The 121,896-nt window shown below is 45.0% G+C and overlaps 5 protein-coding genes across 10 annotated transcripts; 4 read left to right on the forward strand and 1 right to left on the reverse strand.

The window, feature by feature from the left end:
* The first annotated feature begins 12,715 nt into the window (after positions 1-12,715).
* Positions 12,716-30,948, forward strand: KCNG1 (potassium voltage-gated channel modifier subfamily G member 1). Its single transcript, XM_031433615.2, has 3 exons — positions 12,716-12,962; positions 24,369-25,168; positions 29,299-30,948. The coding sequence occupies exons 2-3, from the start codon at positions 24,395-24,397 to the stop codon at positions 30,067-30,069; spliced, it is 1,545 nt and encodes a 514-aa protein (XP_031289475.1). The 5' UTR covers positions 12,716-12,962; positions 24,369-24,394; the 3' UTR covers positions 30,070-30,948.
* A 28,178-nt stretch (positions 30,949-59,126) lies between these two features.
* Positions 59,127-59,977, forward strand: LOC105105082 (kxDL motif-containing protein 1-like). Its single transcript, XM_064496842.1, has one exon. The coding sequence runs from the start codon at positions 59,127-59,129 to the stop codon at positions 59,655-59,657; it is 531 nt and encodes a 176-aa protein (XP_064352912.1). The 3' UTR covers positions 59,658-59,977.
* Positions 59,978-65,737: 5,760 nt separating this feature from the next.
* Positions 65,738-69,204, reverse strand: MOCS3 (molybdenum cofactor synthesis 3). Its single transcript, XM_010998842.3, has one exon. The coding sequence runs from the start codon at positions 68,982-68,984 to the stop codon at positions 67,617-67,619; it is 1,368 nt and encodes a 455-aa protein (XP_010997144.1). The 5' UTR covers positions 68,985-69,204; the 3' UTR covers positions 65,738-67,616.
* Positions 69,205-69,307: 103 nt separating this feature from the next.
* Positions 69,308-88,712, forward strand: DPM1 (dolichyl-phosphate mannosyltransferase subunit 1, catalytic). 3 transcript variants are annotated; one of them, XR_010385012.1, is made up of 10 exons: positions 69,308-69,468; positions 71,950-72,049; positions 75,109-75,142; positions 76,730-76,806; positions 76,891-76,916; positions 78,987-79,082; positions 82,170-82,238; positions 85,595-85,709; positions 86,726-86,936; positions 87,988-88,712. XR_010385012.1 is itself a non-coding variant. In XM_010998841.3 (9 exons), the coding sequence occupies exons 1-9, from the start codon at positions 69,308-69,310 to the stop codon at positions 86,828-86,830; spliced, it is 783 nt and encodes a 260-aa protein (XP_010997143.2). In that variant the 3' UTR covers positions 86,831-88,712. The 3 variants fall into 3 exon arrangements, 1 of the variants encoding a protein (XP_010997143.2); XR_010385013.1 differs by having other exon boundaries at positions 88,108-88,712; XM_010998841.3 differs by having other exon boundaries at positions 86,726-88,712.
* A 1,607-nt stretch (positions 88,713-90,319) lies between these two features.
* Positions 90,320-120,418, forward strand: ADNP (activity dependent neuroprotector homeobox). Of its 4 annotated transcripts, XM_031433617.2 has the most exons (5): positions 90,755-90,824; positions 92,844-93,017; positions 112,165-112,277; positions 114,111-114,203; positions 115,988-120,418. In XM_031433617.2, exons 3-5 carry the CDS (start codon positions 112,170-112,172, stop codon positions 119,096-119,098), a joined length of 3,312 nt encoding a protein of 1,103 aa, XP_031289477.1. In that variant the 5' UTR covers positions 90,755-90,824; positions 92,844-93,017; positions 112,165-112,169; the 3' UTR covers positions 119,099-120,418. The 4 variants fall into 4 exon arrangements, with proteins under 4 accessions (XP_064353052.1, XP_031289477.1, XP_064353053.1 ...); XM_064496982.1 differs by lacking the exon at positions 92,844-93,017 and having other exon boundaries at positions 90,320-90,824; XM_064496983.1 differs by lacking the exons at positions 90,755-90,824; positions 92,844-93,017 and adding an exon at positions 94,033-94,048.
* The last annotated feature ends 1,478 nt before the right edge of the window (positions 120,419-121,896 follow it).

Here is a 121,896-nt window from a genome sequence, read left to right on the forward strand (position 1 = left end):
GGTGTTTTGACTTCTTGTTCCTCGTAGCATCTAGAATGGAGAGTCCTTTTTGATTTTCTCTGCCCGGATCTATCAGAAGCCTCACTCTCTGTGGCAGCTACAGTCTGATGAAATGCATTTCTTAAAGAATAAGACTTGAAAGTCAAAATTACTCCTCGATCCATGGGCTGCAGAATGGTTGTTGCGTTAGCAGACAAGAAAACAATATTAATCTGGTCGTGCATCTTCGGAGCTCTTGGAACACCAAGTGCATCGCCAATGAGCAGTAGTATTTTTGAAAGGGATCTCTTTTTCTGAGCAGTAAGCCTCAACAGTGGGCTTAAAATATTCAGTAAACCATGTTGCAAACAGATGTGCAGTCACTCAGGCTTTATTCTTCCATTTCTAGAGCACAGGTAGAGCAGAGTTGGCACCATTCTTAAGGGCCCTAGGATTTTTCAGAATAGTAAATGACCACTGGCTTCAACTTAAAGTCACCAGCTGCATTTGCCCCGCACAGGAAGGTCAGCCTGTCCTTTCAAGCTTTGAAGCCAGGCATTGACTTCTCCTCTCAAGCTATGGAAGTCCTAGATGGCATCTTCTTCCAACAGAAGGCTGTTCTGCCTACACCGAAAATCTGTTGTTCTGTGTAGCCACCTTCATGAACGATCTCAGCTGGATCTCCCGGGTAACTGGCTGCAGCTCCCACATCAGCACTGGCTGCTTCCCCCTGCACTTTGATGTCCTGGAAATGGCTTCTTTCCTTAAACCTCCTTTACCAACCTCTGCTAGCTACAAATTTTCCTTCCGTAACTTCCTCCCCTCTCTCAGCCTTCATCAAATTGAAGAGAGTTAGGGCCTTGCTCTGGATGAGGCTTTGGCCCAAGGGAAGTTGTGGCTGGTTTGATCTTCTATCCAGACCACTGCAACTCTCTCCCCATCAGCAACCAGGCTGTTGCGCTATTATCATCCGTGTGTTCACTGGAGCAGCACTTTTCATTTCCTTCAAGAACTTTGCCTTCACAGCCTGGCTACCTTTCAGCCTGTCTCAGCTCTTAGCACGCCTTCCTCACGAAGCTTCATCACGTCTAGCTTTTGATTTAAACCGAGGCACAAGCAACTCTTCCTTTCACTTGAACACTCAGAGGCCGTTGCTGGATTATTAATTGGCCTAATTTCAGTGTTGTTGTGTCCCAGGGGAGAGGGAGAGAGATGGGGGAGCGGAGCAGTCAGAACACACGCAGCATCTATCAGTTAAGTGCCTCGTCTTACACGGGGAACGGTCTGTGGTGCCCCAGTACCACAGCAGTAACATCAAAGATGACTGATCACAAATCACCATGACAAATACAACAATAATGAAACAGGCTGAAATACTGCAAGAATTAGCAAAACAGGACACAGAGACACGAAGTGAGCAGATGCTGTTGGAGGAATGGCACCAACAGACTTGCTCGATGCAGGGTTACTACAAACATTCAATTGTTAAAAAAAAAAAATCTGTGAAGTGCACTAAGCAGAGCACAGTTAAAACGAGGTCTCCTGTAGCACCCAGGCTAAGAAACCCGGCCTAGAAACACAAGGTATTCAAATTGGAAGAAGCCTCACATATCACAGCACAACTTACTCATTTTACCAAGGCGTAAACGGAGCCCCAGAAAAGAAAGCAACTTGTACAAAGACGCAGAATGAGGGAGTGGCAGAGCTGAGACTAACACTCAGATTGCCTCTGCCCAGGCTACAGTTCAAGCCGCTGGACCACGAGACCCCATCGCTGGAAATGAGGAGAGATTCAATAAGCTGCCAAACAGAGAAAAAGGAGGCCTCTTTCGCCACCCCCAAGAACAGACACGATTATCGTTATCAAAGCCGGGGACTGGCAGCAGGCGGCGGCGGCTGGCTGAGAGCCGCCCTAACCCTGGCGCTTGGTACAATGCCTGTACCCAGCACCGATGCCAAATCCCAGCAATTAGCCGCGTCGTGCCCACCAGCCGACTTCACACCGAGCCAGTGGCCCAGATTTCTAAAGACCCATGCCCTCTGTAGCTAAATGCCTTGGCAACCACAGCAATGTTCTCTGCTCTCCTTGGAGCGGGGACCACAGGGCTCTGGCCGTGGGGGGTCTCCTACCTGCTGCAGACAGCATGTGAGCCCCAGAACAAAAAAAGATGGAGGGCAGCTTGCCCCACACTCTTCCTGCAGCTCTGTCCACCACCCTGTTGTCCTCCCTCACCCCAGGAGACGTGCTCCATCTGGCTGGAGGGAGGCAGAGAGGAGGAGAAAATATCTGATCACTGCTTGAAGCTTTTATTAGAAGCTGGAATCAAGATCTTGTCTACAGGCCCCCAGCAAAAACCAGGGATCCTGCATACTGATGGGTAACAGAACTGCCCACACCTAGGAGCTTACGAATTTTGCAAATCTTTCCATCAGAAACCAATTCAAGTGACTCAGTGGGGCTGAAAACATCTGTTGTTCCCAGATCCTCACGATGACCAGTAAACCCATTTTGCATCTAGACTTGGTATTCCCAAGTCAACAAAGGCAACGTGCTGGCACAAAATTAAAGCAACCAATTTTGTCCGAGACTCTGCCATTTGCAAAGCACTTCCACATCCAGCACCTCACTGAAACTTCACAGCCATCTGGAGAGGGATGCTGAGCAGGCAATTTTAGCTGCATTTAACAGACGAGTCTCTGGGCTCAGAAGGCACAGTGATTTGTCCAAAGTCACCCCAGTCGGTGGGAGAGCTGAAGTTCAAAGTCAGGTCTTGTAATTCTTCACCTTCTCTCCACCACACGTGTACTCATGGAAATGTTGCTGGCCTGATCAAGGTCCAGCCCACTGGGTCACCCCTTGTCCACTGTGACAGCACCAAACCTCTTTAGTAAAACCCTACAGCTCCAAACAAGAGTTTGAAGGCCATTTCCCTCCAGATCACCTTCTCCACCCTTCTCCCCCCCTTAGAGGCCAAGTACCTGCCTCCATCTTCTGATTGGGCCTGGCCAATGGGGAGCCTCAGCAAGACCAGAGGGAGTGAGGAGAGGATGAGTTCATCAGGCTGCCTGGTCCCTCAACTGAAGGTCATGGGTTCTCGCAAGACAGCTCTCTGACCCCACAGCGCTCCCTCCCCTCGTCCCAGCTAATCAAAATGTACAGTATGTCAAATGATGATAAAAATTTGCTAAGAAGAAAAAGAAAATGGGATGGAGGATGGAAAGGTCTCGGGGTCAGGATGGGGTGGTTGTAACTGTAAACTGGATGACCAGCAAAGACTTCACCATGAAGGTGATATTTGAGCAAAGATCTAAAAACGAGTAAGTGATTAAGTCTTGCAGATATCTTGGGGAAGAATTTCCAGACCCCTGGTGTGTTGGAGCAAGGGCAGCTGGAGCAGATGAGGAAGGGGTGGCCCAGGGCACGAGTGGGTTGACAGCCCCAGGTGATAGGCTGGACTTAGGAGACTGCAGGTGGGGCGGGAGCCAAAGAGAACAGGGTGAGGGTGATGATAACTGGTAGAAAATGAACACAAGGGCCAGGATGCATGGAGAAAGGATCTGCGACTCAGCTCCACGCACTTCCAGAAAGGATGACTGAGGGAGCTGAGTGTTGTCAGCCCCAGACATCACATCATTCCCCAGAGCTGCCCCATTGTTCTCAAACCCTCACTGCTTTACTCTGCCCTGCTTCGTCGATCATCATCTGTCATTACACGTGTATCTGTTTACTCATTGACTGCCTCTCTCAGACACAAGTATTCAAAGTACATGAATACAGAGACCTGACCTGTCAGGGCCGAAGCCAAGTCCCCAAGATCCAGGAGAAGGCTTGGCTCATAGCAGGTGCTCAAAAAATGTTTGTTTAAAGATGAATAAATGGGTGGACCAAGGAATGCACAAACTACTGCTACTGTTGAGAGCTCGTTTTTTTTTCTTTTCCCCAAAAGATTTTTCATTCTAGCCCCTGTGGAAGTAAAGGCGAGAGCTACCACCTTACCACTGAGAAGAGAGTATATCCTTTAAGCACTCAGGGTCTGGGGGTCAGCAAAGCATTTGGCACATAGTAGGTGCTTAATAAATATTCAGTGACTTGACTGAGGAGAGCATGAACCTGGGGACCCCAGTTCTTCCCCAAGCCTATCCCACAACTTCTAAATGCCACCATATATACTATCTTGAAACAGGAGTCTTTATGTTTTCGTTGCCTTCTCGGCCCACCCTTCCCATACAAGACTGCCCCGATAAGTCAGAAGGATCCACATTGTGTGAAAGAGAATTAAAACTGTTTCAGTAGAAATGAAAGGAGAAATTGATAAGGTGCTTTTTTTTTTCTTACTTCAAAAGGAATCTCTTGAAAACAAATGGGAGGCCCCAACGGGAATAAAGCATTAGGCGGATGCTGTAATAATGGTATGAAAAGAGAACAGAGAAGTTGCCAGAGATCTTGATCCCAGGGGTGGCTGGAGGGACCGCGACTACACCAGCAGACTGAGGGACCAGACTTGAGGGGACCAAGAATAGGATTTGAGTCAGCATCAAGAGAGCCGCGAAAGCCAAGCCCACCCCTGCAGACCATCCACCACCAAGTAAGTAACCCCCTGGGTTGTCCAGAGCCAGACAAGGGCCTCCCACTGGCAGCTGCTCAGAGACCCCCAAGGGTCAGCCAGCGGGATGATGCCCCCTCAAGCCAGGACTCTGCTCAGCGCTGACGGAACTACCGTGGGTCAGCTCTCCTGGCAACAGTCCAACCGAGGTACTTCTAATTTCCAACCGCTCCCACCCTCCTGTCATCCCCAAAAGCTGCTGGTAGTCTGAGGATGCTCCTTGACTCATCTGAGACTGGACAGCAAATGCCAAGCCCAGGGCAGAGGTTACACGAGACCTTCACTTCAGTAAGCCTCTGTTTCCTCCTCTGTGACGTAGAGAGCGCGATATTTGACCACCACAAGCAAACATCTGGCAGAGCAAGAGAAGGGGGACTTCTCTCCCCCTTGAAGTGCTCTCGGCACTGTATTACAGAAGTCCATAACTAGAAACACCCGAACACCCATCAACGGGCCAGACGAGTGGAGAAACAAAATGTGGCATAGTCACACAATGGAACACGATTCAGCAATGAAAAGGAACAAACTATTGATATTTGCAACAACACGCAAAGTTCAAAGTTGAGCACTGAACTTTCTGCTGAGCCAAAGAAGGCAGACCCAAGAGAGTCCACTGGATAAGATTCCACGCACAGGAAATTCCAGGAGACGCAAAGCTAACGTGGTGAAAGAACTTGAAACAACGGTTGCCCCTGAGGTTGCAGGGCTAGGAGGGAACTTCCTGGGGTCATGGAAGGGCTCTGTACCTTGACAGGTGCAGGAGTTATACAGGTACATGCATTTGTCAAAATGAATCAAACCACACATTAACCATCTTCACATTTCACTGTATGTAAATTACACCATAATTTTTTAAGTGGGTTTTAAAGAACATGGTCTTTGGAGTCAGGCAGACCAAACCCTCGCCTTTTCAACCAAGGAAACCAATAGCTTCTCCTTTGTGGTGAAACCAATTTGAGAAGAATCCTGGAGAACCCAGGCTTCTCCTCGCCTCTGCACACCCAGAACCTTCCACAGGGCGTGGCACTGACACGGAGTTCAGCAGACAGTGTCAGATGAACAAGTCAAAGTGCGGCTAGAGGCACCGTATGACCGCAAAGCACTTTTAGGAATGGGCTTTGTTTCCACAAATAAAATCTTACCTAAAGCAAATGAAAACGATTTCACAGACGTTCAAATTTTCACTGTTTACCAAAAACTGCTTTGCCTAAGGATCATTTGAAGTCCCAGAAAACCACCTGGATAGGTTTATTTCTTCCTTCTAGATAGAGTTATGTGTGCCAGGTGCTTGAGAGAGCATGTCAATAAAACAGACACTAGGCTTGGTCCCTGCCCCCAGGGAGCTTGCATTCTGGGGGAAGGACAATACAAATGTAAATGAAACTCTGATAGGTCATCTGGGGTACCTAGCTGAGGATGCAGAAAATAGAGGATGTGAAAGGATGAGATGGGGACAGAGGGGTTCCTTTAAAAGAAGACATCAGAGGCAGCTTCTCTGAGGAGGAAACAACTGAGCTAAAAATGACAGAGGAGGAGCAGCCTCGTGAAGGGCTGGCTGTAGAGCCTTCCAGATGGTTGGTGCATAGGGAAGGGATCTCTTGAGGCTTGTCCTTCTGAGATTCCAAAGAGGGTGGCTGGTATAATATAAAAGAGCTGGAGCCTGTCAGCCTTGCTCAGCCACTCACTTGCTGTGCAACCCCCCACAAATCTCTTGCCCTCTCTGGGCTTTGTTTTACTATCTGAACAATGAGAGAAGGTCTGACAACACCGTCTCTTGGAGCCAACTAGGACGCTCCAGGGGCACTTGACAAGACACTTGCAAAGCACACACTGTGTTCTCCAAGGTTTTGGGTCAAGACAAAAGATGGAGGGACAGAGTCCTCCAGCGCAGTGCTCTCTCAGGGAGAGGGGATAAGAGTCAAGGTTCTAAGGCTCTGACAGCTTTGCTGTTGCAAAATGAAGATGTTCTCCTGTCTCCCGTCCCTGTCTACAGGAACAAAACAAGGTGGCAAAAACCCAGGGTACTCCGCTTAGCTGTCGGCTGCCCTCCGACTGGCTGTAGCCTTGGAAATAAATGGTCCCCGTCAGCTCTGAGGGTGAGCTCAGGATTTCAGATGAAAATGAAATAAGAGGGAACGCAGCCCAGAAGCAATGCAAAGTAACGACAAGGGTACGAAAATCTTCCACTGCAGCAAGACGGATGCTGACGGTGGTGACCTCAGATGTGGGGACACTGGGGGAATGAGCTCATGCCCAGGGGCTGGCAGGTGGGGCCTGCGTTCCTGGGATCTGTGGGCCATCTGAGGGGACCTGGTCCAGGCTGGCAGGGCCACTGCCTTCTTGCCCCACCCCCACCCCGTCCCCCTCCTGCTAAAGCCTGATATTCCTGCGTGTCTCCAGATCAAACGGCCACAGCCACAGGCCTGCGGGGCTGGCTAACTCCAACCCTGTGCCAGGGAAAGACAGCCTCAAAGCTGACAGACTCTGAGCAGGAGAGCAGCAGGCTCCAATCCCAGGAAGTGAGACAACACAGAGAAGACAACGACATAAAAAACCCATCATCTGCCGGCACCTCCAGTCCTGCTAAGCTTGAGGTTCCGGGATAATTCTGCCAGCACCACAATCACAGCTTCTTGTTTCCTGGCTGAGAAGTCACTAACCTGGGTCTCAGGTCCCTTGTCTCTAAAACGGAGGACACAATAGTACTGGCCACACAGGGTTACTGTGAGAATTAAGTGTAAAAATCTGGGAACAGTTTCTGGCACTTTGTGAGTGCTCTCCATAAGTTAGTTTATTTTAATTTTTTAATTATTTTATAGTCATATTAAATATGTCCCTATATGTACTAGTACCATCTAAGTTAATTGATGCTAAGACTCTACCAACTGGGATCATAGTCAACAACCTCCTGACTATCCCCTCCCCCATCTCCCCACAATCTTTAGCAATGACACCCAGCCTCCCTGCGAGCCTTGCTAAGCCTCTGCCAGGGCATAGCGCTCTGATGAGCTGTCTCTCCTCTTAGAGAAAAATAGTTGAAAACAAAGGTTAAAATCTCAAATGCCTATAGGGGCCCAGAAGGAAAAGCAGATGAGTAAAGGGCGCCCCGTGTTAGACATCAAGGAGGAGTGAGGACTGCGGCAAACTAGAGAACCCACATCCCATCTAGAGGAAGAAACTGCTACCAGCTCTAGTCAGTTTCTGCCAGGGAGGAAGGTAGGTCCAGGATTGGCACATCTTTTAGTTTTCAAGGGAATCCAGAAACCCAAATTTTTATGGGAGATCTGATTTTCAAATATTGGCACATAATTCATTCTTTTTAAAACACGGAAGTCCTGGCAAGATACATCTGTTTGCACGCACTGTGTTGCAGGGCAGAGCCCTCCCAGCTGTTCCTGACTGCCAGGCTAGTGCCCTCTCCCTGCAAGAAGCAGAACATTCTGGCCAGCTAAAGCAACCAAGGAACTCGAGACAGATCTTAATTAAGCTCCAAGCGGAGTGCCTATTAGTTGATAAAGGCTTTGGAAGCTGTGAGGCCAAGAAAAACTGAAGAACAAACCACAATCCAGAGGAGGGAGGGAGGAGATGAGGAGTCAGAAGGAACAGAAAGCTCTAACTCAGAGTTCTGCCCGTTCAAGTGTGGATGCAAAACTAACCCTGCAGCACTCCCTTGAGAGGACCTATTAGGAAGGGGACCGTACACTGCTCTGGCTGCTGGCACTTGAGGTAGCACCGGGGGGGGGGGGGGGTCCTCCCAGGAAAAAGAATGGTGCCCAGAGCGGCCTTAGCTGGAAGCCTCTAATCCACACAGACTTTGCTCCACGTGGATGTGCTCACGTGCAGGATCCTTCACTCGAACAGAAGCTCTTCTAAAGCTGGAAATGTGTCTTTCGTATCCCGAGTGCTTGCTCAGTGCTTGGCAAAGAGAAGGTCTTTAATGAATGTGTGTCGCATGATCCAATGAATGAAACCAAAGAATAAGAAGCAAGACGTCAAAGAATAGGGTGCACGCCCACTCTTCCAGAACTGAACAACTCCCTCGGGGAAAGTGAGCAAAGGCATCAGTGCTCAGTGCACGCCGCAGCCATGCAGATCTGGTCTTTGCACAGAGAGACACCTCATATGGGGTGTCAGGAAAAGGACAGTGACATCCCATGGCAACCAGAGTCAGTGAGGCTTAAAACACCGCAAAGCCCCCAGGAGATGGACACAATGCATGACCTAGCCAAGCTCTAGTGGGAGTCTTGGGTCATTCTAGAACTAATACACAAATTAAAATAAACTAACTTGTCGTTTTCATCCCTTCCCCAGATAGATGGTGAAGGACCAGGGGGGCCTGCCATCCAGTCACGTGGCTAGTCTAGTGGCACAGGCTGGCCCAGAACCCAGGTCTCCTGACTCCCATTCCAGAGCACTCTAGACTAGGAACACGCCTGGGACCTGGGTGAGGCAGGTAGGGCACTCCCCTGGGGTGCAAAATTTAAGGAGGTGCCAAAAAAGCTCAGTCATCAAGATAAATAATGTTGTGAGGCAACATTTTTTTAAGAATCAATATTAGCGCAAAACAAATCCATGATAAGCAAAATAGCAACTTAAAAAAAAAGACTTAAGTTGTACCCTTGCATGCCTCAACCTCCCCCTCTGCACTAGGAGTCCCGAGGTGACAGCTGACTGAGACACGAAGGAACATTTGTGTGGAAATTTATGGGAAGATCCCTCCCGGAAGAGGGAGGCGGCTTGCTTGGGGGTGTCTGAGGCACAGAAGAAAGAGTGCTGGAGGAGGTGACAGGTGAACGTCCCCCCCGTCACCATCCTGACTCTTGAAGTAGTACTTTTCCTACAACAAGCCATGCACCAGGGACACCCCAGTTGGACGCCCTGCCAGGACAGCTAAGGGAGAAGACCCCACCCCCTGCAAGGGCCCCCCGCCCCCGTCCTAACTCTAATCAGTTGTCTTGCAAATCTAAGCCTTTCATCTCAAGGGGCAGGATGGATTTAAAAGTTTGGACAGCTCTGGATAACCCTTGGGACCATGGAAAAACAACCCAGAACTTTATGACTTACTGACAGTGGGTTATGAATAGAAAGGAAGGCATATTCTTAAACCGATGACAGTAAATCCCTTTTAAGGGATTTCCTTAGGGCCAGTGACACCACATCTTCCTCCTGCCCCCAAATACTATTAGCAGCTTGTTTTCCGGTGACAGGCTTGGCTTTGAGGTCAGCCAGGCCTGGATTCAGATCCAGCTTTGCCATTTACTGTGTGGCCCAAGAAAATTTACCGAGACCAGAAGTCAGCAACTCGTGCTTCCGGAAGTACGACGGTAACTTACATGACATGATGGGGGGCTGAAGGGCAAACCACAGACAAAGGGTGAGACACAACCTAGCATCAGCACTCCGCCCATGTGAGGGGTGTCAGTCAGTCTCCCGGTGTTTCCAAAGAAAAAAATGTATGTGAAATTCCCCAAATTTTAAAAGTTGGCCAACTCTTTCAAAATTTTTTTAAAAAATTTTAACCCAGCAGAGCCAAATAAAAGAGCTTGGTGAGCCAGAGCCCGCCAACTGGCCCATTTGGTGCCTCTGACGTCTACACATCACCCAGCAACCTGCCTGGCACCTAGTAGGTGCACAGCAAACAGACTGTTTCCATCTTTTCAGGAAACTCTCATGGGCATCAGCAACATCCATTTCCACACAACAGCTTGAGAAGGAAGGCTTCTCAGGAGGAAAATGGAGATAAGAAGAGACGAGCTGAAAATCTGGAAGGCTCTAAAGGGAGGGAGGAACTGCAGAGGGAATTCCTTAAAAGGATTTAAAAGAATTTTATTGGACATAGTTTAGCACAAGTCAGGGATAAGATCAGGCAGTGATTTAACTCCTGGACACAGCAAGCGAGTCTGTGTACGTGGGGGGGAGTGGGAGGAATTGTCTCGACTGAGATCTCCACCAGTGTTTCGGGGTCCTCTGTCCACAGGTCACCCTGACATTTGACTCAGGCACACAGTGTTCTGCTACGCCCATCCCCCTGGAACAGCCCCTCCCAGGGGTGCTCATAAGGTCCAGCTGACCCAACACAATAGGAAGCAAGGCTTGAGTCCCACCCCCGTGGATCTGGCAGCAGCTCACATGAACTTTGAAGTCAGACCCGGCGGGGTTGAGTCTCAAGTCTTCAACATCAGCCGTTCTCAGTGTGATGATGGCCAGACCAGCAGCATCAGCAGAGAACTTGTTTGAAGGGCCCCAGCCAATACCCCCTGAAACAGAAATTCAGGAGGTGGGGCCAACCATCTGGGTTTTAAAAAGCCTTCCAGAGAATTCGGATGCCTAAGAAGTTTGAGAACTCCTGCTCTACACCTTTATCTTGTGGTGTTTGTAAAGTCCTGTCTCACAGGGACGATTGAATCTGTCCCATAGAATTGTCCTGAGCATTCCTCCAAAAACCAGCGCAGAAGCATGGTCTGTCTGTGCCAGGCAGTGTGGGAGATGCTGATAGCACATAGTCCCGGCCCTGATGGAGCCTGATGTCTGGTGGCCAGAGAGATAATAAGCAAGGAAAAAGGATACAAATGCTAATTTTCAGAAGGGAGAGGAAGGCAGGGCCTGACCCAGCACAGAGAGCTGTGTTCCTCCAAGTGCACTCCAGGCACCACCTGACCACAAAGCCCACACAGCCAGGCAGACCTCCTTTCCGACACACCCTCCCCAACACCCTCTCTGCTGTCTCTGCTGTTCCTCAAACACACCTCCCTCCCTCCTGCTGCAGGGTCATTGCCTTTGCTGTTCCAGCCACCAGGAAAGCGCTCTTCCCTGATCTTCCAAAGATGGGCTCCCTGTCCTTGTTCAGGGCTGAATGCAAATGTCACCTCCTCTGAGGTCTGTGTAAAGGGCTCTCCCTCAGTCTGCACCCCCAGCGCCCTACTCTGGCTCCTTCCCCGCCCTTCTCACAGGCTCCATTCGGAGGCCTCAGCGGTTTTCCTGGTTCTGCCTCTCTCCCAGCAGAAAGTAAGTTCTTGGGGCCAAGTCCTTGCAGTGGTGGCCTCCACAGCACCAGAGGGCCAACGTCTGTCTGTCGAATGAATGACTCTCTAACCCTATTGCTTTTCATAAGTCCTCTACAGCACAGCGTGGGCGCTCCCAACTCCGGAGCCTGCTCCCCACCCTTAAGGAAAAGGCCACAGGCCGGGCCCCCATCAGGGTTTCTTCCCGACCTTGCTTGGTTCTGTGATGGTAAGAAATGGCGGTAGAGACTGGAAGGAAAAGAGGAAAGGAGGGTGGGAGGCCAGCGACCCTAAAAAGCCGGCTCTGCGGCGGCGCCCTCTCCCGGGCGGTGCCCTCCAACCCAAACCCCAGCAAAAGTGCCACTCCTACCAATTCCGAGGCGAGGCGTCGCTCCCAGCCGGCGGCCTGTGCCGAACACGGGGACCCCAGAACCCGGTCCGAGTGCCCTGCGTCGATGGGGTGCGGGCACCTGAGCCACCGGGACTCCGGGGCCTGAAGGGAAAGGCGCCTGGTGCTGCACGTGCTGTCCCTAAGAAGTTGACGCTGCAAGGGCTGTGCAGTCCCTGGCCCTCAGTGGCAGGAGGGGCCCAAGGGCAAAGGCGCACTTGGACCTCCAGGAAAAAGCACTGAACTGGGCGCGTGGGCCCCATAATGTCGAAGCGCGTGGCTCGCGAGGCCCCGGGGCAGCGGAGCGTGGGGACTTTACGTGGCATGTTGGAGCGCGGGGCAGTGGCGCCAGGGGTCCGGAACCAGCGGGGCACTTGAAGCGCCAAGGGAAGCACGTGACACGGCGCGCGACCCCAGGAGGCCGGCGCGCGGCGCGTCGCGTGCAGCCCGAGGGCAGCGGAGCACGGGGAGCACGAGGGCGAGGGCGGGCGGGGCAAGGGGGAGAGGGGAGCGGCGGAGGCGCCAGCCGGGGCTCGGCGAGGCGCCCGGCGGTACACTGCGCATTCGAGGTGCCGGGTCCGGCGCTGGGCCGCCCGGACGCCCCGGGCCCGCTCCGCGCGGCTCCCCGCGCCCCCCGCCGCCGCCGCCGCCGCCGCCCGCGCTCCCCGCCCCGCTCGCCGCCCCTCCCTCCGGCCCGCCTCCCGCCCCGCTCCCTCCCTCCTTCCTCGGCGGCGGCGGCGGCGGCGGCGGCTCGGCGCTCCCCGCGCACTCGGAGCCCGGTGGGGACCGGGAGGCAGAGGCAGGTGGCCGCGGGGCCGAGCGCCGGGGCTGAACGGGGCCCGGGGGCCGAAGTTTGCCGGCGGCTCCGGGAGGCGGCGCGACCGGCTTCCAGCCCCTGACTGCGACTTCACCGGGACCCGCCGGCAGCCGGGGGACGGGAGCCGCGGCCCGGCCAACTCGGCTGAGGGGACGCCGTGTCGCGAACTTGAGGTGGGAACTTGGCGCGCTGCAGCCTCGCCAGGTGCCGCCGGGCGGGCGGACTCTGGCTCCGGGGGGGGAGGGGAAGTTGCACGTGTCCGTGGCCCCGGCTTCCCCGGGGGGGGACCCCGAAAGCCGACGAGGGCAGCGGCTGAGGCCACCGAGGACCCGGCAGCAGCTGTGGGCTGCGGCGTGGAGTGCGTTCGCCATGGTCACGGTGCCGGTCCAGCTTCTGTGCTTCCCGGGGGTCCCCGGGGTACGAAGTGACAGGGCGGGGGGAGGTCACCTCCTGGCTGTGGCAGACGTTTTTCACGGCCTCTCGGGAGGATCCTGGGAGGAGGGAGTGTTGGGAGGAGGTGGTAGAGGGGCGTCTGTCACTGGTTCATTCACTCCTTAGGCACATGATGGAGCATCCCCATCAGTGGGCTTTATTGACTCACTCATTACTGCCACAAACTTTTATTGAGCGCCTACTGTGTGCTAGGCGCTGGGGACTCCGAGAAAGCTCTGTTCACGGAGGGGAAGGTCGCTTCCTCAGCCTTCAGGGCTTCCCTACCCCAAGGGGCTCAGCCTGGATAGACTGGAATCTTTGGGTGAGGAAGGAAAAGAGAGAAGTTCATTCATTCATTCATTCATTCATCCATGGATTGGATAAAGATTGGTTGAGCACCTACTATGTGCAGCTCACCACACCAAGTGCCCAGCGTTCATTATTTCGTTCATTGAACAGTTAGTGAGGCCCTGTGCTGGGGAGAGAATTGTGAAAGAGAGGGATGGGATGGGGGCGGGATAGGATGGAAGCTGGCTTGCAGCTTGGAAAGCAGACCCCATGTGCATAAGCAGGTCACTGGACAGGTTGCAGAATGGCCTTTCCTCGGTTCATCTACTGCATTCATTCTCAAGGGGAGGGGGGAGGCTGGAATAGGTTGTTAGATAAGAAGAAAAGGTCTTTAGAAAACTCCTTAGGGGTGGGCAATAATGGGGAAGGCGTTGAGAAACACTGATCTTTCTAATGAGGGCAGGCTCCCACCAATGGGGTGTATTAGTTAAGTTGTCCATTCAGCAGGCATTTACTTAAGCTATTCTTAAGCTCAGAAAGGGTGTCTGGCACCAAAGTCACCAAGGTGAATGAGAGAGATGCAGAGACCCCCTTTGCTGACACCTTGAGATCAATGCAGGGAAGGTGAGAGGAGGGAGCAGGAACTGCTCTGATTCATTGTGTGTGTTGGACAGGAGTGGGGGCTGCTCCTGATTCTGTGAATCTAAGCAGAGGTTTAGTCTCTAGGGTGTGTTTGATACCCACACACACATGACTGCAATCAGAGACACTTTGGGGAGCCTCGCCAGAGCAAGGAAAGTTTGGTTCTGCTGGAGATTCGGGCCCAGTGCTGGAGCCAAGGGAGGGGCCAAGGCATGCCAGCTTTCTTGAGTAGACTTCTCAGGACCTGTCAGATCTAAGCCTGACCTGCAAGTTCTCTGTCTTGGAGCTCAGAGGCACCTGCTGAGCAGGGAGGGAGGGAAGGTGTGCTTGAAGACAGGTGAGGATGGCCCCTGGGGGTTGCCCTCATCACTCACGCCCTAAGCCAGCCCATTCCAGTGGAAAGATGTCTGTCTTGGGACACACTCCAAACCCACAGGGGACCGTGAGTGTACTGGAAAAAGACAGCCTCGATTATGTACCAAGGATTGATTGAGAACCCAGGCTGGGGGAGTCCTGGACTCTGAATGGGGCAGATCTGGGGGCTAGGGTCCCGTCCCACTGCCATTTTGAATTCTCTGCACCAGACACACAGCTGGGCTCTGGCAAGATATGAGGGGGTTGCCCCAGGGAACAAAAGAGCAGAGAGATGTGTCCTGGGTGCAGGGCTAAGAGACTCAAGCTGGGACTGAGGAATTAACCTCCAAGACCCCTAAAAGGTGTCTTGACTGGGCTGTCCTTTCTCCACATCCCCTTTCCGAATGTGAGGAAGAGACAAGATTTCCGGTTGCCAAAGATATAGAGATCTGGGAATCTACTCTTGGTTGACTCATTAAACCCAGAGATGGAGCCCCAGGGTGGAAAATGGCGGCTTGGAGAAGCCACTCTAAATAGAATTAATAAAAAGGGAAAGGCAAGTCTAGCTGCAAGCACTCAACCACCATTGGCCACTTCTGTTCTAGAGCAGAAGTCTAACAAAATCAGAGCCTACAGTGAATGCGCTACAGAGAGGAGCTGACTGGTGCCTCAGCTTCTCCCCTGCTCTGTGGGGACTGCCTCACACCTGCCTCCGGGGGCAGGGGGCACAACCCCTCTCTCCCTCCTTCCCCCCTCCCTTCCCGCCCTGCTCAGCACAGTCACTGCAGCCTTAACACTTCCTAGGGAAAAAGAAACGAGGGACTGTTTAAGCAAGTGTCCCCTTCCTGCTCCCCCAGGGTCCTCACTGCTCCCCAAGCCTGTTCTCAAATTGGAGGCTGCAAGGAGGCAAACAGGCTCCCACCCCAAAGCACCTCCTGGTGGAAGGCAAACGTGCACGTGGTGTTATCTTGCCAGGAACAGAGCAGGGAGGCTCCCCAGTCTGCCTCTGTCTTCTTTACGGGGGCGGGGGGGACTCTGGCATGTTCTCTCTTTGGGAGCAGGTGGGGGAAGGAGGAAAGAACCCAGCTCCCAGCAAATATATTTCCCCTTACCCAGTGACTGGCGCCCCAGCTCACAGGAAGGAGGACTGGATTGTAACAAGGGTGTACAGGAGGTAGTCAGGAAAGACAGATTCTGCACCCGGGCACAGCATCTCACAGACAGCCAGCATGCCAGGACCTGGGCCAGCCTAATGGCTGGATCCGTTTTGATTAACGTTTTAATTGAGGATTAATGTGGCATGACCCGCCTCTGAGTCAGCCCAGCCAGGAGCCCTGGCCCTGACGGATGAAGCTGCACAGACAGGGGAAGGGCTGTATGGAGAGGTGATGGGTCCCCGCGACACTCGCTCCAAGTCAGGGAATGATACAGGTTGGCCAGTGTGGTGGGAGAGAAAGGAGCCAAAGCCCATGGAGCTCAGGAGAGAAATGCCTTTTTTTTCTTCTTAAGAAAGTTGCATTGCACGTGATTAGTTTCCCGCTGCCACATGTTACCACCAGTTTAGTGGCGTAAAGCAACACGAATGTATTACCTTCAGTTTGGGGGAATGGAAGTCCAAATGGGTCTCATCAAGGGGTCGGCAGGGCTGTGTTCCTTCTGGGGGAGCATCCGTTTCTTTGCCTTTTCCTGCATCCTTGGCTCCTGGCTTCACGTCACTCCAACCTCTGCTTCTGTCATCACGTCTGTTTCTCTGACTCTGATCCTCCTGCCTCCTTCTTATATGAATCCTTGTGTTTGAGCCCACCAGACAATCCCGGGTCATCTCCCCATCTCAGAATCCTTGATTTAATCACACCAGCAAAATCTCTTTCGCTGTGGAAGGTAACATATTCATGGGTTAGATTAGAACATGGATGTCTTTGAGAAACCATTCTACGACCATAGGAGCGCGCCTCGTCAGCGTATGTTACTGATGGGGAAACTGAGGCCCAGCCGAGTGAGTGACGTGGCTTCAATGCCAAGTGAGAGGGAGAGCCAGCACTGAGGTCCAGCCGTCTGGAAGGTGTTGTCTGCTTCACATTCCTCCTCTAAGAAAGGAAATGCAAGGGGAGGGGCGAGCAGGGGAGGTGCCAAGCTTGCTGCACAGAAGCCATTCTAGCAAACAGAGCCCTTCCAACATGCCGGGCACAGCTCCAAGCGCTTAGGAGGCCAGTGCAGTGATGACCCCAGTTCCCAGTTCACAGCTGAGGACATCCAGGCACAGAGAGGTGAAGTTACTTTATTTGCATAAGGCTGCACAGCTAGTAAATGCTGAACCAGGCAGCCTGGTCCAGGGGACCACACCCTCACCCTCGCTGGTGCCTGTCTGCACCACAGGAGAGTTCTTCTGCCCAGAGACCAAAATGGCAATCCGGAACTTGACAAAACCAGGAGTTTTGTTGTTTTCTTAACTCTCTTCTTGTGCAGGTGCACAGTAGGCATAAAGATGTTTCCCCAGTTGCGGGCAATTGCCTGCTTCTCCCCGCTCCCCAAAGACTTTTCAAAAGGCTGTCCAGAGAAAATAGAGACAAGAGACCTAGTCTCTGGCTTGCTGCTGCTGGTGGGCTCCCGCCTCCCCGCCCCCAGGATCCCACGATGCAAGGAGGCATTAAGATGCAGAGTCAAAGAGGTTTGCCTGGAGTCCCACAGACCTCGATGGAGTCTGGCTTCATCACTTATCCGGAGTCAGGAGTTTTCACTTCTCAAAGCCTCAATTGCCTCATCTGTAAAATGGGGGTGTTAATAGTAATACCTGCCTCTTAGGGAAGGACGTGGGCTCGTGCAGTTAAGGCTCTTCCACAGCGCCTGCCACTTAGCGTGTAATTAAGGGAGGCTGGGATGGGTGGTGTCACAGCACTGGGAGTGGTTCGAGCGCTCTCTGCATTCCCCCCTCCCACTCAGAAGAAAGACCGAGAGCTCTGTCCTAAGGGACGGGCACAGGACTGGAAGAGTGAAGTTGAGAGAGGACAGCAGTTTGTTAAAACCCCAGAGAGACCCAAGAGGTGTTTCAGCAGTTGGGATCAGCACATAATAGTTTGTGGGACCCTACATGTCCTTGATGGGATGTGGCCACGGTGATGAGCAATCGGGTGATGGTGATCATACCTGCAACAAACCTCCGTTCACCAGATGCTCAGAACAGGCCACTTACCCCGCTTTAGAGGGAGGAAACAGGCTCAGAAGAGGGCCGGCGACTAGTGGATGCAGATGGTCGTATCAGGCTGAAGGGTTATTAGCAGCAGCAGCAGTGATGGCCAGGCAAGCCTCACTTAGACCTTCTCCCACCCTGCTCCCCACGCCTGAGTCCTGCCCCCCCAGGCCCTGCACCCCGCCCTCAAAGTCAGATGCTGACACAGAGCAGCCTCCTTGAGGGGCAGGGGGACCTGCCCCTCAGAACTCCTGGTTTAAATGCTCTCTGGAAATGTGTACTCAGCCTCCGTCATAGCTTCTGAACATCACCTCTCTCCCAGGAGAAAGGAGAAGAAATTGCATGGGGAGTGTCAGCAGGTTGGTGGGCTCACGAAGGGGAATTTGATCCAGGCAGGCCCAGTGCAGGTTTTTCCCTCCAAGCAGAGGGTTTCCACTTCTCCAGTGAAGTTCCCCTAGCGTGGAGCCTCCCAGAACCCCAAGGAGATTTAGAAGTTGGGCCGGGGGCTCCCCACCAAAGCCCAGAGCAGCTCCTTCAGCCCCAGGCCGAAGATGGTCTGCAGGCATTCCTGGCCCCCTCCCTCCCCTCTCGCTCACACTTCAGCAGGCTCTAGTTTTCAAACATGCCAGTTCCTGGGGGCCCCCCATAGGGATTCTGATTGAGATGGTCTGGGAAGGAGCCTGGGAATCTGTATCTCTACGGAATCCAGGGAGATTCAGAACCTGGTGGCTTGATTATTTCCATGCTCTTCTTTTTCTTTTTTTTAAAACCTGGACTAAAACCCAGAGTGGTGCTAACCACACTCTGTACTTCCTACCTACCACTCTTCATCACTGGCCTGTGCCAGGCCGTCTTATTCATTGTCCCCTACATTCCGGTCCCCGAGCTTATTCCCCTTCCCCGCACCCCCCCAGGCACCCTCCCTGTGGTTGATACAGATCCTTACACGTGCTTGAGTCTTTGTAAAATATGTCATGTTGTGTGTGTGTTCATTTACATAAATAGCATAGTGCTATAAACTTCTGTTTCGTTTTCCACTCGGCACCATGCTTCTAAGATCTAAATGTGTTGCTAAACCTACATCTAGTCCATTGCTTCTAATTCCTGCGCAACCTACAGGAGTCCGCCATCTGCATCTGCCGCAGCTCTCCTGTTCATGTCCCCCTGGGCTGGACACTAGAGGACCTGCTAGCACCAAAGCAACACAGGATGCACATTCTTGTACCTTGTTCCTCGCTTGGACCTGAGTCTCCAGAAGCAGATCCTGAGTCAAGGATCTAAGTGCCAGTAATACATTATGGACAATGTCTATCACAACCCCTGCAGACCCGGGTCTGGGGAATATAGGAGTGGGGTTCCTGGGTCTTAAGGCACCAATATCCTTCATTCCCCTCAGTATCCCTGATGGCTTTCCTGGAGGCCAAACCAGACAGCACTCCCTCCAGCATCGGGCTCTAAGGGTCAGACAGTGCTGGGTTCCAGTCCCGCTGGATCAGGTCAAGAAAGGAGTCACCCTTGGCTGATAGAGGGGAATGACAGACCGCCCACCATAGCTAATAATAGCAGAGCAGGCCTGTGGAGGGTCCACTGTGGGGCAGGCATTGGGCCAAGCCCATTACCCATGTCAGCTGCTTTAGTCCTCACCATAACTCAAGGAGATAAGAGCCATTCATATCCCCATTTTATAGACAAGGAAACTGCATCTCAGAGACAGGACAGGACTTGTCCAAAGTCACAGAGTGACTGGCCTTGGACCCTGGTCTCCTGATTTCAGAACCGGGGGACCTTCTGCTTCTCCAGTGTGGGGTCATCAGTAAGCTGTCCCCCGAGCTGGAGGACAACCAGCTTTTTCTCAGCACCCCCTGTAGCAGATCACCCCTGTAGCAGATCACCACAGATGGAGTGGATTAAACCAACACAAGCTTACTACCTCACACTGCTGGAGAACAGAGGTCTAGCAGGGGGCTCACAGGGCTAAAATAAAGGTGTGGGCAGGCTGTGTTCTTTTCTGGAGGGTCTCGGGGAGAGTCCATTCTTTGCCTGTCTCAGCATCTTGAGGCTGCTGGCTTTCCTTGGCTCGAGGCCCCTTCCATCTTCAAAGCCAGCATTGGCCAGTCGGGCCTTTCTCAGAGCATTGCATCACTCTGGGACACTCTCCTGCCTCTCTCCGCCATCTTTTAGGGACCCTTGTGGTGACATAGGCCCCCAGAGAATCCAGGAAAATCTCCCCACCTCCAAAGAAGCTGAGTAGCAACTTTACTTCCATCTGTAACCTTGATTCCTCCCTGTCACATAATCTAACATATTCACAGGTTCCAAGGATTAGGGTCAGGACATGGACATCTTTTGGTCAGGGTTAGGGTGGGGGGGAGAGGCATTACTCTGCTGACCATACCCCCCAGTAGTGTCTACCTGCACCCCCACTTGGGCCTGGGGTGGAGGGCAGCTTCAGCGGGGAAGTGGGCACTGGGCATGGGGGACACTGGCCTCTGGGCTTCACCACATCTCTGCTAGCCTGACCCTCCTGCCTTCTCCAGCTCAGCCAGGTCAAAGCTACCAGCTAATACCACCGTGTCCCCTCCAACACACATAATCATCAGGTCAGCTGTGGTGATCTGACACCATCCATCTGTCCATCCATGTGCGAGGCCCCCATCCCTGCTCTCTTTTTGAGATTTGCCCCCACCCTCTCCTGTCCATCATCCCACCACCTGGAAAGACTGCCTCTAGCTCAAGCCTCATCATGGCGCCACCTATCTGCCAGCTGGGTGAATGGCACCACTGGAATCCTAGCATCCTTGCCTTTCCCCCTCGCCCGCCACACTCCAGTCCTGCAGCAAATCCTATCAGCTCTTCCTCCGAAGTCCATCCTGAATCCACGCAATTCTTCAGACCCCTCCACTGGTCTAAATCTCGATGGTCTCTTTCCAGAATGACTAGAGGGGCTTCCAGCCAGGTCTCCCCAGCCCACTCTGACTCTTCTCCTGAGGATGCCTCACCCACGTAGAATAAACCCCAGCCCCATCTGGCTCGTGCCAACCTCCCCACGCTCATCTTCTCCCACCCTCCCCTCACCCACTCATCCTGGCCACTCGGCCTTCCCTTTGGTCTTTGACCATCCAAGCCCATCCCCAGACTGGGGAGCAAGCTCTTCCCACTCCCTCCACCTGAGACACACTCCCCAAGGTCCTCCCAGGGCTGGCTCTGCCCCAGGGTCCCTTCCTCTGAGAAGCCCTCCTGGGCCTCTCCAGCTAACACTGACCCCCAGTCATTTCCCATCCGTCACCTCGTTCTGTTGCCTTCACAACACTGCCTACAGCGTGAAATGATCTCCCCCAGTAGAAGGTCACGTCCGTGAGGACAGGGGCTGGGTCTGTCTCGTCCTCTACTGTGCCTCCAGACCTAGCCCATCCGACACGTGGTAAGTGTTGAATGAATGAATGACAGCTCCCTCAGGACTCCTCCTCTTCCTCATCCCCACCATCACAGCCCCTTTCTCCAATGGCTTCCTTGTCCCCAGCAGACATACAGACCCTCAGAGGCAAAATCACTAAATTCCACCACGCTCTAGAACTGACGGACCTAACACTACAGGGAAAATTAAAAAGATCAGCCTTTTTGTGAGGGTGTCAGGCTAGGTGGAAAGTAGCATTATTTTCCAGAAGCAGGACTCCGGAGCCTGCCTGACCTATGAGCATGCAGAGCCTTCGCCCCACACCTGTCAGACCGGGCAACCCCTAGACCAGAGGCTCGGGAGAAGTGTGCCCATCCTTCGTTTAGTAAACTCCAGCCTCTGGGCCTCCCTCCCCAGGGACCTCTGGCCCCCCGTGTACAAGCAGCCTGAACAAAGCATGCTTTTCCTCTCCTCTCCTTACCAAACAGTCTCCTGAGACAGGAGAACTTTCCAAGCAGGAGGCCGAGGCTTTAACTCACACAGGTCACAAGAGAAATAAATGAGGAGTCGTTAATCCCTCCAGCGGAAAGCAAGGAGGGTTGAAAGGAGAAAATCCTGCAAGGAAAGAGGTGATTACAGGTGGAGGGGGTTCACCAGAGCGCCCCGGGGCTTGCAGGATGAGAGGAGTGTGTCTGCCTCCATCATCGTTCTTGCCAAACAGAATGTCGGATTTTTTTTTTTTTTTGGTTTGGTTTTTTTTTTTTTTTTTTTTTTTTATCTCTTGTCTTTGGTGGCAAAGATAAAGCAGCAAAGCTCAAAAGCAGTAGCACTAACATGAAGTGCCTAAAAGCGATCCTTCTCCGAGGGATTCTGGCAGGCTTTGCCTGAGGAGATGAGTTCCAATTTTAGGTGAAGTTATAAAACACTCTTAAAGCTTTAAAATCAAATCATCTTTCTTCAAACACAGGTGTACCCTAGTTTTCCAAAACCTGATCTGTGAAACTGTAGCTTTCCCCAAAGCTGAACGAGTGGAGGGGTGTTTGCTTTTGTAAAAGAATTTCTGTTAGGAAGGAGCCCCTTTGGAATTTGGAAACCTCTGTGGCTCCTGTTAAACACTGTTTCTCATCCACGCAAGGGTGTGTGTGTGTGTGCGTGTGCGTGTGTGTCCCCTGGACACGTCCATAGCACAGATGGACACTCAGGGTTTCCATTTGGAATTGGTAGACTTTGCTGGTACCACCTGCATCCATGGGGGATGGATGGTGAGTTTTTTTTAAAGCAAAGTATTAGAGTCCTTTTCTGTGGATCATCTTAATTCTGGAGAGTTCTGTTGCTGTAGTCTGGGGGTCTCAAACTGAAATGCCTCCAGGAGCCAGAAAGGAAACATACATGAGACCATACATAGAGGGGGGTGTTGAAAAGACACCAAGGCAGGGTGGGAACTGTGGCAGGTTGCAGCAGGCATGCCCAGCCTAAAAGGGGAACTCAGTTCTCAGCTGGAATTTAAGCCAAATTACCAGATCGTCTGATTTCTCAAGATAAATGAATTTTTTCATGAAATTTCTCCATTTTCAGAATCTTCTCCAAGCCGGGCAAAACATTTGTGAACCAAATGCAGCCCACAAACTATTAATGAATAAGCCGTCTCATCCTAGTAGCACAAACCCTTAGCTTTGAGGGTTGGGAAGGAAGAAGTCTGTGTAAGCTGATATTTTGACCTCGGTTTCTCAGAAGTGCCCCCACCGTGTTGGCCTCCCCGACAGGAAATGGACTCATTTGTCGAGCACTTGGCGCTTTTCTGCTGCTGGGCACAGGGACTGAGAGATGAAAAAAGCACTTTCCTCCCCCAGGGAGCCAGCAGTCTCCTGAAGGAGCCTGGCTGGCACACAGACAATTCTGAAACAGGGTGGCAAGTAGAGTGAAGATTTATAGGGGTGGGGATGACTCTTGATTTAGCTGGAAGAGCCAAGGAAGGCTTCCTGGAGGAGTGAGCGTGCCTGCCCAATTCACTCCTGTAGCCTCAGGATGATGTTTGCTGAGATATGAGCAAACACAGCACTGTTGTGATCACTGTGCATTTTTGGGGGCACTGTCTCTTATTTATGGCAAGTGATATCAGTTTTCCACGTATGGAAGGAATGCAAGGTGTCCCTTTGTGTTAAATACTATTAGTAACAGTAGACAGCAAATACTGAGTATCTCCCATGGCCCAGCCACTGCTTATGTACATAATTCAGTGAGTCCTCTCAGTAATCCTATGAAGTAGGTCATGTGGTTATACCTGTATTACAGATGAGGACATTGAAACACATTAAGGTTGAGTAACTTAACCAAGCCACATGGCTCCAAAGTCTGCATGTATAACCACAACACCAGAGCTTCTCTGCCTTGGCACTGTGGACGCCGGGGCCTGAGTCTGGCATGTGCATCATAGCATTTTTGGCAGCAGCTTCATCCCCTGTCTGCTCAATGCCAGTAGCATCTACCAGTCATGACAACCAAAAATGCCTGCAGACATTGCCACGTGTCCCCCTGGCTGAGAACTACTGGTCTACACTAAACTGCTTTCAAAACTAAATAAATACCAAAAACGTTAGGCAAACAAAGTGCTAAGTAGATAACAGTACAGATATTGCATGACGGTCCACTAGGTTGTCAGCTCTGTGGGGTCAGGGACCACGTCTGCTTCTGTACATGGCTGTGAACCCCCAGTACTCAGTGCCTGGCCCCTAGTAGCACCCAGTGTATTTCTGTGGTGTGAGGGGTGTGGTGTAAGTGATGTGGAGGAACCGTGACGTTTGGGAGATGCTGAATGACAGTGTTGCTGTCTTCACTCTTCAGTGAATATCTTAGCTCGAGCTGCTGTAACAAAACACCTGGGCTGGGTCACTTCCGCAGCAGGCATTTACTGCTCACAGCCCTGGAGGCGGGGAGTCCGGGATAAGGGTGCCATGTGGTCGGTTCTGATGAGGGCTCTCTTCCTGGCTTGCTGACAGCCACCTTCTCACTGTGCCCTCACGTGGTGGAGAGAGAGCGAGCTCCATGTCTCTTCTGCTCCTTATAAGGGCACTAATGCCACCATGGGGCGCCACCTTCATGACTTCGTGGAAACCCAATCTCCAAAGGCCCCACCTCTTAATAGCATCCCATTGGAGGTTAGGGCTTCCCCCTGTGAATTGGGGGGAATACAATTGAGCCCGTCGCAGCAAATGCCTGCAGAGTCAGCACTGTCCGCTGAGACTCGGGAATCACTGAGGATCTTTCCCCTCTTCTCCCCGCCAGGCCTGAGAGGGATGTGAAGGCCCAAAATGACCCTCTTACCGGGAGACAACTCTGACTACGACTACAGCGCGCTGAGCTGCGCCTCCGACGCCTCCTTCCACCCAGCCTTCTTCCCGCAGAGCCAGTCGCTCAAGGGCGTCTTCTACCGCCGGGCCCAGCGGCTGCGGCCGCAGGACGAGCCCCGCCAGGGCGGCCAGCCCGAGGACCGCAGGCGGCAGATCATCATCAACGTGGGTGGCATCAAGTACTCGCTGCCCTGGACCACGCTGGAGGAGTTCCCGCTGACACGGCTGGGCCAGCTCAAGGCCTGCACCAACTTCGACGACATCCTCAACGTGTGCGATGACTACGACGTCACCTGCAACGAGTTCTTCTTCGACCGCAACCCGGGGGCCTTTGGCACCATCCTGACCTTCCTGCGCGCAGGCAAGCTGCGGCTGCTGCGGGAGATGTGCGCCCTGTCCTTCCAGGAGGAGCTGCTCTACTGGGGCATCGCCGAGGACCACCTGGACGGCTGCTGCAAGCGCCGCTACCTGCAGAAGATCGAGGAGTTCGCGGAGATGGTGGAGCGGGAGGACGAGGAGGACGCGCTGGACAGCGAGGACCCCGACAGCGAGGGCCCGGCGGAGGGCGAGGGCCGCCTGGGCCGCTGCATGCGGAGACTGCGCGACATGGTGGAGAGGCCGCACTCGGGGCTGCCCGGGAAAGTGTTCGCCTGCCTGTCAGTGCTCTTTGTCACCGTCACCGCCGTCAACCTCTCCATCAGCACCTTGCCCAGCCTGAGGGAGGAGGAGGAGCAGGTAAGAGCCCGCAGCTGTGTGCGGGGAGGCTGGCTGCAGCCAGGGAAGGTCTCCGAGGACAGGAACTAAACGGTCTGTGAGATCACTCTCATCCCAGAAGTCCACATCCTTCTCACCTGCACTGCCACCTCCTCCAGGAGGCCTTCCCTGACTGCACTGTCTGAGTAGCATCCTGGTCCCTCCTGACATTGTGTTTACATGGGTGTTGTCCATCTCCACATTCAAACTTGAACGGCAGGCCCATTCAGGTCAGTGCTGTGCCCCACCCTCCCCCCCAACATTGTCCAGCATGGAGGAGGCACTGGGCCACTCTGCTGAATGAATGAGTGAACGGACAATGTGATTCATGATATGACTGGCCCCAAGCATATGACATAAACCAGATACCATCAAAATTAATTTCACTATCCTCCATCCTTTCTCAGCTCAACTTTCCTGATTCCTTTGTATAAAAATATCCCAGAAACATTTTCTGGGTCCTGAATATAATTTTTAATGGTAAGTATGTGTGTGCATTCAAATAGTGAGCAATTTTTTCTGTTAAATGAGAGAATACTGGTAAAGTGGTTCCTTCAGGGCCTTCCAGAGTGTGTGCTCAATTAGCACGCAGTTAGTAGGAGCCAGGAGCTGGGCGGCTGCTCGGCCTGCAGCTTACCTCCTCAGTGAGTCTTCCCACACCCTGGTATGGGAGGTGTTCACACACCCACTTGACAGATGAGAATGCTGAGGCAAAGCAGCTGGCCCAGACCCAGGTCTGACCGAGTCCAAACTCTAGCTTCTTAAACATGGACTTATGGGTCCCATGTGGTAGCCAGGGACCTCATATAGCCCCACAGAAGGGTGTGATTTGTCCACACTGTGCTCCCGCAAATTTTGATTCGGTTGCCAACGTTTAAGAGTCATGTTTTTTTCATTTAAAAATTCAAACTCTCAGCTTCTCTTAACATTTATACAGTCAGGCCCCCAGTCCTGCACGGCAGCTGTTGGTGGGAGCTGAGTCCACGAGATGTGTGTTCCCCGGTTCAGCCTCCTTGTGTATGAGACCCTCCAGCCTTTGAGTTGGGACCCTTTCCCCCAACGTGGGGGATCTGGAAGTCTCAAGACAGGCAGAAAGGTTCAGACAGGTACCAATAGGAGAAATAGGTATGGTGATATGAACTCAACATAAATGTCATGCCAGCCAGCATTTATTGAGCACTGGCTGTGTACCCTGCATGTGCTAAGCACTTTACATGAACTCTCGGATCTAACATTAGAACAGCTCACCACGTGAGGGTTTTTCCACACACATATATTATGGAAAAAGTAGCAATAGTGTTGCATTTATAACTCACAGGGAGTCCCTGCCCCTTTTTAAAAAATACATTGAATTTTTAAAACCAGCATTGAGAAAACAGCACTCAACCAGTAAAATGAACTTTTGAGAAGCATATAGGGTAGTGATGATGGGGGCAGGGCTAGAGCCAGATGGCCTGAATTTGAATCGTACTTCATCTGGCTGTGTATCTGTAGGCAAGTTACTTAACCTCTCTGTGCCTCAGTTTCCCAAAGCATCCAAGGGGCTGTGAACAGGCTCACTGCACAGCGCTGTGAGGATTCGATGAGTGAGTCTACGGAAAGTGAGTGGACAATGCCTGGCAATGTGCAAGCAGGAAGCGCTAACTGTAAGGATGCTATGTGCCTGCCAAACGAAGAGAGGGAAGATGCTTGTCATTTGACACCTGTCTGGAAGTACCTGTATTTAGTGTAGATATCCTCTTAGTGCCAACATATGTCATCCTAATTTTATCAGGAAAATACTGATACAGCCAGTTTTATTCAACTTCTGATACTTGCTTTAAAAAAAAAATACCCGGCCTTTTTCAGGATTCAGTGAAAATGCCATTCTTTGACTTCATTTGGAAGACCACTGGAATTCACTTTCAGTTGAGCACATAGTTGAGTACCTTCTGTATTTAAGCACCAGAGGGCAGACAGGGTGACCAGAATGAGTCTTCCAGCTTCAAGGAGCCTCAAGTCTATTTGGGGGATGGAGAAAAGGACAGTGACACTCCAGTGACTATAAGTATGAGACACAAGCCGAGGGACTCTTGTGAGAGGCCAACCAACTGTGCTGAGGATACCCGTAGGGGACGCATTCCAGGAAGGCTTCCCAGAGGAGGGGGCTTCCTGTCCAAGAAGTCTGAGGCCTCAAAACCTCACCCATTATTAGTTCATCTTTCCAGCCTCTAATGTATTCCTAGAGAAAAGCTCTTATAGCAGGTCTGGTAGAAGCCAGCTGTGTCAAGGAACCGGCAAGATGCCCCAGGCCAGAACCGTTTCTGCCTTCCCTCTCTGCCAAAGGTCCTCTTGAAGTTGAGGTCCAAATCCACTGGGGACAGTCCACTGTCCAGATATATTGCAGACTAGAGCGACAAGCTGGCAGCCTGTGTGGCAAATGCAGCACACAAAGGTGTTTGAGTGGCCCATAGAGTGTTTTCTTTGTATTGAATTATCAAATCACGTAAAACTCAGGAGATTTCATGTAAAACTGCAGCCTCTCTTGAAAACTTCCAACCACAAGACTGAATTCACCTGGGGCAGCCATCAGGGGGCGCTGAGCAGGAGAACACCGCCTCCACCCCACCTGGCCCACCTCTCCCATTTTTCCCTTTGCCTGCCTGGCCTTGACTCAGCATCCCATCTAAGCACCAGTCTAGGGCTCTTCCATCCATCCTGGTAACAAACATGAATTGATCACCTGCCACGTGCCGGGCTTTTCCAGTCACTGGGTTCCCTAGAGCGAACAGGACACAGGCTGTCCTGCCCTGTAGGGCTACAGTTTTCTGGGGCAGGGGGGCAGGGAGTGGGATGGGGCTGAGATAGACAATAAACATGAAAAATAAGTAACTTATAAAGCGTATTAAAAGATGATGAGCATTATGAACAACCAGAGCAGGATACAGGGAATCAGGTTACTGAACAAAGGAAGAGGGGAGTTTTTAAACAGCAGGTCACACAGGGCCGCCCTGGGAAGGCGACAGGGAAGCAAAGAGCTGGAGGAAGGGAGGGCAGAGTGACGGGATGTCTAGGGGAAGAGGAATCCTGCAGGGAAGCAGAAAGTCAAGGCCGAGCTGGAGGGTGAGCCCAGGGTAATGGAGGGACAGTGAGGAGGCCCCGGGAGCTGGAGCAGGTGAGCTAGGCAGGCAGGGGGTGAGGAAGTGGGAGAGGTGGTGGCCTGGCCAGGTGTTCCCCAGGTGGAGCTTGAGCTACCTCCCTGAGCCATGGAGGATGCTCAGCAAGGAGGGGCAGGATCTGATTCTTGTTCTGAGTCCCTCTGGCTGTGTGTGCAAAAGGGACCAAAGGGACCAGGGCGCCCGGGGAAGAGGTGCCAGTTGCAGAGAGGATGGTGGCTGGATCAAGGTTGGGCCAGTGGACGTAGTGAGAATTAGTTTGATTCTGGAATCATTTTAAATGAAGAGCCAATGGGATTTTGTGAGAATTACATGAGAGGTGTCAGGATAAGGCCAGGTCTGTCCTGAGCAACCAGAAAAATGGGATTGCTGATCACTAAAAAACGAACCCACAGGTGAGTGAGTGTGCAGGCAACCAGGAGTCCAAAAAGACTAGATGGTAAATGTTCTCCAACATACACAAAAAAAATGATAATCATGTGATGTGATAGAGGCATTAGCTAATGCTGTGTGATAATCATGTTGCAATATATAAATGTATCAAATCAACTAGTTGTACACCTAAAATTTGTACACTGTGTTATATGTCAATCACATCTCAATAAAAATTAATGTTAAACAGAAAGAAATCAGGAGCCATTTTGGGGACACAATGAGTTTGAGATACCTATCAGACACCCCCGGAGGCAGCCTGTCTGGGGTGTGGAGTTCAGGGTCGAGGTCTGGGCTGCAGAGAGGTTAGAAGTGGTCAGTGTCAAGATGGTGCTTCAGGCCCTGGACTGGACAGGATCACCCAGGGAGCGAGCATAACTAGAGAGAGAGGACCCATTGCTGCAGGGCAGGGACAGGCTGAGACAGGCATCGTGCCCAGACCACCTTTCACCCAGGTAGCCCAGCACCCCACCCAGGACAGAGCTCCATGCTGACCTCTCCTGTGACCTCTCCCCTCTGTCCCAGGGCCAGTGCTCCCAGATGTGCCACAACATCTTCATCGTGGAGTCCGTGTGCGTAGGCTGGTTCTCCCTCGAGTTCCTCCTACGGCTCATCCAGGCGCCCAGCAAGTTTGCCTTCCTGCGGAGCCCGCTGACGCTGATCGACATGGTGGCCATCCTGCCCTACTACATCACGCTGCTGGTGGACGGCGCCGCCGCGGGCCGCCGCAAGCCCGGCACGGGCAACAGCTACCTGGACAAGGTGGGGCTGGTGCTGCGGGTCCTGCGGGCGCTGCGCATCCTGTATGTCATGCGCCTGGCCCGCCACTCCCTGGGGCTGCAGACGCTGGGGCTCACAGCCCGCCGCTGCACCCGTGAGTTCGGGCTCCTGCTGCTCTTCCTCTGCGTGGCCATCGCCCTCTTTGCCCCGCTCCTCTACGTCATCGAGAACGAGATGGCCGATAGCCCTGAGTTCACCAGCATCCCTGCCTGCTACTGGTGGGCCGTCATCACCATGACAACTGTGGGCTATGGAGACATGGTACCCCGGAGCACGCCCGGCCAGGTGGTGGCGCTCAGCAGCATCCTCAGCGGCATCCTCCTCATGGCCTTCCCTGTGACCTCCATCTTCCACACCTTCTCCCGCTCCTACCTGGAGCTCAAGCAGGAGCAAGAGAGGGTGATGTTCCGGAGGACCCAGTTCCTCATCAAAACCAAGTCGCAGCTGAGCAGCATGTCCCACGACAGTGACATCTTGTTTGGAAGTGCCTCCTCGGACACCAGAGACAACAACTGAGCCCAGACGACACACCCCACCACAACCAGGACGCCCCCCAGCCCTGCCTGCCCTCTGTGGCCTGAAGCCATCGCCATCACTACCGAAGCCTTCAAAGGCACGTGCTGCTTCGGAGCACAGCCCTGGCATAGGAGGGACCAAGCCACACCCCAGGGAGGATGCCCCACCATCCACAGGGGGTCCCTGGTCCTCTGTGCCCAGAAGTGAAGCCCAGCACACAGCCCTGACGGCCCCTCTGCCCGCCCCAGCCCCCATACCTGTTTCCCTCATAAGGAGATGGCTTGTTCTTCCCGCCATGTAAATAACTTGCCCAGCAGAGACTTGCTCCGTGGGGCTGCCTGGAGAGAAAACACAACGGCAGCAGCTGCACGTCTGTCTTGAGTGTGGACCATGTTCAATTAAAGAAAGCTGGTGAAACAGAAAGAAAAAGCCTTCCATGGGGCTCTCTTAGGAGAGGAAACTGCACCTCCCTGCAAGGCCAGCCAGTGTGGGTACCAGAAGTAAAAGGGCCTGTTTCCTTGGGTCCTTCACGCCTGGTGGGGATGGAGGAAAAGAGAGAGGGCAGAGACCTCTGGGGAAATTGCTGCTAAATACTGCAGTCCCTCGTTCTTCTTTCTCTGATTCCTCTCGCCTCTGGGCCTCTCTTTAGCCCCGTCCCGTCTCTCCCATCCGCTGTCCTCTTTTGCACCTTAAGGCCTGTATCTCAAACTTTTCCCCCAAGGCACCCCTAACAGCCAAGTGGACACCAAGTCAGCATTGCTGACTCAAAGGTGAAATCAGTTAACTATATCTTTAAAAAAAAAAAAAAAAGAGTAGTGTGGATTTTTTTATTCTACTCCACATTCATTTTAATATTTGGGGAAAAAAATGCTTGAAACCATTTACCATTTACATTCACCTAAATGTAAACCTAGATTACATTAGGTTGATGCTTTGGGAGGGTGGACCACAGTGCCCTGGGCCGTCAGAGAGCACAGTCTGAAGCCCCCAAAGGCCTCCCTGTGCCACCCAAAGACCTCCAGAGCACCCTCCCGACCAGGAGCACCTCCAGACCTCGTGTAGTGTGGGTAAAGTGTGGTAGAGAGGGAACCCCAGGCCAGCCCACCAGATTTACCAGCTCGCAGGGATCAGAACCCCTCTGTGCCAGTCTGGGGAGCTTGCCTCACCCCCACGCCCATCCTCACCCTCAGATACAGCAGCACTACTTTCTTCTTCATCCCAGCCCCCTGCTGTCTCCGCCCCGGCCCAGGCCCCTCCTCTCAGCCGGCTGCACAAAGCAAGCTGTAAAACAAATCTGACCCCCTCTCGGCCCTGCCTAAGCCCACAGCGGCATCCGTCACACTGAGAATAAAACCCAAACGCCCAGCATGGCCTGGGCCTGCCCCCCTCTCCAGCCCCATCTCCCACCTGTCTCTCTCTTACTCACTCCACGCAGCCACGCTGACCTCCGAACTGCCCTTCTGATGCACCCAGCCCTTCACCGCCCTTCTGATGCACCCAGCCCATTCCCACCCCGGGGCGTCACACAGTCAGATCCGCCTGCCGGAAACACCCTTCCCACAGAACCCAGCGTGGCGGGCTCCTTCCCATCCCCTCGTGACCACCTCTGTATAGAATCCGCTCCAGCACCCCCACCACCGCTCTCTGTCCCAGCTTGTCTTCTCTATCCACTGATGAGCCCTGAAATTGCTTTTATTTCTCTGCTACTGACTCATGGTCCATCTCCTGCCCAAGGAGCTCCGTGCTGTCCTGGCAGGGGCTCAGCCACACAGCTCATGGCTGACTCCCAGCACCTAGCTCAGTGCCTGGCACCCGGTAGGTACTCAAACCTTGGTGGGATGAGTGAAAGAACAAAGGGAAACAAGTAAAAGGACCAGAAGGTAGAAAGGCTTTCGCTTTTAACTTGGGGCACCAGAGCTTCCGAGTACCTTTCTCTTTCCATTTCTCTCTGGGGGGAGGCGGGGCCCCCTCTGTACAGGATACACGAGGTGATGCAGAGTGGAAATAGCATCAGAGTCACGAGGGCCTCATTAAAGGCTCCCCTGACACCTGTTTCCAGTGACTCATGCCTGAAAAGTAAGTTCTCTGACTAATTAGCTCTCCACTCCCCAGTGGGTGTCAGAGCCGTCACGATAATAACACCTTAGATTTATGGAACGCCCTTTTCTCCCCTTCCAAGTGGCTAAGAGAGACAAGAGGCAATTGAAAATGATAAACGGACAGAAATGTGACACACAAAGAAGTTTCTAATGGAGCCTTTAAAACTCAAGGAAGTGGAAGGCAAATACCCTTTGGGGTGGAGGAGGGAGCCCTGAACGGCTGTGCTGGGAGGGGAGCCCTGCCCCACCACACTGAAGGCAGAGGAGGAGCTGAGGTCACTGAGAGTCCAAGTTTATGGCATCTTGTCCAGATTCCAGTCACCGCTTGTTGCCAAGGTAGGGGCCCAGATGTGGGCACCTCTCAAGACTTCCCTTGAGAAGGGAGGGTATAGCTGAGTGGTAGAGCGCATGCTTAGCATGCACGAGGTCCATCTTCAACTTGACCATTGTGGCATTTCCACTGTTTTTTAAGCAATATGAAGTCCGATGCAGAAGCCCAGCTATACATCGGATCACATCAAGGCTGTTCTGAATGAAGTGTGGGGGCACCATTCCTCCCCCTGCACCCGTGGGGCCTCCCCGTTGACCCTGGTACAGGCAGCTGACTCCTCATAGCCCGGGATGGTGAGTGAAAAGCATTGCTCTAGGTGAAACAGCAAAGCAGACCTTTCCCAAGTTTGTTTTATTTTTTAGGGCACGTGGTCATCCCCCTTCTCCAGTGATCTCAGCGCTTCCCTAAGACTTACAGTGGGGGTTTGGGAAGGCCAGAGGGCGCGGTGGAGTGCAGCCACTGAAGAGAGTCAGGGAAGGACTTTCTGAGGAGGTGACATTTAAATGGGGGCCTGGAGGAGGGGGAGGGGGCCCTCAAGCAGAGGGGACAGCCAGTGCGAAGCCCAGAGCAGGGAAGACCCAGATGTTTCCCCAGCTGTGGAGGGAGCCTGTGGGCTCAGAAGCGTGTCCCCTTGAGGAGCATCCTTCCTCCCAGGGAGAAAATTCAGGTCTGCAAAGTAGACACTCTTTGAGCAAACATTTCCAGAGACCTTGCTCTGAACCAAGCCCTCTCAGAGCAGCTGGGGGCACAACAAACAAAAGGAACAACAGAACTGGACTCAGTCCCTGCCCCAGAGGTACTGATTACTTAATGGAGAAATAGACATGAGACTAAATATTTCTGCCCACATGGGATGATGGGGGTGCAGGCCCAGGGAGCCGTCGGAGAATCGAGGAAGACATCAGCAAAAGAAAACAAAACGTTCACTCTGATCTGCGTTTGCTAAAATGGCTTCATATATGTTTTCCTCCAGAAAAAATAAACAGTCTTCCTCGTAGCACCAGTTTGCCTAACTCCCTCTCTCTCAAACTGCTCTCCACCCAGTCCTGCAAGCTTATATCGAGGCTCTGACCACTTAACCTCCTCCAGTGGTCCAGCCCTCATCCTCTCCAATGTGGACTGTTGCTGGAGCCTCCTCCTTGGCTTCCCTGCTCTCCTGCCTCCCCTCCCATCTGTCCTCGGCACAGCAGCAGAGGGACCGTCTTGGAACACAAGTCAGATCACACTCATCCTCAGCTCAGAGTGGCCCTCCCCCAACCTGGTGACGTTCCATCCCCCTCGGTCAAAGCCAGAGTCTCTCCCGGCCCCATCTCCCTGACCTGGTCTCTTTGTCTCCTCCTCATCTCTCCTTTCAGCTAGGCCAACCTCTGTATTCAATGAACAGACCGAATACAGTCCCACCACAGGGCCTTTGCACTTGATGTTTCCGCTGCCCGGAAGACTCTTCCCTAAGATATATCCACTTGCTCCCTCTCTTCATTAGGGTCTTTACCCAAATGTCATGTAAACAGAGAGGCCAAATCTGCCCTACTCCCCGCAGCCTGTGTACGGACCACACTCCTAGCGTGCCCCCAGTACATTAACCATGGCTTTTGTTTTCTGTGTTCTGACGCTTTGATATCTGGGGCCTGCAGACCTTGGAGGGACTGTCCCTCCCAGGGACGGCCAGTTCCTAGGGATGGTAAACAACTCACCCACAAGCATGCTTTTCAAATGCAAGCCAACCCATGCAGACCCCACACCCTCCACACCCACCATCCTCTACCTCCTTCTTCAGATTCTCACACACCAGGCCACTGTCCACCTGCCCTAACCACCCCAGGGCACGTCAGACAAACAGGGACAGCCTAGTGCCCCAGGGCCCCCTGAAATTTTTCAAACTAGCCAAACCTAAGCCTTCTTAGCCTGCCTTGCCCACTCCTCCCTCGAAAACCACAATAAAGGCTCTTGTTCACAGCCCCCTGTCCCTGACCCGCCCTGGTTCTTCCCCACGTGCCCCCTCCTCGTGGGGGCTGTGAGTATAACTAACTGTCTTTTCAGGGGTAGTTGTCTCCTGATCTGTTGGCCTCGCCACACCTGCATAATAATAAATTCTGTATTTTAAGAGCCCCAGCCCCTTAACCTGCTTCATCCTCCTCTCAGACCCTTATGATCACCTGACACATTATGCGTGTAATGCTCATGGGCTTCCTCTCTCCGCTAGATGGTCAGCTCCATGAGGGCAGGGACCTGCACAGCTGCGGCTCCAGCTACAACAGCACCTGGCACATAGAGGTGCTCAGTTAATATTTGCCAAATCAACAGATCTGTGAATCCCTTACTTCTATACAGAGTCCTACAAAATACATACACACATCAGCCCTGTTTGTTCGTAAGACAGTGGCATGACTCTCGTTAAAATCCATTCCTATAAACTGACACCACAATTATGGCAGGTAAATAACCCGCCCCTCCCCCCGCCCTGGTCACTTGGTGACTTCTGCTTAGAAACCACCTCTGCCATGTGAGTTCAGGCTTCCAACCATGTATTTGGTTTTCGTTTTGGCTGGGATCATTTCTAATGTTTAAATACAAAAAGGTGAGCACTGACTTTTTAATATCTTTTTTTTATTGAAGTGTAGTCAGTTTACGATGTTGTATTAATTTCTGGTGTACAGCATAGTGAATCAGTTATATATATATGTGTATATTCCTTTTCGTGTTCTTTTTCATTACAGGCTGTTATAAGATGTAGAATATAGTGCCCTGTGCTACACAGTAGGACCTTATTGTTTAACATGTATTTCTTAATTAAATGTATGAAAAGGTACTGTGGGCGTTTGTTTGAAAACGTGAAAGAGCCCGAAATATTTCTTTCACTTCATTTTCTGAAAAGAACATGCCACTAACTCAAATGACCTGTAAAAGGCCAAAGAAATAAATTTGTTGTAGTAAGTGTAAAGCCACCAACTGGCCTTGCCTTTAAAAACAGTCGGGGAAAGGAGGAGAGAAAAGAACCGCATCCCTGGTCTGGGGTACTTGGTACCCCTTGGTGTTCTACCTCGTTCATTATTATATATACACAGGGCCACGAAAAGAAGGCCTGAGAATCATTCTGTAAATGACAAGTCCATTTAATAACAACAAGCCCACGGAGGTGGGTACCTGACCCCATTTAGCGAAATCGTTGCTAAGTAGACAGAAGCCTTTCTCCCTAAAGATGATTAAATGGGAAATGCCTCACTTTAGAATCTCAGGGGCCTTTTGGAACAGGCATAAAAATTACTCAGCAGTGAAAGTCAGCCAAGGTTTCCGGGGACAGCTGTGGGGGAAGGGAGAGGACCTGGCAGGAGCCAAGCAACACCTTCATTCTGCACCCTTCAGCCGCTCAGTCTCACCCTACCCGGGGCTGCCGGGCTGTGCTTTGCTTTCAGAGGAGAATAAAGTGGGAGGCCCTGCTGGAAGCACATCCCAAACACGAGGATTTACTTGGAGTGGGCCCTCCAGCCCCTTCCGCACCCCAAGGGCAGAGCCCGCGATTGCCCAGAATTTCAGCACAGGGCCTGGGAAGGTGGCCTCACCTCCGTTCAGGAGACCTAACGTACTTGCCTGCAGGGACTGAGGAAAGACCCAGAAGGGAAACAAGTAACAATCACTCGTGGCTGCAAAGTTGTGATCTGCATTTGGACTTCACAGTGGCCCTGGAGCTGGGGAGCAGACACTGCTGGTTGCCCACGTGAAAGCCGTTCCCCATCCTCCCCACCAGCAGCTTGCCCAGTCCCAGGGTTTACGCCGGCCAAGGTACTTCCATCGCCTTTTGCCGATGAGTCAGCAGAGGTGGGCGCATGACCCAAGCCTGATCAGCGAGACCCCAGAGGAAGTCTGCCCCAGGATGCCGGGGACATTTTCCCTCTGATAAGAGAAAGCTCTTTTCTCCCCTTTCCTCCCTTCTGCCCTGAATGCTGTTGTGTGAGGACCTGGGTAGAAGACGCTATCGGTGTCCTGCCCCGTGCACCCAGCCCCCAGATGCTTGTGATGTCGTAACTCGCAGCAGCCCCCTCTCCAGGGAACCTGGAGATTCCTGTGCAGTTACACCCCTCCCCGACCAAGCCAGCTCACAGCCCCTGTCGAGCTGACACAGGGGTCAAGTCCTCCTCAGCCCCTTGCCTCAAGGTGGAACTTTTTCTGTGATGCTGCTCATGCCTCAAAGCTCCCTGGGGGATCAGGCAGAAGTAAACTCCTGCCAAAACCACATCTTTGCTTACCTTTTCCCCCACCCTGTACCCAGTTCGGCTTTCCTCTTCCTGAGACCACAGCTCAATAAATCACATGCACCTCAGCCCCCGTCTCTGCCCCCTGCTTCTAGGGGGCCCAACACCAGACAGCAGGTGCTGAAGCCGGGCAGCGGGACTCATGACCCGGGAACCAGGGAACGGCAAGTTGGAAGAAGGAAACCCAGTGTTCCAAGGAGGGTGGATCTGAAAGATGCAAAGAGCATCGTCAAGCTGCTGAACTCACCCTTCCCCTGGACTTCCGGTTCATGTGCTCCAGCAATGTTTCTGTTATTTTAACTGACTGATACATAGCTGAACTTGAATTAGAAGCCCAGGAAGGGTCCTGTGAAGTTTAGCATCTATCAAGTCACCTTTAATGATAAGAGCATCTTAAAGTTGCATGCAGCACACTAGCCAGCCAGGCACACCAGTCTTCAGAGGGATCAGTCCACAGGTCTCTTAATTTGAAGCACACCAAATAGACACATACGATTACATAAGTGGGACAACCTCAAGTAGCAGGAAGTGTTGCAAGTCCCAGGACAAACAGAAGGAATTTGGGCACTGGAGCTAGAGAATCTTGAGTTTGATTCCCTAACAAGCCACTGCCTTGCTCTGTGTCCCTGGGCAAGTTGCTGGACATCTAGTTCATCCTCTGTGGAAAAAAAAAAAAAAAAGAGCAGCAACACCCACCATACCTGGATGACATGAGGATTAAATGAAATAATAATACAAAACACCAAGAACAGAATCTGGTCCATAGTCGGGGCTCAGTAAATAGTTAATGATTCCCCCAAAACTCAACCAGCAACGATGAAAACAGTCTGATAAATTAATGCCACACACAAGATAATGGAAGTATGCTTTTGCCTGATTTTTTTTTATAACATTTCAAGGGACTTTTACACATTTCTCATTTGCCTGCACAGCGGCGGCTGCTAATTACAAATGCAAGTTCCTGCTCTGTTCCAACAGACTTGGCAGAACTGCAGTTTGGAGAGCTCTTCATTAGCAGTTAGGGAATGAATGTGGGGGAGCTGCACTGTCGTACAGTTACTCAGGGATCCGGATTTCGCCCCTGCCCTCCTCATCGGCCAGTGTGTATCCCTCTGCTTTGACGCACGGCTCTGACCACTTGAGAAGGTGGACGAGTGGCTTCCACTGTGCTGGGTCCATCGCCTGCCTCCATCACTGACTAGCTGGGTGGCCTTGAGCTGGTTACCTACCTTCTCTGAGCACTGTTCTCATCATCTGGAAAATGGGGATAATGATAACACCTTCCTTCCTTCACAACAAGGGCTAGGGTGGAGGATTGAATGAGATCATGCAGTAAAGTGCCTGGCAAAGAGCAGGTATCTAGGAATTTTTCTTTCCATTTTGTGAACAATTGAAACGGATATTATATCAGACAGAATTACTATGTTTCTAAATAGCAGAAAATCCAACTCAAACTGGCTTAAGGAGGGGGTGGAAGGAATGTGAAAAGGACATTTATAGGCTTACATCACTGAAGAGTCCCAAGGTCACAGCACAGCTCAATGTCATGAGGAGCCTGCTTCTCCCCCACCTCACAGTCTCCACCTTGTCAGCTTCATTCTCACGTTCCTCGTGGTGAACCCTCTGCTGTTCTACCTGGCAGTTCAAGACTCTCCCTTCCTGGTGACAACATGGCTGCAGCAGCCCAGCGCCTTGTGTCTTCTCAAGTTCAAGCCCAACAGGAAAGAGCAAGGTATCACTGCAGTCGTTCCTGCCATCGGTCCTGAGGTTCGCTGCGATTGGTAGCCTGGGCCACGTGCCCATCCCCGCGCCCAGCAGCGAGGCCATGAGGAGGCTCTGCTCGGACTGGCCGGGTCCTGGAGAAGTGCTCCATCTCCTGAGCTGAAAGCAAATGAGGGATGAAACAGAAGCAGAGCCAGCAGTGTCCCTCTAGTGTCCTCTACTGAGAAGGATGAACATTGCACTCACCACAAAGGAGAGATGCTTAAAAGGAACTCTCCATCATGGCAGAGCAGGTACTGAAGGGTGAATTTGCAGCTGAGAAGCCATGAGTTAGTCATTGGCAAACATCCCAGGCCTGGAGCTGTAGAGGCATCTACCTGGAAGGAGCTGTGATCAGAGAGAAATGCACACCTGCTGCCCAAATGAGGCGGGAACAGGTCATAAATCCCTCACCATCTCTCTTCTGCTGGTACCTCCCCCTGCAAACCCAACCTGAAGCCTGAAGACAAGATGCCCAAAGGATGCTGTCCCTCACAGTCAGCCTCCCAGGGCTAGCAGCTCAGCAGGCACAGTCACTAACCCCGTTTTACAGCCAGGATAAGAAACTGGCCAGAGTTACCAGCACCCAGGCCCCACCATGCTGAACTGCCCAGCCCCAGAGCCATTCTACCGGAGCAGCGGCAGGAGGGGGCAGAGGCAATGGGGGTGCCGTACCAGAGAGTCTTGCTCTTCAAAAAAGCATTCCTGGAAGTTCAAAGGTCAGTGTTGTCCCTGCCAGCAATTTCAACAAACCTGCCTTTACTTGCTCAGGAAACGAAGAGAGAGAAAAAATCTTTATTTTAATCTTCCCAACAGGCTGCCCAGCAAGAGTTCTCGTCTTCCAGGGGACTGCTTTCATTTGCCTACTGACCCGGGCTGCTGTGGAGTGAAAAGTGTGAGAGAAAAAAGGAGGAGGTGGGGGAGAGAATGACACAAAATGCGACCCCACTGCACCCAAGCAGGAGGGACCAAATAATTGGAAAGCCAACCAAATAGACAGTGCCTGTGATGGGTGCTGTCTGTGAGAGGTGTGGGTTCGATTTTAAAGAAACAAACAAAAATACTCAGCAGCTAGTTTTTGCTACAAACCTGGGGCCTGGACAATCCAGTAGAGAGGGGACTGGGTTGCCGTTGCCTCGGGAAATACAGACGTGCCTTTTGGGTGATTGTAGCCTCTCTCTCCTAATTGTGGTCCAAAGTAGCTGGTTTACAGTGAGCCAGATTGTGTTCTGAACACTTGCTACTCAAATGGTGGTCCGTGGACCAGTGGCACCCGTGTCCCCCGGAAGCCTGTTAGAAATGCAGATTCTCAGGCCCCGCTCAGACCTGTGGAATCAGAGTCTGCATTTCCCTGTGAGCTGCTACCTCTGCTCCCCTTCACTGCTACATCCCAGCGCCTACCTTGACCCCTACTCAGTGCACATTTGCAAAGAGGCACAGCCACTCCGGTGAACGGACAGAGTGTAACCAGGACTCATCACACCCAGCTGCCCTAAGATTCTTTCTTAAGCTATCCAGAGGTTCTCAGCCCTGCTCACCCTAGAATCTTCTGGGAGCTTTTAAAAATTACAGCTTCGTGGGCCCAATACCAGAGAGTCTGGCCAAGAACCACTCAACTGAATCTGAAAGATACTTCTCCCTTCATCTCTAGCCCCAAAATGTCAGCGAATAGGGCAGGGTTGGGAAAACGGAAATGTAAAACCAGCCCTGTAGCCTGCATGTAGAAACTAGGAGCAGTATCAGATAACAGAGGGTGACAGGGCTTGGAGAATACATGACCCACTCAAAGTGAAGGCACGGTCAGTGGATGGCATTACAGGTGATTCAGAGGGAGCTGCTTCCCCCTTTCTGAGCCTCAGTTTCCTCCTCTGTAAAATGGGTATGCTAATGATAATACTTATCTCTCAGGATAGTCGTGAGGATAAAATAAGTTACTGCATGTAAAGGGTTTGGAATATTGCTTGGCTCATGTTAAACATTCAATTAGTATTGCTGTAATTACTATTATCTGCCAACCACAGCTCATAGCCTGTGGGCTGCCAAAAGTTTGCAGCCTCTGGGCTGCCAGATTTATAGCTAGGGTCTGTAGTGAATTTTGTTTTGTTTTTGTCTTCTGAGCTTCCTTCCAGCTTCAAGGACTCCCCAGCTTTATGGTGCAGAGCCAGCCTCCCACTGTTGGACTCACTTTCCCAGCGTCCCCTGCAGCCAGGGCACAGGCATGTGACAATGATCCTCCAATAGATGCAGCTGCCCAGAGAAGGCCAGGAAGAGGCAGGGACTGCTCAGAATTCCTCCAGGTGCCTGCTCCGTGCCTGGGTGCTGCCTTAGGAGAATCTTTCTAAACAGGTTCAGCCATTAACACCAGCACTTCCATGGCCTCGTTCAAATCCAGGCTCTGACTTTCTAGATGGGTGACCTTGACCTTGATACTATCTGAGACTCAGTATCCTCCTCTACAAAAAAAGGGGTGCTAATAACAGCATCAACCTCAAAAAAACTGTTTTGAAAGTTAAATAAGACAGAACATGTAAGACAGGGGTCATGGGTACCTGCTCAGAACAATGGTTTTCAGTGCATAAAATAAAATGTACAGGATTGCAACGGAAACCTATCAGACTGAAATACAGTTATCAAAATATTCTTTAAAACAAATAGGTGGTTCAGTAATAAGTAAGCTTCTTTATTAATCCATTAATTAATAAGATATAGCAGTGGTTCTAATAATTGCCACAATCTGGAGATACTGAGAAGCATAAACAGTATTTCAAGATCCCTGCAGAAAGTACAATGTCATGTGGAAACATCTGGGATTTTATCAGTGGTGTAGTTGTAGGAAAGGGGGAAAAAAAGCTTTTTCCTGCTACCATTCTAGGTTCTCAGCTGATCAAGAAGAGAAAAGCATAAAAAATGTATTTAATAAAGTTTACTGTGACATTTCCTCCTAAGGAAATGGAGACCCAAAGAAGTGGCTAGGCCTGAGTGCTTATATACTAGGTTGGACGACGAGTAGTAATCATGAAAAATTAACTAAAAGTCTGGGAAGACTGAAGGAAGGTGAGTTATCTTATCAAGGTCTGTCTGTACAAATTTTTTCTCGACCTTAGCTCCCCAACTCTGGTGATAAGACCGTTTGTTTCCTCCTGGTACAAAGAGGGCATCTTTCACACAAGAGTCCGTCTCCTGCTTTCAGGGCAAAAAGTGGAGGTCAGAGAGACCTTTTTGCACTTGCTGTTTTTTACGCTCAAAATAACCAATATGACAAAGCAGCACATTTGGAGGTGGCATGTCTTGAATTCCTTCATGTGTCCTGAACTCCATCCTAGGTCACGGGCAGAACTAACACTCTGGAGGTCTGCTGCTGCACTCACGGTGGGAGAAAATGCTAAGCTTCAGTTAGAGGTTAGTGCAATAAAGATGGACTATTTTTTTCTCATCTGAATGCTAACTGCACCCTCAGGAAAAAACACTTGACTCAAAACAAAGTAAGACAACAGTTAGCTAAACCCTTAGCATCCATTGGTGGCCTCCCCACCTCTCATAAGGTGTAGTTGACCTGAGTGAGTTAAAAAAAAATTGTCAGCTTGGCCACTTATGAGGTGGAGGACGTGGCCGAGGTCCTTAAGCTCTCTGTGCCTAACTTACCCATTCTTAATGAACCCTCAGTTCCAAGGACCTAGAGCATCAGCCTCACCTGGGAGCCTGTAGAAATGCAGACTCTCAGGCCCTACTCAGACCAACCGCATCAAAAGCTGCATTTTCATAAGAGCTCCGGGTTACTGGTGTGCACGGTAAACCTTGAGACGCATCGTCTATGCTTCATGGCTGTGCAACCGCGCTTAAAGAAGCTCGTGCCTGGAGAGAATGCAGAACTGAGCCTGGAACGGACGCCATCTCAGTACGAGAGGAGGGAGGGGAGGGGGCCCACAGGCAGATTCCCCCACCCTCAATAACCTCTTTCTCTTTTTATTGTGGTAAAATACACATAAGATTTACCATTAGTGACATTTAGTTCGTTCACAGTGTTGTGCAACCATTGTTACTGCTATCTGGTTCTGGAACATTTTCATCCCCCCAAACAGAAACCCCGTACTCACTGAGCGGTCACACCCCGTTCCCCCTCCTCCCAGCCCCTGGCAACCACTAATCTGCTTTCTGGCTCCATGGGTTTGCCAGCTCCGGACGTTCCACATAAATGGAATCATGCAATATTTCATCTTTTGCGTCTGGCTTCTTTCACGTGACATAATGTCTTCCTGGTGTAGCCTGTGTCAGTTCTCCGTTCTTTCATGGCCGGGCAATATTCCTTTGTGTGGAGAGACCCACTTACTTATCTTTCATCAGCTGATGGACATTAGGGTGGTTTCCACCCTTCGGCTATTGTCGACAGGGCTGCTATGACAGACCAATTTTGAGAGAGTGATTTCCGTATTTCCTGGTCACTGACTTCTGAAGAGGGCAGTGTGGTCTGGCTTCAGACCCTGCTTTGCCTCTTACTAATGAGCGACCCCCAGGGCAGTGGCTTAACACCTCAGCATCCTCAGCACGGCCACTTCATAGAGCAGATGATGGTGACACGAGGTGATGGACAGAAAGTCTCCACACACTTGGGCTTCATACCAGTCCAGAGACCAGTAGCAACTTTTTCCAGAGGAGGAAAACTGGTAGCTTGGAGACTGCAGTTAGCCAACAGAAGCATTTTGTTTAGACCACCTGTTGTATTATGTGTCAACATTTTAAAACCTGGAGCTTTTACATTAAAAATCTAGATTTCTGGCTTCTCAGCAAGATTTGAACCTCTGGCAGCTGCAGACCTGTATTCCCACCAAGCAGCCACTGGTGCAGCTGAGTAACAGCCATCCCCTTTAGATGGGGGTGTGCTGTCCGTTGGCTCAGAGTCCCCACCAACAGCAGGCAGACCAGTCACAGCCTGACCTCCAGCCAGAGTGTCTGTCACTGTTCCTTGGGGATGTGATGTTTCTTATAATGGAAAAATGTTTCTCTGTGCTTATGATGCCTACCCAAAGTGGGGAAATGAAAGACATTATGAAAGGGCATGTCTTTCTCACATCCCAGACCTTTTCCACTCATTAATGTTCCCTGCGTGACCCCTGATTCACACAGCAGTAGGAAGGAGGGTGGGAGGAAGGGTTTGCCTGCAAATGAACTTTGAGTTTCCTTGGCCCATAACAGGTGCTACATAAATATATTTCCCTCCTTTGGAGCTCCCATGCACTCAGCCATATTAATGTATCCGAAGCTGGCATTCCTATACTCTATACTCCTGAGCTAGACTCAGGGGGTGATTGGCTCAACCTGAGTTTCTATGGTCTGGAGGCTGCAAAGTGCTGTCTGTTCCTTGTCCTTCACCCCCACCTGCTGGCCTTTCTAAGAACTACAACCTGAAGTCAAGACGGCTCTTCACATTGACCCAGCTTGGAATACCCAGGTCTGTGAAGTTCCATAAAGGAGGTAAGATATCTAAAATACCTAAAATATCTCTGCATCTGGAAATAGTTCTCTCCAAGGCTCCCCTTTCTTTCCCATGTCCTCCTAGGCCCTTCCATACTGGCAGGAGGAAATCATTCAGGGTGTCTCTAACGAGTTCCAAGTCGTGTAGGCATTTGGTGGGCTCTCTCCGCAATAGTTTCATGGTTTCAACCTCAGATTAGAAGTTAGTCCACAAAACCTGGATAATGGAATCATTAGAAAAATACAGTCTTTCCCCCGATCTTCACATGTCTGGCTATTTCTCATTCTTCAGTCCTTAAACTCAAACACTACCCCCTGTGTAGGTTTGCCCTGGCCACCCTTTATAAATAAGCCATCCCGCACCTGCCTACCTGGTTCCTCCGTGTCACATCATAAGGAAGGCTTTTGGAATAAAGTCACTACTCCCTGCCCCAACAATTCCTCTCTCGATTTGCTGACCTGTTGTGCAGTGAGCAGTACGAGCTTGGACTCAGTAACAATTCGACCCTCACTACCACCCTTTGGGACTAGTGTTACTCTTATAAATACTCCTTTTTAATATAAAGACAGTACTTTTCATGGAAGACTGAGATCTTTGCCCCAGCAATTCCACTTCTAGAAAGTTCTTTTACAGAAATAAGTAGGTATATGTACCTAGATGTTCACTGAAGCAGTTTGCAGTAGAAAAAAAAAAGACTAGAAACCAGTTAGGGGTCTTTATCCCAGGTTCCACAGACTCCTAGAGTGTCCATGGATAGATACATATTTCCACATAATTCATTTCCCTTGTGTTTCTATGTATTTTAACTTATGCACATAAAAACACTTCTTCTGAGATGTCCATTGACTTTATCAATGGAAACCAAAGGGAAGTATGGCACAAAAAAAGATGAAGAGCCTCTTCATCCAAGGAGACTGGTTGATTCAATTGCAGTACATGCATAGCATAGAACAGTAATCGAGCTGTTTAAAAGAACTAGGTTATCTACACATACCCATCTAGAACACTCTCAAAAGGACACTGTTGAGTGAAAAAAGCACTGTGTGGAAAGGGTGTGTATTATGGTCACACGAGTATTTAAGAGAAGGGTGTTTTTCTGTCACTGCTTGTGCACACACGTACCATCTCGGAAGAAGATGCTGGACAGGATGCTGATAACCATGGATGCTCTAGGCAAGGGAACTGGGGGTCTGAGAGCTGGGGTAGGGAGGATACTTATATTTTACTCTTCATCTTTTTGTACTGTTTGGATTAAAAAAAAACATCGCAAACATCTCTTTTTCAGAAGTTCACATTTGGACAGTTTAAATAAATCTGAGGCTTAATCCTTGAAGCCACAACATTTAGTAGAGTCTCATTACATTTGTTTGGAAAAGATAAATAAATCAATAAAGATAAAGTGACTATATCCTTCAAAAAAAAAAAAAAAGCCATAGTAGGTGAAGTTCGTGGTCCGCCCTACTCAAAATCCTCTTCCAGTAAAGGGCCTTTGGAGTGACACCAGGGGACCACAGCTGTCGCAAGGTCGACAGAGAGGCCCTCAGTCTCTGTGCTTTCCCTGGGACACTGTGCTGAGGGGATCCACCACACACACCTTTCTTCCCACTGTCCTTGAACATTTATTTTGTGTTGGAGTAAATATCTAAGTGGCTGGACCTTGAATAAGAAAAAATTATATCCTGTCCACTTTTTAAAAAAAATTGTAATTGTGGTTTTAAAAAGCCACATACCATAAAATTCACCATCTGAACTGTTTTTATGTGCACAGTTTATTCACATTAAGTATATTCACATTGTTGTGCAACAGATCTTCAGAGCTTTTGCATCTTGCAAAACTCAAGGTCTGTACCCAGTGAAGAACAGCTCCCCAGTTGTGCCCCAGCCCACCCACAGCCCCTGATAACCAGCATTCAACCTTCTGTTCCTATGAGTTTAACTACCCCCAGGTACCTTGTATAAACCTGAAAGCCACAGTGGGACCCAGAGCAAGTCAGGTAGCCTCTGGCTCAGTTTCCTCATCTGTAAAGCAGGGATACTAAGGGGACTTACCTTGTAAGATTGTGTGAATTAAATGAAGCCATGTTTATAAGCACAGGAAGTGACTGATAAAGGATCGCTACTGTTGTGATGGCTGAGATGCATTTATTTTCATGTATGTTAGGGAAAAGATTAAACCAGTACAGCAAACCTGTGACTTCATGGATATAATTGCTTAAATGAGGCTAAAGTATGTTTTTAATTTTTACAAAGTTGATTTAAAGAATGTTCCTTTTTTTAAAAAGTACAAGTGTACATAATGATAAAAGATTTTTCCAAGGCAATTTAGCTCCCTCTCCTGGTACTGGAACAGCAGCATCGGGCAGATCCTCTGTGAAACAGAAAATCAGAAAGGCGGAGAATGTCAGCTTTCTTCAGAGACTGTTGTTCAGTGGTAACGAAGGGTTCAGTGTGGCCCAAGCTGGAGGTGACCCGGGCTCAGTCAGCCACCCTGCACCCACTCCAGGTTCTGTCTCTGGTTCCCCAGTATGGCACTGCCCTAGACCGCCTGATTTTCTTCTGGGAATGTCTGCAGGCTCAAGGCAGCTCAGGGAAAGCCAACCAGGGGGCCTTCCCACTCCAGCAGTGCTCTGAGCCCCATCAGCCAAGACTCATCATAAGGAAGGACTCACCTTTCCTGCCTTTGTGCTCTTTATACGTCATGGCATTTAGTGCTTGGTAGGTCCACAGAGTATGGCCCAAATTTTTCACTGTGCCCTCCCAGTGCCCACATCCTCCACCCCTGAACTTATCCTGTCTCCCCTCTCCCCCACCCCCACCCTCACCTCCAGCCACCCCGGCCTCTGTCCTCAAATGCACAGAGCTGTTTCTTGCCCTAGAGGCTTTGTCCCTGCTGGTTCCCCCCACCCCCACCCCTCACAAGATTTTCACATGGCTTGTTCCTCACCATTAGGTCTCTGCCTGATGGCAGCTCCCAACTGTCCTGCTGACTGCCTCTGGTCCCCAACACGGCTGGCCCTCCAGCTCTCTCCGCCCCCATCCTGTTTCATTTCCTTCACGACATTCTCAACAGAACAAGTCTTGTCCTCTTTTCCTTTCTCATTTGTCATTTATTTCTCTCACCAACTGTGAGCTCCTAGAAAACAGATACCTGTCTGTCTGTCTCACTCAACATCTCCAGCCCCTATTCAGTGTTCAATAAATTGAATGAATGAACAGTATCCTCACTTTACACACAAGGACACTTAGAGAAGAGGAGGGACTGTGTCAGACCATTAGAAGTGTCACTGGAGGTCATGCTTTTGACCTACGCCACACTGCCCAGGTCCAGCCTGGCTCTACCCCAGTCAGGTCAGGCATCCCCAGTGAAAATGCTTTTCCCTTTTGGTGAGGGTCAGGGGTCATTCTGACTCTAGTGACATCACATGGGGGAGATTTAGTCATCAAGCTGGCTCAGGGACCAGCTCCGTGGAGCAATCCTTCAGCCCATGACTCAGCCCCACTGACATTTTCAAAGAATGTGTAGACACAGAATCAGTGGAACTTTTAATTCACAGGAAAGAGTAATTGGTTTACTCATTCCCTCGGCCACCAAACTGACAAGTGAACTGCCTCTGAGAGCTGTGGACAAAGGGGGACCCTCATGCATCCTCAAAACAGACACAGCATGCAGATTTCTTTTTAAACAGTCACCAACAATTTCAAACCCTCATTCATAAGATGGTTGCCAGAGTGATTCAATCAATCATTTGACCAAATATTTATTGAGCACTACCATGTTACAGGCACTGGGTTACGGCAGGGAACAAAACAGATGCAAGTCCCTGCCCTTGTAGAGCTGATGTTCAAGTGACGAAGACAGACAGTAAGCAACTAAACAAGGAAACATATAGTCTGTCAAAGGATGACATGCCATGGAGAAGAACAAAGCATGGACGTCCAAGAGGAGAAGCGATTTAAAACTGCATTTAAATTTTTAAATTATTCAATTTAATTAAGGAAATTATGGCCTCCCTGAGAAAGTGACATTTGGGCAAAGCAGAAGCAAAGGCCCTGAGGCACAGGTCCAGTGTGTTGGTGTCACAGCCGTTAGGTGGTGTGGCTGAGGCAGAGTGAGCAGGAGAGAGCATGGGAGACCAGGCCATAGAGGTGACAGGGCAGATGGCATCCCCTGGGCAATGTGGCTTTTACTCTGAGTGAGATGGGAGCTAGGGGAGGCATGTGAGCACAGGTGTCACAGGACACCGCCCAGGTGTTAACAGATTCTCTTTGGATGCTTTGGGAAAACAGATTAAGGAAGGCAAGGTGGGAAAAGAGAGACCAGGGATGAGCTGGTTTAGGCTAGAAGTGATGGTGCTTGGACCAGCGGAGGGAGTGAGAAATGGGCAGATCCTGGGTGTGTTTTGCAGGTAGAGAACACAGGGTTTGACAGCAGGTGGGATGTGGGAATAAGAGAAAGAGAGGAGGCCAGCATGATTACAAGCACCTGGACGGATGGTGCCACATTCAGAGCTAGCAATTCTGCTGTAGGAAGAGCGCGCTTGGGAAGGCAGGTTTAGGAGAAGATTGGTGTAGTTAAACCAAATTCGTCTGGACTCGTGTAGATCAAGATGACCCCAAAACAATAGCTCGCAAAAACCCGAACACCAGTCCAGGGCCAGGCAAATGGCTCAGTTCGAGCAATTTACAAGCAGCAGAGAAAACCGTTGATTGGGGGTTGAGATGCTCCCTCTGAAAGATAAGATGAAACCGGCTGCTGGAGAAGAGAGAAGGATGATTGCCGAGAACAAAAGCCTCCTGCTGGAGGAACGTGGTGCACCTGAGCCCCCTGCCCCCGCCCTCGCACAGAACTCAGGACCCGGGCTCAAGGCCACCTTGGTTCATCAGCTCCTGCTTCTGATACAGTTCCACCTCAAAACCACAAAGGAGGCGCTTTCTAGTCTGCAGCTTCTAATGAACACCCAGCTCCCTTGGGAAAGATCTCAACACAGAAGGAGGTGGCGACAAAAAAGGGCCAAGTCCCTTCAACAGCCCAAAGCATCTCAAAACCTGACAGGCTGTTCTCAGTAGAAACTGTCCTAATGGCAGCTGCCCTGATGGTGCGTCTCTCACCTTGCCTGACGCTCTCGAGCCTCCGAGGTGACTGACAGTCCCATTACCGCCCGAAGACAAACACCTTACGTGGCTCAGATCACCCCCTGCTCCTGGTGACAGCAGGCAGAGTTTCTGGGTGGTTTTAAATAAAACAAGAGGGCCTGGGTTCCAGGGGAAGTGAGAGCTGTCAGCCTGTCCCCACGGCAATCGGGTGATTCGGAATGAATGGCAGCAGCAGATGTGGCCTGAGGACCTGGTGACCTGGGGCCGAGAAGACTGGACAAGATGTAGACACTTTGGGATCCCAGGATGGGACTAACCAGAAGGTCTGAGGGTGCAGTCAATCCCACTGACAAAGAAAGAGGGTCCCTCTGGGAGAACAAGGATTAAAAAAAATTGACAAGGTAAGCAGAGTCCTAATTTGCAGTGGGGACGGCTGGAGTTGTATTTCTGCAGTGGGTCTTTTGTTTTTGCCTGCCCAGCACCTGTCTTCACTCTGGGCACAGAAACTGGACATTTATTTGGAGAACTGTATTAATCACATCTTTTTTATTATGTATTTTTGATGCTTTGACACCTGGGGGCCTTGCAGACCCTGGAGGGACAGCCCCTCCCAGAGTTAGTCAAGTCCTAGAGGCGTAAACAATTCGCCCTGGAGATGGCTTTTCATATGCAAACCAACCAATTCAGAGCCACACTCCACCATCTCTGCTACTGGCTCTCCCACCTCAGGCCATCATCCACCTGCCCTTGTCACTCCAGGGCCAGGGACCAAGCAGCTAGGGACAGCCCCTCTGCCCCAGGGCCCACAGAAATGATTCAGATTAGCCAGTCCTAAGGCTGCTTGCCCTGCATTGTTCCTTCTCATGGAAACCATAATGAAGGCGCTTGTCCGCGCTTCCACCACCCCCTGACCTTGACCTTGACCAACCCCAGTGCTTCCCCACATGGTTCCCCCGTGGCACACCCCCTCCTCTTGGAATCTGTGGGTATAAAACCATCTTTTCAACGGCAGTCATCTCCTGGTTTGTTGGCCTCACCATTCCTGGACAACAATAAAACCTGCATTTTAAAACAAAACCCACCTGTCCCCCACTTGCAATCCACGGGGCTGGATGGAGCTTACCCTAGCCCTAGCCCAATTCCAGGGGTGGGTGTGTGACCCAGACCTGGCTGATCAGGGTATCCCATCCCTGCTGGCCATAGTTAAATGTCCGATGAGAGTCAGTCCTGAGATTTTAGTTAGAACGGTTGGGAGAGAGTGGTTCAGAGGATGACGTCTCATCTCTGCTTTGCTTTTTCGGCTCAGTTCTCAGGCTCTCCCCAGGGGGCAGCCCAATAACCCACTTGACTGAACAGCAACGCTAGTCAGCACGGTGGTGTTTTCTCCAGCTACGCTGAGACGCACAGCTGTAGGAGTAGACCAGTAGGCTGGATTTAATGAGGGCTGGGATTTGGCCAGTAGAGTATAGAGCAAGAGGGGTAAGGGTGTGGAGTGATGATAGCAATGGACAGTAGACTCTAAAATGGGTTACAGGGAAGTGGACATATAGAGGGGAGTGAGGGAGTGCAGTGAGAAGGCTGTAGGACCATGGATTTGTAGAGCCTGGTGGGTCAAGGCATGGTTAGAATTGAGGAAGGAGTTGAAAGGCTAGGTACAGGATGCACCCAGTCCTGGGGTCCCTGATGCTTATATAATAATATCCTATTATATAATTATATAATATGTATTTTTATATAATATAATATGATATAATAATATAGTATTATATATAATTATAAATACTAATTATTATCCTGAGTAGGAAGGAAAGGATCTCAAATAAGAGTCCTACATTTTACAACTTGGCAAAAAAAAAAAAAGGAACATCTCAAAGTCTCCTCTCAGAGGAAGGAGACATAGGCACGAGTGGATTTTCCCTCTAAATACGAAAAATGGCTAGTGCCAAAAGTAACCTTTTGGTGAGGTATTTCTCCCTATTAAAGGACCAGCCAATTACAGCTCCCCCATCTGTTTTTGTAAATAAAGTGTTATGGCAACACAGTCACGCCCTTTGGTGAACTGAGTATGGTCTGCAGCTGCTTTCACGCTACAGTGGCCGAGTTGAGTAGTTGCAAGGGAGACAGATAGGTCTCACAAAGCCGGAAAAATTTACTTTCTGGCCCTTTATGGACAAGCTTTCTGTTCTGACTGGGCTTATGTTCCCTGGCTGTGACATGTGGCCATCCCACACGACTACCTTGCGTCCCGGTGAAGCTGGTACCAGTGGTACGCTCTGCTGTCTTTGCAACAATGATGCGGGCCAGGATTATACCAGGACGTGGCTGTGGGAGTATGATTTTGCTTGGGGGTGACTCAGGGCTGAAAGTGGCTTTGTTACGGAAATGACAGGCCAGCCAAGAAACAAGCACCACTCGGAGGGTTGGAGTACTCAGATTTATTATGCCGGCGGGCTCAGAGGGGCTTCTGCTCCGAAGCTCTGAGCACCTCCAAGACGTGCACATAAGGTTTTATAGGGTTAATTACAAGTATGGGGTTATTAGCCAATAAGGTTCAAACAACAAAAAGCAAGGAATCAGTACACTGGAGCTTATCAATTTGGAACAGATCACATTACTGACACTTGTTGAGCTTGGATTTACGAGTTAGCCTGTTAGCCCAGTAAACTGACACTAAACTTCAGATTTATGAGTTAGCCCGGCAGAACTTAGATCAGTAAACCGACACTTACCACACTTAGATTTGTGACTTACCTCGTTAGCCCAGCTGGGCTTTTCCTTCACAGCTTCCTTAGAAGATGCTGTGGACATGGGCTGGTGCTGCCATCCCTTCGTTTCATCTGCCCTCTTTAGCCCTTTAAACAGGGTCCCGGGAGACAAATCCAGCCTCTGAGGTCCTGAAGGAACTGCCCCTGTTCAGAGGGAAACAGCCCAGACTACGGCTGCAGAGGGATCCCCTCTACTCCACCTGGTATCATCACAAGACCCCACCCAGCTGAGTCTGAGCGGAATAAGGACCTAGGGCAGAGGAACCTGAACCCTAAAGGCTTTGGTCTTACAACTCATTAAGGGCAAGTGCCTTTGAGCTCAGCTTGAATTCTTTTCGACTTCACTTTACTTGCCCTTTCAGTTACAAGGGCTCTGTGGACGTGAATTTGTCCCAGAGAATCAGAGAAAGACTTTATATTCAAATATGAGGGAATGCACTGTTGGCTTTTATTCTGGGAGTGTATGTAATCTTATTACTGAGCCTCTGATAAGCCATGTTGGATCTCAAAGCTGGATGTAATTTGAGATGGGAAGAGAGATAGTTCGTTCCCAGTGGGGAGTACTGAGCCGGTTTGTGTTGCCTTAAAGAACACGGTTTTCCCAGCGCACTGCTGAGCCACTCGTTCCAGGAGGAGCCACCAGAAGCACTGGCTGATACTGGGTTCCAGAAGGCAGACCCAGGACTGATCTGAAAGACTGTTATCCCCTCATGGGGACAGCCACTCCTGGTTGTCCACCGGCTTAACAGTTATGCTTCAGGGTCAAAAGAACCAAAAGTGGGAAGAGGACACCTATTTCCCACACCTGCCCTTTCCTTGGGTCAGCAGTCTTCAACCTAGGCTGTCAGTGGGAATCACCTGGGAGCACAGGGCTGCCAGATGCAGCAAATAAAAACACAAGATGCCCCAGGTAACTCTGCATTTCAGATAAACAACAAATACTCTTGTAATGGAAGTAAGCCCCGTGCAATCTTTGGAACATACTTGAACTAAAAAAATCTATTTGTTATGTGTCTGAAATACAAAGTTACCTGGACATCCTGTAGTTTATCTGATCACCCTGGGAGAGTGAGCTTTAAAAAAAATAGCAATGCCTGTCCCCATCAATAGTGGCTTCTCTTAAGCCTCACGCACCCTCTCCTCTCACGGGGAGGATGACTGATTTATGCAGCTGGTGAATTGGGGAGAAGGAACAGGGCATATGTCCCTTGGCCCCTTCCCGTCTCTTTTTGAGATTGGTTGTGGGGGGCGTGCTCTAGTGAGCAGTAGAGCATCTTTGCCCCTCAGGGTGGGCCTTCGGGCTGGGGCAGTAAGCGCAAGGTGGGGGTGGAGTGGGGTTTGTGGCAAGGATGGCACATTAGCAAGGTTGGCAGAACCTAAGTACAGTCCCTAAGTAGCTTTGTTAGTTATAAACGTAGAATTTTCACCTTCGTTTCCCTAAATCACATGTCTCTATCTCATTTGGTTGTTTTGGGTTTGTTTGTTTTTTTTTTAATTGAAGTATAGTCAGTTTACAATGTTCTCACTTGGTTTTGAATCTCCTTAGGGAAGAAAAGGATGTTAAGAATTGACCCCCCCCCCCACTCCCCGCTAAGACCCCAACATCTGCCATCTCCTCTTCTCCTCCAGTGCTTGGCTAATTCATATGCAGTATTCATGTTTTAGCTCAAAGGGCCTTTCCTCCAAGATGCTTTCCCCAGACCAAGGCAGATCCCCTGGCTGTTATGTTTACATAAACCCCTCTGCATTTTTTTTCTTTCTGGCCTGTATCAAAGTTGTCATTGGCTGAAGCAGGATTTCTCAACCTGGACACAACTGAAATTTGGGGTCTGATAAATCTTTGCTGTGAGTCTTTCCCGCACATCATAGGATGTCTAACAGCATCCTCGACCTGTACCCACTAGATACCACCCACCCACTCCTCTGCTCATCCCCAGATGTGACAACCAAAATGTGTCCAGACGTTGCCAAATCTCCCACACATGGTTTAACGTTCTGCTGCCTCCATCATGAAATTCTTCACAGCGTTTGAACCAGGAGCCCTGCAAACGATGCAGCTGGCTCTGGTTGTGCACCTTAGTTTTTTAGTGCGTCTCTCCCACAACAACATGGGCTTTGGGAGCAAAGCGTGGGTGTACCTCGTTCACGGCGGCACCCCCAGTGCTGGCACAGAAAGTGCTCAAAAAGTATCTGAGGAAGACAAGGAGCAAGGAGGGAGCTGGATGGAGGGCCTGCGGCCCCCCGGGGGCTGAGGGACAGAAGGAACTATAACCTCAGCTGACCTGCGTAAGCGCTGGATACAATAGCCTGCCTTCCCGAGGCTGCCGGAACATTCTTCCAAACTCCTCAGGCGTGTCAAGCAGCAAGGGTGCCCTGTGTGGTCCGTGGGCCTTTCTCTGGGCCCTCCATATGCCGTGTCAGCTGGACGGAGCAGTGAGCCCAGATGTAAGAAGGTGAGGGCCGGGGTGAGAGCCTTCACACTGCATTTCTGAGCCCCACCCATTCGTGGCAGGCCTTCATTTTGCATTAATTCGGGCCAATTTAGCTTGTGCTCCCATCCGAAAAACTGAGTCGACCTGGCTGCCAATCTTATCGCCATACGAGCTGAGGGCAACAGGCCCTAGTGAAGCGAGTACAGCCAGCACTAGAAAAAGGCTAAGTCTGCTTACAATGGGGGCCCAATTTCAGAGTCAATAGCGAAGGGGGAAATTTCAGACTGCATAGCTTCAGGTTTTACCTTGAAAAACGGAAGTAAAATTTATAAACCTAAGTCTATATTCACAGCAACTTTTTTCATAATGGCCCCAATAGCTCAGATGAATGATTTGGAACCCTGCAGTGCAGTCCACACCATGGACAACACTCAGCAATACAAAGGAACAGACTGTTGACACACACAGGCAACAACTGGGATGGACCTTGTGCCGGTTTCCCAGGACAGCCGTAACCAACTACCATGAGTTTAGTGGCTTAAAAAAGCAGAAATGTGTTCTCATGGTTCTGGAGGCCGGAAATCCGCTACAAGGCGTTGGAAGGCTTGGATCCTTCTGGAAGCTCTGAGGGAGAATCCTCCCATGCCTCTCTGGTGGAAGTCCTTGGCCAGCAGCTCTTGGCTTGCGGCTGCACCACTCCAATCTCTGCCTATCTTCAAGTAGACGTCCCCTCTGTGGTTCTCTGCACCCCAAGTGTCCATCTCTTTTCTAAGAACTCCTGTCCTAGGATTGAGGGTCCACCACATGTCCGGGATAACCTTATCCCAAGATCCTTAAATTGATTCCATCTGCAAAGACCCTATTTCCATACAAGGTCCCATTCACAGGTTCTGAGGATCAGGACTTAGATTTACCTTTTTGCGAAACACTATTCAATCCACTACAGAGCTCAAGGGAATTATTTTGACTAACAAGGGGCCAACTGCTAAAGGTTACATACTGTATAATTCCATTTACATAACATTCTTAAAATAATAAAATTATTAGTGGTTGCCGGGGTTAGAGATGGGGAGAGGTGGAGGTGGTAACGAAAGCATGGCTGGAAGGAGCCTTGTAGTGATGGAATAGCTCTGTATCTTGACTGTGGTTCTCTGACTCTACACTTGATGAAACTGCATAGAGCTACACACACACACACACACACAAATGCATGTATAACTGGTGAAATTTGAATAAACCGTAGATTGCATTGATGTGATTTCCCTAGTTTTGATATTGTAGCTTTAGTAACGCAAGATAGAAACTTGGGGAACTGGGGGAGGGTATGTGGAGTTCCTGTACGTTATGTTTTTGCAATTTCCTGTGCATCTATAACCACTCCAAAATAAATTTTTTAATTATGTTATTTAATGGAAGTTAGGTTATTGCAAACCATGACCTCATTCTTAGAACAAGGGATAGATCAAGAATTCAAGAATAGATTTTTTTTTTTTTGGCTAAGTTTTCAACAAAAGATTCCCTAGCCCAAGAAACATTCATTTCACTTTCTTGCCCAAATAGAAGGATGATCATTTCTGGAAATATAATTTCTGGAGTATAATTTCTGGACACTTCTGGAAACTACATGAAGGCTCATCGACTTTTCTAAAGAACTCTCTTAATTGTTTTCACATTGTTCTCCTAAAGAAATGCTTCTGGACGCATCATCCAGGGGGATCTTCTCTTTGTTCTCTTTGTCTGCCGAATCCTCATGTAGTGCCTTTTGGCGTTTCAAGTGGTTTTCCAGCATCGTTTTTGTTAGCCACGTGAAACCCCGCATCTCCTATGAGATTTGCAGATCTGCCTCGCTGGGTGGCTGTCATTGGTTGGTCTTTAGCTGACTGTCAGATGTCTCCAGCATCCAGCCTAGAGCAGCAGTGGGCAGGAAGGGGCATTTATTTCTGCCTGGCCATTTCACTTCTGGGAAAGTTAGTGTTAGGACAGCTCCTGCCTTCCTAAGCAAACTTGTGGCTGGGGGGCCCAGACTCGGCAGGGGAGGAGCCCCAGCCGAAGTGTCTTCTGTGTGCTAAGGGCCACAAGAATGAAGTTCCAGAGGGGGAAACGTTTCAGCATCTGGCACGTACAAGGAACTGCAGCACAAAATATAGTGCAGTCCAATCGGATAAAATCCCACATGCACAAAGACAAATACATGCTTTATATTCTTTACGTCTCCTTTTTTAAAAACAAAAACAAGAAATGAAATCCCAAACATCCCTGGCAGTCTTTCTCCATATGTTTTAGCTGCCAGAGGTGTTTGTTTAAATGCTCCCTGGGGACTTGCTGAGTGTCATGTCCTAGGGAGAGTTTGGGGCAAGGGGAGTACAAGAATCTGAGTGCAAGTCGATGGTTTGGGAGGTGACCCTAGGCATCTCTGGTAAAGGATTGAAGGAGTGAGACAGGGAAGGGGAAAGAAGGGGATATTAATGGGCAGGTTGCCACTGCGGGCAGCCGGAGCTTGAACCCGCTGGGGTCTTCCCTTTGGGAGACTAAACACACCTCAGAGTTCTCTCACGCCAGGGGCTAGAAGATGGGGGAATGTATCCACCAGCTCCCAGCCATCATTGGCTGGGAGCTGCTCTTCCAGCATTAACCTGCTGCATTCCTGTTCAGCTCTGCACACAAGCACAACTCAAGGACCACGGTTTTCCATCACCCCTAGAATAAGAACCAGACTCTTTGCCACAGCCCACTATGTCTTGAACGATCTGACCTCTGCCTACCTCTCTCTCCCGGTCTCATTCACTCTGCTCCAACCCTACCTGGCTCCTGTTGGCTCTACCAACTCAGGATGATCTTTCCAGCCTCAGGGCCTTTGCACTGGCCATTCCCACTGCCTGGAATGTTCTTTCCCCAGCTCCCCTTTCAGCCCTCTCACCTTAAATGGCCCCTTACTGGAGGTCTTCTCTGGCCACCACCCCAGCCATTACTCCTTTTCACAGAACCACGTTTTCTGGCTGTGTATCTGATTACACGTCATCTCTCTTCTCCACTAGAACGTGAGTTTGTTTGGACAGGACCAGAGCCTGTCTTGTTCACAGCTGTGTTCCAGGCCCCATCACCTGCCTGTTCCTAATGCCCATCAGCTATTTCCTGAATGAATCAGTTGTGTTTCTCTGCCATGGCCTCAGTGACTTCCCTGTTGCATGTCGTCTCAGGTTCTAGCTCTAACAGCGTAGATGCAAGCAGACTGGAAACGTGAGCCTTTGTGCTGGGTTAGGGTTACCAGGCCTCCAGACAGGGGCAGATGTTTCTCTACAGAAGAAATGGGCCCATGAGGATAAAATATAGAGTGGCTGCTGATTAATTAAATGGTCCTAAGAGATTTTCTATAAAACCGTTTCCATTAAATGCTCCAAAGAACTTTTTGCGTCGCTCTTTGGAAGAAGGAGCAAAAATAAAGGCCAACTTCTGAAGGGAGGAATGCTGCTTGCCTTCCTTTTCACTGAAAACAATGAAGAGAAGTGCGACAGTGTGAAAGAGACTAGGGCACCATCCATTAAGCAGCCTATTATTAGCAGGCTAATATGTCAGATTTGTGATCTTAGCCCAATAGATTAATTTTTCAAGGTGGTCAAATTCAATAGACATTCCTTTCTTTCTTTTTTTCTCTTTTTCTTTGGATTTCAGGTGTACATAACTGGATTAATTACAATCATTGGTTTGTGGTATAGTCTTATTATTGGTGGTGCATGATCTGCTTTATTTATTTAGTGAGTTATTTTAAATAATGCACTATTAGCCACAAACACACCACTGAACAAAAGCTAGGACTTTGATGATACTGTGCGTCTGACCGCATTATTCCCCTTTCCCCTCCCTCCTCCCAGCCAAGGTCATTATATCCTGAGTGCTGTGTTCAACTTTCCTTTTTATATCATCTTATTACATGTGGGGGCTTCTAATACGGAAACTGCAAAATTGCCTTGGACCTGGAAAAGTGTTAAGTTCTAAAGCCATTATCCCTGTATATTTGGCTTTCAGAAGTTCAACCAAGGAAAGCCAAGTTCACATGAAATGCTTGTTTTCAAATCAGGAAACTCAAGTGTGAAATTGTACCACAAATATGTACACAGAGAATCTTACATGAAACAGTCTATGCAGCCCATGCATTGAGAATAAGGAATGTGTGTCAGAAATATCTGTGCTTAGCTGATGGTCTAGGCGCCAAGTGCCCTGACTCCAACCGTCAGCTCTGAAAAGAAGACCAAAGTCGGCACTGAACTGAGTCTGACCCCATCAGGATCCAAGCTTCATAGTGGCAATTCATTGCACTCACAATGTCCCACCACGGCTCCAAGTTTCTGATGATGACCAAGACACATAAAATACTTGGGAACAGCTGAAAAATTCATCCAGTCTACAATAGAATCTTTTCTAAAGTGCTCTACAGGGACCAGAGAGCCTGATCTCATTAGTGACAGAAGGATTCCACTTTGAGAACAAGTCTCCCTGCCAACTAAGTTATTTCAGGGAAATCTATTGTTGGTAAAAAAAAAAAAAAAAAAAAAAAAAAACATATAAGAGGAACCTATGGACAAGATATAATTACCTTTATCTCAGTTGTTGACGAATTAAATGAAATAATGTAGGTGAGCAAGGGCTCTGTAAATTACATGAAAGAAGTTGAGATAGGAACACCTAGTAGGCAAACACTATATCCTAATTATCTTGTATCCATAGAAGTTGGCCAGTGTCTGAAACATAGTAGGCGTTCAATAAATGTCTGCAGAGTGAATTAATTCAAAACCCTTTTGCCATCCCGGAAGCATGAGCATGGCCGCCAGATGTGCAGGCAACGGGGGAGGAGGAAGAAATGGACCCCCTGGACTCAGCCTCGAGGGTCTTCTGCAGCTGCATCCTGAGCATGGTGGACGCAGACGATGTCAACACCATCATCCTGGCCCAGAAGAGCATGCTGGACCGCTTTGAGAAGACCAGTGAGATGCTGCTGAACTTCAACAACCTGTCGTGTGCCCGCCTGCAGCAGATGAGCGAGCACTTCCTGCACCACACGAGGACCCTGGTGGAGATGAAACGGGACCTGAAGAACATCTTCTGCAGGATCAGGACACTGAAAGGGAAGCTGGCCAGGCAGCACCCGGAGGCCTTCAGCCACATCCCAGAAGTGTCCCTCCTGGAGGATGAGGATGAAGACCCCATCCCACCTAGCACCACAACAACCCTTGCCACCTCGGAACAGAGCACAGGTTCGTGTGACACCAGCCCCAACACTGTCTCACCCTCCCTCAGCCCCGGCTTCGAGGACCTGTTCCATGTCTGGTCCAGCTCCCCTGCCATCAATGGCTGCAGCCATGCAGATGACGAGGAGACGCTGGGCGAGTAGCCCTGCTCCCAGGAGCTTGGTGGGGTCTCAGGGCAGCGGCAGCACCACGCCCCAGATGTCTGAGGTGGCAGCAGGTAACTCTGCCTTGAGACAGTCAGCTTTGCCACCCTGTTTTGTCATTTGGAGCTCCCTGGGGAACAAGGCTCCCTTGCTGGGGTATGGAATTCCTGGGATCTAGCATTCCCATTCTAAAAGCATCTCTCCTTGACCCCTCTGCCAGGACAGGGAGTCCAGCCCAGCTGGAGTCACTGGGTTGGGCACAAGGGAGCTTTTCCAGAGCCAGGCCTGAGGTCTGCTCTGAACAACACTTAAAGGTTCCCAGAGACCGGAGCCAGATGCCCCCTGCCCCAGCACCCTGGCCAGGACTTCTTCAAGGTGGACAAGCGTTGTCCTGTCTGAGTTCACCCCAGTCCACCGCTCTACCCACTAATTCTGGTCTCCTTGCCCCTTCCTGCAGTGAAAGTATGAAATACTTTCCCCAGTCTCAAGGAGGTTTCTCAGATAGTCGTAGAAGGCTCAAGACAGCTTAGCCAGCCACTCAGCCCTGAGCCTGAGGTAAGGCCCACGTTTCTCTGACCAGAGGTGTGTACCCTGAGGGCCCAGCAGGCCTCTCCTGGGGCCTTCGTGGAGCAAGCTGAGCCACCTTGGAAAACAGAGTTCAGTGGAATATTTTTGTACCTGATGTTTACAGATGCTGTTGGGAAGTTATCAATAAAAAGAGTCTGTTACTAAAAAACAAACAAACAAACAAAAAAACAAACTCTTTTGCTAAAGAATACAGATTTTTTTTCCTGTAAGTGGTTTTTCTTTTTTTTTCATTGAAGTACCATCAGTTACCATGTGTCAATTTCTGGGGTACATCACAGTGTCCCAGTCACACGTATACATACATGTGTTCATTTTCGTATTTTTTCATTAAAGGTTATCACAAGATATTGAACATGGTTCCCTGTGCTATACAACAGAAACTTTTTAAAATTTATTTTATATATAGTGGCTAACATTTATAAATCTCAAATTCCCAAATTTCTTCCTTCTCACCCCCTTTCCCAGGTAACCATAAGATTGTTTACTATGTCTGTGAGTCTGTTTCTGTTTTGTAGATGACTTCATGATGTCCTTTTTTTTTTTAGATTCCACATATGAGTGATATCACATGGTATTTTTCTTTCTCTTTCTGGCTTACCCTAAGTGGTCTTTCTTAATCATACATATCAATAAGAACACACAGCTCAGTAGAAAAAGTGAGCAAAGAATAAACAGAATTTTTTATTTGAAAAGACCTTTAAACATGAAAAATGGCTCAAACATATACTAAAAAAATGTAAAATAACGCAGAGTCTAAAACCCATCAGATTGGAAAAGATCTAAAAGTTTGAAAAGACAGCGCTGGCAAGGGTGGTGGGAAGCGGCCTTTCCCAGGCATGTTAGTATACATGAACACAGCCCCTCAGAAAGGGGATTTGGCACTGCTTACTCAAAATTAGAGCAGATACAGTCTTTGACACAATTCCATTTTCAGGAATTCATCCTACAGGTACACTCTGACAGGTAGCCCTAGAACTATGTTGGGGACATAGTAAGCACTTTATCATTACTGTTGGATGTATTTGTATGAAGATATAAATATCAAAACATTCTTTGAAGCACTATTACTAACAGCAAAAGACTGTAAAAATCCTAAACGTCCTTCAGTGGGGGAACTGGTTAAAGAAAACTTAGAGCGTGTGTATGGCATTCTAAATGTTGATTTAAAAGATTGAGGCTGAGCTATGTGAACTGAGAGCAACTGAAACAGCAATATAGACTACTTAAAAAAATACAGGTATGTGTCTTCAAAAGGTATAAGTATCAAAATGCATGTGTAAGGCTGGTTACAAGAGATTACCTCTAGGGAGGGAAATGAAAGGATGAGAGTTAGTAATGGAAAGGAAGACTTGCATTTTCATTTTTAAAAATTTTTTTTGGTTTTTTTTTGGGGGGGGTGGTAATCAGGTTTATTTATTTATTTATTCTTGGAGGAGGTACTGGGGATTGAACCCAGGACCTCCTGCATGCTAAGCATGTGCTCTACCACTGAGCTCTACCCTCCTGCCTGCACTTTCTTTATACACTATTTTTTTTTTTGCTTTGTTTTTAAACTTTTTATTTTTATATAATTTTGAAGTGCAAAGATAGTAACTCAAATCATGTGTTTTGGGTTCTTTTGTTTGGTTTTTCCTGTTTAAGCCTAAAGACTTTATTCAGCCTCCTGTGGGTTTATTTCAACTGGTAAACAGTTTCAGAATTAAAAAAATTTTTTTGACATTCAAAATTAGGAGATTTCAGAGAAAACTCCAAATGTTCCTATTTTCTTAAAACACTGATAGGTCTGTCAACACTGTACCCACATTCCTGCCTGACAAAGCGAGCCAGCTGTGCAGTAGATTTCAGTGAGCCAGGCACTCACACTTCATCACAACTCTAGCGAGCACCTTTACTCATTTCTCATTTGCTTAGCCCCTGGAGTTTTTGAGTCTGCAAATCCCTTTATGCTCTGGGCAAAATAGATAACTACTGTTCATTACATCAGTAAGAGAAACGTGATCTAAAAGTCCTATTTTCCTTCACAGATCTCAAGACTACCAAAAGGACATCTATACTTAACAAAAATATCACGAGGCTGGTAGTCCGGTCCCTGCTGTACACAGGTACCTCTTCTATCTCAAGACTTAAGAGCAATTGTACTTTTGGTACTCAGTGGTGTGATTGACGGTGTGTGTGTGTTCCTTAAAAGCCATACCTCTGGCGGAGAGATGGCTTGATTAGGGGAGCAGCAGTGGAGATAGTGAGAAGGAGATGGATTTGAACTGTATTTGATGGAAGAAATTGTTTAGAAGCACAGGCTCCTCAAAAACTGTAGGGGAGGCTAGGAAAGGACTCTGCCATGTTCAGCCCTACCAGCAGGGAGGAAGGTGGGAGTGGGGAGCTTTTGGGTAAACAACCTCGAGTTTACCCAGGGTGACTAAATCAAGACTGTAAGAGCACTGCTTCTCTTGGCTCTTACACATAGCAGGCTGCCTGGGAGTTTTCTCGTACTTGAGAGTCAACTGCTTCAACCCACCTGAACTTTGGTCTGCTAAATTCCAATTCATTTCAGTACTCCCTCATCTGGAAGCACTGGATAAGGAAAATACTAATTAAAAATGCTCAGGGAGGTTATAGCTCAGTGGTAGAGTAGATGCCTAGCATGTACGAGGTCCTGGGTTCAATCCCCAGTTACTGCCATTAAAGTAAATAAACCTAATTATCTCCCCCTACCAAAAAATAAAACATGAAAACAAAAAACAAAATTATGCCCAAAACATCCTCCATCAATGTCACCCTACTCTGGCACCTTTTTAACCAAGGTGCCACCAAGAAGGGAAATTCTAAGGTATAAGCCTTTTTCTTTATCTTCAGCAACCTGTCCAACAAATGGCATTAAAAGTCAGGAACGAAACAGCTGGATAAGTCACAATTTGTTGTCTTTTAAATTCTGAAAAATTGGACTGAAGATTAGAAGCCAGAATCAGTGTCAGTATGTTGGATCTCATAGTAAATTACAGTAAACTGTATGTATCTTATTTATCACCCAAATTCTGGGCTGGTTTAATTAGCTTTTCTCTCACATCTTGAGTGCTTCAGAAATCAAAGGCATGAATTAACCCCTTTTACCATTTTATTTCTAAAAACCCTTCCCACTCCTGCACTATGCTAGTTTTCCTAATATTCCCAACCGACTCCAGAATTATCCTGAATCTTAAAGCAGATGCATGATTTCAAGTGATGAGATTTTACTTTTACCTGGATAGGACTACCTCATGTTACCTATGGAACCCTGAGAAAATAAAACCTATGAAAGTAATCTTCTCCCGGGTAGAGCAAATGGGGCCATGTACCTGCCCTCAGGCTCTGAGGGGACCCTCTGCTGCTGTGGGAGGGAACAGCTAATTAAAAATAAACAAGCTTGAAAAAAAAAGTCCTCCCCTCCCATGGGAACACTCTCAGGAGACTCACTGCCCTTGTTTAGCCCCCCTCCCCTTGGCACCATTTCATTTACGAGCTGTGGCCCCTTACATTGAGACTTTCTCACTTTCCCTAATCAGAGTGACTCTGGGTTAACTGGACATTGCCCACATGACACACTGGTGTCAGAGGGCTCCCAAGGATTTCGGTCTAGGGTTCCTTCCCTAGAGAGAGATCTATAAACCAAATGCATCAGTTCGTTTCTACTGCTTCTGAAATACAAGCTTTTCCATTCCATGGTTATCAGGGCAGAGACTTCTTCAAAAATGAAAACATACACAGTTACAAAGCTCTCACTGAGAACACAGCATAGCATACTGCTTAGGGCAGTATGGGTCTTCAGCCAAACCACCTGGGTTTGAATCGCAAATCACCAGGACTGCTCAATTGTTAGTTGTTATTTTACTTAGAATAAAATACTCCTATAACATTCTACACCCTACATGGTATGTTCCCTGTCTCCCTAAACTTCACCTTGTTCTACTGCCCCCAGTGGTTCACAACCCAACCTGCCTCTTCAGTTTCCTGAGCATGACAAGTTTGTCTTAGGGTCTTCCCACTGTTTTTCTTCCAGTATCGGATGTTCTTCCAGATCTGATTGGCTTCTTTTCCCCATTCAGGTTTGGGGTTTAATGTCAACTTTGCTCTGTAGGTTTCTCCTAATTAATCTACCCAAAATGGCTCCCCCTTCCTCACCCCATTACATCAGTTTCATTTCTTTTGTGGCATTTATCACTAATTTACTTGTTGACTTGTCTACTCCTATTTAGGTGTAAATTCCATAGCTGTAGGATATCTCTTATTCATCTTTATCCCAGAGCTGAGAATGGTAACTAGTACAACTTGATGTTTGTTAAATGAAAAGGAAAAAAGTGATCAAGTTCAAATCCCATCTGACTGTAAAAACCCAGCCATAGAAAACAAAATTTCAAAGAATAAAATTCTTCCACTAAGTGGAGAAAAATCCCAGATTATGAGTTCTGCCTCCCTCTTGCAGACATCATAACTCAAATTCCCAGCTACTCTTGTAGCTAGGATGAAGGCACGCGATGGTCTACCTACCAGACACACCCTCGTAAGACTGACTCAGAAAAGACCGATGTAAAGCAACTCTGCTCTCTGCCCCGAGCTGTGGCTGAACTGCTGGGCTTTCTGGAGAGAAGTGGGGCGGGGAGGCTGTGCTGGCAGCTTCCTCTAGTACTCGATGGGGCAGCAGAGCATAGACAGAGTTCTCATGTCAGTTCCGTACATGGTTTGGGGCATTGTTCCTTGGAAGGATAGCTTTTGAGTTTGCCCCCCAAATTTTCAAAAGCACCTCATATCACTTTAATAAGCCCTTTTCCCACTTAACCAGTCAGGGTCAGCTTCTGTTGCCTGTCCCAGTGACAACCAGGTTTGTAGGAATACCAAAACTGCCTAACTTTAGGACATCAGCCTTTACAGTATGAAATAGTTCCTATGTCTGTCCGTTGATGGTTTCCTGGTATGTGTGAGAATCAGCTTTTGTCCCAGGAGTAAAAAGTGAGGCGGAGGCCTGCCATGTTTGTTCTCCTCCCCAGGTCTGTCACTTACTTCCAGCTCTCCTTGGGAGAAACCGTCATAAGGGACCTGTTCCACCTTTATAACAGAGAAAGGCCTATGACACAATAAGCACGCTTATTCAAAAATGAGCTACAATGTTCGTCAAAAGGCGATGACTACCCTAATTCCCAATTTGATTGTACTATCCTTTTCTAATAAAACGAGAGTATCAGACTGCAAACTAATGACAGATTCTGACCTGCAGAGGGTTTTGTCTGGCTCATAATGCTTTTAAACTTTTTAAAAAATCTGTAGTCAGAGATATAAAGATTCCACATTTACATCTGTGATTTCTGATGATTATGGGGCTGCATACAACACTCAGCTGGACAATAGAGGCCCCCTTTTGACATGGCATGGATTGTTCAATTTGCCACTAACATACAGTCACATACCAAAATGTTGCTTTTAATTTTGTTGTATATGTTGAAAGTGGGGCAGAATAACTACCATTTCATGAAAATGCTGTTTAATAAGAAAATACACACTTAAAAATCTACATTTTATACTATTATAAAATGCTGGAAGAGATTAAATCAAAATAGCAAAAGCAACTTAAAGGGGAGAGTTGGGAGCTGTTAGGTGGGTGTAAAGTCTCAGTCATGCAGGATGGGGTGTTCTGGAATTTGTTGCCCAGCACGTGCATGTAGCTGAGAGTATTATACACATGGAGACTACTGGGAGGGTGAATTTTATGTCATGTGTTTTTTTGCCACAGTAAAAAAAAAAAAAAGTCATTGTATTCACATTAACAGAAGAGATAAGAGCATATAGAAGTGCAGAAAAAGCATTTGATGAATTCAATGAAAACTCTTATCAAACTATAAACAGAAACTTATTGAATCTGATAGAGGATATTTATCTACAGTAAAGCAGTAACAAGTAATATTGGTCAAATATACAAAGTTTTTCACCTGGAATCATGAAGGAGAGAAGAATGTTCACTATTGCACTTCAATTCAATATTGCATTTGGCATCCTGGCCAAATGTAGGCTTTACTGTAGTAAAGCCAAAACAAAAACAAAAACAAAAACAAAAACAAAAACAAAAAAAAAACTGGATAGGGAAAAAAGGACAGGGGAGGGCAGAAAGTTGGGACTTGAACTTGAAGATTCCAACACAAGCCAAACTACAGTGTACAGTTTAGAAATTTTTATGTGTGTATAATGTAAGGTGGACTCTGAAGCTAATAAGAAAAAACCCCAGCAATTTATAAAAGAAACTGACAGACTACAAAGGTGATTTCTATCTTGGTAGACTGCAAATACCTCGCTTGGATATTAATTCAAAATGTTTAATAGAATGACCACTTCCCAGATAATTTAAATGTTTTAACAACATACATTTTAAACACTGATTTCTCTAGGACATAAGTCTATTATCTGAAGAATATCCAAAGAATGTCTTAGTAAACAATAAACTGATCTTAAGTATACCACCTATGATCAATTCAGTGTACCAGAGAAGAGCAAATCTGACTCCACATTAGATACTTTAACCTTTGTATTCTATTGCTTTTGCTACAAGTAAAGAATGTTGCCAGTAGCCTGAAATATACATGACAACCCATTCTCAAGGCTCTGACCTATAAAGGTGTAACATTTTCCCATTCCTATAGAGAGAAGAAGTCTCAGAACAGAGAATAACTTTCGTCTTGTTGAAGGTTTACAGGAACATCCTGACCTGACCTACAGGACAGCTGCAAGAACAAAGGATTCCTGACACCAAGAACTTTGCAACAACCAATCATATCCCCTCCCCTTTTAATACAGAAGCCTGAATTCTAACACAAGTAAGACAGTTCTTTGGGAAACTTTTCAGTCTGCTGGCTTTCCAAATTGTCATTATTCCTTGCCCCAACAACTCATCTCTAGACTTACTGGCCTGTCCTGCAGAGAGCAGTATGAGCTTGGATTCTGTAACATCAGTAAATTTACTACACCTTTCCAAGAATTAAATGGACAATTTAAGAGCTCTTTACATGGGAGAGGTAAAAAAAAAAAAAAAAAAAAGGCAGTAAAGCAGGAGAGGCAAATGATCTGCAGTTCAAAACACAAAGTCCTGTGACATTATTTCTCACCTGTTCAGGACACCATCCAAGTGCGGAAAACACAGGACAGTTCTCAGGAACAGTATTATAACTCATTAATAACTACACCATTCAAGAAATTACAACTTAAAAGCCCGTTATAGAAATAAGTTCACGTATTCACAGATACTGCAGAATCCCAGGCTCTCCCATACATTACTGAAGAAAATGCAAAAGACAAACAAAAAACCCATGGCAATCTTTCACTGACTCTATCCCATGTCAAACTCTACCAGCCACCTCAGTACTGTGGAAATGTTCCATCGATTTTGGCAGCCCAGGCCATGAGGCCCCCCACAACATCCTGAACTGTTACAGAGTTTAAGTCTGTCAAGGACTGCAGGATCTTCACGGCTTTCTGGGAGTCATTGCCCAGTTTGCAAATCACATAAATGGGAAGAGAGGCCCCTTCCTGGGTGCCCTGCTTCCCTACCCGGATTGCTTCTCCTAAGAGTTTCAGGCTCTCCACATCCCTCCGTTCCAAATATTTCAAAGGGATGTGCAGGGCGTGAGGCAAACGACAGATGTCCACTTCCACTTGAGGCCTGACATCCAGCAACAGATGGGGTGACCCAGAATCCAGAAGTCGCTTATAGTCGATGACAGAAACTCGCTCCTCCGGGGTCAGCAATTGCAGGGAGCGGCACTTATCTGTGGCTGAGGAGCCACAGAAGTCTTCATAGTCCTGCAGATCAGTCACAGTGGGCCGCTCCCCGCAAGCTGCACAGTCCGGCCTGCGTCTCCGGAGCTGAATACAGCGGAAATGTCCTCTGAGGGCATCGAAGAGTAGCAGGCTGCCACTGTAAGAGGGGCCCAGACCTGCAGCGATCTTCAACACTTCCAACGCCTGCAGGCAGCCCAGGACCCCAGTCACCACACCAAGCACCCCGCCATCCGCGCAGCTGGTCACCGTCTCCGCTGGAGGTGGTTGGGGGAATATGCAGCGATAGCAAGGCCCACTACCATAATGGTAGACTGTGATTTGGCCCTCGAAGCGCAGGGCGCTGGCCGACACCAGAGGCCGGCCGACTAGCACACATGCATCGTTAACCAGGTACCGAGTAGGCACGTTGTCGGAGCAGTCAGCCACCACGTCATAGCGGCGGACGAGATCTAGCGCCGTGGCTGGCGTAAGCGCCTGGGCGTAGGGCACGCACTCCACTGCCGAATTGAGACGGCGCAGTGAGGCGGCTGCCGAAAAGACCTTGGCCTGGCCAGCCAGTGCCTCGCCATGAAGCACTTGGCGGGCCAGGTTGCTCACTTCTACTACGTCATAGTCCACGAGGCCCAGGCGGCCGATGCCGGCTGCCGCCAGGTACTGTGCCAGTGGACAGCCGAGCCCCCCGCAGCCCACGACCAGCACGGACGCGGTCGCCAGGCGCAGCTGTCCCTGCACACCTAGCTCAGGCAGTACGAGCTGCCGGCTATAGCGCAGAATCTCATCGCGGGACAGGGCAGCCTTCGGCGGCAGGGGTGACACCGGAATCAATCGCTCTGACTCCTGCTCCGCCACAAGAGCCGCCGCCAGCCTCTGCTTCAGGGAACTCAGCTCCTCCTCCCGCTGGGCAACTTCTGCCTGCAAGGAAAGCACCTCCTCCCTACCAGCCATGGCACCCTCTTCCGGAAGTTGTCATGAAAGCCACTTCCGCTTCCGGCTTTCCTTCTTCTAGAGACTGGGATAAACTAAAAAACTTTATGGAGCTTGGGAAAAGGTGATTGATAGATATGTATTTCCGAAGCAACCCTCCGATTCAACTTGAATGATACACAACTCCTAACTATTCCCAATGGAACCATGCGGAGGGCCTTAGGAGGACTAGAACTCAGACAGACAGACCATCCCGCTCCTCCCGGCTTTGGTACAGTCCGCCCCGTCCCCCTCCCGCGCCGCACTTACGTCATTCCGCTTCCGGCGTCTCGCGCAGTTCCGCCATGGCCTCCAAGGAAGCAAGTCGTACTTCTCCTAGGTCTCGGCGGGAGCCGGAGGGGCGTACCGCGAGACAGGACAAGTATTCGGTGCTTTTGCCCACCTACAACGAGCGCGAGAACCTACCGCTCATCGTGTGGCTGCTGGTGAAGAGCTTCTCCGAGAGGTAGCGCGCCTGGCCGCCCTCCCCGAGGAATGAGATGAGCTGGCTTCCCCGGCCTGGGTGTCGGCAGTTGGTTGCGCGAGTTGGCCTTGCCTTGCCTCTCTTTTCGGCTCCGGCCGGAATCCTTGGGGAGGAAGCCATCCTGCGAAGAAAGCAGAGGCGGATACTTATGGGGTTCTCGGGTCTTATTCCTTCCCTTGGGCTTTGTGAGACAGTCCTTTATCTTTACTATGCACTCCCCGATACTCCTCCCCCCGCCTTTTTCTTAGAAGAGTTGGACGCCCTTTTACTTCGGGCGAGGCTGACAGCCTGACCTCATTCCTCCCTCTAGGTGGTCAGGATCTGCGGCAGGAGCCGGAGCTCTAAGCGAACACGCTTACTCCCGCCCCCATGTCGAGGGCTTATGTAAGCATGAGATTTGGATTCTGTTGATTAGGGAGCTACTGCTGGACTGGACAACCTTTCCGGACAGGGCAGAAGGGTAGATTTGCTGTTGGATGTTTGATGTGATTGTTAGAAACTGGGAGGTTTTGGAGTTTGAATTTTGAAGTGTTACCCACTTTAAAAAAAACTTCAGAAAATCTTGGCATGAGTACGATGTAACTTGTTTTACAGTTACACCAATGGGATCATGTTGTGTAAATCTTTGAAGATCTTTCCATATCAGCACATACAAGCTTCGCAAATTATTTTGAAAATTAGTAATATCATATGGCTGTGTTATAATTTTTCCAACCGGGTCATATCAGTGAACACAGATTATTTCCACAGTTTTAAAAATTTTTATTTTTTGACTTTACAAATGAGAACGGGGACTTTGTTCAAACACAACGTATTTTCCAGCATTTAGAAAAGTGTGTGACACGTAGTAAGTAGTCCTTAGTTAGATAACTGTTGTAACAAACACAGTCATAGTTTTACTAGGATAGAGTCTTTGTGGTGGAATTGCTGAGTCGACAGAGATGTGCTTAAAATTTATAGTTATTGCCAAATTGCTCTCAAAAGATTATACCGGCTTAGGACTCTCCAGCATTCATCAGAGAGTGCCTGTTTCTCCACGAACCAGCCAGTGTGAGTTTTATTAAACTTACATCGTTGGAAATGCTAATTGGTGGGAAACATTGCTGTTTTAATTATAATTCTTTGAATGAAATAATTATCTTCACTACATGGTTCCTCGAAGTTTTTTAATGCATCTTTTTTCCCTCTTTCTTTAAGTTATATTTTGATTTCTACGGGCTTTTTCCAAATTAGAGAAATTATCGTGTAGCTGATTTTGCTTGAGTTTGTCTTCTGATTATACAGTGTTTTTTGCTCTATTCAATTTTTTTTAATGTAGTGCAGTTTATCTTTCAGTGGTTTCTAGGTGAATATTTTTTAATCAAAATGAAGTATAATGAAGGAAACCACTATTTTATTTTCGGATGCACTCCAATTGTCTAAAGTCAGATCAGCTTGATTCCTTTAAGCTACCTCACCCTCAGGTGGTGTGGGTGCTTTGAAGTAGGAGAGGGGGGTAATTTTACTTATCAGTGACTCTTTGTTTATGAAGTATGTCTCAGCACATCACCTGGAATCAACATCGTAACTTATTTTGGCTTGTAAAAACATGCCCAAATTTAAGGCACTCTGGGAAGCTGAAGTCTTTGTTTATACTGTGTGTGTGTGTGTGTGTGTGTGTGTGTGTCTGTCTGTCTGTCTGTCTGTCTGTCTACTCTTAGAGAATAGATAGGCTAGGTTTTGCTTTCAGGTTTGCTGGAGCTGACTTTTTTAAGCCTTTAGTACTGGAATGCGTTTCCTGGTTGATTTCCTTTCAAGTGTTACTTAAAGCTGGACCAAGAGGAAACAGACTGTTGTGTTACGGGGATTTGGCTGTACTTCCTTTTCTTTTCCCTTAAGTTTCCCAATAAAGTTAACTGAAAAATTGTCCTCTTTAAGAGGATGTGGGGGGAGAAATAGTGGTGTAAAAGATTGTCACCATTCTAAAATGGGTTTTTTAAGGGTGCAATTAAATCAGATTGATTCTAATTATATTATTTAAATCTATTTGGATTAAATTAGAAAGAATAATCACCCAGAGCTACTTAGTTGACTTGATGTCTTTAAAATATACTTTTGAAATAATTTTTTGTAACTAAGATTTGATATTAAGGTTGCACAATTCCATTTCCCAAGTGGGTAAATAACATTTCATATGATATCCTATCATAGGATCATAGAATTTTTTTTTTTAACTAAAGAGTGTGTTTTCTGTGTGAGAACTTTTTTTAACATCTCACCTAATCCTAGCAACATGCTGAGTTTAGAGGTGGCATACTAAATATCTGACATTTATTTCATTTGGTAATTAAAGTTTTCCTTGGTGATTAATATGACAATACATTTCCACTTATGTTGGGGAACGGATTAGTGATTTTAAAATTATTTTCTAATTTGAGAATACTGTCTCCAAGCAATACAGATTTAATTTTTTTTTTATTTTAGTGGCATCAACTATGAAATTATAATCATAGATGATGGAAGTCCAGATGGAACAAGGGATGTTGCTGAACAGCTGGAGAAGATCTATGGGTCAGACAAAATTGTAAGTCATTTTTCCATCGTATCAGTTCTGTTTATATAGGGGAGAGATGATGAATGAACAATGCGCAAATTCTTCTTTGTCTAGAAACTGGAAAGATAAAGAGGAATGTACAGGTTGGGATTTAGATGCATTTTCATAGTGCTTGAGGTTTTACATATCTTTAATATGATGTGTCAATGGTAAGTTTACAGCAAAATAGCCTTTGGATGAACTTTATGTCTGACTCTGCACATCAGTTTTCTTGAAGGGCAAAATTAAAGCATGATGGTCCTATAATATTCCTTGTCAATTCACTAGGTTGCAATTAGTGTGTCTTGATCTTTCTTGCTTCCTTTCTCTAGGCATTTTCCTACTTTTACTAGTGAATACTACCTGCAGCTAACAGCTTGTAGCTGGGAAAGGTGACTGAGAGCACTTGGCATTTTTATTTTTCTGTAGAACAGTCTTGTGGAAATAGATCGACTTTCTGAGCCTTAAACTTTAGATTTTCCCACTGTACCTTAAAGCCTATTGTTCTTCTACAGGAGTAACTTAGGCAGATGTGGAGTTCATTTTATAATGGCTTCATAATTTTTATTTTTGATCACTGGTTTGGCTTTATAAATAATTTGAGCATACTTGTGAGCTCAGCTTTAGTTAATTCTTGTGTCAGAAGCATACAATTAAGTCCAAATTTAATTAGAAAACATATTCCAGACATTTGGTATTTTGTAATTTGTATAGACCAGAATTTTTCAATCTTAGCATTACTGACATTGGGACCTGATAGGTCCTTGCTATGGGGAACTGTCGTGTATGTTACAGGATATTTTGCAACATCCCTTGACTCTACCAGTGAGATGCAGTAGCAACCCCCTTCCCCAGTGTGGCAACCAGAAAAATCTCTGGATATCATCAGATATCCCTTTGTGGGCAAAATTATCCCTTCCTCCCAATGGAGAGCCATCTGTTATTGGTATAAAGAAGTCTCTTGGAGAACCTTTATTGATATTTGCATTTCAAGGAACGGCAGTTAAGCATCATAAAATATAGTCTCTGGGTCTTGATTAATCCCAATAATGAAATAATTTTCTATGCAGTTGGAGGAGATCTTAGTTGGTGGGAAGTGTTTAAAGGAAATGTGTTACTCTTATATACACAGTAAATCTATTCTGTACTAGAGGTTCTTTCTGTCTGTCTCATAACTATCACACCTCCAATCCAGGTGTACAAGAGGAGGTAAAAACTTAGATTTTCCTCCTTCTAGCAGTGGCTTCCAATAATGCTAGATTTTGGCTAACAGTTCCTCAGTTTTTCTTTTAGAACTTCTGGGCCAATGCCACTGATTCACATTTATTATGTATAGAATACTCTCATTATGCACTTTCATTTAATCTGGGAATATCAACCTGACAATATTTTGAAGACTTTTGTCATAGAACCTCAGCCTTAAGGTGTGACTGATTGATTGATCTTTAGAAATACCTACTGAATTGACCTCGTCAAATTATAAAACAACATGGCCATCAAAGAGTTCCATTTTTCCCATCAATCCAATAAAATTTAAAATAATGAGGGGAAAAAAATAGCATTCACTGTCATGATTTCTGTGGAGTACCAGGGAATTTCCCTATTCATTATTGTATTGCTTTTAGATCATTTAAACTAGAAAATTACTTTTTTTCCCTTAGTAACAAGCTATGCCAGAGATGGCACTTACTTGCATTTTAGTTGACAAATGTATGTTTAGTTGGGGAAAAGGTTGAAGAAAATTTAGGAATCATCTTATAATACCTCAGATGAAATATTCAGCATAGATGCATTGTTAGCTAGCCTTTCAAACTGGCTGAAAGGAATATTTCAGAAAAAAGCTAAGGAAGATAACTTGCCACCAAATAACCTTATTCTTTTAACGGCTCCATAGTTATCTATGTAACATGGTTTATGTTTTGAATATTCTGAAAATTATAAATAACAAAATTGTCTTGTTTGGAAAAAATTTTTGGCTGAAAGTAGGGTTATAGAAAATCTAAGATGAACTTTAAAGGATTTGCTTTTGGGGGGCAGATACCAGATGAGGTCAGTATTTTGTCAGTAACTGTCAAGCCCAAAATTGAATAAAACCTGACATCTTGTTTGATTTTGTTCAGGGAATTGTAATTATTATAGATGATTGATTGTCTAGTTCTCTATATAAGAGCTCATTGAGTAGGAATGTATTTTACCATCTTGGTCTTCCCCTAGATCTATAGCAGCTTGCATGTAGTTTAAAAAAAAAAATCTCTCCTGCTTAAATTAAACTGAAAATGCTTTGTATAGAGATTTGCAGTCTGAAGTAAGCTGCTTACATGCTGGCAAGTGCAGAAGGGGGTCAAGAAATGCTTGGTAGTGAGTCTGCCTGAGCCCTGTACCTCAGAAACTTTAGAGTCAAAACCTTGGCATTCTTCTTTTCCAAAAATTTACAGGAAAAAGGAAAAAACTAAACTAAATGAGGGTTTATATATGAAGCAAAAAGTGTAGAAAGACTAATCGACAAACTGTAAGGAAAGATAATTTAATCATACTAGGAATAGAATCCTGAAGTCATATCATTGGGCCAGTAGAGAGTAGGATGAGGTCATCCAAACATAAAGTCAAGATAAGTGGATGGAATGATAACAACATTTAAAGTCACAGAGGGACTTGAGAAAACAAGCATGGCTATCAAATATTCCAAAAGGTATAGAGTAAGTGAGTTAAATCCTCAGTTTTCCTAGGAAGGAATCAATAGATACTGCTTAAAATGATAAATCAAGTAAATAAACATAAAAACATCTTATTTTCTGGTGGGTAGCGCCAGGAAACAAAAGTTTTTTGGGGTTTGAGTGAAAGAGTGTCAATTTTCCTTAAAAGCTATTAAATTATTTGATTTGTTACTGAACTTTTTTTACTTTGGCAAAAAATATTAAATGTACTCTGCTGTAAGTTCTAATAAATACAACTGTATTTATGTTAAAATAAGTGGGCACTTATTAGAGAAGAGTTTTTATTAGTCAGATTTTTGATTATTTGTGTTAAAATGCCATTTTTTATTCTTACAGCTTCTAAGACCACGGGAGAAAAAGTTGGGACTAGGTAAGTAGAACTTCTCAACCCTCATACCTGCTCCTTGCCTGGATAAGATTATCCAGTGTATATTTTCCCAGTTTGGGACAGGGCCAAAATACGGTGACCTCTTGTGATGGTTTTTAATGACCTTAATAACATTCAAATGGTTTAACTTGAGTTGCCTGTATCAGTCAAGGCCCACTTTGGAAAACAGAAACCACTGTAAGTCTTTCAGTATAGGGAATTTAATACAGAGAATCTGGTTACATAGGTGAAGGAGTTGCTGAGAAGCCAAATGAAACAGTGAGGCTACTCAGAGATTAGTAGAAGCTAGAGGTCACTACTACTCATGGGCTAGAGCAACAAAGGAGATGGTGTTTTTTTGAGCCGGGAACCTGGACTGCCCAGAAGAGCTAGGATGATGGAGTCAGGGATACCTGTCAGAAGCGGGAGCCATGGAGGAAATCCAGTCAATGCTGGGAGGCAGAGTAAGAAAGGGAGGACACTTAAACTTTTCCCCTTCTCTCTGCTCGAAATCTTCCTTCCCCCTGTGCCCCCCAAAGCTGTTTGGAAACCAGTTGACAAGAGAACCTGGGAAATATAGTACCCTTGGTATAGAGCAGAGAAGGGATCTAAGGGCAAACGTCTTGGACCAGCACACTGCCTCAGCGTAAGCTTTTGAACATTTCTTTAAGTTGTAAGTTTTTAAAAGGTTTAAAACTTTTTTAAAGAAGGAAGCTTCTTCAGCTTTTAAATGTAAAGAGCTATAGAAAATCACAGATAAGCTTAGTCATTCTGAGATGAAAATCTTGAATGCTTTTATTTTTATTGTTCACAGTTGCTTTATGTTGAAAAGTGGTATAATTTTACTGAAAAATTGGGGGGCATGGAGGAAGCACAGTAGTTAAAAATTGAATATCTGCTGTCCTGAAGACCCTCAGTTTCATGGCATGATCAAATGTTCTGAATATCTGAATCCAGAATGTTCTTTGGGGTTGAAATAATCTTGAACTGCCATGAAAGCCACCAAGAATTACTGACCTGTCAGTGGAAATCTAAAAAGGTGAGGATGGTTACTTCTTAACAAAAGAAGTTAGAAGAGTTCAGCTTTGCTAATAAGATAGTGTAGTGGTTTGGGGCTAGAGAACACAGGGATCCCTGTATCCTGCTCCTGACCAGTGACCCTTAACTGCCAAGTCCCTGAGGAACTTTTAGTTACAAGGGTGGCTGAGTAATTGCTAGCTGCGCCTTTGGCCCCAGATACCAGAACAGGACTCTAGTGTACTAGGCTTACAGTGTAGGAGATCCTCACTGGGTAGCTTTTGTGGGACAAGAGTGATGGGAGGAGCAGAAGCAGGGAGACTGGTTAAGTAGGGATCCAAGTATCAGAAGATGGTGCCCGGGACTAAGGTGAAGTTGGAGACTGAATGAAAGAATGAAATTGAGAAATGTTTTTGATGGAGAATAAACAGCATTTAGTTAATAGTTCAGTATCAACTTTAGAGGACTAATGTATGCTTTTCAGAAATGCTTAGCTATTTCTTCCCCGTTCAGATGTATATCTAAGCATTTCTGGTAATTTTCTTTAATGGATATACATATTTTCATTTTTAGGAACTGCGTATATTCATGGAATGAAACATGCCACAGGAAACTACATAATTATTATGGATGCTGATCTCTCACACCATGTAAGTGGTATATTTGTTTATTAGCTATTTATTATAGTCTTAGCCTGTTTTACTGACCTACTGTTTATTCTTTCTAAATTTCAGCCAAAATTTATTCCTGAATTCATTAGGTAGGTATTTCTAATATTTGAAAGAACTATGATTCAAATCTTTGTCTTATATCTTATATTGATTCTGGATTTATTTTCATTTTTTATTATTCATTAAAAGTGCACATGGTATTTCAAGTTTCTTTCAAAAGTAAAACCAACATGGATTTGAGATTTGTGAATATTTGTAACTAAATGATGTATTTTAGGAGGCCTGAGGGGACTAATCAGTGGATAATTCCTTTGTTACCTAAATTCTTCTAGACTACTGCAAAAGATGGAAGGCAACTTTCCTGTTAAATGGAATTAAGCCCTGCATCATAAGGGTAAAACACCATGAACAGAGGGGGTTTATTCCAGGAATACCAGAATGATTTGTTAGGAATCCATCCAAATAACTTACTTATCACATTAACAGAGAAAGTAGCGTGATTAAGTCTATAGATGCTAAAAGGTATTTGATAAAATTCACTAGCCATTTTTAATAAACATTTTAATGTAGAATAGAAAGAAACCACTTAAACATAATAAAGACAACTCAGTCCTAACACAAAGGTCTTACTAAATGATAAAATGTGGAATCATTTCCAGTAAACTCATCAGTATAGGCATACTAGCTGTCATTAAACTTGGAGATTTTAAGTAATGTTGTAATACAAGAATTTGGTATAAATATTGGTAAAGGATTCAAAATTCTATTTATTTGCAGGTGATGTAATTGTGTTTTTAGAAAACCCAAGAGACCATGAAACTTCTCAGAGTAAGAATTTGGAAGCTGTTCTGAATGTACATAAAGCTAAATACACAGAGACAAAGTCAAATCATATCACTCAATTATTCCTATTAACACATGGGGAAAAATCCATATTCCTTTCCAAGCCATTCTGTGCAGTGGCCCCTTCCTCCCATTCTGAGCTCATCTTGTGCCTCTCCCCTTTGTCTGAAGTGCTCTTTCACTGCTCCTTAATGGCCGTTTCTCATCCTTTGATCTCTGCATAGTTACCTCAGGGATACCTTCTCTGTTTATATCTCCAGTACACAAAAGCCCCCTTGACCTGATAAAGCAGTGGAACCAGTTGAGTAGAAAATGGGTGAAAGATACAAACAGGCCATATGTACAAAAATCCAAATGGCTAATAAACCTAAGAGAAGATATTCACCCTGGGATATAGTCAAGAAAATGAAATTAAAATGACCACATGTTACTATTTTACTATCCACTAGTTTTTCAAAATTAAAAATCTATTGAGCAATACATGTAGGTCCAATAAGGTGATAGGAAAAGGACACACTGAAATATTGCTGGAGGAAGTAGACGTTGTTACAGCCTATTTGGAAAGTAATTTCTGGTGATATCTATTAGAATTAAAAATACTCATAAGTTTTGTTTTGGCAATTCTGTTACGTTCCACTTGGGTAGTGTAAGCGCCAGAATACACATCTCTAAGAACATTGTAGCACCATTCATTGTGGTTAGGTTGTTGAGAGTGGGGATGCTCACCATGGAAACAGCATTAGGATAGGTGGGTTCAACATTCTATGGAATGTTTTTGCACCTATTAAGAAGAAAGGGAAAATTCTCTGTTGACCTGTAGAGATATCCATGATTCCATGATGGGTAGTGTTAACTGATAAAAAGAAAGTTGCAAAGTATAGTTTTTTAAATTCCAGTTTTGTAAAAACAGTCAAAAACTCTGGGATGTATATGGCTTTGAGTTACCCTTTTAGTAAACGCAGAGAAAGGTCTGGAGGGTACCAGGCTGTTTAGCATTGTTTACTTCAGGGGGCCAAGAACAGAGAGTCGAGGGGGGATTCGGAAAATTTATCGTTTTATTATGTTTTAGGATGGTTTCACATTGTACAGTCAGCAGATGGTACTATTTTGTAGTTTTAAGAATGAATAAAGGAAAAAAAGAATCAAATTTGAAAACCTTACACTTTGAAATATCTCTCAGTAGTATGGGCTCATCTATTTTCTTGGCATTGTTTTTTCTATGCAAGTCTTAAAAGTTCTGTTTGTGTAGCTCATGGGAATAACTATTAAAGCTCAGTAGTTTTCCTAATTGACAGCTAATTAATTTTTTTCCATAGGAAGCAAAAGGAGGGTAATTTTGACATTGTCTCTGGAACTCGCTACAAAGGCAATGGAGGTGTATATGGCTGGGATTTGAAAAGAAAAATAATCAGGTATATATACGTGCTTATGATTTCTCTCTTTTTGACATAGCTACTAGAAGTATGTTTATAACAGGTATTTGGGGTAAATTACCATGCTGCCTTGCGATTTGTGGGATCAGATTGAAACTGCCAATGAATGTTCCCAGATGGCCTCTCACCTGCAGTTTCCCTGTGATCAGAGTGCTTTACTTTGGGTATTTTTCACTTAGAAAGAATCTGCAGAAACCTTTGAGTCTTTGGTAGCAATGGTCTATTTCAGCAAAATTTATTCTACTGGACTTTCAACTTTGATTTAAGTGAACTATTCATCTATACTTTTGGACTAAATAAATAATTCTTTCCATATATAGGTATACATTATTTTTTCCTTAATGGAGGCACTAGGAATCGTCCCCAGGACCTCATGCGTGCCAAGCACACTCTGCTGCTGAGCTGTACCCCTCACCCACCTTCCATATGTATTTTTAATAAGTAGGAATCTTCATGATTTCAGCTTTTACTGAGCAGTATAAGTAGTGGGGCTTTGGAGTCAGACCTGGATTAAAATCCTAACCATGTCATTTAATTACCTGTGTCACCTTGCGTATTTCACCTTTTCTAAGCTTTGTTTTCCTCATGAGAAAATGGGAATAAAACAGACTGTTTCAGGGAGTGGGGAGGATATAGCTCAAGCGCTAGAGCACATGCCTAGCATGCACAAGGTCCTGGGTTCAGTTCCCAGTATCTCCTCTAAAAATAAACAAACAAACAAATCTAATTACCCCCCCCCCAAAAAAAAACTGTTTCAGTTTTCTGTTGATGATATAATAGGCCATCCCAAAGCTGAGTGACTTAAAACAATTTATTATTTCTTACAATTCTTTTATTTGGCTAGTGGTTCCTCTACTGATGTCCCCCCGGGCTCATTTATGCAGTGTTCTTCAGCTGGAGGGTCAGCTGTGTGGGGAGCTCCAAGATGGCCTCATTTATACTTTCAGCACTTGGTGCTGGTTGTTGGTTGGGCCATCTCAGTTCTCCTGCGTGTAGCCACTCACCTGGGAAGCTAGATCAGCTTCCTTACATAGCCTCTTATGAGGGCAGCACCCAGCAGTACCAAGGCCTCTTGAGCTCTAGGCTCTGGGGCTAACCCAGCACTAGCTTTCGGTCAAAGCAAGCCCATCGTCGAGGAGCGGGGAAGTAGAAACCTGTGATGGGAAGACCTGCAGAGCTTTTGACCATTAATCTGTGCCATCTTTTCAAGGTTTAGGAAGATATGTTTTTATCACTAAAGGATCTATGTAGCTTATTGCTTTTTGTGTAACAACATCACTTTATACAAATGTTTACTAGTAGTATTTTTATCACCCACTTCATTCCTGTTGAAGGTTTTGTTAATATCAGTTTTTGCCTCTTAACTGTGAAACCTTGGGCAAGTCATTGAAAACCTGTAAGAGCCTCAGTCTTCAGTGAAATGAAGGGTAAAACAGTAGTTTTCAGTCCTGCTAAACATTGGAGTCATGTAGGCAGAAAATTATCCACAACTTCTCCCTATTTGCCCTTCCTTTCTTGTGCAGTTTACAACTTTTAGTTGGATCATTTAGGTATATTGAATTGTATGTCATTTGTTGTTAATGTCTGCACTGACTTAAGAGTATAAATTCCTGAGAGAGATTGTGGATCACTTGCTCAAGGTCTCATTTGTATGGTCCTGAACCAGAATTTGAACCCAAGTCTGTCTGTCTGACTCTTGATGCATTTTAATTAAAAGACCCCAATTTAAAAATGCATTACCTTGAATAGATGTACACACACACATATACACATATACATATATATATACACACACACATTCAGCATTCCTTTGATTGAACCCATTTTGGGGGTAAAGTATATTGTGGAATTTTTTGTAGCTATTAGAAACAAATTAATTGTTTTTGTTAGCCATTAATCCCAGCTGTTATCTCTCACCAGGTTATTTGTATAAAAATAACCTCTTCTAGGGATGGTTATCCTGACTTTGGAAAGAATCTGTTCTCTCCAGGCTGCTCCCACCCACCCCTAAAAAAAACAATTTTTTTCCCCTGAATCTGAGTACACTAAAATAGCTGCAGTGTCAAAGTCTCTTTTTCCAAGTGTATTTCACATCTTTTTGAAATGTTAGTAATACCTATTAGTCAGTAATAGTCTGTAATTGATTGATACTTCCTTGTGTTTGAAGCACAAACCCTAAAGTCATTGTTATGGACTGAACGTTTCTGCTAATGTGTTAAAGTACCCTACCCCCAGAGTGTTGGTATTTGGAAGTGGGGTCTTTGGGAGGTAATTAGGTTTAGAGGGGTTCCTTAATGTGGGGGACTCATGGTGGAATTAGTGCCCTTTCAAAAAGAAACCCCAGCTTGGCCTTTCTCTTCCTACCCCCACTCTCTCCACCCCTCCTTGTGAGCACACAGCCAAGAATAGGGTCCTCACAGGGAACCAAGACTGCAGCACCTTGATGATGGACTTTTCAGCCTCTAGAATTGTGGGAATTAAATATCTGTTGGTTAAGCCATGCAGTGTGTGGTTATTTTGTTATAGCAGCCCAAACCGACTAAGACGGACTTGGAATGGAAACTTTGACCAATTTCCAGAGATTGCCAAAAACCAAAACCCTCTCCCACTTGCACCCCTTAAAAAAAAAAAAGCTGCCATTTTTATGCAAATTGACCTGTTGGAGACTGCCATCCCTTGTTGATTAGAATCTGAAAAGAAAACTCCATATCCCTGATAGACCACTTTTGCTGTCTGACAGATGTCTGTGATTCTAAATCTTGATTTAGCAAATATGCAAGTTGAGTTAAACATCTATTATCATTTTAACCTGAAGTCTGGACGAATGATTGCTTTATAGGTCACCTCTAAATGTCACATTCAAAGAATAAAAATCTTTATTTTCTGAAAAATGAATACTATCAGATCTTTCACTGACTAAAAAATCTTTGTTGCACAGAATTAACATTTCTGTGAAATGGTGTTGCATTTATAAAATTAATGTAGCATTTTTAGCACTCTGCTCTTAGATGTATTTCTCTTGTTTATAAATCGTATTTTATAGAGACAATCTGTTTTATTTGACAGCCGTGGGGCCAATTTTATAACTCAGGTTTTGCTGAGACCAGGAGCATCTGATTTAACAGGAAGTTTCAGGTACAATGAAAACTTGTAATTTTATATTTTGTATACTTAACAACTTCTTGCCTAAATTTCTTGCTATTTATAATGTCTTATTTTAAAGAAGTACTTTTCATTTCTACCATTTTTGTTCTGGAACACTAAAAGGCAGACTGAAGTTCCTTAGCTATCAATGATGCTTAAGCATCTTCTTAAGGAAAAATAGTGTACTTTTTTAAAGAGCCTTGAAGACAGGTTAGTGTGCTTGTTAACATTGGTATTAATGTTAGTATTACTGCCGAGCCCCTGGGGGGCCCGGGCCCAGGGTGACCCCTAACTGCTCGTTCAGAACATTGCTGTCACTGGTAACGTGCTCTTTCAGTAATTGTAGTTTATATGAATATTTATAGCATTGTCCACAGAAAAGCTTAAAATCTTTAATATTTATGTACAGCTTTTTCAGGTACCTTATTCTCCATATTTTTTTAATATAAAGAATATCTTGTTTAATTGGAGCGAAGCCTCCTGCTTGGTCCCTGGGGTTTTTTTGCTTCCAGGTGTATACGTGTGCATAATTTTAGACTTGCTATAGTAGATGAACTGTTGTGTGGCCATGCCAAGTGACTGCCAGATTTTTTATCTCTGAAATTGTAAAATGTCTGTTCATTTACTTTAAGGCCCAGACCCCATGCATTAGTTAGTACTTTATATTACTTGATATTTGCTTCTATCCATTAAATAATGTTGACTGTTCATCCTTCATTAGAACACACTAACACACAAATTAGGAGCTGGCTGTTGAACTAACCTAGTACCTTTAGTGCAGCTGCTAAAAAGCAGTTCAGAGACAGTCAAAAGTGAAGAGAGGAGCCATCACAAATTAGAGGTCAGGTAATGAAAATGAAGCCTCTCTAGAATTAAAATGTAAATTGTTTCAAAACTAGAATTTAATATACAAAGATCCAGAAATACATCCCTTCAGTTCCACACTTGAAGGCGAACGAATTGTGTTATCTGATAAAGATCTCTGACTTCCATGACGCAACAATATGAAGAATAGTGGCCCTCACAGAGTATCTGTGCAGAGGGAGTGGCCACTGTGGACATCACAGGCCATAGGTGTGATGATTCTGAGTAAAAATCCCGGGTAGCTCCGTGGGCTGTGGAGACAGGGGCTTTGCTTTGGGCCTGGTTCCCCTAGTTACTTCGCAACAGGGCCCCTTCACCTTTTGGAAGCTGCATCCTATCCACATCTATGGGGGCAAGGTTTGAGCATCTGTGGTAAGTGAGCAAGGTGGTTGGTCTTACATTCATCCAGTATTTATTGAGTGCCTACTGCGTGCCAAGCATTGAACAAGAGTCAGAGTCTCTGTCCTCATGGATTTACACATCTAATGACATGAGACAACTACATAAAATATATGCAGCATCACGTGGGGATTGTGCTGTGGGAAAGAACACATAGGGACGGTGATGGGGTGGAGGTGCTTCACTGCCACTAAAACCATATAGAGATTAGAGGATGGAGGATGGCCTGGGAGCTCTGATTTCATGTAGTAAGATCAGTGATTGGGAATATTCTGTGAAAATAACAAAGCAGCCACCCGTGAAAGTGAGACTCTGGATTCCACTGTTTTTTAAATAGTTAAAACTCATTGTCTCTTCATAAGAGTAGTGATTTATTAAACACACGCATAAAGTTCAACTTCTCAATAGATTAATTTCATTGTCATTAGATCCCTAGATTTAGGAGGCATGTGCCTTTTACAGAATAAAAGGAATCCCCAAAAGACTGCAGTTTCTGATGTAAAGCCATTTAATCGCAAAGACCACTTGGATCCTAGTTATCCTATTTATTGGCTCATACAGCTTCTTGTATATAATTTTTGATCATTAGGCATAGTTTTAAAGATATTGTGGTGAAGGAGATGGGTTAGCAATGAAGAGAAATGTATTACAAAATGACTCTTAAAGGAATAAAGTGACTCTTAAAGGGGAAGAATCCACATCCTAATCCCAGTTTTAGAGGTATCGCTGAAACATCATCCTACCACAGTCATAGTCCTTCCCATAATCCCAGAACACTGCATTAATTTGACATCATTTGGCATACATCTTTATTTAGTGTCTACTGATAAAACTTGAAAACATAAAAAGGTGCCTGAAACACAGTAGATTGCTCAATACATACTTGTTATTGAATGAATGTTACTACCACCAAATTCTCCTTGCTTCAGACTTATTCCATACTTATTCTTCGAATTCGTATGGCAACTGTGTGGGTAGAAGAGGGCATACAGTAATTCCCCTCGGGTTCCTCCAAGGATTGTGCTTTCTGTCATCTTATATCCACTTAAAAGCTTGAAAAACCAAAAGGTGGGGTAACCTTAAAGGAAGCCTGAGGGGAAAATTGTGGGTTCCAGGTATAAAGCCCTCTGGCATTGTAGATCCAGGTGGCCCTAGTTGCCAGAAGAGCAAAGTTATGCTGAACTGCCTCTCCTAGCTTTCTCAGAAACAAAGACAGCAACAAAAAAAAGTTAGAAATTGCTCCCTTCCTACTCACTGAGACTTCTGTTTTTTAACCTCAGTAATTTTGAAAACAGGGAGCTCCTGAAGAAAATGATTGGGTTCACCCACAGGACTTCCCAGCTCCTGTCTCTCTTTGTAAATCTGACGAGCTCTGCCTTTGGCCTGCAATCCATCTGAAGTTAGATGTGCATTCGCCCATCCTGAGTGTCTTACTGTGACCTCTGTTGGTAAAAGCTGATTCCCACCAGCGTGGTCTCAATCCTGTAGTGCCTAGTTTCTGTCTTAACCTAGCTTACCAGGGTTCATCCTTGAAGGACTTAGTTTATTATCCTACTTAGTTTATCCTGAGGAATTTATTTAGTAGATTTCAGGAAATAGAAACTCTTCATAGACATTTTTGAGGAATTACCAGTTAATTACATCTTTCTTGTTATCTAGTTTATATTGTTGCTGCATCGTCTGTCAACTCTGCTATTCCAGTATTTGAAATAGTTTCTCCTTTTTCCACTTTAAAAATAAATTTGAGAAAAAATTTTAAACTACCAACAACAGGAAGTTTTGCTTCACATGATTTTACCTTACCATATTTTTATAATTTCTGATAGTATGATAGGAAAATTATTCTCTAAAAGATACTAATAATTCATTTTCAAAATTACTGTAAATTATTTACCGAATATTTTTATGACCCTTCCAGTTCAGGACAAATATATCATAATCATTAACTGGGAGAACTTTTCAGTATGCAAAAGGCTAGTGAAAGTTTTAGATTATACAAATACTAGGGAACTTTTTGAAAGGTCAGGAAACATGTAGGCAAGTGTATTTATCCAGGTGTTCATATATATTTTAATTTCTTATAGGTTATACCGGAAGGAAGTTTTACAGAAATTAATAGAAAAATGTGTTTCTAAAGGCTACGTCTTCCAGATGGAGATGATTGTTCGGGCAAGACAGCTGAATTATACTATTGGTGAGGTATGGTAAATAGTATGTTGTATTCCTCGTAAAGAAACAATAAGGTTTAGGCTTTTTATAATAAAAGGGTTAACTTTCATAAACTACTAAATAAGTGTGGAAGGCTTTCTGGTGTTTAGAATGTCCATGCAAAAGGATGAAAGTTCACATTCCTTTCAAATTAATATATTTGACTTTAAGATTTAAAACATGAACAGAAGGCAGCATTCCCTTTTAAATAAATAAAAGTTAGTGGTATCCTCTTCATCCTTGCCCTTTATTCTGACCACTCCGCATTATGGGATGAGTCAATCTGCTGCTTTTCCCCTTGCCTCAGCCAGCAGCCACTCTACTTAAAAATGAATAATGACTCCTCTCATCTGCCAGTTGCCTCTGAGTAAATGAAAAAGGCAGGAATTAGGGGAGCAGAGGAGGTTTGTTAATATTTACAGCTAGCTAGTAAGCTCTTAGAGAAGACTCTCCTTATTTAACAGACTATCCTTTTTTAACACCGATACTCTGATTCAGAGCAAGAAATAGCTAAGTAGGATGCTACTTCTCTCGTGGATGTTACAAGATTTTTAAAACAGTGACAGCTCAATTTGACGGATTACTGAAAAAAATTGGTGTAAGGCCATTTTACTTTTTGAGTATACTTCCTCCTTGAAGCTTGATTAAAGCAACCCAATATTCAGGATCAATGCTTTTCAAAACAGTTGTAGATTTGGTTCATAGGACCTATTTACAGAAAATAAAATGCATGTATACTTTTTTATTATTTATTTATTTATTTAAATTGAAGTACAGTCAGTTACAGTGTGTCACTCTGTGGTGTACAGCACCATGTCCCAGTCGATTTTTAAAACTTGGGAGGTGCACACAATTACTGTAACAATTCCCTAGTTTTGAATTACCTGGGAGGACTTGCTAACAGAGGACTAATCTTGTTTCCCTTATGTTAGTAATTGTTGTATACCTGCTGTGCTTCCTTTCTACTGGTTTTTGGAGACTGACTTAACGTATATTTTTTTAACTAGGTTCCAATATCATTTGTGGACCGAGTTTATGGTGAATCCAAGTTGGGAGGAAATGAAATAGTCTCTTTCTTGAAAGGATTATTGACACTCTTTGCTACTACATAAAAGAAGGTTATTCATTTACACTTAATCATGTTCATTTCAATTTAAACATAAAAGAAGCCTGGTTGCTGATTTTTCTAAAATGTACTCTTAGATCATAAATCATAAGGTAAGGTAGATTTCATGCAAATCTTTTTTCCAGAGAAACTCCTTTTGTCGAATTAAATTAGAAAAATGAGCAATGTTCTCAGTTTTTATTTATATTTTGCTGTATTAAGACCTATAAATAAATGTATATGGGATTTTTGCATAAAATATTGCTGCTTTCATTAGAGTATGTGAATGCAGGATCCTTACATGGGAAAGATTTTTGAAATATTCTTTATAAAAACTGGATTCATAGCTCTGGATTCATACCTAATGTCAGAAGTAAGAGAAGTGCTAATTATATTCATTAAATATATATGACTATGAACTGAAAAAGAAATACACACCCCTGCCCGTTTTTTAAAAAGTGTTTCTAAAATTTCTTAAACCAGATAATACATTTAGAGCACAGTTTTAGAGTTTGGTTTTTTTGCAACTGTTGAGTTGGTGAAGCATTTCATCTGTCAGGGCAAGTGTATATAAAATACATATTGTGAATTGGCAACAACTTAACAGCAGTTGATTGCATAGCTGTTTTTTTCTCTTCTGAGCAGTAACAACTTTCAGTAAGAAAAATACTGATGACATTAAGGCATAAAGTTAGCTGCGTGGTAATTTTTAAACATCTTAACTATATAAAGGTTTTTTTTGCTTCAAAATAATTTGTTTTCATATTATTTCAGGAAAGCATACATCTTTACTAATATGACAAAAATCCCTGCCTTATAGCTCTTCTGTTTGTTCAGAAAACTCTTCTGCCAGTTAAAATGCAGGTTATGTTGTTCAATAAAGCCAGCACAAATACTGTTTACCTACCTTCTCTAAGTAGGTATTTCAAAAAAGATCAGTTTCTAACTATAGCATAGCTTTTAGATCATGCGTATCTTTTATTTTTGAGTAAGATACACTTTGAGCAAATAAGCTGACTATCAAGTTGACTTTCCTTTGTAAGTAAAAGGAAGAGGCATCTCTAAGTTACTTAGTGAACAGTGTTACTAGTACTACATTTTCCTGGCTTAATTTGACTGCTAAAGAAATGTAAAGTCTGATATTTCCATTTGCATTTCTAACAGATTCTACCAAAAATGAACACCAGAGTATAAAACCTTTGGTGTCATTTTGACCATTGCCTAGTCTCATAGTTGAATCCAAAGGACACATCACAGTAAGGACCTCTGTTCTGTTTCATGCAGAGCTATACAGCTGACCCAGCACAGACCACCTTCCTGAGGGAAGTGACTTCTCTCATCAAGAACCAGAAAATTCATCGCCACTGATGTAAAATTAGTTTTAAGCTAACGTAATAGAAATACAATACTTTTTTTGAGTGTTTAGATTCTATTATTTTTCATCTAAATCCAAAGTTTAATTTTCATTAACTCTGTGGAGCAGAGATAAGTACCTCAAAGAATCATGTGTGAAGTATTGCTTTCTCAGACCTCACTACTTTTTGTTGCTTTTTAAATCTTTTTTTGTTCTTATTTCCACAATCATTACAACACTATCACTATTAGCATTTACTGTAAAATACTTGAGCAATGAAAACTTTCACCATTTGGAAGTTATTTGGAAATGAATCTGGACAATTTAGATGCATTTTTTTAGTAAATGTGGTGACTTAAACACTGTAAATTTTTAAAAAATATTTACATGTGAATCCAGCATCCCTTTTTACTTTGTAAATGGGCCAAGGATGAAATCCAGATGTTTCCCCTTGGTATTTGTATTATCATTGTATGAAATCTAAGCTATCTGAGGAAAACTAAACTTAAGATAAAATTATTTTGCTTATTTCGTATTAGTTCTTGTTTGTCTTCTGCAGCATGTAATTAGATTCATCTTTGTTTCTCTAAATCAAATGTTTTGGGTACCCCTTCCCAGCACCACCCTTTTAAAATTTTTCCAGCTATTGTTTTCCCTTGAAATGCTGATTTGACTTTTAAAGATATATTTTAATCACAATTACAGAAATTAATGGAATACTGTGTTGAATGAAAGAAAACAGCTTGTTATACCTGCTAACTGAAGCCTCAGACATTGAGCTATATGTGACCTCAATTTGTATTTTCAATTGAGTTGGAAATTCTTTTGGGATGTTAGGAATGGTTTGAACTATTTTAACTTGAAAGTTAAGAGAAACAGCAAAAGATAAGTGTATTTACAGAGCACATCTTAATAGGTTTGGTTAATCCTTCACAACTGACATTTATTACTTTCCAGTATGTTTGGCCAGTGATAGACACTCAAATGCACTGAACTATAAAAGGTGGATTCAAGAATGTTGAGAAGATTATGTGTCGGTTGAGGCTGACCTAAATTTACAAAGGTAAACTGTCCACGTGCTATCTTAGGCTGTCCCGATAGTGAGGGCACTAAGAGTGACTGTCGTTGGGACTATAGTCTAAGTGTGGTTTTTAAGGCTCTTATGGAGACCCATTTGGTAGCATCATTTCTCATCCTTCGGCTTCACCAGGCCGATGGCCTCAAAACGCTAGGGATCCCATTTGTTTTCTTCAGGCCAAAGAGAAGAGTCCATCATTGACTTGGAAGAAGGTCCAGCCGCAGGGCAACAGCCGGCATTCTCTAAAACACAGGCTTATCCACTGAATAGCCCACCCCACCAGGAAGGGGTCGAGCATCAGCTCAAGTCGGTGTGTGAAGCACGAGGCCCTCACACCTCACTTAGGGCAGGAGGCTTCAGGCATGACCAGCCAGGTGTTCTAGCCCTTCCCGCTGTTACCCAGCCCTTGAGACCGCGGGCTTCCCTGCACGTGGAGCCGCGGGGCTGTCCGCACGCCCCCTCCCACCAGATGTAGTCCAGGCCCTGCTGGGTCTGCGCAGGGATCCCCAGCACGGCCACCTGACTGAGTGCAGGGTGTGCTGCGGCCCGCTGCTTGTGCCTCCGCCGCCAGCGCTGCGGCCAGAGGAAGGCGCCCGCCCTGCACACGGGCCATGGAAGCGCACTGCGGCCATTATTCGCGGCGCCTCCTAGTGGGTCAATGGCAAATCTTGGTTCTCGCGAGAGCTCCCCCTTAGTGGGGATTATATAATTTCCCTTAGGCAGGGATGGGGTTACTGGTGCCACCCTCCCTCAGAAAAAGTTAGGTGCAAGTACAGGTGGGAGTAAGAGTTGTCTCTGGGGGATATGGGGGACAGGGGTACTGTCCCCCCACTGCCCCCCCACTTAGCTGGACAATGAGTCCTCTTATGCTAATGATGTACTTACGTCACTTCCGCTCTTTCTCGGCCGCCATTTTGGCTAGGGCAGGTTCGGGGACTCGCTCCGAGGCGCTTGTATTGTCTGCCGAGGGGAGACGCGGGATCAGCCCCCTCCCCCGCCCGTTGCCGCCACCGCCTCCGCCGGCCCGGTCTCCCCTCCGCCGCCCGCCGGGATCTATGAACTGAACTCCCGCCCCCCCCCCGGCCGCCGCCATCTTGTGCCCCCTCCCCCTCCCGCGGGCAGCGCTAAGGGGGATTTTGGCGTCTCCTCAGATACAGCTCCCTCTCTCGGTCCCTGCTGCTGAGGAGCGAGAGGAGCGCGGCCGCCGCCGCCCGCCTGCCCGCGCCGGTGAAGCCGCCTCTCCCACACCCTCCGTCTCCTCCCTCCGCCCCTCCTTTGTCTGCACCGCTCGACGACGCTGCCGCCGCCGCCCGCGCGGGGACTGGAGGGAGCCGCTCGCGCCGCCGCCGCCGCCCGCCGCTCTGCTGCGCCCGCCGCGCCCCCCGGCAGCAGCCGCGGCCGCGGCGCGAGCCGGAGCCCGCCGAGGCCCCCGAGCCGGAGCGCGACGAGGCCCCGGGCGCGCCCTCGCCGCCGCCACCGCCGTGCCGCCGCCATCCGCCCGCCGCCGCCGCCGCCGCCGCCCGGCCCCCGAGCACGCCGGCCCCGCGCGCGCCTCGAGGCCGAGTCAAGGTAAGCCCGGCGGCCGCCGCGCGCGGACCCGCGGCCCGGTCCTGCTCCTGACCCTCGGCCCGCGCGGCTCTGGCCGGCCTGCCCCGCGGGCGCATTGTTGTTGAGCCCTCCGATCGCACACTCTCCTTTGCATACTCTGGTGCTGACGGACCGCCCGCCCAGGCGCGGACCGCTACCCGGGCTCTGCTCCGGGGTTCGGGCACCTCCTCCTGCAGCCCGACCCCCCTTCCCCGCCCCGCGAGCCCGCGGAGGCCAGCAGCCAGCCTGGCCACCCGAGCTTTACCGCTAGTGGCATCTCCCTCCACCCCGTCCCCAGCAAGAACCGAGCTTCTCCCATCCTTGGAATTAATCCCTTCCTCCAGCCCCCCAAACGAGCCCCCCACGCACACCTCAGTCCCTGGGACGAGCCTTCTGTCTGGTCTACCCACCTTTAGCTGGGGGAGGGGGGACAGTTTTGGGGGGCGGGGAGCATGCATAGCACGGAGTGAAAGTCTTTGCCTCCCCTGTGCAATCCTTCCTCCCCAACATGCCAGCTCCCCTCCTGACCTGACCACGGATTCTTCCACCACCCCTTTTTCTCAGTCGCAGCTGCCTGGTCAGCATGACCTCTTAGGTGCATTCTGAGCCTCAACTTTGCAGTATGATGGTAAAAAATGGAAATCCAGAAAGCTGCGAAAGATTTTTTTTCTTTTTTTAGTGCAATGAATGGGGAGTAGTTCTTTGAGCACCCTTTTATTCACCTCTTCTTTTCTCTGGGCTGCCAGCCTGCCTTCCCCTCCCCCCCCCCCCAACCTGGATGCCTGTCTGCTGGAAAAGGCGCGATTGCTTCTCTTCCTCTTCTGCCCAAGATCAGGCGCTGAGGTCTAATATTCTTTTTAGCCACACACACGCCCACACTAAGTCCTCTTGATGTTCTTGCATTCCCCAATTCCTCTGGATAGTTCTTGCCATAACCCCATTTCTCAGACAAAGGCTTAGAAGGGAAAAAGAATCAAACTGGTTCCTGTGTTTGCCATTTTAATGCTGTCCATCCCTACACAGCCAGTCCTTTCCCTGATGCTTCTTGTGCCAGTGTCTTGAACCTTCAAAATGAAAAAGAAAAAAATCTCCTGGGTAGCTTGATACAGTTTCTTTATAAATCTGCATTGTTGCTTCTGGTTTATGGCCATGAAGAAAATACCAGCCCCCACCCAAAATGCACCGCAGCCAAGTCGGCTAAAGGCGATGAGTGTTGGAGTCAGTAGGGGGCGCATTCCCTGCACTGGGTAAGGCTGCAGAGGGGGGAAGGGCCCCAGAGCTAGAACAGGATGTGCTTCACAGCGCCTTCTACAGACCATGGGAAAATGGACCCAGCAGGACACTCTTAGTTGGTGAGCTGACAGCAACATGGTGAAGGATTAAATGAGTCAAGAGCAGTGATTTTCTTTTAAAGAATTCACCCTGCATTTTAGAAGTTCTCTCTTTTTACTTTTTCAAAACTGTTGACCCTTAGACAATCCACATTTGTTCTTGAAGAATCACCTTGGCACATCCTTGGTACACAGATTTCCCTTTCTCTGGAATTCTTCCACCTTAAGCTTTGAACTTGTCACCATATCTTTCCAAGATCAGATGGTAAAGGGGAAAGTTTAAAACCTGAGAGTAACGGATTTGGGGGTATTGCTGATTTACATCCCTTCTTCATGACCCCAATCTTTTCAACTCTTTGAGAGTTAAAAAATCTTTCTTGAGGGATATTAGATTTTAGTGGGGTAGTATTTTCATAAGCATGCAGATGGGTGTCATGATTTGCAAAGCCTTGTTGGTAAACATTAAGCCCGTGTTGAGTTCTTCATTGTCAAACTCAACAGAGTTGATTGTAAAATTTTGTTATTTTCCAGCTTTGGACTTGAAATTGCCATTCATTATCTCAGTAGCCAACTGCCTTTGCAAAAGTGTTGACACCGGTCTTCTGTGAACACCCACCTTCTTAGGGTGTGTTGATTTCTATAGATTTTACTCCTCTTGTTATTTCCATAGGTGTGAGATGCACAATGCGAAACCTAGGCCCCAGCTTTTGCACCATGATGCACAGGGTTGTACTTTTTGTACTGAACTGATAGGTGGCCTAGTGGTTATGCCCTGTACTACCATTTTGAGGATCTGGACTCCGTTCCTGCCTTGCTCTTTGGACCACATTGTCAATTCACACCGGTGGGTATATTCATTTTGGAGGGTGGGAACTTCAGCAACAGGGAAGCCAGAGACTTCTTCCTCCTTGGTCACCACCAAAGCCAACACTTCCAAAATTTCAGCCTAGCCACATTCCTCAAGGAACCGGTTAGAGCTGATTGGTTAGAGCTGGTTGTAGACATGGGTTCTGAACAGAGAAAGAAAGGACTTAAGACTTCCTCAAGAGAAAATTTTAAAGTTGCTAATACTGTTTTAATCATTTGCACTCTGCACTCTTGTATATAAAATGTGTTAAGTATTCAGTTACTGTTACTTTGATGACCCAATCTCAAGAGTTGCTAAGGTTTTAAAAACCTTGAGAATTCTCTGATCAGAACAGGTCTTTCCATAAACACCTACTTGCTACCAAAGATTGACAGTGGTTTTTGATACTCAAGGATACTTTGAAGACTTTGTTGCAAACTTTTTATAAAGATACACCAAGGTAAATTTATGGGAAAATGAATGGGTGGATTCTTTGATACATAGTTAACCAGTTGGTGCTTAGGGGAGAATTTACATTGGACATTTGCTACCAAGTAACATTTTGGTGAGTGAAAAGGAGGCAGCTTGGTTCAGGAATTCCATTAGAGGCTTAACTATGTTGCTTTTACAATTTTTTAGTAATTATAAGAATCAGATATCTAATCTAACTGGTATTTGTAATTTTTAAGTACTGTTTAGTATTTCTTAAACAGTTATAATTTTGACCTGTATGTGGTATTTGATACAGAGCTATATGAGTTTTTAAATGATTTGAATACAACTTCTCATGAGGATATGTTTGAGGTAAAGTTTATAAAGTTGTTTTTGTTTGATTTAGCAAAATTATACATAAAATACAATGTTAACTGATGTCCTTAGTGGTAATAGCCATTTTCCCCCTACAGGAAAACTTGCTGTGAGCTCTTAGAAAGCATATATTCTGCAGTTTCAAAGGTTTCCTGATTTTGGCACTCAAAAAAAAAAAAAAAAAAAAGGTGAAACAATTGGGCCTGAAGGCTGGAATTTAGGTAAATTGTGAGGGTTCATTAAAGTATGATTAAAAAGCCTCAATTAACTGGAGGGTGGGAAATGGGTATCCTGTTTAATTGAACTTTAAGTATAAATTCCCTCTTTGTCTTGGCCCTTGTTGAAAATTTCTTAACACTACCTCACTAGAGGCTGCTATGCTTTGACCTAAGTCTTTGCTTTTTGGTTCTTTCTCTATGGAAAATAGAGATTGGGCTTTGAATCTCTAACGATCCCTGGTCCAGCTGATTCTGAAAGTCATTGGTTTTAATCATACCCAAATGTGAATGTGGATTTGTTTGGCTCAAGTCTCTCTTTTTTTCCTTAAACTAGAGTGCAGGAAAAGTTCTAATATTATTTATGTTAAAAATAAAGTGTCACCATTTTGAACAGACTTTTAAGTGTCAAGTAAGTTTTTGATTACTATTATTTTGATGACCTAATCTCAAGAGTGCTAAGCTTCTAAAAATCTTGAAGATTCTCTGATCAGAACACACCTTTCCATGAACATGTACTTGCTCCCAAATAACCCGTAGACTTTATCAAGTAAAAATGGCTCTTGATTTTCATTTGTAACATAACGTGCATATATTTATTTATTATTTATATTTGATTGCTAAAAACATAATTTAGGTTCACTGTATGTTAAATTGTAACCACTTATATTTATACATCTTGGGAAATATTAAAAATAATTCTTAGTGTTTTGAAAATTTAAGTATTTTGCAGTCTACTGATGTTTAAGATAATATATGCATTCTGACTACACATTTAATTGTGAAAATTACAGTTTAATAAGGAAGATAGAGCTATTCTGTTATAAAGGAGCAAGTAGGGGTCAATACTTGGGTAGAGAAGAGATAAGAAAAACTTCAGAATATAAGTAATTTTTTTTTCTTTTGAGAACCATGCATAAATAACAAAATTGCATAAGTTGTAATAGACCTTGGCAGGTTGATTTCATTAATTGGTGGGCAGATGGGCATATACATATAAAATACAGTCCACTTTTTTAGAGTTAAAAATGACAGGTTAAATACAAAGTCCAAATATTGTAGGTTAAGTTTAGGAACAGCACATTTTAGTGCAGGAAAAACAATCAGAATTAAACAGGCTTTTTGAGGTTTTTTTAAATGACCTGTTTAAATCTTGATAAACTTTTTAAAAATGATATGAAAGTACAAAAAATTCTTATTTTGTAAGATTAGAAGCTGATTTGTAGTTTACACCAAGGTGCCCAATTCTGTTTTAATAAGCTAGTTGTTCAACCCAGACTTCCAAAGGACTTTCACTTAAAAGCATGTCGTGAAGTCTGTTGTGTGTTTCAGAATGTAAAACACTTTCCACAGGAGTTTAACTCATTCACTTGCCTAAGAGGCATGAACATTAAGAAAAATGTTTCTTTTTTATATAAATAATGTAATTATAGTTAGATTCACAGAGCTTGATGTGTTATTAGTATCACATAAACTTGCAAAGTTGTTCCTCCCCTAGTTTCATAAGAACTTGTGTAGTAAGTCTGGAGCAAATGCCGTATTTTGCTGGTGTGTATGTATCACTGCTGTCCATTTTATGTTGTTGGTTTGGAAACTTGGCATTTGAAACTGGTATGAACCAAAGCCCCACACTAATTAACTGAATTGATATTTTCAATGGAGAAGCTGTTTCATGTTTACATGTTGGCACTTTCCACCTTGATCATTGAGACACTTTGTAAGAGAAGCCACCCATAGTTTGCCCAGCATGAGTGGCCACAGTTCCATGTGACTTCATGATTTTTTTAATGTTTGTTTGCTTGATCCTGTTAATTTGAAAGTGAGGGAAAGGATAATTGTGCTCCGTCAGTCTCTTAGTGTCTTAGAACCCTTTATATCTTTATTTTGGTCATGACCGACCTTTGATGTCTTCCAGTTTAGGGGTCAGCTTAAATGAGAATCTGTATTCTGCTTCACTGGAAGGAGAAGGCTCTCTGCATATTACCAGGCTTCTCAAATTTGGATATGTGTGTGTGTGTGTGTGTGTGTGTATGTATCTCAACTTGATTATATGGGGGTGTGGGGGGGGGTTGTGTGTATATACACACACACATATAAGAAGTTGCAGATAAAATGTGAGACAACTATGTAAAGTGAGTTTTGTTTGAGGAGCTCACATTTCTATTCTAATAAGTGTAAAATGCAATTTTTTTTCACTATTTCAGTTCTAGGTTCTCTCATCTCCGTGTATGCATTCCTGTCCTCTGCCTTTAGTTCTTTGAGATGCATTCTAAAGCCCCCTTGGTTTTATTGATCCCTGGCTTAGTTCCAAGACAGCAGCTAGAGAAATCCTGATATCTCAAGAATTTTAGCACTGTTCCAGAAATAAAGGTTTGGAAATTAAGAGAAGAGCATAAAAGACTTCTGACAGATTTACCAAGGGAAGAGTGCCCTGAACATATGCCACAGTTTAAGACTGAGTTATGACTCTAAAACATGCACATAGTCTGTAAGAGACTCCTGCATTGTTTGACGAGCCCTTAAAAAGTAAATCCTTCCACATCCTAATTCCCTCTCCAGTTAGGGTACAGATTTGTAATTGACTTACTTAGCTTTGGGTTGTGTTTATGTGTCACTTCTCATATGATTTGGTGCCTTTAATAAGGATGAGCTATAAGCATAAAGGCCCTCTTGCAGGCTTTTATGGTATTATAAAATAATATTGATGGTGTGTCTGTTTTATTTTCTAAGCACTTTATAAACCATTCTCAATTCTCTCAGGACTGTCTTTGTTTCACAAGTGGGGAAATCAAGACACTACCACTTGCAGTGGTGAAGTGAGCCATGGGAGATGTCTGGGCTGGTTCCTAGGTCTCTGTTTGGAACACAGGCTTTTATATTGCTCCTGTGAGCTGTTTGGCTAATAAGGGCTCAAATGAGTGCTTCATAACTTCATAGTGATATTTTGTGCTTGTGTGTCAGCTAACACCCAAGGATCCCAAGTAGGCTCTGCAGTAAAAGAAGCTAACTAGCTTCTTTATGGGTGAAAATTGTGCTGGTGGTAGTTAGTTGAAGTAGCAACTGTATAAAGTTTGGAGTTGCCTGTATAAGGATCTAAAAAAGAAAGTTTGTTTATGGTCCATTGCTTCTCCCAGTGTTTTGGTTTAGGGCAGTCTTGTTCCTTCTCTCCTCTAAGCAGGTACTTTGGCTTAGATAATTGCTGGCTTTTGCTCTTCTGCCTTTTCTGTCTTTTCCTGAACCCTCTATGCTTCTTTTAAGAGCTTGTAGAAACCTGTGCTTCCCTTGAAAATCTATAAATCTTTCCTTTTCTGATGGGAGCTGGCAGCAGTTGAGAACCCATATGAGTGGCCTCTTTTGAAACTGGTGTATCTGAAGTATTTCTGTCTAGTGGAAATACAGTGGAATTAGTAGAATTTTAAATTGGTATTGTAAGTTGAAGTCAACAATTGAGAATTCTTGCTTTTGTGAAAGAGATGAACTGAGACTGGGTGTGTCCTAATGCAGGGAGTGCTTAGAATCCTGGTTTGTGATCAATTATACTTAAAAAGGACAAGAAAAATATAAATAAAACCTCTGGAAAGTGTAAGGATTGAGCCATCAAGTGATGAAACCTGCTGTAAGAATAACGCTTTTGCCAAGCCTTAGCTCTAGAAGATAGCTTAGAAAAACTTGCAAAGATTATTCAAATAAATTACATGTTCTGTTATTCAGGAATGGTGAGAAAACAACATTTCCCTTTACTATGGGGAAATTATTTTATCTTGGTTCATTTAGATGTGAAGACCAATAGCATGCTTCTGGAATGATTATAAATGGACATATCTGAATGTCCTCTTAGGCCTGCTTGTTAATTAATTGACTTCCCTTTTTCACATTTCTCTTAAGCTAGATTGTCTACCTGTATTGACAGCAAGCAGCCCTAAGCCTATGGAGTTCTTCTGTAGGCAGCGTAGTGTTGGAATCACTCCCCACAGTGTGTCCCTGCTTTGCTGAAATGCCTATTTAAAATGGAGTAAATGGGAAATGCTACCCATCTCACACTCCCTAAGGCTAGATTGAGGTGTTAGAGGCATTCTCAATCATTTTTACTTTTTTAAGCAGTGAGGCATCTTTCCCCTTCCAAGTGAAATTTTGTGTGAACTCTAGTTTGTAAAGTTGATAAAGGGTCAGCTTTCATGTTATCCCTCAAGTGTCATCTTTCCTGCCATCTTTATACATCTTACAGTCTCAGAACACTCAGAGAAGTACGTGCTGAAAATCATTTGTTCCATTAGTGTTCTAGAATTTTGGTGGTCACAGCTAGGATTATTGTCTGAAATCTAAATACTCAAAAAGTAACAGGATAAGCAGCAACCATAACAGTTCCTGCTTGTAAGCACTAGGGTTTTAGTCTGAAAGTCTTCTTAAAAGAGGAGTAAGCCAAATATTATATATAATACATTTTTAATACTCAAAATCTGGATCATACTTAAACATTTCTAAGCCACCTAGGTTTATTTTGGGTACTTGCAAATGTTCTATTGTATAACAATTGTAAGTGCCACAATTTGTAAAGTTAAGAATATGCTAACTCTAACATGAATGTCTCACACAAACATAAAGTATTGTGTAAAAAATACTACTATGTTTAAGTATGAAATCACATTATATTGTGTACAGGAGAAGATGTATGGCAGTCACAGCTCAGGAATAACAATAGTCTGTGCTTTTAAAAATATATCCTGGTATGATCTCATAATTTTCATTGTAAGTAATTGTTCCAGGATCTGATCTGGTTTAAGGTAATAACAATTGCTTTAAGTGTTAATTGGCATCATCTTATTTAATCCTTTTGACATTTGAACAGTGGAATGGTGTCCTTCTGGTTGTACCATATGAAACAGACCTCCAGAGCTTAAGTAACATTTGTAGAGTCACAGAGCAGTTCTAGGATTTAAACACAGATCTATCCAGCTCTAGAGCTGTATTCTTTATCACCCATCATACCGTCTTTTCTAGCCAGGGAAAGCTCTACTGTCTGTGTCACCCTACTTCTTGTTATAGAAGTTTGAAGTTACGAGGATGAAAAATTTTACATGTGGCTGATAGATGTTTTTGTCCATGAAACAGTATAGTCCTACTGGAAAACACAAACTTTGTTGTTGGCTATAGGCTTCTGCTCGAGCTTTTTTTCCCCCTTCCTTTTGCTGTCACTTCGGTATCTTGTTACCTTATACCTAAGGCTCTGGTTAATTTGCAGACCTTTCAGATTAAGTAGGTTGGTCTGGAACGGATATAAGCTCTCTCAGGTGATTCTGACAAGTGGCTAGGCATGGTATCCACTCTTCTACTTTTATTCTATTTCCTCTAGACCTTTTTTAATGGAACCTGCCAAGTAACACCAGGTTAATTCTCTCAGAGTGCCATTAAAATTCTGTCACTGCTCTCCCTCAGTATCTGCAGTATCTCCTCAGTGTCACCAGACATCGCAGCAGACTGGCTTCACACTGGTGGCCTCTGCCCTATCCCGAGCCTGCCTTTACAGCCTTGTCATTACTTGGAAACTTGACATAGCAGCCATTCTGACTCTGCAGTAGTCCCTAAAATTCCTTGCTTTCCCATCTCTGAAACTGCCAGCAAGGTGTTTTTTTGTTTTTTGTTTGTTTGTTTTTGGAGTGAATGCAGATTCTTCACCTAACTTAGTGGCCCCAGTGCGACAGCTACTTCCACCCTCTCCTGACAGCCCCTGCTTCGTCCTTCTTATGAAGCCTTAGAGCATTTAGTTTGTGACACATTGCCTCTTTTCCTGTATACATTTGTGAGGTATCATCTCTGTAAGCCCTTTGTAGGCAGGGACTGTTCATTTCATTCTTCATTTATTGAGTGCCTGCTATGTGCCAGCGGTGGATGAAGATGCTAGAGATAAAGCAGCGGGAAAAAACAGGGCCCTTTTAATGGACCTTCTTTGCTTTGACTAGTAAGATGGCATCCTTGTCCTCTTTCATATTTTAAGGATTCTGTTTAGCCTGTCAGTTGAGATCAGGAAAATTAATCTCTGCTAAAAAATGATCCATAGTGATTGTAACTTACAGAGTACATAAATACCTCTTTACCAGTTGTATCAATTACAATTTCAGGTCATATTTTACTAAATCTCTTGAGATCACCTGTGATGAGCATTTAAAGTAAATTGAAGCTTTTCAGTCACATTGTGATTATCATTTTGGTGATTGATACTGTGGTAAACCAAGCTAATTTCCCATTAGATTCTTGGTTTGGTATCACCAACATGAAAAAAGCCAAAACTTAAAGTGCTAAAATTACAATTTTCACCATTCTGATACCTTTGAAAAGGCTTCTTATTTTATTTTTCCCAAGACCTCTCCCTTTTACAGTTCTATCCTGTAACTATTTGAAAGAAACCTAAAATTTAATACATAAAAATTCTGTGAAAATCATTTCTGTACTGCTGCTACATGCTCTGGAATCATTTCAATTTTGTGAAACAAAAAAATAACTGAGCTGCTCATTAAAGTAACCCAAGCTGTATTAAACTATTAAGGCAGAGTGAACTGGGGCCTTAACGTTGACAAAGGTGATATATTCCTCTGTTCCTGGCCTCTGGGAGTGGAGCAGATTTGCCAGGAAAGTGAACTCTACTTACTAATTCTTTTTTTTAGGTACTTAACGGTGTGGGAGCCATGAATATATTATTATAGAGTCACTCATTTAATATTGTCCAAAATGGTCTGGAAATTTGTAAAGGCTTTCAAAGTTACTCTGTTGTATTCAGAACTTTCTAGAGGCTCTGTCCTGTTCAAAGGAATCTTAACAGGTGCTTAATATTGATAGTTTTGGCAGAGAGACCCATCAGTGATAAATGCCTCTGATTTTGAACCCAGACTGCCATGCTGATAAAATTACAAGCAGCCTTATCTGGTTCCATATTCACTACTGTTGTCTTAAATTTTCCAGTAGCCACTTTTTTCTTACTTTATTTTTGATTGTGGCAAAATATATATAGTAGTTAATTTATCATGTTAACTAACCACTTTTAAGTATACAGTTCCATAACATTAAGTACACTCACATTGTTATGCAGCCATTACCACTGTCCGTCTCCAGAACTTTTTTCATCTTGCAAAACTGAAACCCTATCTTTGTTAAACAGTAAATCCCCATTTTCCCCTCCACCTCTCCCCCCACCCATCCCTTGGCAGCCACCCTTCTACTTCCTATCTATGAATTTCACTACCCTTAGTATCTTGTTTGAGTGGAATCATGTAATATTTGTCCTTTTGTGACTAGCTTATTTCACTTAGTGTAATATTTTTGAGATTCATCTGTCCCAGTAGCCACATTCTAAAAATAAAAAGTGAAATTAATTTTAATAACTTTTGAATCCAGTACATCATTTCAAGTGGTTTAATTTTGAAAGAGTATTTATGAGATATTTTGTATTTTTTCATACCAAGTCTTGGAAATCCCAAGTATATTTTATGCTTAAAAGCATGTCTTAAATGAGCAAAGGACTTGAATAGACATTTCTACAAAGAAGATGGCCAATAAAACAAGTGTTGGTGAGGATGTGAAGAAATTGGAACACTGCACTGTTGGGAATGTAAAATAGTCACAAAAACACAAATACCTTATGATTCTATTTATGTAAAGTATTGAAAAGTAGTCAGAATCATAGAGGCAAAGTATAATGGTGGTTGCCAGGTACAGATGGGAGGGGGAAAATGAGGAGTTATTGTTTAAAGGGGATAGAATTTCAGTTTTGCGAGGTGGAAAGAGTTCTGGAAACGGGTAGTGTTGATGGTAGCATGGTAATATAAGTCATTAATACCACTGAACTTTACACAAAATGTTTAAGATGGTAAATTTTATGTTGTGTATATTTTACATCAATCAATCTTAAATTTTTAAGCATATTTCAGTTCAGTTCAGAGTAGCCACATTTTAAGTACCTAACAGCCATTTGTGGCTAGTTGTGCCATATTGGAAAGCATGGTTCTTTTTTCTTTTTTTTTTTTTAATTGAAGTACCATCAGTTACAGTGTATCAGTTTCTGGTGTACAGCACAATGTCCCAGTCAGGAAATCATAGTTCTTAAAATAAAAATAATTTATAAAATTTTCAAGTAACATTGGTTTTCTTGCTACGTGACTAAATGCTAAAATACATAGATTACATTTTTTAAAAATTGTGTGTGTATAAAAATCTGGAAGGATAAATATACCGCAGCATTTACTGTTGTCTTGTAGAATTATTTGTGCTCTTCGCCTTAATTTGTATTTTGTAATCTTGCGCTAGACCTAATTGCTTTTTTTTAACAGCTTGAGATACTCACATGCCATACAGTTTACCCATTTAAAGTGTATAATTCAGTGTTTTCTAGTATATTTACAGTTGTGCAACTATCATCACAATTAATTTTAGAATATTTTCATCACCCCACAAAGAATCCAGTACCCATTAGTAGTCACCCTCTACTTTCTAACTTCTCCAGCCCTAGGCAACTTCAATCTCCTTTCTGTCTCTGAGATTTGCCTGTTATAGACATTTCATATAAATGAAGTCATATAATAAGTGGTCATTTGTGACTGACATTTTTCACTTAGCACAGTATTTTCAGGGGTCATCATGTTGGAACATATATCAGTATTTTATTTTTATGGCTGAATCATTATCCCATTGTATGGATATACCATGTTTTATGTATCCATTTATACTTGGTGGAGATTTGGGTTATTTTTCCTTTTTGGATATTATGAATACTGCTGAGAACATTCATGTGCACGTTTTTCTGTGGGTGTATGTTTTCATTTCTCAGTTGCTTTTGTAACAAGAATGGTCGGAATTTGAGGTGGGGGAGCCTGAGGGATAATTGAGAGCAGATTAGTCTCCTGCCTACCCCTGCCCTTTAGGAAAAAAAATCACCAAAGCCTCTAGTTTATCCAAGCAGTTTTCAGAAGAACATGCTTTGAGTATTGATAATGGAAAACTACATCAGTTTTTTGAAAAGCTGTTGATTTATTTAAGGATACTAAGATTGTGGTCTTCATTTTGCAAGATAACACCATTACAATTTGGATAGAAAGATCCCCTTCAGATATGACCATCTAGTGACTGTTGGCATCCATGGTGATGTTAACACTTCAGGGCAAGTGGTCTCACAGCTGCGCTCTTGTTTCAGTTCTTCTCTGGATATGATGAGAACATCTGATCTGAGATGTGTGCATATTCTTAATCTCCCTGTCACCACTTGAGCTGGTTTGGCTGAATCATTTATGGTTATCTTAACCTTGGGTATTGAAGTTCTGGCACTTCCAGATGTATGTATGTAACATAACGTGCTGTTGTTTACTTTTAATTAATGTCAGCAATCAGAGCTTCATCTGCATGAGCAATGGGAAGAACACTGCATCCTAGATCTGGAGATGACCTTGAGACCCAGCTCTGTCACTGACAAGCTCATCTATCACCCTTAGGCTCGTTGCTTCACCTCAGTGGCTGATCTGTAAAATGAGAAGAGTTTAAATTAGGCAAACGCCAGGTTCTTTTCAGTGATTCGAAGTGCTGCTTTTCATGACTGATTTTAATTGACATTTTGATTTGGAATGGGAATCGCAATCTCTTGTCTTTCCTAAGGCCTGTACATTTGTTTTTCATTTTGGAATCATAATGCTCATGCCCCTTCAATTGAGGAGATACTTAAAGATTGTTGATAGTTCTTTTCTAACCAGACATGGATTCAGAATAGAGTATCTTTTTCTCACCAACTAAACCAGCTAATATTGAAAAAGGCAACACACGTGCAAAAAAAGTTGATCGTAGTCGTATTTGTGAAGTGGCTGCCACCAACACAAATGCACCTTGCAGGAGCATTAATTTAAAAGTAATATCCAGAATCAGAGAAATGTTGTCCCACTTGACTTGATTATGTTACATCTGGAATAATAGTTTATTCAGGCCCCAAAGAGATTGTCACACTGGAGCCCATTCATTGGAGATTGGCTTGTGCAGGAACAGAAGGAATGGTGAAAAGCACTGGGCATGTTTAACGGGGAGAAGAAGGAAAACTTGGGAGGGAAAGAGGACGTCTTTAAAACTTGAAAGGTTGTTAATGTGGCTAAGTAATGAGACTTCTGTAGCTGAACTGAGAGCTTGGGCAGGTTACAGAGCATTGTGAAAAGTAAACTTGTGAACAGAGCTGTCCAGTGTGGGACGAACTGCCTGGTGGGGTTTGTGCTTCCCTCACACAAGTCTTTAAGAGCAAGGTTGTTTGTGGAAGGGATTCGCACATCGTTCATGGCCAAAAGTGGCCAAAAGTATTCCTGTGATAAAAACATTTTTTTACAGGATGCTGTATTTAGGTAAATGCTCATCTTGCCCTGCATAAATACAGTCTATCTGGCAAATAGTTATGAAAACTTAATTATAAGGGATTTAATAATTGATTTGGTTAAAAACTTGGAAAAAAGTTTTTTCTGAAAGTTCTTTTTTCAGTTTTATATTTAACACTTTACTCAATCAATTGGGTTTCTTTTATTAAACTGAAAGAATAGTAAAAATGCAGTTAGTAGTTTAAGAACAGAAGAAAAGAGAAGTTGGTTACATTTCCTGCCTGCTTCCTGGCTTTCTTAACAGTGTTCTTCTGTGATTATCCTAAGCAGCATAATTGATTGATGTTCATTATTCAGATTTAGCTCTTGGTACAAATATGTCTTCATTGGTAAAGTTTCTTTGTCTAAACCTCCAGGGCTTTCCAAATACTCCCCTTTTTAGCCTCAACACTACTGCAGATTTTCTGGTAAGACAGAGAGGAGACTAAACTTTCTTTTCTTACCTCTGTCATGCTGCACAGTTTTATCTGCTAATCCGTAAGAGCATTCTGCCGCTGGCTAGTCAGACAATTGCTTGTTCTCTGGTATCTGGGATTGAGGAAAAGAGGGAAGGGAGGAGACCGAGCTGCCTTTCTGTGAAAAGCCTGTGGCATCTGGAAGGTCTTTTGTCCAGGCTTATAGGAAATTGAAAGATAAGCTGCTTCTGTTCAGGACTGTGTTTTAGAAAAGATTGAGTAGGGTGATTGCTTCCAGACTGAATGCAAGCTCCAGGCTCTCGATGTGCTTGCTCATGAGAGGGCTGTTCTAGAAAGGCTTTCCAAGGTTCATTTTTTAAAAATAGATACATAAACCTTCTTACAACTGGTTTAATTTAAATGTGGGGCTAGTGACATCCTGAAAAGCAAATAAGGTGTCTGTTCATCACTTTGGATCTCAGAATAATCAGGAAAGATAAACAGTTATTGGTTATAAAAAGAAAGTGCTTTACATTGACCACACTTTTACTCAATGAGTGATATTGACAGGCACTGAATATGTTGCTGAGGGGGTAGCAGGAGGAAAAGAGAGTGCAGAAATCTGGGAATGGTGTTTTCTTTCTGCCTAAGTAGTTTTTATCTTAACAGGTCCAAAGTGTTTCCACAGAGACATCACAAAATTTTTTTCTTTAAAGTGCCATCGTGGGTTGCAGTGAAGTAACTGATGCTTTGATTCTCTTTTTGAGAATCTTCTTAAAATGCCTGCACCTCTTAGAAAATAGCAAAACTTAAACCTTCAAATATCTGGCTCTTAAACGCCAGTGTAGATTATAAGAGCTTTATATAAATACTTTACCAGCATTAATTGGGATACTTTAAGTATCAAGGGTCTGAATCTCTTACATATTAATTTGGATTGATGATGTACCAGAAATGAATTTCTTTATATTGTAGTAGTTTCAATGTCTTCCTAATTTTTTATTAACTTAGAAAATATGTTGCCTTTTTTCTTCATGAGTGTCGACTGAAATAAATGGCGCAGTCTAAAAGTTGAGTTACGTTTTATTTGGCTGGAGGACTCTATCCATGATGACAGCCTCTCAGATCGCTCTGAGGGACTGCTCCGAAGAGGTAGGGGAGGAGCTGGGATATATAGGAGCTTTACAACAAAGACCAGGTAGATGGAACAGTAAAAGATTACTTGTTATCTAAAGAAAAACAGACATCTAAAGTTAAAGAATTCGGTGCTTTTCTATGTATGCGAGGAAGCAAACACTTCGATTCATTGAATTCATTCCTTTGACAAGCACCTAGCTATCTATGGCCAGTATCTTGTCCTTATTATTCTGAGTCCCCTCAGAGTGCACCATTGTGAGTGGCTGCAGGGGCTGGGCTGCAGGTTTGTCTTCATTGGGGGCTGATGACTTGATGGCTTCAGCATTCTTTATTTACTGATATGGTTTGCAGTATTTTTCGTTCACATGAGTAATGGCATCATTTCCAACCTGATGCCCTCCTTCATCCCTTACCAGAAAGATGCTTCCAGAGAGACTGTATTTTTCTTAACAGCGTTAATGTAGGAATGTTTAAAAAGAAGAGAGTATAAACTTATGTTCTAATCCTTAGGCTTACTGTGGGCTTCCTATCACCTTATTCTGATCAGACTAACTATATTCAGGGGAAATTTTCGGTGAACTGTTGGAATTCTGCTATAAATAGCCATCAAACTTCCTGCTTTGGTTGATTGTCCACTCGGTCCAGATTCTGTTTCATTAGTCTGCCATCTTGTTGTAAATTTGCATTATGTATGAGCTTAGTTTAGACAAGCAACTATTTCAAAGAGATACTTGGAAACAGAACTTTTCCTTCTTCCTCTTTCCATTAACCTGAGCCTCTCGCTCCACTTTTTATCTTTTTTATATTTCAAGTAAGATTTCTTTAGAAACAAGGGTTTCACTCCTTCAAGGAGACGGGGCGGTGGGGGGGGGGATTGGAAACCACTATTCAGATTAAGTAACTTACGTTTCAGTTTTACCAGAAAGAAGTATCTGTCTAGCTCAATGCAGTGTTGGACATGTTTTTTTTAATGCAAATTATTGATTTGCATTCACTAGTATAACTGATGCATCAGTTGTCACTCTGATATATGTTCAGATTTCAGTTCCCAAATATTAAAAGGTAGCAGAGTTATGCCTGCAGGTGATAGAAACTAGGACATACCATCATATTTACTTCTGTATTTTCTGGCATGTTAAATTAGCACCATATGTTCTTATTAGGAACTTGAAATATCATAAAAGAATGCACATAAAAATATGAAGAATTTGCATACTTGGAAAATATCACTCTAGATCCATACTCACGGTAGTTTAAAATATAATCTGTAGAAGTTTGATTTGGAGGCTTTTTTCTTTCTCTTTTTCTTTTCCTTTTTCTTTTTCTTTTCCTCTTTCTTTTTCTCTTTTTCTTTTTTCCTCCTGGCTTGATTATCTGTGCCCTGGTCAAAGGTTTAGGATTGGGTTTTACAGTTTTTTTGTTGTTTTTGTTTTTATTTCCTGATGGCATGGTTATAATAAAGCCTTTCTGCTTTTCCTAAAAACAGGGACTGAATGATGCTGTCCTTGATATGGTGGCTTTGCAGAGGAACCACCATACACAGATAAGCCCCATTGATTATTGGTACCTCAGGTCCTGCAGACCTTGCCTTAAGCCTGCTAAAATAGCACTGTCATCTGCTGGGTTCCGTCTCCATCTTCCTGACCCAGATGAAACTAAATACAGTACCTGACTACACACAAGCCTTTTGGCAGAGCTGTTTCATAAATGATTATAATTGTGTTTCTCAGTTAACAATCTCTTTGCCTAAATAAAGTTCACAGTCATTGATGTTGTATCATCATCCTTCCCCTTACAGATTCAGCCTACAGATATTTCCTCATGAGATAGGCTCTCTCTGCCTTTATTTACCAGAGTAAAGGAGTGTTTTTGCTTTTGGTATTTGGAAAGGAAAGAGGTACATGTATTTGATCAGTCTTACATGTAATTATATAGTTTTAATTCATCTGTAGCCTCTGGCTACCAATTTCAGATTTTCATTTCTTCCATCTGACTCTTGCTTTCTAAGGAAAGTGCATGAGTAGGATTTTGGCCAGGATTAGTAAAACTTTAATGTTTTGGCCCTAATCAGTAGGTGTGGGTATAATTTGTGAAGACTGATAGGAAGGAATATGGCTGAATCATTCAACAATGAATTTAAATCATTCTCAAAAATTGATGCTTTAAGTCTAGTTCATCAGATGGCATATGCTTAATTTAACCAGAAGCTACTTAACGTCAGTTGTTAATAAAACACTTGGAAATGTTGACTCCATTATTAATGGGTTTGAGCTTTCCCCAAAATCTTTTAGATTTAGAAAATGTTTAATTCTTTCCATACAGTGTTTTTGTTTTTGATTGATGAAACCAAGGTCCAAAGCCTCTTTCAGAATAACTATACCTTCCTGACAAATTCCTATTCTTCCTGCTAGACCCAACTCACAAGTATAATTATTTTGCGTAAAATTCCCCATCTTCCCTCTTACTCACTTCCTTCTCTGTGTCCCACTGCCCAGTGAGTCTACCAGAATTTCTGGTTGCAGAACTGATTGTATGTTCTTGTTTAGGAAAAGTTTGGGGGAGGGGTGCATGAAGGGGGCTGTCTTTCAGGCATAGCTGGATTGAGGACCCTAAACAATGTCAACAGGAGTATTTCCCTTTCTGTCTTTCTATGCTTTTCTCCATGTAGTGGCAGGTCCTGATTATTCTTTTCATCATCACTATCAGCCTTGTTTGGGGCATATGTCCAAGTCTGTATTAATCAGTGTCTGCAGAGATAGAACACACTAATTGGTTAACCTAAGTCATGTGTACTCAGCTCTGATGGTGGAAAGGCCTCCTAACTGATAGCACAAGAGTTGTGGCAGGCGTGGTTCCGAGGGGAAGTTGGGGCAGAGAGAAGCAAGCATCTTCGTTACTCCAGTGACCCAGTGCCTGCTGTGTACCCTAGAAGTGATGGACTGCTGAAGGGGAGAAACTGTCCTGCTCAACTTTCTATTTTGAGCACATTAATGGGCAAACTGTAGGTGCTTCAAAAATGATTGCTGAACAGTGGTTTCATTCGGTCAGTTGGATATTTCCCCCTTTTCTATGCCATTAACTGAGAAATTTATGGTTTGGCTAAAGGGAGTTCTTCTTGGTATTGGGATAGTGGTGCTGACCTGGTGAGAATGGCCATCCTAATAGCCAAGGAGCCTCTGGAGAAAGGTTTAGCCACTGGGGACAAATCTGGAGAGAAAATAAGACTACCCCTCTGCATTCTTTTTCAGTACTCATCTCTAGACAAATTTTGACATTATTGTAAAGCATCTTCCTCCCTAAGAAAAATGGTTGTAAATTATTTTGTTTTTAGCTTTCTTTCTATTCAAAAGTGCCCTTAATCTCAGGCAGTCAACTTCCTATTTAATCTGTTTCTATCCCTCAGTTATTCACTTGAGGTATTAGGCCCCTTGTCCAGATTTCTAGTTCAAAGGACTTTTGAGAGGTGAGGAGGAAGCCAGAAGGAATTCTTGTGAGTGTTTTTAAACAAGAATCAAATAGATAACATCAATGAATCCTGGAAGCAGCTGTTGATTTGAAGTTGTTTCTTAACAGCAAGCAGTGGGCTGGGGGGAGGGGGAAACATAGGGCCCTTGAGTTCTTCTTACTATCTATAATAATTCTAACATTAACTGATAGAGTTTGTTGGAGACTTTCAAGGAACCTTGGCTTGTTACAGACATAGAAAAGCTCAAGAAGTATACACAAGAAATGGAGGGTCAGAAGTAAGAGGAAGCCTTCTTTGCTTATTATATTCCTAATACTAGGTACCTGTTTTGTATACCAAGAAAAATATTTTATTTAATAAGCAAAAAGCCAGAAGAATCTAAATGCTTTTGAGGATGCTAACACATATGAATGTGTTATTCTCACTCAGGTGGACAAAATCTTGGAAATGGCCTCCCTGGAGGGTACTTCCACCTGGGGCAGGCGACAGATGATAAACTTCCCCAAGATCATTAGAAATATCAGAATTCTGCTTATGAAGACAGTTATAATTTTAACCCAAAATATTCTACATCTTTCTAAGTACGCATTAGCTAGGAGGAACCCAAGTTAATCATAAAACACATAACCATTTTTTGTACAGCATTTTCCAGTAAGCAGTATCACTTACTTTTAAGCCTGTTTAATTCAGCTCACATGAGTAAACTCAAGATTTATTCTATGTATCAAATACCTTTTATGAATTACTAGTTTTTTATAACTAAGCTCCCTTATGAGCTTATTACTTTTTCAGAACTGTAGGTGGGTAAACAGGGTATAGTGAAGCAGTGAGGGTCTTTCGCTTGGAGGTCTTAAAACAACTTAGCTGCGGGCAGATTTTCTATACGAGGGTGTTTTCCTTTATCCTGAGCTGCAGTTTGACTCCCTTGGATATTTTCTGTGTAGAGTGGTGGCGACATTTCCAAATCTGTATTTGTTTTGCTGAGACGTTGAGCTGCTTATCCAGGAGGCAGGGAGAACCAGTAATGGCTGCCTGTTGCCGTCTTTGCTCTGAAGTGAAGGATTAACGTAGGAAGTTCCAAAAGAACTGGATTTTGGCTCATGGAGCATTTATGAAATGAATGGAGAAACAAAATGTCTCTTCTCAGAATTGGGTATCTATGGGCGTTCATTTTTATGCCTAGTCTCTTCAGAATTAGCCTGTGACACTGTATTTCTGAAACATTTTTCTATCAGGTGGTTTTCTCTGAGTGGCCTAGTTTATGGGAACCTAGGAGAGTTTTTTTAAATCAGTTTATTAAGCAACTGATAAAAAAAATTGTTTAAAAAAATTGTTTTGAACCATGAAAAGGGTTTAGCAATAACGTTTCCACAAGGAATAATGGAGAGTGCAGAGGACACCATAGTCATGCTTCATAGCTAGGAGGAGTTCCAGCTTAAGGATAAGTGTGTTTCAGTGAAATGCATTCCTCTTTTGGCTTTAAGTACACATTGGTACTTCATACGGAATATTTTGAGACTTCTAAGTTCTGGTAACATATCCAGATTTAGGATTTATAGAAGTTGCTGGGAGTTGGGGGGAGGTTGGTAGGCTTTCATTCTCTCTCTCTTTTTTTTTTTATAGTTAATATTGATTTTTGGATTAGAATATAAATGAGGTAACAGATACTACATTTGGATTGGTTTACTTCATGATTGTGGTTTACAAATGGTAGTGATATCATAGATTAACAGCCTTTATTAATTAGAAAACCAGACTTGCATGTACTAAATTTTAATTCCTGGTGCATTGGATTTTGTTTCTGTGTGTTTTTGATTTTTAGAGCTACTTTATGTCCTGCAGAATTTATTTGGATTCTGAAGTCGATGATAAATTCTTACCCTATCTTTTAAGAGACATTTATAGTCACATTGGAAGCCATGCTAATTCTCAACTGCCCAAGTTTTACTAATTTTATTTTCTTAACCTTTGTTTTTAAGGAACTTGGGAAAGTAGACCTAAATTTCTACCTTAATGTATTAGGTCATTTAAGTAATTTTTTCAGTTCCCTCACACACACATACAGGTTTTTCATTTTTCAAAAAGATCCCCTAAAGTCAGTAAGAGTTATTACTTGCTGTGATGCTGAGTCCCCAGCTTTCCCCATCTCAGCATTCATTCTGTGACCATAAGTGAGTGCCTTTGCCCAGGTGTGGTACTGGCTGGCAGGCAAGTTACACAACCATTTGTGTCTTTAGTTTGGGTCATACAGAAGTAAAAACTTTAAAGGATACTATAGCAATGTGCAGGGTAGTACCCAGACAACAAAAACTTCTTTTCCCTGGCACTCAAAATTATGTGGTAATGATGCTGAAATGGTGAACGTTTTTCTGTTTTCAGAGATTCAACATCACAAGGAGAAAAAGCACTCAACACTTGATTTTAAAATAATCGGTTGGTATTATTAACCTAATTCTCAACTTTAAATAAGTTCATCACCAAACTAGTTTTTAATCAGAATTGTGCCACATTAAATTCATGTTATCTGTAACATAGAATGTCCTGTTAAAAATAGAAAAGATCAGAGAGCACTTATTTTGCCTGCCTGCGTTAAGTATGCAGAACATGCTAGATAAGTGTATCTACTCACCTTTTTTGTCAGACTGGGCCAGGGTTTGTGATCCTACCATCAGCGGAATTAGTAAATATTACAAGTTGTACATGTTTTGACTTGACTTAAATTTTTTTTTCCAATAGAAACTATGTTCCAACTTCCTGTCAACAATCTTGGCAGTTTAAGAAAAGCCCGGAAAACTGTGAAAAAAATACTTAGTGACATTGGGTTGGAATACTGTAAAGAACACATAGAAGTAAGTAGCATGTCATTTTTTAATTTTCACATGACTCAGCTTCTGATCCATTACTTTGTGTTAGTGGCCAGGATCGTTAATTCTTAGATGTGATTCTGAATTTTAACTGCAGCATTAGCTTTGCCAGAGCTTTCTCAATTAGCCTAACTTGTTCCCTTCTCCCTAAAACGGGCTTTTTCATCTTTGCATCCTGAAGCAAAAGCAGCTACCATTGAGGACGTACCATGTCAGATATTTTTTACTAGGTGCTTTAAAATGATCTCTCAATGCAAATCCTTAAAACAACCCCAGGGGGGGCATAGGAATTCTTATCTCCAGTTTACAGATGAAGAACCAGTAAACAGGTCCACCTCATAGCTAAGCATGTGGCAGGGTCTGTCTGTGGGACTCCAGAGCCTGTTCTCGCTCTGATACGCCTGAATGTTCTGGTTGATCTTCTGATTGCTGAGGCATGGTGATTTGGGTGCTTGTTGTCTTTCCTTGGGATTTGAGCATTTGTTGGCCCTTTTGACCCATCATAGACTATTATCTTCCCCTGTGTAACAGTTTGGACTTCACAAACTGTTTTTCTAGCCTTTTTATTCTGTGTGCTTTATAATAGCCCTGTGGGATAGCCAGTGCAGTGGTCTCCTTTTCCAGATCTCATTACTCCAGTCTTGTGGTTGTTGACCAAAAAGCTCTGATTAAAAAGAAATGTTAAAGCTGTTTTCCCCATTAGCCCTTTAAATTCCAGCTGGCCAGGGACCATAACTACATTGTCCATCTGTGTCTCCTTAGCACCTAGCACAGTGCTGGGCACATAATAGGCACTCAGTAAATGTTTGGATGGAATCGAAAGTTTAAAAAAAAAAAAAGCAGTTTCCTTCATGCAACAAGTTTTCTTTTCCTGATTCCCACTAATCCTACTCTAGGGGTATGTCATGAAGATGGAAGCTTCTCAAAGGTTTCTTTAGTTACGTTGTCCCTGGTGTGGAAGTTCACTCCACTCGTTCTCCAACCCCTCAAGTCCTGTCAGGTAGATCTGCCTGATGCAGCAGTCCATGTACTTCAATATGCAGTGGGGTAGTCTTCACAAGAATAAACAATGCAAATGTTAGAGGTGCCTTTTCTATCCTGCATTTGATTTGTTTCTCCCATTATTGCATCCACTACGTACTCTGGAATTGATGTGTACTTGATTTTCCCCATACTGAACTGTGAAACCTTTTAGGAACAAGAGGAATTTTACCGTAAAACTTTTTATGTTCCTTTCTCAGGCTTGGGGAGGTCAAATTTTTACAAAGAGTATAAATTTAAATTTAATATTACACTAGTTGCTTTCTTTGAATAGATTTCCTCCTTTGGGGGTTAAGAAACCCTGAGTTTTCTTCCGAGTCCAATTCCACCCCTCCCAAACCCCATCACGAAAGACTTTTTTTTTTTTTTTTTTTTGCACAGAACCAGAATATCACATCTGTAGTACTGTAAGTGAACGCTGATATCTTATATACTCCATTCCAGTACTATAACTGATGAGTTACAATACTCTTATGAAGGGTGCTTTGGTATTAATATGTGGCTGAATTTTTTTTTACTTAGTTACAACTTCCAGCCACTTCCCTGAAAACTTGGCTGATCATTTGGGGACTATTTGGTTGATATAAAATATTCAGTGTTACATCGTATGCCTTTCTTTGAATTTACTAAGGGCTTTATCACTCCTAGTTTTAATTCTCTGTGGAGTTGATTTTCCTGTGCATCTGTCCAGTCCTAGTTAAGAAATAGGATTTGTATGTAAACTTGGGCTAGAGTTGATACCATGTTTTTTTGTAAACTTCTTTCACTGTTTTCTAGGACTTTAAACAGTTTGAACCTAATGACTTTTATTTGAAAAACACTACATGGGAGGATGTAGGACTATGGGACCCTTCACTTACAAAAAACCAGGTAAGTTACATGGGAGACTTCCCCAAAAGGCTGCATCCTTCCGTTTTCTGCTCTAAAGCTTTCATAGTGATGCATTATTTAGAGCCAGCATCCTATCGTGAGAAGTGTCAAAATTGATTTCATATTTTCCTAAGAGGTAGGGAAAGCTAGGAAGAACTTTTGTTCTTGTCTGTCATTGTACTGAAACTTCAAGTGTAAGGATAGAAAGTTTTGTTACTTAAAGGTTGTGAAGCCCACTGTATACCAGCATTCCCCTCTAGTCCCCCTCCCACCTCCCTGCCAAAAGTATTTGGCTCTCTTCTAATTCTAAAATGTTCCCTCCAGCATCCTATTCACCTAGGGTATCCATCAGTCCTTGTTTTTTCTAGAGAGGGGAAGACACGACTCTTTCTTCCATTACATTTTCTTACTCATCTATGTTGTTATGCAGACTCTATGGGGTGGCCTCAGCTAGCACATGGGGGATGGAATAGGTGGCTCTGTAGGGTGGCAGAGCTTAACTTTTTTGGAGTTAAAAACGATATAGATAGTCCAAGGCACCAGCAATGCCAACAAATACCAACAGGTGACAACATAACAAAAATAAAGGGAGTCATAGGTGGTGTCTCCTTTTCTACGAATTATATACCATCCCCTATTTCAGCAGTGATTGTGATTCTGGATTATTGATCTGTTCATCTATCAGAACATACTTGGCAGGGAATCAGTACTTTTAAACTCCACCTCAGAAATTTGATAATATAGTGATCTGGTTCTTTTTTGTTGATACCCCAGGGAAGGGGATTAACCAGCAGTCTTAAAATACGAAAGCTTTCCAGTGGGACACACCATTTAGTTAATTCAGTTTCACAAATACTAAAGGAAAAGTGAAGTATTTCATTTTGGTTCAAACCAGTATCTGAAACAAGGTAAGTTTTTAGGGAAAAGAGCTAACCTCTTGCCAAGTTTGTGTTTCACTTTCTTCAAAGGACCGACTGCACAAGTGTTAATGAGCATGGTTCTGGCAGTTGCTCTTTGATATCAGTATATTCTGCAGTGCTTTACTTTATAGGCTTTTTAACACCTTGCACTCCTCACAGTCTATAGGAAATTTTTATTTAACTTCTTAATTTGAATCAAAGCAGCTATCACTTCATTACTTCTTTTGAAGCTGCTCTTGCTTGAGAAGAAGGAATAGCATGGCTTGTAGAAAAAAGCTGACTTTTCAAATCAGTAATTTTTTTGATCTGCAGTATAATCTGAATACTGCACTCTACTTCGATCAGAGGGGGAAATGTTTGAGATTTTTGAAGTTGTTCCTTTTTTCTATGAAAATTTTTCCATGATGGGGAGGATCAAAGGTGTATTTGTTGCCTTAAGTGCATTGTAACACTCTGGGCCCTGAATTTTACCATATAGTAAATCTGAAGCCCTCAGCAGTTTACTGAGTCATGGAGTGAAGATGATTTCACCTGGCTTATTCATGTCTTTTCTAACTATAAAATGTTTGTCTTTGTCTTTTGTTTATCTTTTCTAAAAACTTGGAGGGAGAACTTAGAATCGAGTTTTTATTTATAACACAGTGTGATACCAAAAAAGTAGTTTAAAACAGCTTTCTCATTTGAGTTTATGGCCCATAAATTTATTTTGCAAAAGGAAAAAAATTATACTCAAATCAATGCAACACAGAGTTTTGGTTCTAAAAATAGCATTATGTCTCTAAAATTGAGACTGGGGAAAAACCTAGAACCTGTTACTGCCTGTCTGAAGTGGCATTCTGATTCCAGTTTTTGTCTTTTCTTTAGGACTATCGGACAAAACCTTTTTGCTGCAGTGCTTGTCCATTTTCTTCAAAATTCTTTTCTGCATACAAAAGTCATTTCCGGAATGTCCATAGTGAAGACTTTGAAAATAGGATTCTCCTTAATTGCCCCTACTGTACCTTCAATGCAGACAAAAAGACTCTGGAAACACACATTAAAATATTTCATGCTCCAAACGCCAGCGCACCAAGTAGCAGCCTCAGCACTTTCAAAGATAAAAGCAAAACTGATGGCCTTAAACCTAAGCAGGCTGACAGTGTAGAGCAAGCTGTTTATTACTGTAAGAAGTGCACTTACCGAGACCCTCTCTATGAAATAGTTAGGAAGCACATTTACAGGGAACATTTTCAACATGTGGCGGCACCTTACATAGCAAAGGCAGGCGAAAAATCACTCAATGGTGCAGTCCCCTTAGGCTCAAATGCCCGGGAAGAGGGTAGTATTCACTGCAAGCGATGCCTTTTCATGCCAAAGTCCTATGAAGCTTTGGTTCAACATGTCATTGAAGACCACGAACGCATAGGCTATCAGGTCACTGCCATGATTGGGCACACAAATGTGGTGGTTCCCCGATCCAAACCATTGATGCTAATTGCTCCCAAACCTCAAGAGAAGAAAGGCATGGGACTTCAATCAAGAATTGGTTCCCTTGCTTCTGGAAACGTCCGGTCTTTGCCGTCACAGCAGATGGTGAATCGACTCTCAATACCAAAGCCTAACTTAAATTCTACAGGAGTGAACATGATGTCTAATGTTCACCTACAGCAGAACAACTATGGGGTCAAATCTGTAGGCCAGGGCTATGGCGTTGGTCAGTCAATGAGACTGGGTCTCAGTGGCAATGCACCAGTTTCCATCCCTCAACAGTCTCAGTCTGTGAAGCAGTTACTTCCAAGTGGAAACGGAAGATCTTACGGGCTTGGGTCAGAGCAGAGGTCCCAGGCACCAGCAAGATACTCCCTGCAGCCTGCAAATGCCTCTTCTCTCTCATCGAGCCAGTTAAAGTCTCCTTCCCTCTCCCAGTCACAGGCATCCAGAGTATTAGGTCAGTCCAGTTCCAAACCTACTGCAGCTGCCACTGGCCCTCCCCCGCCCAATACTTCTTCAACTCAGAAGTGGAAAATATGTACAATCTGTAATGAGCTTTTTCCTGAAAATGTCTATAGCGTGCACTTCGAAAAAGAACATAAAGCTGAGAAAGTCCCAGCAGTAGCCAACTACATCATGAAAATACACAACTTTACTAGCAAATGCCTCTACTGTAATCGCTATCTGCCCACAGACACTCTGCTCAACCACATGTTAATTCATGGTCTGTCTTGTCCATATTGCCGTTCAACCTTCAATGATGTGGAAAAGATGGCGGCACACATGCGGATGGTTCACATTGATGAAGAGATGGGACCTAAAACAGATTCTACTCTGAGTTTTGATTTGACATTGCAGCAGGGTAGTCACACTAACATCCATCTCCTTGTAACCACATACAACCTGAGGGATGCCCCTGCCGAATCTGTTGCTTACCATGCCCAGAATAACCCTCCAGTCCCCCCAAAGCCACAACCAAAAGTTCAGGAAAAGGCAGATATCCCTGTTAAAAGTTCACCTCAAGCTGCAGTGCCCTATAAAAAAGATGTCGGGAAAACCCTTTGTCCTCTTTGCTTCTCAATCCTGAAAGGACCCATATCTGATGCACTTGCACATCACTTACGAGAGAGGCACCAAGTCATTCAGACGGTTCACCCAGTGGAGAAAAAGCTCACCTACAAATGTATCCACTGCCTTGGTGTGTATACCAGCAATATGACCGCCTCGACGATCACTCTGCATCTAGTTCACTGCAGGGGTGTTGGAAAGACCCAGAATGGCCAAGATAAGACGAATGCACCCTCTCGGCTTAACCAGTCACCAGGCCTGGCACCTGTGAAGCGCACTTACGAGCAAATGGAATTTCCCTTGCTGAAAAAGCGAAAGTTAGATGATGATAGTGATTCACCCAGCTTCTTTGAAGAGAAGCCTGAGGAGCCTGTTGTTTTAGCTTTAGACCCCAAGGGTCATGAAGATGATTCCTATGAAGCCAGGAAAAGCTTCCTAACAAAATACTTCAACAAACAACCGTATCCCACCAGGAGAGAGATTGAGAAGCTGGCGGCCAGTTTATGGTTGTGGAAGAGTGACATTGCTTCCCATTTTAGTAACAAGAGGAAGAAGTGTGTCCGAGACTGTGAAAAATACAAGCCTGGTGTGTTACTGGGTTTCAACATGAAAGAATTAAACAAGGTTAAGCATGAGATGGATTTTGATGCTGAGTGGCTATTTGAAAATCATGATGAGAAGGATTCCAGAGTCAATGCTAGTAAAACTGCTGACAAGAAGCTCAACCTTGGGAAGGAAGATGACAGTTCCTCTGACAGTTTTGAAAATTTGGAAGAAGAATCCAATGGAAGTGGTAGCCCTTTTGATCCTGTTTTTGAAGTTGAGCCTAAAATCCCCAATGATAACCCAGAGGAACACATACCGAAGGTAATTTCTGAGGATGCTTTAGAATCTGAGGAGAAGCTAGACCAAAAAGAGGAGGATGGTTCAAAATATGAAACTATTCATTTGACTGAGGAACCAACCAAACTAATGCCTGATGCCTCTGATAGTGAGGTTGACCAAGACGATGTCGTTGAGTGGAAAGATGGTGCTTCTCCGTCTGAGAGCGGCCCTGGTTCCCAACAAGTGTCGGACTTCGAGGACAACCCATGTGAAATGAAACCAGGAACCTGGTCCGATGAGTCTTCCCAGAGTGAAGATGCAAGGAGCAGTAAGCCAGCTGCCAAAAAAAAGGCTACCATGCAAGGTGACAGAGAGCAGTTGAAATGGAAGAATAGTTCCTATGGAAAAGTTGAAGGGTTTTGGTCCAAGGACCAGTCACAGTGGAAGAATGCAACTGAAAATGATGAGCGCTTATCCAACCCACAGATTGAGTGGCAGAATAGCACAATTGACAGTGAGGACGGGGAGCAGTTTGACAACATGACTGATGGAGTAGCTGAGCCCATGCACGGCAGCTTAACCGGAGTTAAACTGAGCAGCCAACAGGCCTGAGTGCCAGGTTCTCCGGAGTCAGTGACAAACGCTGCAGCCTGGAACTCTGTTCTCCTTCAGAATGACTGCAAAGCTGTATTCTGACTGGTACTGCCTTTTGAGTGCTGGGTCATCAGGCTGTGGGGACATGTGGCCACTGTGATCCCAGTGGTTATTTCTAAGTCTGTGACACGTGATTGGCTGATCTTGCTTTAGAACGTGCTGTGACGACACAGTAACTAAATGTGAAAAACCAGTAACTTGGTGGCTCATGAACACACAGGAGGAAAAGCAGAGGTTTATTTTATCTGCCTTCTCAGCATTTCTTTCCCTCTGTAAAATGTTTGGTTGGATGTCCTTGGGAAGCGTTCTCGCTTCACATGGTAGTGTAGGGCCAACATACAAGCTACCAGTCCAATGTGTATAGTAGACTTTGGGGAAATCGATTTTTTTCATGTATTCATTCTGAATAGTTGAAATGTATATTTGTACAGTCTTTTAGACCTATTCAAGTGATGCTTATGATATTGTTATTGTGTACCCATCATAGATTTGTTTTTTTGGGGTTTTTTTTGTTTGTTTTTTTAGTGTTGCCCTTGCTGTGTAATAAATGCTGTATCTAGTTGACCTAGCAAAAGCCTGAAACTACCCTAGTGTGGACTTCGGGACAGACTTAGTTTTTGCACATATCCTTGTACAATCTCACAACAGAGGCCAGCCACATAAGATATATATCTGGACTCTCTTGTATTATAGAATTTTTCTTGTTCTGAATATCCATGACATTACAGCTGACAAAAACAAAAACTGGTATTTCAGATGTTTTCTGAAATCTTTTAAGCTAAAATCACATGCAAGAATTGACTTTGCAGCTACTAATTTTGACACCTTTTAGATCTGTATGAAAGTGTGTTGTGTTGAAGCAGCAAACCAAGGAGTGCTGCCTTTTGGATATTTAGTTTTATCTTTAGTTAAACACCACCCTGGTGTCTTCATTTATACCATCTAATATATGACACACTGTTGTAGTATGTATAATTTTGTGGTCTTTATTTCCCTTTGTATTCATTTTACGCATCTAAATAAATTGCTGTATTGTGCTTAATGTAAATATTTGCTTTATTACACATTACAGTCCTCTGTGTCCACTATGTCTTGTGCCAGTTGATGCCGTGGCTCTTCCATCAGAGATGGAGGCCACAGCCGCTGAGGAAACTTGTGGAAGATCAAGATCTGCCACTGGCAGGAGGAATGCTTTCTCTCAAGGCACCTGTTATAAAACCTTTGGTTTTGTTTTGTCTTTTTCCTTTTAAACTGCTAAAATAAACATCCTTGAATTTTTTTCAGTTCCCCTTTTGTTAAGGACCGGAGCCTGCTTATATATGTAAATGTCTCGATGATAAAAGGATGTAAACATAAATTAGCGTTAATTTGCAAGCAGAATCTTAATGCCCTGGTGTTCTTTCTTCTAAATGAAGTAAATGTTAGTTTTCATCTTATAATGGGAGCAAGTGTACTAAACAGGCAACTACTCTGCTTTTGTTAAAACTCTTCGACCATCTTGCTATTAAGAAAAAGGCTTTGGAGATCACGTTTGGAGGGCTTTCAAGCTGCAAGGAGCTGGTATGGTGTGTTTACTGTGCATAGATTTCCCAAGAGCAACTTGAACCAAGAGACTGGAAAGTTGTAAGAAGGCAGAATTAGGCCAGCGGTTTTGGCAATTATAACGATGATGAGATACTCCAGTCCATGCAGAGGTCACTGCCTCTCAGGGACATTGGCCTAAAGAGTTCTAAAGTGGTTGGTTTCTATAACTTCTAAGACTTTCTAGAAGATTTCATCTTGTTGATGCTGCTTTACCTGAGGTTTGACCAAACCTACCCCTAAAAGGATAAGTTGTGCATTTGGGGCTGGTGTGGAGCTATTTTAAGTCTGTTTTAGAGGTAGATTGTGAATTCTGTGGACACCAGCTAACATTTAGAATGGGATGTCCCCAAATTAAGATGTTACAAATTACTAAGTTAGAAAACCTGGCATTGAGAAAGTCTGTTTCTCTTACTTGAGAACAGTAATACCAGCTGAAATTAAGCCATCGCATATTTGTTTTGAAATTACCCTTCCTAATTAACAAGTAGGAAGAACTTAGCCTGGGCTTATGAGTCCTACGTGGAGTACTAATGAAACTTGTGCAAAATAATTGGGGGGGGGGGCGTTCCTAGTTGGACATTCGAGCAAAGACAGATGAGCGTGCTTCCTTGCTGAGATGGTGGGAGTGGGCCTTGTTGGCATTCAGAAGACTTTAGCCCCCTGAGAACTGGAAATGAGGAAGATCCCCAACTAGAAATGTTGCAGAAGCCCTGGAAGTGTCTCAATAAAAGCCATTTTAAAAGAACGTCGTTGCTACTGTTTGTTTTCGGAATAATATGGAAATAAAAGCTGCCAATCTGCCATCTTCTGATTAGAGAAGGTCTATAACTGTAGACTGAACAATTCTGTAGATTTTAAATAGGAAAAACATACTTCAGAGAACTTTTTGCCCTTCACATTTCCTTGTGGCCATGAGTCACCGAGCCTGGGTAAACACTTAAGATTTCTCTCCCTTTTCAGCACATTGAAACATTTTCTTGTCCTAACTTTGGTTCCCTGTCATTGAGCAGTAAAGGGTCTGCTTCAGACTGTTCTTTGTCCCCTCTTAAGATCTGAGCAGAAAAAGATCTGCCCCCTTTTTTCCCTCTAGTTGTATTGTCTGGTCCAAATGCCTGCCTGTTCGTAAAGACACACACTACTTCAGCGGAGAACAAGATAAGTGCCAGATTTGA

This window comes from Camelus dromedarius, chromosome 18 (genome assembly GCF_036321535.1).
Source record: "Camelus dromedarius isolate mCamDro1 chromosome 18, mCamDro1.pat, whole genome shotgun sequence".
Taxonomy (NCBI): Eukaryota; Metazoa; Chordata; class Mammalia; order Artiodactyla; family Camelidae; genus Camelus; species Camelus dromedarius.

Excerpts from the sequence above, each read along its gene's own strand:
- KCNG1 (XM_031433615.2), top strand. The coding sequence starts at position 24,395 with ATGACCCTCTTACCGGGAGACAACTCTGACTACGACTACAGCGCGCTG. Across the intron at positions 25,169-29,298 it reads TGAGGGAGGAGGAGGAGCAG|GGCCAGTGCTCCCAGATGTG; the intron begins GTAAGAGCCCGC and ends CCTCTGTCCCAG.
- LOC105105082 (XM_064496842.1), top strand. The coding sequence starts at position 59,127 with ATGGACCCCCTGGACTCAGCCTCGAGGGTCTTCTGCAGCTGCATCCTG.
- MOCS3 (XM_010998842.3), bottom strand. The coding sequence starts at position 68,984 with ATGGCTGGTAGGGAGGAGGTGCTTTCCTTGCAGGCAGAAGTTGCCCAG.
- DPM1 (XM_010998841.3), top strand. The coding sequence starts at position 69,308 with ATGGCCTCCAAGGAAGCAAGTCGTACTTCTCCTAGGTCTCGGCGGGAG. Across the intron at positions 72,050-75,108 it reads TCTATGGGTCAGACAAAATT|CTTCTAAGACCACGGGAGAA; the intron begins GTAAGTCATTTT and ends TTATTCTTACAG. Across the intron at positions 85,710-86,725 it reads TGAATTATACTATTGGTGAG|GTTCCAATATCATTTGTGGA; the intron begins GTATGGTAAATA and ends TTTTTTAACTAG.
- ADNP (XM_010978665.3), top strand. The coding sequence starts at position 111,783 with ATGGTGAACGTTTTTCTGTTTTCAGAGATTCAACATCACAAGGAGAAA. Across the intron at positions 111,862-112,164 it reads ACTTGATTTTAAAATAATCG|AAACTATGTTCCAACTTCCT; the intron begins GTTGGTATTATT and ends TTTTTCCAATAG. Across the intron at positions 114,204-115,987 it reads CTTCACTTACAAAAAACCAG|GACTATCGGACAAAACCTTT; the intron begins GTAAGTTACATG and ends TCTTTTCTTTAG.